Genomic DNA, 144,179 nt, shown 5'->3' on the forward strand with positions numbered 1-144,179 from the left:
AATGAAGTGGAAATGAAATGTAAAAGTGCAACTTTTTTAATTAGTTGGCAGACATACACATTATATTGATTAGAGATAAAGACCTTTAAAGCTCTCTTTGCACATTTACTGTAAATGACATGTTTCTGCTGTACATTAATATATTGCCCGGTTGTTTCAGCCCATGTTTGGGTTAAATAAAGACATTTTCCATGTTAATTAATTATTTTCTCTTCATATTTTTTTGTACTTTTTAGAGTGTAATAGAAATGTGAAAGTTTATGTCTGGTCTAGGTTTGAAATGGAGAAAATGTTTCTCTGTCATAAGATAGCTTTAGGTTGCCCTCTTGTGAAGGTTACTTGGCCTTTCAGCTCATGTGATTGACATGGGTTCATTTTATATTGCTTTCTAATGCCGTTGTGCTGTGTGAGGGTTGCAGGGCTTTGATATAAAGAAACTGTTGACAGCCTGCAAGACAGGAGAGTTACGGAGAAATCAGGGTATCTGTCACTAGAAGTGTATGCGATTCTGATGCATACAATTGTATTGTATTCTACATGATGTACATAAAGAAGTATATGAAGTAGATAAACAAACATGAACATGTGAACATGCATTTTTAAAAAGGGCACACTACTGGTATACTGCCTGCTTAAAATTCCTCATAATTCTTCCCCACCACTCAAATAATATACAATATTGTTGCTTTTGAAGTATCTGTAAATGTTAAAAGCCTCATAGACGTTTGACTCTCATGCTTCAGGATTTTACGCCTTACATTAAAACTGTCAGTGGTAACGTTTTAAGAGTCTTGAAGTGATCCGATTGGTTAGATCTGGATGTGAGCTTTCTGACATCTCAGCTACTGTAAATGATGCTTTAACAGTGAATTATTAATGGATGTCTTGTGTCACAAATAGCTATGCTTGTGCATGCATACAAATACTGTAAATAAAAAAAATGCTATTTTCTACCCAAAACCCAGTATACAAAAATGTTTATATTTGACACAACATTAGGTTAAAACAATCCAGCATAGGTTAAATTAAAAACCTATGTGTTCTTTTTTTTCTTTAATATCAGGGGAGAGGATTTCAAACATGTCCTGGAAATATTTTATATAAAAAATAATAATAAATAATAGTAAACTGTGTACCAAAATGTGTCCATGTCCCGATTCTTTGTTTAGCCAATCAAAACACTTTAAATGGGACATATTATAAAAATCTGACTTTTTCCATGTTTAAGTGCTATAACTGGGTCCCCAGTGCTTCTATCAACCAAGAAAATAAAAAAACAAGCCAGTAACTTAGTTTTGGTAAACCATTCTCTGCAAGCATTCTCACGGAGTTGCGTGTAAATCGCACAAAGAGTGAAAATAGTTCAATACATACGACAAATTCCAATTTGCCGTGAATATGATACACCAATCTTTCCCATTCGCTTAAACGGCGCATCTTTTTATTTATTGTTTTCTCAATTTTTATTCTATTTTTTACCATTGTCGCTTGGGTTAAGGGTTAGAACAACTTTTTGTTACATAGAAATGACATCCTAACCTAAACCCCAATTCTAACCCCAACTCCAAGCGACAATGGCTTAAAAACATGGAGAAACCTGTATATTAAATAACCTTCTTAAGCAAATCTCAAATATATCCCTAAACCCAAGCGAAAATGGTTTAAAAAAAAAACAGAAAAAATTGAGAAACCAGTAAAAAAAAAAAAAAAAAAGATGTGCCGTTTAAGTGAATGGGGAGGACTGGTGTATCAAATGCACGCCAAATTGAAACTTGGCATATGTATTGCATGATTTTCACACTTGGTGCTATTTATACGCATCTACATGAGACTGGGTAGGAAAAATAGATCATTGAAATTTGGCTCCCCTTGTGATGTCAGAAGGGGATCTTATTATAATATTACCGCCCCTTAATCTCTTCTATTCAACCACGGCACTGCCACTTAGTGTAGAGATCAGCTCATTTGCATTTTTAAGGACACACCCAAAAACGGTGCATTTTTGCTCACACCTATAGAGTGGCAATTTTAACATGCTATAATAAATTATCTGTGGGGTATTTTGAGCTAAAACTTCACACATGTACTCTGGGGACACCAAAGATTTATGACAACTTAAAAAATGCTTGTGAAATTTCCCCTTTAAGGTCCCCCTTTTTTACTTATTATTCATATTGTGCATTTTCAGCAGCCCATACATGTGTCAGTGAAAAGACCCTTTGTGAGTGAGCTCAAAGTACAATAGACCTTTGCCTAGAACAGCCCGGAGCCTCGACATTACGGCAGATTTCAGGAAATATATTTTCTTGCGATTTTCATCCAAATCTTGTCAGACTCCCTGCTAGCTTCTGCTCGAGAAAAACCTCATGTTTACAGATTGTCTGAAGCAGGAGGTTGTACTCCCTTGGGTAAAGTATGCATACTGCGTCACGTCTGTCCTAGCCCACCGTGTGTTCCAGTACCCTACTTCAAGGACATAGCTCCATCAACCCTTGTTCACAGAGACACAAACACAACACATTAGCATAATTGGGCATGAAAATTGCAACTCTGAATGCCTGCATCGCCTTCCTTCTCTGTAAGACGGTGAGGAATGGTCATGTGATGTGATCCAACTGTAACCTAGAGTAAAGGACTCTTGAGAAGAGGGTATAGAATAAAATCTCCCACTAGATGTGAAAAACAGTTCATAAGCAGTAGTGTGTATCTGTGTCTTACTTTGTCATTGTGTCTGTGGGACAGATTTTGGATGTGTTATATGTGGCGAAAACTTGTAAGCAGTGGGGAATCTGCAGTCCCAGCAGGGAGCTGTTGAACTGAACAAATAGTGTTATGACTGAAATGTGATGTGTCCTCGCTTCTGTGGTCACTTACACTTTCTCGAGACAGGCTGTATGAAGGGGATAATAATGGAAAATAATGACTTTACCATTAATCACAAGTGTTTATCAAAAAGACTTGGTATTTTACATTTGATTACATTTGATTAGGTTAGGCTAGTTTATTTTTTTTATTATTTTTACGTTTGGTGGTGCAGCCAATAAAAATTGGGCTGGGCAAGTAAACCAGGCCAGCAGAAACCTTTCCACTGAGCCCTGTCCCACGAAGATTTAATATTAGAGTTCTGGGTAATCCACACATGGCAATTTACTAAAAAAAAAAAATAAATACAGATTTAAAGTGCTACCATTGGGGCCCATTTTCATGATCTTACCCAACGTTGGGTAAAATCAGGAGAGCCGGGTTCTGATGTCGGTCCTACGTTGGATTCTAACGTCGATCTGATGTTGGGTTTTTACGTCATCTCGAAGTTGGGTTCTGACCCAACCCAAACATCCAACGTCGGACCGAAATCAGAACCCGGCTTTCCTGATTTTGCCAAGCAGTTGATGTCCTCAGGGCAACGTCGATCCGATGTTGGGTTTTGACGTCACCTCGAAGTTGGGTTCTGACGTCAGCCCTACACTGGGTTTGAGGTCAAACTGGCGTTCTGGCGTCATCCGACGTAGGGTTTTCAGGGTTCGTTCTGACGTCAAAACCCAACGTCGGATTGATATCAAAATGAAATGAATGCCCATTGTCGGCCTGATGTCAAACCCAACATCAGTCTGACATCACAACCCAATGGCAGGATGATGTCAAAACCCAACTACCTACTTTTGACATCAACCCGACATTGGGTTCAGATGTTAATCCAACTTTGGGCCAACGTTGGGTTTTGATGTCAGTCTGACGTGGGTGGACAATTATAAAATCTGGTTGCAGCACTCACCCAAGCTGAATTTTGACAGATTTTTTTTCTCTCAAATCTTAATGTTTATGGTGCATCACACACTACAAGATTAAGATTATTTTGCTAGAGGGAGCGCTTTATGTTACCTCACAGAAAAGCAGATTTAAACAAATGGAAATTGTTCATTTATTATTTTTAATAATGTATTGTCGCAGCTTCTATACTCAGACGATTTATACTCAGCTCTTGTTTTTGAGGAAATGTTTTGGGATGCGTTTGTTATTTGTGGACAGTACTGTTTCTACCTCACACATTACATGATAATCTGAGCTGAACATTGTAATCAGTCAGGGTCCTGGACCTGATTTTCTCTCAGATACTCAATTCAAGGTCAATTGAATTTTGAAAGTGTGCTCTGGCATTGATCACATGTTAGAGAGGGGGTTTGAGTTTAGACAGTATTGAATTCGCATTTGTCTAATGTTGAATGAACGATGCCAATGTACTTTTCTGTTCTGATAATGCATCCAGTAACCTAACCGACAGCCACACACAGCCTAGTAGAGTCTATACTACATTAAATCCTAATTACAAACTTTTTAGGGTCTGAGGTTTGTGTGGTTGAAAGTGATCTGTGAATTTTCTCAGTCCATTTCATTTGCCAATATCTAATTAAGCTTGATGTAATTGCAGTATAAGGTAGGACACCGTTTAGAGAGGAATTGGATTGCCATTTCTTTTTACTGCAGCACAGGAACATTGCACACACTATTACTCATGTAGTACTTTTACAAGACACCAACATCAGTTAACATTACTGTGGGATAGAGAATAGAACAAGTGGGATTTAGAATAGGAGATCTTATGACTACAATACCTTTATTACCTAAAATTTAATTTTTGTTTCTTTGCGTCACATCTCTATTCATTGTATACAGTAATTCTGTAGAATTTGTACACTTTCCTTAATGGAGCCTTAATAGAATGTTTCTGTACCCTTTAAAACAAATACATTGTACATCCCAATTCATAAATAGCTTTAAAAGAGGCTCCTCAATAAATGAATGTAAATCTGTTGGTGCTATGAGAGAAATATTTCTATAGTCCTATGAAAACTCCATTAGTTTAACATAGAGTATAAATTCAGTATTCCAGGCAGCTCGGAAACAGCTGTACACGACAGGTTTATACACCATGTGAATGTCAGCAGGCGCTAAATGTACTTTTCCAAATACACTCAGCGCTATAAAGGCAATGTAATATCTCTCTCAAGAGTGCTATTGCTGGCTATTTTACACTTCCATTTGAAGTGTTGCTATAAAATCATTGATGCTACAATCTAAATACAACGTTGTCCGACTTGCTGTGAATTTACAGCATAAAAACCACAGCAAGTCGGACAATGTTGTCAGATGGGTGTTCAGCAATTAGAAAATGTTAAAGGTACATTCCACTTTTGTTTTGATAATATGCTCATTTTCCAGCTCCCTTAGAGTTAAACATTTGATTCTTACCATTTTGGAATCTATTCAAGCTGATCTCCGGGTCTGGCGCTAGCACTTTTAGCATAGCTTCGCACAATCCATTGAATCTGATTAGACCAGTAGCATTGCGCTAAAATATTAAGTAACCAAGGGGACTATTTTTGGGCAGTGTGTAATATCACTACGCCTGCTCCAGCCATGTTACATCAGCAAAGTCACTAATTATTACGCCAGTTTAAGAGTATAGTTCTGCCTAGAAAATCGCAACTTTTAATTCTCTGTCAGTCCTAGTACACGATGTAACTACAGATTTAAATAGGAAAAATATTGAAACTCTTTGGTTATTTTTTAGCACAATGCTAATGGTCTACTCAGATTCAATAGATTGTGCTAAGCTATGCTAAAAGTGCTGGCGCCAGACCCGGAGATCAGCTGAATGGATTCCAAAACGGTAAAAATCTAATGTCTAACTCTAGCAGGGACGGATTATGGCGATGATGTGCCCTGGGCACGATGTCTCAAAGGCCCCCTTTACCATTTTTTTGGGCAACAGCGTTGCACCTGTAAGCACAGGGCTCAAGTTTTGGTTCGCCTCTGCCTGTATGCCCCATCTTACAGGATTAAAGAGCACCTATTATGGGATACACATTTTTAAACATCCTTTTGTGTGTAAGTGTGTATTAGTACATGCTAACGATACAGAAAAAGTACATACCTCAAAGAAAACGATGACGCGAGTTATCGTCTCTAACGTTCGAGGACTACAAAAAACACTCGGATTGTAGGCAACAGTTTACTTCCTGGGATTAGTGACGTAGATAAGACCAACATTATCATAGTTCAGCCCTCTCTGCTTTGCTTGGGTACGCCCTCAAAGACGAGGGTGGGGAGCGCCGAGTCAGAAGAGAGCTAAAATGGCGGAGGTTGTGAGTCCCTGCTTTGACTCTGTTTGCAAACTCTTGTTTCATCGTTTAAGTGATTAAATCTCTCGAGTAGACGCGGTCTCTTTAGATGCGAGGGCAAAATAGCACTTTATGGACTTCCACAGAGGACATCATGTTTAATACGGTTCCGGAAAAATCCAGTCAGAAGTTGTTCACGGAGTTTTCACAATAGCTGCTTCTCATGAACCGAAGCTGGATTTGCGCGACGTCTCCTCCTGAAAGTTGGATTACTGTGCACTTCTGGATCACAGGCTGGAAGTATTCATGTTTATTATTTGCCTTTTACTGTACATTACGTAACCGGGAACCGGAGATTAACATAATGTGCGTGTAGAGCTAAGCTTGCAAGCTGTGTTGTAATACTGTATTTCATAAACAACGTACCATATTTACACACATGTATGTTGAATTATGCAGACTATCGTTTTTTTTATCGATGTTGGTTTAGACATGTTTACAAACTTGCTAAGTTGCTAAGCTAAATACAAATACCAGCTAAACTGTTACCGGTAAAATTTGTTCTCATGATCAAACTAGGGTTGCCACCCTTGTCTGATAAAAAAACCGGGACATATCGATGACCCGACCAATTGGTTTGCTCACTAGCCCCCTAACCCCCCCCTCCATAGCATAATATTTCTATAGCAATGCAATTATTGGCAACACTTTACAATTCTTATTTGTTAACATTAGTCAGTGCCGGTCTTTCCTATACGCAAAGTACGCAATTTGCATAGGGCCCCGCACCACTAGAGGGCCCCCTTGATCTCAGAATTATTTAAAAGCATTATATCAAAGAAAAATTATTATTATGTTTAATGAAAACAAGACGCTATAATTTAAATAATTTGCAAACTTCCGAATTTTTGCGGGTTTTTAAAAATACTTAATGATTTCTTAAATCACTGATATGTACTCGGACAACATGCAGGCAGTTTCTCAATCCGAAGGCTGCAGCCTTCAGAGGTCACATTTGTAGGCTGCATATGCGTCATAAAAACGTATTTTAGAATATTAACAATTATAATGTTGACTATTATTCTTAGTTAATGGTTAATTGTTATATTATGCTTATGACTTGCAAATGAAATGCTTATTTAACTTAAATAAATCAGGCTTGATGACGTATGCAGCGCGCATATGCGACATGATCCGGAGGTTGCAGCCTTCAAATTTAGAAACGGCCGCGTGCATGACGCAGAAGAGTGATTTGGTAACGATGCGCATATTATATGCCCACCATTGATTTAAAACAAAGACAAAGCTATCCGTCTGGAGCAGAATAAAGGGAAAAAAACGTGAAGCAAGGGAACAAGATAAAGGATTTGCGCGAGCAGATTAAGTCAATGTAAAGACACGCGTCCTAGCATGGGGCGATTCAAATGACGCGAATTGGGTGACGCAATTGCCGCGAAAACACGCGCTTTTTCCTTTGAACTTCAAGAACGCGCTCTCGTGCAGGATAATTTGACGAGAGAGAGAGAGAGAGAGAGAGAGAGAGAGAGAGAGAGAGAGAGGGAGAGAGAGGTAAGAATGGTGCCCACTTCGAGAAAACTTAATAGAAGACTTGAAATTTGTAAAGGATTAAAGTATATGTCACTCGTTTAATTACAGTATGTTAACTGGATAACACTGGATATAACTCATTGTATAGATAATAAAATAATGTATTTTGATTACACAAATCAAACCTAACTATATGATTGTAGCTGCTGACCAGCATAGGGAATCTCTATGGCTAATTTCTAAGACATGTTGCTGATACAGTACTGTGTGTTGTACCTTATCTTGTTAATTGAGTCTTTTTGGGCATCTTATGCCTAGAATTATTCAAGGAGATTGATTCTTTTAACTTCCTTTAAAGTTTGATCAGTTGTGCATAATGACATGTGCAACAAATGGATATAGGGTGTCAAACTCATAGATTTGCAATATTTAAAATCAGACACTATTTTTAAAATATTTGGAGTCAACCTCTGTGACAGCTTTAAAGGGACACTTCACCCATTTGCATTAAGCTTTGTATAGTTAGAACTCCAGTCATGTTTTTGAATAGTCATGCATCATTTCATCAGTTGCCGCTGAGACAGGAGAAATACAGATTTCAGTGTTGCACATCCTTCTTTCAATGATGTAAAAATCATCATTTTGCATCATTGAAAGAAGGAAGTGCAATGTCTTTGTTGAGGGAATGAGACTACAAACACCCCTTTTCTCTGTAAAATAGGCACCAAATTCTAAATGTATGTTACATTTCGACTACAAATATAACACTTTCAATAAAGATTAATGTTTCTACGGGTGAAATGCTCTTTTAAAGCTGAAACTTATCAAATCCTATCAGAGGTCCAGAATGTCATTGAAACACACCAGTGGCTTTGCTGTCATCAGTATTAAACATGTTACCCCTCGAAGTACCCCTCCCCACAGAGCCCCCCCCCCCCCCACATAACAAATCCCAATTTAACCCCTGTGTATTAACAGTATGTATTTATATGTAATTTAATTTGATTCATTACATTCATTTAGATCAGGTTAATTTTTTAGTGCTTCTCACAACACATTTTAAATCAAAACAACTTATCAGCAAATACATGTTTCATGTTATAATCAGCAAGTTTATCAGTCAGGGTTTCAAAGTAATGTGCATATGGGAATATTATACAGCTATAAGATAATACACTATGTGGTTAGTTAACAACTAACTAACAGCAACATTGACTGGGTTTTACCCAGATAGCACAGGTACGTCTGTGAGATGTCTGGTAAAGATCTGGAGATCTGGAATACATCTGGTGTGTAAAAACATCTTATAAAGGAAAAGAGCTGCTTTACATACATTCTAAATCAAAAACGTCTTGCAGACATCTTCAATATGTCTATATGACATCTTTTAGGAGACGTCTCACAGACGTATTGCAGATGAGAAAACAATTTAAATAAGACATCTTGCAGATGTAAACGCAGACATCAAATAGACGTCTCCGAGATGTATGTGTGCTATGCTATAAGGGTCTGAATGCACTGACAGAGGGCCCCTCACAAAGCTTTGCTTAGGGCCCCCCAGCATCTAGGACCGGCACTGACATTAGTTAATGTATTAACTAACATGAACTAACCATAAGCAGTATGTGTTACTGTATTTGTTCATCTTTGTTAACATTACTTAACAAAATTACAGCTATTCATGGTTTATTCATGTTAATTCACAGTGCATTAACTATGTTAACAAGATTTAAATAATGTATTATTAACATTAACAAAGATTTAAAAAATAGCTTTATGAGTGCAGTTCATTATTAGTTCATGTTAACTAATGTAGTAAACTAATGTTAACTAATGAACCTTATTGTAAAGTGTTACCCAATTATTTGTTAATTATATTAAAATATGTAAATCACTTTTACAATTTATATAAGCTCCTTATACTATTAATGTAAACTGTTTTATTTATATTCCATTTAAACAGGTCTAAATAGCAACTAGCGGCCTGAAATATTAAATTAAACTTGTTGAACTCACCTCTCAACATGTATTTTACAATCATTTTAACCCCCCTGGGCAATGCTGAAGTGACTGTTATTGTTATTACTTTAAACTCTTTTAAGACAGGGGTACACTTTCGTGTAGTCTGGCGTAAAATGTGTCTTATATTTTCACTTTTGGGGCACTGACGGCGCTCCTGTTTCTAGATAATTCAGTTCGGGAGAAGAGATAAAAGCCCGCCCACGCTGACAATTGATTGGTTGATTTACCGAAACAGGCCAATCAGGATGCTCTCTGTCTTACATGCGCTTATTGAGGCACACACATACACAGACGCAAGGTCTCCGTCTCTGCCGTGCGCGCGCTAAATAATATATTCACATAGCTTTCGAAAACCTGGACATTCAGTGTCCCGGGAGAGTTGATAATTTTCCCGGGACAGGTTAGTAAAAAGAAGGACAGGTGGCAACCCTAGTCGTTCACCACAGGCATTTAGGGGTTGGAAACACCAAAACTTTTAAACGCGGCTGAAAATGCCTTGAGGACGCCGAATGCCAGCTGTTTTTCAGCCGAGCGCTTTGGTAGCTGTGATACTTCAGCTGTAAGCCGGTTGGTTGCTGTGGTAATGTCCTGCCCCTCCTCCACTGTAATTGGACGGCCGTGTGAGAACTGACATTGACGAGCGGAGATTTCACTCAAAGTTGAACCCGCTAGCTGCTTGCTTATTTGAAAAACGCAGAGTTTCCATTGGAATCAATTGAAAACATGCGCCGGCCGCGGGCGTAAAAGCTTTGTGTGTCCAGCCCCTAAAGACAGTGAATTTATACGTCCTGACACATTTTGCTTCTTAGTTCGTTTTTTACTCTTGCCATTAGAGAAAATGAACGTTCTCCTTCACAGTTGCTGACTGGCAGGGTGAGGAAAAGCTGTCCTTTTGTGCTTTCTTATCACTGATCCACTTGGTTGTGGTTTTAAACTCATTTTTGTTTTGGTTTTTACCATCTTCTAAGCGTGACTTTTATATGACGCAATGCTTTTCACTCGCCTCTAGATGTCTCTATCAACAGCGCAGCAATATAGATTAAAATTATTTATTTGATTTATTTACTAGTTAATACTTTGCAACTGCAAAAAAACCTACATTATTCTTCAATATTTAACACAATTTTACTGAACATAAAATTAAAATTAAAATTAAAATATTTATTTGAAAATAGTAAATTTGACAGGGCCCCCTGCTGGCCCAGTGCCCTGGGCAAGTGCCCAGTAGGCCCGTGCGTTAATCCATGCCTGAACTCTAGGGGAGCTAGAAAATGAGCATATTTTCAAAAAAAGTGGAATGTCCCTTTAAGCAGTATGAGTCACACTGTGTCACTGCTTTCTGTATTTCAAGTCAATTGCATTAGTTAGGAAAATCTGTAACATGTTTTTCCAGTGCAAGTTAATGTGCATAACAATTGATTTTAATCAATCATGAAAGCTTTATGCTGTTTATATAAACAAGACTTACAATATTGTATATCCTAAATATCTCCTAATTTAAAATGAATAAACATAAAAATCTTGGATCAAAAACACATCATTGCCAGTTACTAATGAGGCCAATTTTGTATATAAATGATTGTATTGCAAACAGTTTGAGTCTGAACAGATGAGTAAAGGTAGACTGCAATAAAGCAAAATGGTTTCTAAAACTAGAAAAGAAAACACTTAAATTTACGTGGCAGAAGCGTGATTTTGCAGATTTGAAATATATGAAATCTAAAAGCATCTCTATGACAGTAAACAGAAGGGATATACAGGCTCATTAGAATTGCGTACAGCATGTTATTGCAAAAAATTTCCTCAAACAAGCATTCAGCAATCATTTCCTCCTCAAATCACATTTGCCACGACTTCCTGACAATATTCTTTTATTATTCATTTATTCTGTTTGTTTGAGCAGCATGGCTGTTTACTGCCTTTGTGTGCTGAAAAGATAAATGACCATCAAAGGCATCCATAAATGGCAACAGAATACCAGAGACAAAACAATAATGTGACATTTCAATATAAAACAGGAGTCACTATGGTTCTTTATTTTGAATTTTAAACAGGTGGTGTTTGTTGTTTGCAGAGTCAGAGGCACTTTTACACTTATACATTAATGCATGCATGTGTGTCATGTTTTGAATTGTCTTGATATACCGTGTATGACATTTGTGTCATTTTAAATTCATTTTCTATTAGCATTTTTCTTTGAACATAAAAAGACTTGTTGAGTCTTATTGCATTTTCAGCTTGTGATGAGCTCTTCATCATTCCATCAAAAAATCCTTTATTTCATTAATAAACAATACAATTTTTATAGTACATCTGCAGCAACGATAACATTAAACTGATTCGGTAAACAGTCAGACCCTTACCATAATATAGTGATAATGATATATTCAGTACACATGCAGAGGAGACAGAAAAACACAGCCGGATGGTGCAATGCAATTAGCATACTGCTGCATCCACCACCAATGAGCAGTACATAACCTCATTACTGTCTGTAGACCACATGATCTGTTTCACTGAAGGCTGAATTCATTACATCTAATTAACCTGCCTGGCATACAAGAAAAGTTCACTATGAAGACACAAAGAATGTTCAATATGAATTTAAATGAATATCAGCCTTTGAAAATATTATATTGCATCCAAGAGTGGGAATTGATATTGACAGGCAAGAAATACTCATCCTTTCCCGTTCAGCGACCAAGTTAGAAGGAAGAACCAAGGGAGCAAAATAATTAAACATGCTGGTTCCTAGACAGATGCTGATTATCCCGTAACACCATTATACGGGATTAATCAGAGGTAAATCATATTTCCAATGACTGGCTTTGAAGAGGCTTGCTTGGGAATAGATATTGGCATTTCTGTTTAACCCAGGGGTCAAACTTTTTTCATATACAGACTGCAAGTGTATTAAAAAGAGCCTTGATTGGATTCTGCTGGCCAATTACTCCCCACGTCATTATCATTATATCAGCCTCTTCTGCACTCAAGTCCCTTCTATTAGTATAAATTAAGCTTTTATATGAACTGTCAAAGCACCGTATCTTAACCAAACAACTTCACAAAATGTGTTTTATTGAAAGCAAATTGGAGCATGTTTTAATTTGGTGTGTCTGTTTTTATTCAAGACAGTCTGAGAAAGCTGCATCAAGTGGTGTGCAAAAACATCCATGACTTTATTAAAGTTACATACTATAGGTGATTCCAGATCATTATTGAGGATTTATTTAAATCTGGTTTCAACACAATATGCTTATACGTTTTATGTTTTAACTGCAATTAATTAGTTACATAAAAAAACCTGAAATTCCTCTGTAAACCACCAAGGGGTTGACGAGTCACAGTTTGGGAAACCCTGGTCTAGTGCCGTAAAAACACATTCCTTTACAATTGAACATTTTTCTCTTTTCATTTACATCCAGTGTTGGGGGTAACGCATTAAAAGTAAAGTGCATTATGTAATAACATTACCTTTCTGAAGTATAAAGTAAAGTAACGCATTACTTTATAAATGTATACAAATATATTTGTAACGCAATTAGTTACTTTTTGGGGGAGTAACTTAATATTGTTATGCATTACTTTTAAAAGTAACTTTGCCCAACACTGTTTACATCTATGCATTTAGGAGATGATTTTATCCAAAACACCTTACATTCAAGCTTTTCATTTCATTTATGAGTATGTGTGTTGCCTGTCGGCGCCAATAGCCCTGTGGTCAGTGAGCCGACATAGGCACCTTTGTCGATCCTACACCCAACACTTTACGCTATTCTGTTCAAATAAAGTCAAAAAAGCACCTACAAAATTATTTAAAAATAAATATGAATAAGTATCCCATGTCTGGGATGGAACCTATGACCTTCCGTTGCTAATGCATTGCTCTACAAGATGAGCTACAGGAACACTGTTATCATCAAATTTCATATTGTGTGGAATTAAAAAACATAATTAAAAGTGTTGTAATAATAGAGAGTGGCAGTAATGTACGGCCCCCATCGCGTTGTATTAACCTATTCCTCTCAACACAGAGTCATTGTGTCACCTCAATTTAACTGACTATCCGCAGCTAAATGACCAGTGTCATATTGACCAAGTCTCCCTGCAAAAGAATTGGACCAATCCATAATGCCCAAGACTGAAGGAATTAAAGTCACTCAACCTTGAATAATGAAAATGCATGTCCTGATAACAGGTATTTATACAGAATGTAATTACTACAGAACATGAAAATTGAGTCAAACAATCCAATCCTGGACTACAGTGAGAGGCTATGTTGATAAATTTAATAGTGGGGTGCACCATGTAAGAGGAAATGTGCCATATGTTTTTCAAGGCCATTATTTTCTAGGTACAAATTCATACAAAATGATTACATCAAACCGCTGTAATACACCAAATCTGACACCTTGTTTACATTCCCACCTTGTTTTCAATATATCACGTAAAGAATGTTTCAAGATTGCGAATTCATCTCAAACTCTGTTGCAGACGTTCTTATCCTTAGATGCGAGAAAAAGTAAGATCAATCCTCATACTCTTGGGCATATACATATATATGTGTCATACATAATTCAAGCTCTCATGAACTGCATCAAAAGCTGCTCTTTCTCATAGGAACTGACAGGGCATGAAGGAAGACGATTGAAACTACTTGAGCTCTTATTGCCGGGTTCTTCTCACATGCACTATGCATTTTACTGTCCAGGACAAGAGCTATGAGACAAGTGCCGCTACGGACGTGACATCTGCTTTAAAGCCACATGCTCGAACAACAAACCTTCATAACAAAAATCTGAATTAAGCATGCTAGAATGTATTTTGTATCATATGATGTTTCTAAAAACAAAGTATTTACATTCACTTAATTCATGTTTCTTTACACAGTAATATCCAACAGATTATACTCTGTTAAAGTTATTCAGACTCTAGCACTCACATAGTATAATAACTGTAAATTTGTGTAAGTGGATCAATTAATAGATGAATTGGTTGAATGAATAACTGCGTGATTCTTTTATTGCAATAGTAGTGAATTGATGTAACCATGGTGACAGTAATGAAAGTCACAAGTTTACCGTCACTAGTTTCATTTCTTATTAAGCTAGTCTAATCCAGACATGATTTTACCTCTCTGTTTCCTAAATAACCAACATCAGGTATATACTTTATTAATAACTAAGTTTCCTTTGGATGGGTAAGTGACAATAAAACATTATCCTCTGAACAGCTAGTCAGCTGCACACCATCTTCTTTGGAGCAGACCTGATAAATGACATGAATTACCAATTCAGTTTAGTTATAGGATGTGTTGTTTATAATGCAATCATTTCACAATGAATGGTCAAAAAAACGGTCACTGGGGCACTACACCTTAAAAAAGTACAACTTTGCAACCAAATTGTTTATTTGTACCTCAGAGGTCCATATTGGAGTGCATATAAGTACCTCAAAGATACATATTGACCCAAATGTATACATATCTCTACCTAAATGGTAAGACCTTTTTAAAAGGTACTGCCTAGTGACAGCTTGGCAACATTTTTTGACCATTTTATCTGATTGTGAACATAATCATAATTAGCCTTTCTAAAATAAAAATAAAGGAATAGTTCACCCAAATTATGAACATAATTTACTCACCTTTATGACTCCAGTGGGACTGCAACAGTCACACAAAACAAGCTGTTGGGGAATGAAGATGTCATGACAATGTGATGTCACATTGATTACACCCGACCCATTACTGCTCACAGCAGGCCCGGGGTGGGTAATCGGGAGAACCGGGAGAATTCCCGGTGGGCCGCTTCACTTTTGGGCCGGTCGAGTTTTTTTTTTTTTTACATTTGTCACGTTAGTGAGTCTGTCTTCTCTTAAATGACACTTCACACGTTTCGCATTGACACTGCAGCGCGCAGCCTCTGCATGGGTTGTACCATGTGAGGGAGTTTTCCCCTCCCCTCCCATAGAGTTGGTTCGGTCCATAGCGCGTCCAAGAAAACTTTTCTCCGGTAGGCTGGGCCGGCCCTACCGTAACAATACGCGTCTGAGAGGAGGAGGGCTTAAAAAACAGGTTGAAGGAAAAAATCCATTGGAGGAGGATGCTGCCAAATGTGCCAAACTTACAGATTTATTTTCAAGAGGACAAACAAAAGTGACAACAACAGGTATAACTTAAAGAGAAAAAGCCTAATAATGATTAGTATTAGCAACATAATTATTCGGCTAATACCGTTGTCAAACTATTTACAAGCCAAATTTTTTTTGTTAAAATATTACCCTTTTGTGTATACATGGCAATTCATAGACTTTGCAAATATTATGCAAGCAGCTTCTGAGCAGTCCCCCTGCTGAAAATGAGGAGGCAATGAATAAACAATATGAATTAAAGTTATTTAACCCTCAGGTTGTGTTCCGAACCCTATAACACCTTTTGTGTTCCCAGTCAAAAATGACCAGCCTAAAAAAGCTTATAAATCACTTGTTATGCTATTTAACCAATATTGTATTCAATATTTTTGTCAAATTGTTTTCTTTTTTAATTAGGACTTTTATATTTCTATTTGCATTAATCATCGGCCTCATAGCATTAGCAATGCTAATAATTTATCAACCTTTCCTTGTGGAATACACTCTAAAAAGGGCTGGGTTATTTATATATTTTATATATTGGACAGAACACGCTGCTGGGTTAAAATTGACCCAGTGCTGGGTTGTTTTAACCCACCTGTTGGGTTATTATAATCCATGGTTGCATAACAACAACCCAACATTGGGTTATTTTTAACCCAGCATGTGTTCTGTCCAATATTTACCCATTATGGGTAAAAAGTAACCCAGCCCTTTTTAGAGTGTAGAGGAATATTTTTGTTAACTTCTTATCTTAACTGAAATATTATTTAACTTTTACCTTATTTGTTGAACCATGATATTAATAAAAACTATAGTAAGAGCTGAACTGTTGCTTTATTTGTCCAATTTGAAAAAAGTGCTAATTTGGAATAACACTATGGAAAAAATGGGCCGGTCTTGGGCCTGAAACTCCCGGGCTGAAAAGTTGCCCCACTCCGGCCCTGGCTCACAGACTCCACTTTATGAGCGCATGGTTCAACCTTCATCCAGAGACAAATGTTTTGATGTAGTCCCAAGCACATGTGTAAGCTTTCTTTGCATTTAAAGAGACAAGCACAAAAACAGCGCATTTTTCATTGGAGCCACAAATGGCCATGTTTAACATTGTAAATGAAAGATCTGTGGTGTATTTTGAGCTGAAACTTAACACATTCTGGGGATACCAGAGACTATTTTTATATTGCTGAAAACATCTACGTTAGCGGCCCTTTAACAACCATATTTTGTATCCATGAAGGCAAATGCTCTTTTAACCAGCTTGTTGCTGTTTCGTGAAGTTTTCCCCCTTTGCTCTTCAAACAGTTTGTTCATGCTACAGTTGGACAGCACATGCATGACTCGCTAAAGCTGTCCTGGCAATTGACAGGCCTGCCCTGTGTGAGAACATGCTGTCTGAGAGATGTGGAGAGCAGCCAGGATTGATCCGAACTCAATGCAGTAGCTGAATCTTACAGGGATAGTGCGTATCGAAACTCTCCTCTTTTTTTTCATTGGCTTCATTCACCCTCACAGTGGATAATTGAGGTGCAGGGGAATGGAGACAGGGGGAATCTATTTCAGCTCAACATCAGGATGCTTGGATGGGTAACCGTGTCTTGAATGCAAAAGCCTCAGTGCAATGTAGTGCGTAATGGTTCTTTTATCTTCTCAGTCACACCGCCTGGACCATCATCTGAAGCAAAACAGAGAACTGTGCTGAGGCAGGGCTCAAATTTTACTTTTTGCTACACCTGCAAGAAGCCATGAAAATGTTTTGGAGTTGTTTGCATTATTTTTATTATACCAAATATTGCATTATTTTTAAAACTACTGACCAAATGGCAATTGACCCATTTTGCAGAATAACCCAACTTTTATGCTTGATGAGTGTTAATTTTGGACTCCAAGCCGGTGTCACACGGTAAAACTACATATATGCAAATCTTTATGTAAAGTACATCAGTAATATGTCCATAACAATTTTGTCTTTGTTGTTGTCAAGATGCTTGAAATCACTAAATGAAGATTAAAATATATGCTTTAAAAGCAGGATTTCAAGAAGATTGGTAACAGAACTGTTGTAAAGTTTCCTAAGTCTAATTGTTTGGCAATGTCAGTTATTACATTTTGATCTTTTTTTGCAAGATACACCTAGTGCGGCATTTACTGTGGATAATAATGACTTAAGAAGAGTCACCAAATCAATACAGTATCGAGACAGCCCAAGCGTGAAGGGGACACAGCACACACAACCCACAGTTGATTCTTAAAGCTGTCATCTCTGGGCATCAGAGATGTATAGTAACGAAGTAGAACTACTTCACTACTGTACTTAAGTACTAAAAGACAGTATCTGTACTCTACTTAATATTATTTTTTTCTCCTACTTCCACTTTTACTTCAGTACATTTTTTCTTTGAGTTTAATACTTTTACTCCAATACATTTTTTATGTGCTGCATACACTGTAAAAAAAATCCGTAGAAATTGCAGCTGGGTTGCCGGTAATTTACCGTAGATTTAAATTTATGTTATTTACTGGCAAAATTTTGTTCAAAGTTGAATGAACATTTAACATTTACAAGTCTTTGTCTTTACAGAGTAAAACTAAAAAAACATCATCAAGCAAAACGTTCTGGGAAATAAAATCTGAAGCAAAAAACAGAAAAAGGTTGATGATGATTTCTGGTTCCCAGAATGCTTTGCATGAGACTGTTATTGTATAGTTTTATTCTGTAAAGATAAAGACTTGTTAATATTTAAAATTAATTTAACTTTGAACAAACTCTTGCCAGTAAATAACATAAATTGAAATCTACGGTAAATTACCGGCAACCCAGCTGCAATAACATTGTAATTTCTACGGATTTTTTTTACAGTGTAGTTACTCGTTACTCTCAAATGTTACGAATCATGGTCACATGGTGGTCTGAACCAATTGGAGATAGTGAAGTGCGACCCCTCCCTCCCTCTCACTCACAAATATGAGCCGGGGTTGTGGACAAATGTGAAGCGAAGAGAGAACCAAAGTGCGCGAAAAAAGACAGAGAGAGAGAGAATGCGCAAGAAAGGGCGAGTGTGCGCGAAAGAAGGAAACCTAAATTCAATGAAACACCTTGTACCTTTACCTATTACCATTTTATCGACTAATATTTCATTAATTCTGAATTCTCTATCGCCATATCAGTTAAATTAATCTGAATTATCTGAACATTCATGTCCTTGTACTCCTGCTACAGCCAAAGGAATTGTAAGTGTCCTTTAGCTTAAACATTTGAAATAATATAAACAATATCATATTCAAACTTTTGACTGTTTTCTTTAATAACTACATTACACAATACTTGTACTTTTACTTTCAGTACTTGAGTAGTATATTTTAAAATAAACTACTTGCAATACTTAAGTACAAAGCATGTTTAATACTTTAGTACTTCCACTTAAGTGCTGTGCTTAAAGAGCACTTCAACTTCTACTCAAGTCACTTTTTTGATAGAGCACTTGTACTTTTACTCAAGTCTGGGTCGCTAGTACTTTATACATCTCTGTTGGGCATACCTACACATGCCTCCTGACCCTTCAACAGTACAGTTTGCAATGAAAAAATCTTCATGTGATTCAGAACAGCAAGTCTTTATTGATTTACCCACTGTACCTGAGGCCAAGACTGCTGTCAATTCAGTAATTTCCCAGATATTACAGTTGATGTGACTGTTTTATTAAAGATTGTTGATGATACAGGATCTCACCTACGAGCTGTGAGCTGTCCGGTGATTTTGTTATTGCAATGATACCTAACATGGGTGGCAGTCTCATCTGTATTTTTTTGTATAATTTTTCAAAAGTTGTCTAAAACGCACGGTCTAAACGGGTGTGTCCGATTCCACTTTTTGGAAAAATGGTTTATGCACCGAGCGCATGGCCTAAATGGGTTACTCATATTCTCATAATGAGTAATGGGTGTGTTTTGGGCATTAGGTGCAATAAACCAATAAGAGTCTCTGCTCTTAACCCCTTTAAAAGCCAGTTGCGCCTGTCGCCAAGCCTAATCCCCATTCAGAAAGCGGAATTTGTGAACTGAAAAACTAAGCGGAGGAAGAAGACCACCAGTTTAAGAATAATGTAAAAAAAAATTGTTTACATTTTTACTGAAATTTTTATTTTTTGGGATAAAATTTTTTAAAAGACATTTTCTTTCAGTCATAGAAGTACAAATAGCAGGCTTTTAATTGCTGTAAATGTATTGATATCCTACATAATCACTGTAATCACTTAAAATTATTTGCAAATATGCAAGAAAAGGTTTGTACTCTAAAAATACATTATTTTTAACAAACAAGAGATAAAGAATTTACAAACCTGTGAAAAGCCGTTTCAGCACTCGGACAGCGCCATTGGTTTTTAAAAAAGCATTACTTAAAAATGTTTCTCATCTCACCATATCCACAGGTACAAAGTCATCACATACAATAAATCCGTGGGGTAGCATTAAAAAAAAAGATGCATTTGTTTAAAGCAAAGTATTTATTTACTTACCAGGCTACAGGTGAAGCTGCTCTTTATGCCTTCTAACGTCTCGTAATCGATCCTCATTTATGTCCAAGAGACCCAATAATAATCTTTTACAATTTAATCCTTTAATAATCTTTCATATTTAAAAGCGTTTTTGTGCTGCTGCACATCCATGTATGTGATAAGCAAACCCGCATTGTCGTCCCGTTTATAGGCGCATATTACTAACGCGCTCACTAAATAACAAAAACAATATTGCGCCACTGACTTTAGACCAGGTTTTTGTTGGTCAATGGCGTAGTCTATTTTAGTTGCCTCAAATAGCAATGTGCCAACAATGCGCCTGAACACACCTCATTTTCAGACCAGAACGCCCATGGCTCAAATGCAGTTGCTATTTAAACAACATTGCGCTAAACGTGAAAACGATAATTGCGCCGGGATTTTAAGATGTTTGACTGATTTTACTGAACAGATTTTACAAATGTCTTCTAATGCATTAGATAACAAATGGATCTAATATTTCTGTTCAACATTCATGTTGAATGCAATGCATTAATTACATTGAGTCTGCATACTTGTATTAAACTAGAAGCCATTTTTTCTGTGCATGAGCGAGAGACAGAGAATGTCAATGATGCACTTCAATTAGTAATAGAGGTCATGTTGTTGCCACGAAGGCCAGCAACAGAAAAAGCACTGTGAAGGAAAATGCACGTGGCATTAGCACTCTTTACATTGGTCTCAAATGATTTCCTATCACATGGTTTAGCCCCTATTTCCATACAACATTTTTTCAAGGACTTTACCTCAAAACAAAGCCCTCTGTTAACAGCAGGAACTTCTCCACAAACCTCCTGCCAAAACAAGACTTTGGAAACAACTTCTTCTTAAAAGCATAAAAGCCTGTGATGCTCTATATACTTCACTATGGTGGAAGATCCTGCAGGCTCTTGAGTTCCATGGGTCTATTTGATGTTTAAAACAGAAGCCCATCTATACAATCGACTCCTGTTCATATTAAACTGTATAACTGCTGTATATTTCTCTTATGATCAGAATCTTTATGTTAAATGTACACTCATATAATCTACTCATTAGAAAAACAATTTTTGTAAAAATTACAATAGTTTCGACAAATGGTGCACTGATGCATCAAATTGGTGGCCTTACTGAATTACATTTAAAAGACAAGTTCGTTATTTTAGACTTAAAGCCCTGTTTTCAGATTGTTTATGGTGAAATAGAATGGTTTTGACTGAAATTTCGACATTTGCGGGTGCCCTGAGAATTTTCGCGTGATTGTGTTTCATCTCACACCTCTACAATGGGTTTAATGGTGCACTGGAACAATCCTTCCTAAAATGCATTAAACTTTCGTTTACAAAAACGTGAAACTCACCGAGTGGTAAGGGGTGTTCACTGGTATGCTCACACAAAAATCGCTCCAAAAGACGCATTCCAACAGGTTTTATCGTAGTTTTTACCAGCTCCATGGTCGAATGCCGACCATGTACGACCAAGCACTTTAGTTGCAATGATACTTCTGTTTTGTTCAATAGTCGTTGTACGATGCAATGTGGTATTTGTTCTGCCCCTCCTCCACTGTGATTGGACGACTGTGTTAAAAGTGACAGTAATAAGCTCAGTGTTTCACCCAAAGCGTTCTTAGGGGTTGTGCACACCAAAGCTTTTAAACGTGGCTGAAAACACCCGGGGACACCGACTGCCAGTATTTGTCACAGGAGTGACGATCTTTTAGGCGGAACCAAAAATTGGGAAGTTTTGGTTCCGCCCGGATGTTTCCGCCCGGACCGGTAAGAGCAAACACCGGACATCCGGTGGCGTCGCGAATGCTGTAATCAGCCAAACTACACACAGCTGGGAACTATTAAGAGGAGCGCCGGGCGATTGGAGGAGAACAACACCCAGGGGAGTATTTAAGGACAAGTTAAATCATAGTCTTGGCTGATGTTATCCACTGATGTGTTGGTGTGTATTGTAGTGCTGAGTTGAGCTCGCCTAATACGCTATATTCGGATCGCTGTATTGCTCTCTCTCTCCATGTGTGGATCATAGATCGATGGAAATGAGGACATCGAAGACCTTATAGGTGAAGTACTAGACGGACACTGACATTGGTTGAGAGAAACGGAAGGAGAGGAAAACTTACCGCTGTGAGTATATATCCGTGGGAAAAGTGGTGTTTGTGACTGGAAAGCGCCCTGTCTAGATACCTGAGTTACTATTGGCATGAAGACAACCAAGGACGAAGAAAGACAGAGATCGTGAGTAACCAAATCCCTTGAAGTGAGTGTTTATATATATTGGATTGATACATTGTTTGAGTGCTCTTAAGAGAGATCGAGTGGCCCTACCCCTGTACCAGCGTGGTGGGTGAGCCGAAGGTTTCCGTGGGAAAGTAGCTACAGCAACGATAGCAAACAAACGCTAGGCCATCTACCATCTCCCTATTCTCGCCCAGAGCGACGTGGAAGAAGACGGGTGCCTATTGTTGTGCACTGAGCGTGGTGGGGTGAGTCTTTGGAAATTTTCACTTGAAGTGGTGCTGTGTAATGCCGTGTATTGCAGTGTGAGTGCTGTGTCCTGTTTGACGTAATCCCGTTTCCAGTCACTCGTCCCGGGACGGTGAAGAGGAAAGAACGGCGCTAGGAAAAACCTGTACAATATTGCTGTAGTGTGCTTTCAGTTCCACAGAATTACAGAGTGGCGGCGAAGAACTGTGCGAGTAGCAGTGTGTGTGAGTACTGCACCTATTATTGTTACCTTACTTGTGTTCTTTCATCATCACAGAGTAGAGGCAGGAGAGATCCGCTGGCCCGAGGTCTCAACGAAAGGGCGCCCCGGTCCAGTTTTCGATTGACCAACGGGTCTCGAGGAACAGGCAATGTTCGACCCTGTGTGTCGACGTGGTTTTCTCGCCCCTCTGTTCATCAACGAGTTCGCCGAGAGGGTCTTGGCCCCCGGCGTCCCATTACAAACCATTGCTAAATCGCCGCATTGCAGAAACTAGCCAGCGTAAGCTCGCGACCCTGTAAGCCTCTATGTAACTTGTTATGTCTGCTGATTGACAGGAAAGCGAGTGAGTCGTGAGAGCTGTGGAGAGAAAGGGAGCCAACGTGAACACTGAGATACTGAACTGTGGAGAGAAAGAGAGCCATACCTACCTAGAAGCTGTAATCAGCGCAGAGGTGAGCAAACGTCTTGAGAACGATTTACTGTGTCCCTGTATCCCAGCAGCCGTCTGTGGAGAGAAAGAGAGCCAACGTGAACACTGAGATATCGAGCTGTGGAGAGAGCCATACCTACCTAGAAGCTGTAATCAGCGCAGAGGTGAGCGAACGTCTTGAGAACGATTCACTGTGTCCCTGTATCCCAGCAGTCGTCTGTGGAGAGAAAGAGAGCCAACGTGAACACTGAGATATCGAGCTGTGGAGAGAGCCATACCTACCTAGAAGCTGTAATCAGCGCAGAGGTGAGCGAACGTCTTGAGAACGATCCACTGTGTCCCTGTATCCCAGCAGCCGTCTGTGGAGAGAAAGAGAGCCAATGTGAACACTGAGATATTGAGCTGTGGAGAGAGTCATACCTACCTAGAAGCTGTAATCAGCGCAGAGGTGAGCGAACGTCTTGAGAACGATTTACTGTGTCCCTGTATCCCAGCAGCCGTCTGTGGAGAGAAAGAGAGCCAACGTGAACACTGAGATATCGAGCTGTGGAGAGAGCCATGCCTACCTAGAAGCTGTAATCAGCGCAGAGGTGAGCGAACGTCTTGAGAACGATTCACTGTGTCCCTGTATCCCAGCAGTCGTCTGTGGAGAGAAAGAGAGCCAACGTGAACACTGAGATATCGAGCTGTGGAGAGAGCCATACCTACCTAGAAGCTGTAACCAGCGCAGAGGTGAGCGAACGTCTTGAGAACGATTCACTGTGTCCCTGTATCCCAGCAGCCGTCTGTGGAGAGAAAGAGAGCCAACGTGAGCACCGAGATATTGAACTGTGGAGAGAGCCATACCCATCTAGAAGCTGTAACCAGCGCAGAGGCGAGCGAACGTCGTGAAGTCGACTCACTGTGTCCTCGTGTCCTAGTTGGAACCTGAGAAGAGAGAGAGAATAAGGAAGGCGAGTGAGTCAACGAGCAAGGAGCTGTGTGAGATAGGCGGTGAACCGCCTCGAGCTAGCTACAGGTACACTGATAAGAAAGAGTCTATACCAACACTGATCTTGATCTATTCTGCCTCCAGGAAGGAAGAGGAGTGCGCCACGGGCAGAGGGAACCAGAGGCGGGAGCCCGTTCCCCGACGCAACCCCCACCCCCTGTCACTCGCTTGCTCGTGGCCCCCTGGAGGGCAGAGCCGGACATTAGTTTTTAATTCCCCTTTCCCCAAATTTCCAGTACCTTTTAAATATTTAAATAAATAAAGAATATTTTTTTATACTTACCTGTTCCTCGTTGTTGTTTGGTCATTGGGTTGGTTTTGGGGACCTCCTCGAGGTGGAAGTTTAGAAGGGGCGTGGTTTATACCACTAGTAGCCAGCCCCTGGCTTGTGACATATTCTTCAGCTGAGTGCTTTGGTTGCTGTGATCCTTCTACTTTGTTTATCAGTCATTGTACGATGCACCGGTTAGTTGTTGTGATACTGTATTTGTCCCGCCCCTTCTCCACTGTGATTGGACGGCCGTTTGAGAACTGACATTGACGAACTGAGCTTTTCACCCAAAGGTGAATATTTTTTCAAATCTTTGCACTGAGCGCAGACAAACCGCTGAGTGTTGGCTTTCAGCGCAGAAAAAAACGCAAGCTGATGGGTTTTTTGAAAAACGCTGGGCTTCCATTGGAAACAACTGAAAACATATGCTGGCCGCCGGCGTAAAAGCTTTGGTGTACACGGCCCCTTAAAGCTCAGTGCTGAGTGTGGAAAAAACGCAGTGCAGAGCAGCCAAAAACCATCAGCTGCTGGCGTTTTTAACAGAACGGCACTTGGAAACTAAAGATGCTGCGATATTAGTGAACATTTTTCCACCGATACCAATTTTTGGACTGATATCTGCTGCTGATACCGATGCTGAAAGCTTGATGGTTATATTAACTTGCATTACCTAAATTCTTAAGATTTAATTTTCTGAAAGTTATTTATTCATTATAATGAATATTGAACATTAAACTGGTGATACATTTTATGTGTGATCCTGGGATCAAACCCACGACCTTTATATTGGTAAGCGCAATTGGTAATTCTACAAGCGCTGTAAAAAAATGAGTTGACTTTACTTAAAAAATTGAAGAAACCTATTGCGTTAAAAAATATGTTTTGTTATTGTTAAATATAGGATACAGGGCTCGAAGTTGTGACTGTATATGCGACCGAAATTTAGCGACCTTAAAATATATTTGGAACATTTTTGCGACTGCCTATTTTGTTGTGGTGTGAGTGACTTGATTTAGAATGTGTATGCTGTTTGCTGTTCCAGGTTCAGTGTTCTCTCCAACATTACATAACCAATCAAATTTCACCATTAAGTTCTTGCGTTTAATGAAGAGCGCAGATTGGCTAATATGGATGTCAATCATTCCTTGTTGCCGTGCTACATTGGTACGTAAAGCGCGAAAATGTGAAAAGACGAAGTGCAAGCATTATGAGAATGAGCCGACTACAGCCAATGTTACTACTGTATTTTTCATAACGACGGTCCGGATTTAAATGCAACTTCACCACCGGAAAATAAGGCTTAACGTTAAACCTTTCGGAGAGAGAGTGGCTTAAAGATTACGAGTGGCTCCGCTATGAAAATGACTCGATGTTACTGTGTTTACTGTAAATCCTGTGAATCGGAGGTTGCAGGTAAAACGGCGTTGGTGGTGGAATCCACACATTTTAAGCGCGAGACCTTGCTTAAACATGGCGAAAGTGCCAAAAACACAAGAAGTGTCGTGACAAATGTGTTCATTGTTGATGTAGACACCGACCTGTCTATCAAATAGTGTTTGATGATGTATGTGCGCATCCTGCTTGAGTGACATCCGACAAACATCCTTGTATTCCATGTTGAGGTGGAACACGACAATGCTAATGGTATGTTTTTAAAAACATTGCCTATTTAGTAGTAATAGCATTCTGGTAATGCAGTAATTAATACCAATATACATTAGCCTTCTATATTAGGGTCACTTTTATAATGTCACAATTAATCAGTGTTTTACGTGTTTGCTAGATTTTCTATTGTAATCATATTTATGTTACCTGTAATTCAGTGATTCTTGGGAATTTGGATAACACAGGTTTACATTTTGAAAAAGAAGTTAGCTAAATTACAAAATCTGAAGGTATATCATTATAGACCAAGGTCTTGGCTGTTCAGCAATTTACTGGTGCAACCTTCCCTGTTTGTATTTTTTTCATAAAATAGGCGTTTTTCCAGTTATTACTCATACATTTACTTTAAGCCTAAATAGAAAAAAGTAATGTTTTTTTATTTAATAAACATATTTTTGTATTAATAGAGACTATTAATTTAATAACTCAACAGCACTGAAGATACATATTGTAAGCGTATTCATGTAAAACAAATAAAACTCCATCTGACGGTGGTGACACTAATCTGACGGTGGTGACAGTGGCCTCATTATTCCAAAATGTATACCACTCAAGTCAATGGCTTCTTGCTTAAACTTTATGTAAATATTTGGTCCAAAAAATAACAATCCTGAGCACTGTAATGAACAAATATCAAATCATAACTTCCTAAAATACATAAAACCTGACAGAAAAGACAGAAAACCTGACGGTGGTGACATCTGACGGTAGTGACAAAAACCTAATATAGATAAAAAAATAGATGAGTTGTTCACATTAGCCATCTTGTTTCCCCTCTGTTGCTAGCTACTTCAGACCTCTTCTTAAAAATTATAAATTTATTTCATTATCTAATCTAATATTTTTTTACAAAGATGACGGTGTTGACATGTTATGGTTGTCACAGTAGCAGTGTCCAAAAATATGAAGAAGTTTAAGAGAAAATAGCAAACATATAGGAGCTTGAGTGATCTTGAAGCTGAGCTGAAGGTTTGAAAATGGGGTCCTCAGGAATGCAGTTGACCCTGTAGTTGTCTGATTTTATTGCTTTTATAAATATCTAACGGTGGTGACGAATATGTGGGACACATTTTGAGCAATCACAAAATAATAGTAAATATTGTTCAAAACTCACTGTTTGTAGTTCTTAATACATATTACAATGTACTCTTTCATGTGGTAAATATATTATTCCATTCAATTATTACTTTTGGCTTTTTTAATCAAGTTGAAATGATTATCTCTTAACCGAGGACAGCTGATTTTGTAGGCAATGGGCCAGCATATAATCATTAAATTAATAAAAACTAAAAATAAACCTATAAAAGAACCTTACATATGTGCAAAGGACCCCCTGATTATAACATTGATTCTTTTTCTTCATGAAAATGTTATTAATTTCCAACAAAATTAGCACTTTTCTTAGTGGGACTTGAAGTTTCAAGAATCAGTGAATTGTTAAATTATTATTGCTGCTATATTATTTAAACAGCATTTGGGTATTATTTTAGGAATCTATGCAGCAAAGAAAGACCAAATTTCAAATCCTTGCCATAGGATGTGTAAAGCCCAGTTGTGGTGTTTAATTTTTAATAAAATAAATCTATTAACTTGTACATTGTAGTTGTGGCGCTTCATAATTTTTGGATGAGTGCGCCTAAATTTTTGCTAGTGCTCCTAACTCTTTAAAGTAACTCTTTACTCTTAACTCCTTACTCTTTAAAGTAACTTTGAAATTAAACTGAACATAAATAATGTCTATGTGAAGTAGCATTTTTTTTTTTAAATCAGTAGTTGTTAGTTAACTTTGTGTGGAGTGGATGGTATAAAAAGGACAGAAAGCAGAGGTAAGACGAGGAGAAAACAAAATTAGCATTAATGAGATGAGAAAGACAGGAATTCAGCATTCGTATTTGACCTTGTTTTCTCAGACACATCCTTCCACCTCTAAGGATCCCAGGAGCCATTTGAAGGATTTTCTCCCTCTGTCTGTCCAAGCATGTTTATTTCCTCGGGACCCCAGTGGGCTTCAACGTGAGAGGAGCTTTTTCCATTCCAATACGAAAGACATTATCATGGTAAATGGACTGGAACATGAAATGGCTCAATGTGGGAATGTCTACTGATTTAAAACTGCAAACTCAAAAGCCTACCCCCATTTCACCAAGAAAGGATAAAGAAAATCAATGCAAGCACACATGTATTATTTAGTACTTGGCTCTCATGTAAAGAAGAGACTTTTTAGTGTGACTCCATGGTTTTCAATTTTAAAACCAAACCAAAAAGCTTGTGATTTAATCAAAGATAATAATTCAAATTAGCATTTTACTTTTTAATAAATCAATCTATAAAACCAATTATAGGAGAACTTTTATAAAAAAAAAAAAATTCGTATAAAATAAAAACCCACACACACCATCTAATTGATATCACACATTACAACTAACAAAACGAAGGCAATCAGCGGACCTTCACTTAGGTAAAGAGAATTTAATTGACTGCAAGCTCATTTTAATCCAAATCAAATAATAATTATAACCAAGTTAAATTACACCAATATGCACCCAATCACACAGAAAGGAGTAATAAACAGACCATGCTGCTTCACAACCACAACAAGTTGCATTATTGTGTTACAAAGATTTTCTTCCCAACCGTTTTAATTAAACTGCTACTGGTGCTGTGTGCAATGCTTATCCGAGTGCTGTGTTGTGATTTACACGCACACCTGACACATTAACGACACAGGCTGACCTGAACGACATCCATATCAATAAAAAGAGCTGTGAAGAGCGGTGAGAAGGAGAGTTATATCTCCATTGTTTGCCATGGAAATGGCACAAATACAGCATTCAAAAGGCCTCCAAAGTACACAAAAAGGTCAAGGATCAGCTGGCAAGGGAATTGGATGTAGATTAGCAAAACTGACAGGAGATAAGAGAATAAGTGGTCTCAGGCTGGGGCTGTCAGTGGACTATACAGTGGTTTATTATGCATGTGTCTCTTTTCAGTGCATGTGCATTATGTCTTGTTAAGCTTCTGCACTTTGCGGATGTGTTTTTCTGAGAAATTGCTGGTTCCGAGTTTTTCTAAATTAGAGGAAGAACTTTAATTATCTTACAACATTGGCGGATTGCTTACTTGATCTTTGTATTTGCAGTGCATAATGGGAAACGCAAGCTCTCAATGCAACGTGCAGACAGATTTGCCTCCTTCATATCTTATTAGACCCGAATGAACTGAAGCAGATGACCGCTAATTGACGCAAACTGTTTCTCTGGAAATGGTCAGACGATAAAGTTCAATTAAGATGGAGTGAATCTGTGTAAACATTCAGTTTGAGGACGGCAGAGCAAAATAGATCGCTCCAGGCTGTCTTCTGAGCACAGGCTAATTTGCTCTCAAATGAGTCAATAAACTTCTTTTCATCTGAGCTGGCAAGCCACATAACTGATATAAAATGAAAGAAAACGTGGGCTGAAAATGTCTAGATAAAAAGCATAATCAGGCATTATTTATATCCTGCTTTGTCTGTGCAATATTGTTTTATAACAAGATGCTTCAAATCTGACAGTTTTTGTCTTAGCCTAACCAATTTTACTCACCATAATATAGCTGACAGTCAAAAATGACTTCTTGTACTGTATGAACAAAAAGGGAATACATCCAAAGTACACTCCATCTATTTTTTTTTTTAATAATTCACACTGTTTTAGCAAGCTAGATAAGGTCGTTGTGCTGGCAAACAGAGAGAGCCACAGCAACGGTTGCCATGCATATGATGGGCACATGTTGCCTCTGATGGGATTAATGCAGCAGGCGTGACAGGCGGCATGTTGGCTCTTCAAACAAGGAGCAATTAACCCTGTTATTTTTCACCTTTACGCTTCACCATGCCAGTAAAAGAAAGATATCTCATTCTGTCACCAGCATGTGCCAATCACAGCGTAGTCTCTGCTGCATTCACCAACGCGTACATAGAGTTTGGACTGTCAATCCAGGAAATGAGTCTTGTTTAGCGATTGACTTTCCATTGCCTGCTTTACCGGTTCAGCTCCCCAATTTAAGAAGTCACGCAAACTCCATCATTATATGTTTATGGTTGAGAGCAAACATTCTTATAGAGCAAAAGATTAAAACATGTATCTTCTTCATGATCAGTACATTTATTGTAAGATTACTCTGAATAATATAAGCACCATTAACATAATAAAAAACCAAGGTTAATAGAGAAATAGAGGTTATGTGTTTCTATACATTAGCTAACGGAGCTTTTTTCTATGTATCGTGTTCATGGCACACGCTGTATATTCTTAAAGTTCACTTTAAATCTGTGAGGTGCTTGAAATACATTTTTTCAGTATCCAATGCATAATACCAATTACTGTATTACACATATACGGTCCACACACTACATTTCCTCTCTATGCAATAAAATGAATAGCGCTGTAGTCTGCAGAAAAGATTTTTTACAGGATTGTTCATGCATTTCAAAGCATTTTTCACATTTAAAGTCGTTTTCAGTGTAAATGGGAGGATGAAATTGAACTCCTCCTCCATTCTGACAATTTTGGTTGCACATATTCACAGGATGAGAGAGAACTCAATCACATTCACAGCCTGAGGGTTGGACTGTCTCCTTTTGAACCTGCCTTCCCCCATCCATACATATTATGAATGAACAGACGGCATACACTAGAGAGAAAGAAAGGGAGGGAGATGCAAAAAATATATCTTTTCTGTTGTAGACTCTTACAAGAAACCTATTAAATAAAGGATGACCAGATGATGAAGAGTGTCCATCATGTAAATTGGAATTATTATTTTATTTTCGTCTATATTCCTGATGCATGTTTTATTAGGCTTGATATTCGGCATGGCCACTCAACAGTACATCATGACATGTTTTAAGGTAGACTGATTAAAAAGCTTCTTCCTTTTGATGAGACCATCTGTTAAGCAGAGAGTAAGAAAGATAAGAGAGAGAGAGAGAGCAGGTGGAACAGAATCTCTCATAAACTTTATCCTGTTATCCTTCAAATCTCAAAGGCCTCTTCTGCGCAACTGATGCTATTCCCTACTCACGATACCCAAGAGCCTAAATGATTCACTAATCCTGAAATACCACTCATTTCTAGACCTGCAATCCTAACAAGCATGAATTTTGGGTGATTATATTCTCAAATTTGTTTAGGCTCAAACCTCTTGTGGAAGATTATCTCTGTACCAGCCCTCCTGAGTACAGTAACAACTCCACATAAACAATTACTTTAAAGGCTGGGTGCATGATTTTTGAAAAACACTTTGGAAATGGAGTCGGGCCGAGTACCAGAACACACTTGTAGCTAATCAGCAGTGCGGGGCGTGTCTACTAACCAACATTGTTGCCTGGGTGCATATGTGTGGGGCGGGTCTATCAAAAGAAAATCCAGATTCTATTGGGGTAGGGGGGTTTTGTTTAGGTGATTTCAAATATAAACATTGGCTTTCAGAGATCATGCACCAGGCCTTTAACCCTTAAACAGGCAATATGTACCACGGGATACGCTCTCTTCAGTGTCTGGTTTGGGGCATAAATAAGATTTTTCAATCAAATCCTTATATCACTTATCAAACCTTGGTCTGTCTTGAATATGTGGGTAACATTATTTGCTTTAAGTTGTTTTTTTTATCGATTGGTCAGCCTGACCTTAATCCAACATGGCCACCCGTTTTGCAGGACAGACAGATTTTGTGGTAAGTAAATGAATATTAATCTTACTTTTCTTCTTTAAAAAATATTAATACTGCTAATATTAATTATGAACATTTTCTTAAGGTGCTAAAGAAGAAAATTTGGTTATATGTTGTTTATATTGTTATTTAGCACATTTTGAAATATACGTATCACCTGAGACACATTGCCTGATTAGGGTATAAAAAAGGGATTAACCACAATATTGCCAATCTTTGTATTTTGAGTTGAAAAATGTAATAAATGATCAAATTTGTGCATCTTAGCATTTTAACTGGATATTTTCTTTCGCGGCTTCACAACAGCTAATTTTATGGTATAATGAATGATAGGGAATATGAGTTATAGAGCTGATACCAATGAATTCTTCAGATTTTGAGAAAAGTGATAAAGATTAATTTTTTTGTGACAGTGCAGTGGTGTATTAGAACCAAGAAATTTAGGTAATTTTACTCATGCCAGGCATGCATTCCTCTAAATTGCAGCCAATAAGAGGCCTCTGCATGAAACACATATAGACATATACAGTTTACATTTAGGGGTAGTTCAGGTAGTATGCAAAATTAATGAATTGTTAAATAATTTACCAAACTATTATTATCTAAAAAATATATCTTTTTTGCAGGTGGAGCAGAAAAAACAACAACGAAGCCAATGAAGACATTCAAAACTGCTCATTCTTAGTTAGGCCTACTTGCATTTAGTTGGGTTATTGCATTGTTACTAGTAAACCTGTTTAAACTGGATGAATAAATATGTATGGCATGTTTTACAGCAAGAGAGGAAGTCAGAATCACATAATTTTTGCTGCAAATAAAAAATAAATTTTGATGACTTAATCCTTTTTTTTATACCTATTAATAGGGCAATGTATCCTGGGAGATACAACTCATAAAATCCTGAATATATCAAATATTTAAAAAATTCCAACGAATATCTTTTACATAAGTCCAGATGATACAAAAAATGTCATGAAATGATTTTTTGCTCATCGTTTTCCACTTTTGACTGTTTAAGGGTTAATGTCATTACACTTTGCATACACTGTCAAAAAATTAATGTTTAAAAAATGGTCCCTAGCTGTCAGTGCCAAAAAATTGTACCTAAAGAGTTCATATTAGTACCTTAGCGGTGTTTATTAGTACCAAAAAGTTTGTTTTAGTACCTCAAAGGTATACCAAATGCATACATATCTGTACCTAAATGGTTTATTTTAGGACCTTTTTTAAGGGTACTGCCCCAGTGACAGCTTTGGACCAATTTTCTGACAGTGTACCTACTGTAAATGATCAGACAGAAGTGTGATCCATAAGTTCTTCTTATGTCAATGCTTTGATAAGTTTGTCTATTTCACTGTCCTTTTTGAAAATCATGATTACAATGAGTAATTTGGTATAGACCAAATAAATACAACTTCCACTATGAATTATATGGAAACATTATTTTTATTCATAAACTCATGTTAATGCAAACTGAAGAGTCTGTACATGTTTGTTTAAAAAAGGAATAAAAAACTGTACAATACAAAGCTAAAACACTAAGAATATTGTAAAAGTTTAAAATGCTTGGCAAATCTGTTAAATGCAAATTATTAGTAAAAATCACAGGAGATATAAAATAAAGTGAAAATTAAATAAATACAGAACAAATAAAAATCTCATGCAGTAAAAGAAAAGTGCCTGAGACAATTTTTTTTAAGTAAAGCAATCAATTACAAGGAGGTTCTCATTTTGTTTCTTTGTTTCTTTTCGAGAAATGTCACACTTTTCAATAACATGACAAAATCATCAAACAACAAAATCTCTGGACAATGTATCAGAAGGTTCTGTGTTGTTAACAGGTGATAGCCAAATATCTCAACATTTGTGAAGTTCAATGAAGGCAAACTCTTTTTAAGTACAGGCAGATATTGTGGATTTATGCAGCTAAACGCTGGATGTTTCATTTGGATAGAAACACACACACACAGAAACTCACTGGTACAAACACAATTTAGTTAAATGTCCGGAGAAGTGTTTAAAGATCGAATTTATGGTCTGCAACCAGCTGCACCAAACAACCAAAAAAGCAAGAGCCAGGAACGACTGTAACTAAACAAGATGGATAACAGTGTAACAGCAAATCGTCCAGGGACAAGCATAGTTTAAAAGGAGAGATGGACATGTGAGCATGATGCTGAACAAACATTGCATTTTCAACAAGAACTTTTCTTGCAGTGGTTATTTGGAGATTATAAAAGGCAATAGTCTGACAAATCGAGTAGTAGTCTGATTTCTTAACATTTTTGTGTTTGATACTTAAAACTATATTTTACACACTTTTAGCTCATATAAATACACTATACACTGCATTACAATGCAAAATACTTTGTTTCTCAAAAGAAAAAACACGAAAAAAATGATAACAGAGTTTATTTGGGAAAAGTTGGTATGAATACTAGCACCAAACAAAGATACTTCTTGGGATTTATCGGTTAAGGCACTTCCTATTAAAGTTGATAATCTCAATATACTGTTTTCTCTTACTTATCTGTGAGTTTCTAACCTGGCTGACCATTTCCATACCTTTATTTGTTGTATTTATCAAAACAAGCCAGTCTCAATGTCACACAATATACACTACAGTATATAGACAAACATATTGGGACGCCCCTTCTAATAAAGATGTTTGGGGTGGCACAGCGGGCACCCCAAACAGAGCACTGTTGTCTTACAACAAGAAGGTCCCCGGTTCAAGCCTTGGCTGGGTCATGAAGTCTTTCTGTGTGGAGTTTACATGTTCTCCTTGTGTCAGCATGGATTTACTTTGGGTACTACAGAATGTGCTTTTCTTTCACAGTCCAAAAACTATATACATGTTGATTTATACACACACTGAGGGATGGACAATTTCAAACCTGTTTATTAGAAGTGGGCATCCTAAAACTTTTGTCCATATATTGCATGTTCTTGCCATGAAAAAACATATCAAACATCTGTTTTCCATACAGGCTTGTACAACAACTAGCTTGTTATCCCCTCCTGTCATCATAAACCACACCTTGTTTTGTCTTTGTTCTCTCTCAGACCTCCATCTCCTGTTGCGTGCTCGGTCCTGGGATCGTGGGCACTGCAATGTCGAAGCAGGTCTCCATCATCACGCGAGACTTGCATAGGTTGACACAATACTCCAGCTCTCCTGTGGCCTGAGCCAGAGCCTCAAGGTAGTCCTGCGATTCCTGGTCCAGATCTGGGTCCACGTCAACTATTAAAAATAAATGTATGTTTTGGTATATACGTGTACACAATATGTGACCCTGCCTGTGAAAACCAGGCTAAAGTCTTGTATTTTGAGATTAGAGGTGTCAAAGTTTGATTTCTGCTATTCATTTCTCAATGATTTCAATCTTTGACATGGTCAGTAAATATTAAAGATATCAAGTAGGGTTGTGCCGATATCGCCGATAGTCAGACATATGGTCGATAGCGGGCCTTCGTGACAATAGTTGGCATGTATTCTTCAGGCACTTGAACTTGTAATGCACGCATCTTGAACTGTTGCTCGCACCTAAACGTTAAATACTCTTGCACTAGAGAGGTTGTTACTGTACGTTCACACTGCCGCTGGCAAGAGCGTCAAAAAATGCTTTGGCTGCCCTGCCAACAATGCTACAGAAAAAATGTAGTGGACGCCCTGACGCGCAAATGCATTCCCTGGACTTCTCTCAAGCGGAGGTTTCCGCCTTCCGAATGGTTGCCGCTGAACCGCGTCATAGCTCATTATCATAAAGTTGAGCTGATTTCAACTCTCCTTGATGCTCAAACCATCCATGACGAGTCTCACCAAGGCTCGCTGCCGGCCCTCATTGTAAATGAATGACTTCCGGCCACTTTGACGCTCTAGCTGGTAACAGTGTAAACACACAGTTAGGCACGCAGGGTTTCAAAACCATGAGTTAGTTGTTCCCGCTCCCTGGCACAAACAAATTTTAGGAGCGCATTGGAATCAATGACGTGCTTTTTTTGTCCAGCAATCCCGTGGCAGTTCATAAATTAGTAAGAAATGAACAAATAAATAGAGTAAACTATTGCCCAGCACCCCTGATACTATTGTGAATCGGCGATCTCACAGGCTGACGATAGGACGATCTCACTATGGAGCATATAGCACAACTATAATATCAAGATTATATTTACATAATGTACCATGATTTTATGTAGAAAACAATAAAAAGAAATCTTAGCTGGGTTTTCACAGGCAAGGTCATATATTATTTGCCAATTGGGTCATGAGATACATGAGTATAAGTACACTGTAGATGCATTTCCTAACATGTAGTATCTTAATATCCTTGGCAATTGTCTTATTTTTAACTGCAAAACAGGACAAATACAAATAAACACTTAAAATGAAGCCACATTATTCTACTAAACAATAATAAAGTGACTTGGAGCGTTATGCCAAAGGCCTCCTGATGTTGAACCCTCACATCTAGATTGATAGGCGAGCAATTGTTATCATTTATCATGTAGCACGTAGGTGATGAAAGAAAGCTTTACAAATACCATGTTCACTTTACAAGGCTCTGAAGAGGGGTCTGCTTTATAAGGCATGACAGGCCCAATCATCGCTTTACCCTAGACAGCAGTCACAGATGAATGGTAAACATCTCCTGGCCAGTGGGCAGGTAGTTATTACAAAGAGAAAAATAATACCGTATCGATTCAAGATCACAGACACTTCTTAGACACGCATACAAACACAGACTCACACAGAGTCAGACTCTTCTTCTATGTACCTTCTAATATGCCCACATTTCTTTCCAGCATAGAGTTTAGAAAAGCAATTTTATCAAAGCAGCGACCGCTACTTTTCAATCTCCATTTCAAAAAATAAAACATGCAGTTGCAGGTCCAAATGAGCTTTGTTGCCTGAGCAAAGTTTACAATATTTTTATTGTTTACTTTATTAAGCATGATATACTTTATCTATTTGTCTGATTTTGAGGGTCTTTGAATTAAGAAAATTCAGACAAAAAATGCTAAATCACCTGCTGAATAGTGTGCCGTGAAGTCACTTAAAGTCATTGTTAACCCAAAGGTTAAGCATTGTAAAGCCAATGTCCTCAGTTCTGCCTCTTAGTGCAGCTTAAAGGTCTCGAAGAAGGCAACGGAGGCTTAGCTGACATCACTTGAATGGTAAAAGAGGATTACAACTTCAAACAAACCCGACAAATCTTTCACAGTTTAGGTTTACAGTATGAAATATATTCTGTAAAGCCAAAGTCATCTATTATTATAATGCGCTGTTTAGACTTTCTCTTCTCAAGAGTTGCTCAAAGTAGGCAATTTTTCGTCTGTACGTGTTTCCATTACCTCAGCATTACAATGGCACAAAGTTCAAACGCTTCAATTAAAGTCGTAAATCGAGCCATTAGTTTATATTACCGGGAAGCCTACGCTGTGCAAGACGTATGGTAAAAATGATCGCTCCTGTCCTTGATGCATGGTAAAGCATCACATTACAATGCCATATGAAATGCCACTAGCTAAAAGTATTTGAAATGTGTACTATAAACACTGCATTCCTCTTTAAGTTTATAAAACTAGTTAAGCACAGTACTGTATACATACAAAAAATAAATAAATATATACTGGATTATATTGTATTGTAAACACAGCACTTTATATACACCTGATTGTCTTGTTATTAGATAATAATGCACTTACAGTCTCCCACCCACTTGCTGGGGTCCAACATCAGATTGGTCTTTGCATTCTCCAGCTCCCTTTTCAGCTTTTCGTGCTTGGCCCGTAAATCCTTGATCTGCTGCTGTCTCTTCTCCAGCATTCTAAGGCGGGCATTGAAGTACTGCAAACCCTGCAAATGTAGGGCAGAAGCACAGTGATGAGTGAGGTGAACCCAGACCTGTACCGGTTACCTGTTAAACTCCATGTGGCCATTGTCAGTGGCAGGTGGACTAATTGATTCAAGGATTTAAGTTTGGTCGGATTAATTAATTGAGGTTCAATTTTGGCCTCTTCCTAGATGCATGTTTGCTCAGGTGATTAAAACGAGAGATCAAGTTCAGGATACTGAAAGCTTGAATTACAGGATTATCTTACCCTATCATGTGTGAGATTCAGATAAAATCAATGTTAATATGTTTTAATCCACTTCCATCACACACTCTTAACTTTTATCCAACCACCACACATCTGAAAGTTGAGAAGTACTAAACAGTCAACACTATCTCATGGCAATTCATACGTATTTTATGTATTAATTCGTACGACCACATTCTTTTGGGGTTAGGGGTGGGGTTTTGTTATTGGTTTTATGATTATCATACATTTTTGCATGATTAATTTCCTAGGAAACTCATAAAATATGTACAGATTCTTGTGGGATCAAGCTGAAACAGATCAGGTCTTAACAACAGGGATTCATGGATAGTAAGGAAGTAAGTTTTTTCCAGTAGTATTTTTGTCTTGTTTTCAGTAGAAATATCTAAAACTTCTATAATTAAGATGCTTTTTTGATGAGCAAAATGACCTTAGAAAATAAGTCTAGTTTATAGACAAAAAACAATATACAATTTAAGTACATTTAAACTTAAAACACTCAAAAATATCTGCCAATGGGATGAATAAAAATCTAAAAATAAGTTTTCTTTTTTTCTTAAACACTTTATTAAGGCAAAATTTGCTCACCCCATTGGCAGCTAATTTTGCTTGTTTTAAGCACAAATTCACTTAAATTGTATATTTTTGGTCTAAAACCTAGAATTATTTTCTTGGGTCATTTTGCTCATCAAAAAAATCTTCTTGATTTAAGAATTTTTTGATATTTCTACTAAAAACAAGACAAAAATACAAAGTAAGAAAGTCATTTTTGCAGCGTATGTACTTGCTACACTGCAAAAAATTATTTTCAAGAAAAAAAAATCTTAGTATTTTTGTCTTGTTTTCAGTAAAAATATATAAAAATTCTTAAAGTAAGATGCTATTTCTTGATGAGCAAAATGACCCAAGGAAATAAGTCTAATTTTTAGACCAAAAATATCAAATTTAAGTAATTTTGTGCATAAAACAAACAAAAAAATCTGCCCACTGTGTAAGCAATTTTTCTTGAATTTAGTGTTTAAGAAAAAATTTCAAGATTTTTCGCTTGCCCCACTGGCCAATTTTTTTATTAATTATGCACAAAATCACTTAAATATTATATTTTTGGTCTAAAAACTAGACTTATTTTCTTGAGTCGTTTTGCTCATCAAGAAAAAGCACCTTAATTTAAGAATTTTTAGATATTTTTACTGAAAACAAGACAAAAATACTAAGAATTGTATTTCTTAAAAATCATTTTTTGCAGTGTACTGACAAAACAATTACACATTTTATCTATGGATTGGCAACAATCAAACAAAAATGTATTATTAAATATTTATTTTTTTCTTTTGAACCATGCCCGCTTCTATGGCTATATTTATGGTGAGTGTCCGTATTTAATACATTCAAACGTATCATACACCATATATATATAGCACCAAAAGTGGTTCTTTGCTCGTAATCATAGAAGAACCATTTTTAGTGCCATATAGCACCGGTGAAGCACCAGTGAAGCACCTGTATAGAACCATATAGTGCTATGTAGAACCATATATGTGGTGCTATATGGCCCCTATTTGGTTCTACACAGGTGCTTCACTGGTGCTTCAACGGTGCTATATGGCACTAAAAACGGTTCTTCTATGATTACGAGCAAAGAACCACTTTTGGTGCTATATAGCACCGTTTGTTTTTAGAGTGTAAGCCATTCTTGCAATTTCAACAGAACCTGTATGCTAGCCAGCTACACGATGATGCGTTGGTGAAAAATTTGCAACAACAATACCCAATGCAACACAGAAAAGCAAATGTTTACATTTGCAAGGCAGATAAACACATATACATGATTAATGAACGTACAATGTAGTAACATTGCAGCAATGTCCCTATAGCACAAGTAACTGTTCTGTCAACAGGCCTAAAACTCTTGCAATGGCCCCGGGGCTATCAACCATTCTTAATGTCAAGCGGTGCAGATAATAAAAACGTATTCAAGCTGTTGTTACAGTACTCCCTCAGCAAATAGGAAATGATTCCACAATGAACAGTATATACATAAACATTCCATAGCAGTTATACAATCACCACCCATACAGTATGTACAGTATGTATACAGATTCACATAAAACAATAGAGTGAACAGCCTAATACTTCATGAACAAACTGCCAGACACAAATACTCAAATGGAGATTATTTTTCCGTAATTGAAAATAAATCAGGGCACCATTCGACTGGGTTAATGTCTTTCCCACACAATTGACTGTGTGATCAGGGTTGGAAACTCACAGGGAAGCAGTTAATGATCCATAGACGCACTGTGTGGAAAAGGCCATAAAGACTGATCAGGCGGGACCCAGATTGTGAAGCCACACCACATTCATCATGGGCTCCTCTGACCCCTTCCCGCTGCTCTCTCTCTCTCTCTTCTCCAATAATCTTTTTTCACTTCTCACTGTCCTATATCGCCAGTCATCCTTAACTAAAGCTATCAGTCCAATCCAAAGTCAATTAGTCAACTTAAGTAATTGTCCTAGAGATAAGCTTTAGTCCTGACAATTACACACCACAGGATGTCAGAGAAATTATGCTTTATCATTTTAGTCTAATTTTCTTTGCCTTTTTACTCTAGCATGTTGATGATACACGTGTAGGGTCATATGAAATTATATGGAGAGGCAGGGCAAGGTAAGGTAAGGTAAGGTAGAGTAGGGTAAAGTAGGGTAGGGTAGGGTAGGGTAGGGTAGGGCAAGTAAGGTAAGGTAAGGTAAGGTAGGGTAGGGTAGGGTATGGCAGGGCAGGCAAAGGCAGGGGAAGGTAAGGTAAGGTAAGGTAAGGTAAGGTAAGGTAAGACAGGGCAAGGCAAGGCAAGGTAGGGTAGGGTAGGGTAGGGTAGGGTAGGGCAGGGTATGGTATGGCAGGGCAGGCAAAGGCAGGGGAAGGTAAGATAAGGTAAGGTAGGATAGGAAAGGTAGAAGGAAAGGATTGGATAGGGTATGGTAGGGTAGGGTAGGGTAAGGTAAGGTAAAGAAAGTTTCTACACATTCCACATACACATATAGAAAATAAAGAAATAGTAAAAACAACAATAATAATAATAAAAAAATAAAAAATATATATTTCAAAATAAACAACAGAGGAGTAAATTCAGACTTCGGCATACAAAAAAAATCTCCAGTAATCTTACTTATCTACTCTTCAGTTTCAAAAGAGACATCAACAATATCTCAAACTATGCTTAGATTCGCAAAGATACCAAAGCCAGAAAATAAAAAATACTAAGACATCAGTGAACTCTAACATCCCAGAAGTTAACACATAATTGAAATAACTGAGATCTCTATTAAATCTCCTGAGCATAAAAAATGCAACCTCTTCACCAATAAAATTTTCATGTGGGCTTACACATATACCATAATAAGAATTGATTTATAAAGAATAAATATAAATTAGATGAATGTGTAATGCCTTTATTTCATCTACTAGCCTCAAGTCATGCTTTTAATAATTTTATTATCGACTGCCACTGCACTGCCTGACACATAAACGACCCGAACACATTCTGTTATTTACCTATTGTCATTTTCTAGACCTTCCATATATACTGGAGCATCAAACCAGAATGAGCCATATTTCAGCAGAAATGACAAGACAGCAGAATAACACACAATTTATGTAGCATACACATAGCTATTTGCAAAGTTGCATAGTGACCAAAACCCACATGCAAAGCTTTCTATGACAATCATCTTACCTCTGCTATTCCTTCTTTGCCTCTCTGTAGTCGCTCCACATCATCAATCTCATACACTTTAATCTCAAAGGGCTCCTTCATGGTACCCCCGAGTGGTGGTAGATCCACCCACTGGCCTGCTGCACCAACTTTCCTGCCCAGGGAAGAGGTGTCGGGCAGGGGAGCAGGAATCAGCCGGCGTCGCTGCAGGCCTGGAGGGGTCACACATGGCAATGCTCTTCATGTGGGCCGAAGACGAACAGCAGAGTTTGTTGGCATGCTTTTAAATATGTATGAGGCCTGACAGTGGTTACAGCATTTACAGTGATTTCTGGGAAGCTGCAGCTCAGGCACAGGGTGATTACATATGCATTAGGAGCAAGACAGAATTATTTGTGCCAGCACTAAACATACTTAATTACCTGGGGTGTATAAATCTGAACAGACTAAACAACTACTCTGGCAAGAGGGTATATATATTATTGTATATTGCTTTGTTTTCAGATTTAAAAGAAACATTAAACACTAAGCAGTGAAAAACTCTAAACGTTAAGAAAACACTAAGCAACAACTATGGTCTTCGGAATTAAATAGCTAGATAATGACCTGCAATGTACTATAAATCATCTACATGAAGGAATTTAAACTGATATAAGTAAATATTTTTTTCATTATAACATTCTTATTAATTAAGTAGATGGTGTTATTGCAAGAACACAGCAATCACATTACTCCTGAAATCTATGAGAGGAATATTCTCTTGAAATGGTCATCAGTGAATGAATAATGCACTGAGTGGCTTCACAGCAAAACCTACCATTGGCTCTCTTTTTTGGAGATTTTGAGGCCTTTGTTCGGCTGGACGTGGAAACTCCACTCTCACTCATGGAGTCATGGGCAGATGATGCACTACCTGTAGTTTCACTGTCCCTGATCATGCTTTCATAGCCACTGCTACCTCCACTGTGATAGAAAAGTGCAGTGCGCCCCATGGCTGGGGGCAGTTCACCACTTAGTACACTGCTGTTGTCACTACCATGACCACTACTGTAGCGTTGAGGGCGCCGAGGGGCAGTGATCTTGCTGTATGGAGAGGGCAGAGGAGCAGTTGGTGGTGTCTCACTGGAGGTTGATCTGGTATCACTGTTGCCATCTGCTGGATCAGAGCCTCTAAGATGTTTCTTGGAGCTTCCCACAGCTAATTCACTGACCCGACTGTTGGCTGCACGAACTGCTTGCTTTGTGCCCATAATAGTTCCCCTCCCTGGTTTACCATTGGAGCCTGTGACTGAGCGAGTTGTGGGCTTTCCGGTTGGAGGTAGATTGGTGTTCCGTGTTGCTGAGGCAGCAAGAAACTTAGCTGAGGAGCTAAGAGACTTTGAAGCACTGCTTGACAATGTTCTTCCCTTGTTGCCATTCCCAATAATGGCCTTGGGAGTTATACTGGCTTTTATCTGTCCAAGCTTAGAAATTCCACTGGTAGATGGAGGGGAAGTGAAAGTAGGTGTAGATATGGAAGTTGCAGGTTTTGGCACTATTTTACCAGATCTGCCAGTGCTGCTGATACTGACATTGCTGTTCTCCCTCGAGGTTCCTGGTCTTGAACCCATTGAGATTAAACTCTCACACCTTTCAAGGGACATGAGACTACCAAAATGCCTTCCATTGTCTCCTTTACCAGTGTGTGATCTGAGACTAGAAGCTGACGTCAGGCTTGATGATTTAAAGCTGAAGGATTCCACCCTAGCTTGAAGATTAAAGTCCTCCTCAGACACTGATACTTTAGAAGAAGAGGATCTTGTTCCATCGTTACCCACAGATTTTAAGGCACTAGGAGACAACAAAATTCGTGTCCTCTGGTCCAGACTAGACTTTCGAACAGGTGGAGCAGGGGGTGACATGCTTCCAGACCTAGGGAGCATACTACTCTTTTGTCCATTAACTCTCTTTCCTAGTGATGAGAATTTCAGGCTGCTACTTGTTTGTGAGGCATCATTGCCCCATTTCATCTCAGGGGAGCTTTGGGGTACTGAGACCATGCCAAGAGTGGTGGCTCCTCGTTTGAGCTGAGGCATCTTGCTCAGATCCCCTTTCCTAACACTGGATTTTTCACAACCATCTACAATCCTTTGAGATGTGGATGACACAGGAATTTTGGGAGGACGAGGTATACTGCTGCTATTCCCACTTGCCTTTCTGGATGGAATTCCACTCATGCCATTTCTGGGTGGTTTGCTGGCAGAGGTAAACTCAGCATTTCTGGCTGAGTGTAACCCACCACTGGTGTGATGGCCCCGCTGTTCATCTATTCTACTCTCTTGGCGTTGGAGCTCATGGCCATAACTACTGCTAGAGGGTGACATTTGTGTGTTCTTTCTGGGGAGTGTAGAGTGCGAAGTGATGGGTCTATTATATCTCATTGACTTTGTACCACTCAGGGATGCTTTGGTACTGTCATGAGTTAGTGGGCACTTGGACGATTTGTCAGAATCATAGTCTAGTTCTGAAAAACAAATTCCACTGTCACCTAATGAACTATTTGTTCTTTGTTGGGTGTAAGATGCACCATGTAAACTACCAGGTAAATCAAACATGGAGCTGCTTTCTTGTCCCCTGCGCAAACCTTTTGATGAGACATTTTTTTCCGAAATCGTCTGAACTCTGCTTGGTGCACCAATATTTGTCTTGCAAGACCAGGAGCTGATTGAAGACTGTGTAGTGGTGTGTCCAGCTGTAAGTTTTTCTTGTGACTTTGAAGCAGCAGCTTGGTTAAGATGGGAACTGCTCATCTGAGATGTATAGGCATCAAACTCATCATTGATGCTGCTGATAATGCTAACAGGCCGTGAGCCAGAAGCCAGAGCCTGCAAAGAACAGTCACTGTTAAAGCTAATGATACTAGAAGGTCGCCCATTGTCTGGAACCAAACTCACAGGCAGCTCTTCAACCACAGTAAACACCAGCTCATCTTCTCCATTAAGCTCCACAGGCTGCTGAAGTGTGATTGTAGTTCTTAAAACATCCCTATCATAGCACCTGTTCCTCAAAGCAGAGCGTAGATGGCTCACCTCCATAGGACTTCTACTAGAGTGATGGGCTTTGTCAAGAATTTGGGAGCCACTTTGTTCTCCTTGTCTTAGGGCTTGTTGGCTCATACCCACTGGGGGTGTGCGTGTGGCTAAGACAGACTCTGTATTTGACCTTGAGATGTTCTGCATGGAGGAAGTGGCATTGGATTTTTGTAAAGGCTCTTTGCTGAGGTGAACCTTTTCTCTTACAACAGGCTCAGAATCTTGCCTTAAAGTCTTGTTGCCATCAGATGTCACAGGTTGTAGGTGTCCGGGCTTTTGAATAGAAGACATGGCTGTTCTGGTGGATACAGATGTCCCGTCTGACACATTGTCTATTCCACTTTTAGAGGCTATTTGTTGGCCTTTTCCCTCACTGGTGGAAACATATGAGCTCTCACTGCCATCAATACAATCAAGCCGTTCTTGTAACTCTGCAAAGGTGTTGCATTTGAGATGGTCCCCATCAGACTTGGGTCCCTCTTTAACACGCTTCTTGTTCAGAGAGGGAATGATAGGAACAAATGCTGGGGGGCCTTCATTGTCGCTGAGTTCACGATCAGAAATATGTGCCCCACCAGGCCCCACATAGATTACTGTATCACACGAGTGCTCACTGCTGGAGGAGTAATCAGGGTCACTGGACAACATCGCAGGGTGATCCGGGTCAAGAGCCACAGTCCGAGGGTGGAATGGTCTTCGTCTGATGCGTTCTTCTTCACAGGAGCTCTCCCCTCCGGAGGAGCTTGATGCATACTGCATAAAATAACATACCACACTGATATCAATATACCTTTGCGACGTTTAGCTGTCTAAAATCAATTCTGAGATGCATCCCCTCATTACAAACTGCATGTCAATATCAACAAAGGTTAAAAGTGCACAGCAAAGGGGAGACTCAAAATAGTTGTCAATACAATTCACTGGCTTATAAGTTATGCATGCTAAGGATTTTCCCTGATCTATAAAACTAATGTATTTTGTAAAATTGGTTTAATTATGGTTTAAATTGCCTCAGTAATGGGGGAAGTGTCATATGGTTCTCCTCTGAAGCAAATGCATTGATAAAACACACACAGGTCATTGAGAAATTTTGCATTTGCATTTGTTTCTCTGACAAATAATTACACGTTAATGGCTATGATCAAAAAAATAAGTTATTTAGAAATGTCATTTCAAAAAAGTTGAACAAGTAAATCTTAAAATAGTTTAAAGAAGTATGAAATTGCGCTCTATCTATGTGGAAAAAATGATGACAGCTTCCTCGTTCACTGGAAAAGTCATATCTACTGTAGCTTCTGTAATAAGTGCAGTACTCTCAAACAAAGCAAACACAGTCATTTTACAATATGTACGATCAACGTATAGTATCAGTTTAAATGGTACCTTAGATTTTTTCTTCCTCATGCGATGAATTCGGGAGGCAAGCTGCACAGTGGTGAGAGATTCAGCATAATTGGCTGGCGAGTCAGAGATGTGGGCGATCATGGTGGTTCTGCAGTTGATGTTGCCCAGCGATTCCATCAGTAGCATGGTAAGCTTGCTGTCTCTGAATTATACATCAAAAAATCCTCTCGTTAGCCAGAAAGGAAGCACGTTTTGGCTCTTTCCATCTAAGAACATTGAGAGGTTGCCTTTAAACCTGAATCATACTTGAGAAAAAGATAACCAAAGGAAATTGGCTCTCCTGACTACAAGAAACCTTTCCTTTGGATGCTTATTTTCAAATGACCTGATTTGGAATACTTATAGGTGGTGGAAAGCACATTATTATATGTAAAAAGTTCCCCTTTGCTGTTTTTATTTGACTAATTAGCAATGAGTCTTTCTAAATTTGCAATACAATATATACCACCTCACCAGCAAAGCTGGATTTATTGATCTAATGGGGGTGAGAACAAAATATTTGCACATGCAAATCAGGAAGTTACTTACTTAACATCAAGGGGCGGTTTCCCAAATAGGGCTTAAGTCTAGTCCAAGACTAAAATGTTTGTTTGAGTGGTCACTAACATATCTTAAAATATATCAGTGCCCTTATTTTGACTTAAAATGCACACCAGTAATAACTAAAATGTCCCAATATAAGGCCTAGTCCTGGCTTAATCTAAAACCTCTCTGGGAAACTGCCCCCAAAAGACATACCTGTATGGCACATGCTTGGCTCCATTGGCTAATGCCAGGATGACATTTCCGAGTGCACTCAATGACAGACATTGGCCTCTCCCTCCATCTCGTGACTGACTCGGGTCAGACTCACAACTACCCAAGTCCAAGAGGTGCAGGCGACTTCGACCCCCAGACACTACAGAGAAAGTTAAGCAGAACGTTAAAACAGAACTTGACTTCTATTCAATACAAACAATATAAATCTGCATGAATAAATAAAAATGCATAAAAACAAAAAGGCATTGTCTATGTCTTTATAAATATTGTGTTATGTGTAATTTTTTACAAGCAAGTTTTTCTCAAAGCTTCAGCTTATACTCTAAACACACTGATGCATCACGCAAACAAAAATGTTAATGCTTCATTAATAAAATATTTAAATAAAGTGCAAAGATGTCAATTGTACAAAGTTGGATGTCATCTACAATAAATTTATACCAACAGCCAAATCTGAATTTAAATGTACTTCATAGAAGCATTACTGCAATACATTGAAAAAATGCGCGCAGCACTTCAGGCTTGTATTTTTTGTTATTTCATGCCTATGTAACTTTTTCATGTCACAAAAACACTGTGTTGTAGGTGACCTTATTATGGCGCTTTTCCATTGCATAGTACCCCACGGTTTGGTTTGGTTCAGGTCCGGTCAGCTCACCTAACTTTGGCTTGGTTAGCTTTTTCATCGAGTTTAGTACCACTTCAGAGTGAGAGGAATTGTAGGCGTGTCGTTATATTTGTGCTGCCTTCTGCTGTGACATCATACAAGTGAGATGTCGTTGTACATTCCCGTACATTTATTCATTTCTCAGTCCGCCACAAAATTTAAATTGACAACCACAAATAGCTGTTGCGTCAGTCGACGCGCTCCGCTGAGCCTCATTTAAGTTGCGTTATAGCATAATTGCAGATGTGCGTATTGCGAATGTGGTGCCACAAACTGCAAGTCTGGAAAAAATGGTATGGTGTTCCTGATTCTCAACCTGTGGATGTTTTTCATCGCTAAAAGGGAGTTTGGGAACTTATAGCAGAGCACAGATGACAACATGTTTGTTCAAGACAGCACAAGCTAGCACTAAGGTAATGCTAATCTTTTACATTATAGCGATGACGCTGGTAGTAACAATTCTCTCAGACCAATCAGTGATCTACAGTGTTTTCTCGTCACGTTTTGGTATTAGCTCGGGTCGCTTGGAACCCTGACCGAGGTGGTACTAAAAAAGTATCGATACTACGTACTGCACCCAGTGGAAAAGCCCCCAAACGTGAGCTGACTCAAACCGTGGGGTACTATGCAATGGAAAAGCGCCATTAGACAGCAGTTGGGATCAGCAGCTCTGGTAGGTGATTCAATATTCTTGGTTCTCCATCAGACAGCAAGCAATAATAGAAGGTACAGCTAGTTAGACAGTCCCATGTAGGTAACAACACCATATTTCATTACAAGCTAGATATGGACATGGACGCTTATATTAACCCCACATCAGCAACATTTGGAAAGCCACTGCTTGCGACAGTACTACTCTGTGAAGTGAAAATGCAAACGAGGTTCTCATTACATGCTGGGCTCAATTCTGCAGAGAAGACTACAGCCTCATTACATATTAAAATCTATTCTGCCTGATACCAATGGCCAGAACCCAGCCTGCAGGAACAAGAGTGCAATACTAATGATCTTGCTAACGTTGACATGCTGACTTGACAGGATAGCAACGCCCAGTAATGAAAATGTGTTAACCCTTCTTGTTAGTGAATAGCTGTTATCAGCAGGACTACACAGAGTTATCTGACACACCAAGTGAATATCGAGAGCATGATAATGGAAAAGCCAGGTACTGGGCAACATCTCTAATAGGCTTTTATAAACCTAATGATGCAACAAATGTTGCTGAAATATATTCTTGGATAGTGATAACGTGGACACAACTTTATTTGTTTGGTGGAGGTATATTGCTCCTGGAGTGAAAGGATAATAAAGCCTGAATATGTTTTTCATTATTTACTGACCTCAATGTCACATCAAACATGTGTTTTTTTTTCAGTTTATTTTTTTTACATGTTAGCTAACGTAGTACACTAATGTTAATTGTAAATGTAGGTTTAAATATATATTCAAATTTTTTACACACACATATATAAATAAAAAACTCAAGTACTCATACTTCCTGTTTTGCTGCTTTTCTCCAAGCGGCACTGAGAAATGTGCAGGGTGAAGAGCATGTGGGAATTGCGACGGTCCTCTTCCCTACAGTCAGATTTGTTTGTGCTGCGTGCTGCCAGAGCTGTGTCCAGTAGAAACGCTGCTCTTTCTGCAGAGTATGCCCGCAATTCACTCTGGTTTTGCAGCTGTAAGAGTGTATTAAAAATAAAGAGAGAGACATTTAGATTATTGGACTGAAAGCAAGTAGGACTAAGCCATCAAATAAATAAAGATTTCATTAAAGGCTCTCTAAGCGAATATGTTCGACATCACTTGTTGTTGATATTTGAACTGTTTTCAAACAAACGGAGCGTAGCTAACTCCTCCCCCTCCCCCCCCCCCCCTTCCGTGCTTTCGTGAACGCGACCAACCCCCACCCCCAAATCCTTCTTGCCGTTTATTGGCTGTAAAACTTTGTTTTGTTTCGTGGTGCAGGTTTGGCCACTGTTTGTAGAGTTTGTAGAGCCTGGGCTGTCTACAGAGATCGCATTTTTTTACAGTTTGATCAGCGGTCAGGTAGCAAGCAGATAGTGAGGAGATGTTTGCTGTATGTAACAAAAAATGTTTTATGGTCTAAAACGCGTGAATTCGCTTAGGGAACCTTTAATATGCAGAAGTCAAGAAAAGACATACTATAACACCATATTATGTACAATGGGGTTCAAATGTCTGGTCGTTTGAGGTTTCTATTTTACATTCGCCTATAGAATATTATTAACAATTTGAGTGAAAAACTGCAATTAAACATGACATATTTCTGAGTATTTTGGGAATGCATGTCCCTCTTTTGCTGTAAAGACGACATGTACTTGAACAATTTGTATAAAACATGACCCATGGTATTCCAGCATAATCTGTTCCAAAGAAGCAAAAACATTTGACCTTTCATACTTTCGGTATCATACTTTCCTATCAGGTAGAAAGAAAGTTATATTTCTGATTTATTATAATGTATGTATGTATGCATGTATGTATGTATGTATGTATGTATGTAGGAAAAATGATAATCCTCTATTTTGATTTTTGTTTATATTCAGTTCAGTGATGGTTTTTGAATGCCACTCTATATGTACTAAAACATAAGCCAACAGTTTGAGATCTTTCGTACCTGAGATCCACAGACTGGGTCCTCTCGCAGGGAAACTCCTGCACCCTCGCTGTCCTGGGACGTCCCTGCGGAGAAGTCAGCCAACAGGTCCCTTAACACCTCCTCCCTGCCACAGATTTCCACAGCAGACACTCGGACCGAGAATCGCGTACCGGCCTTCTCTTTCCTTTCTTCAATGAGCTTGAAGAGCCAAGAGATGGCACACGGGGCCACGCCCAAGCTCTGTGTAGAACTGTCTTTGCCAATCATGGTAAAGGTTTTCCCTGTAAGGTAAAGAATGACTATTATGAGAATAACTATTAATAAAGACAGTAATTGGCACTTACCCTAAGGTGTTAATGTTTTAGAAATTTTTGGAAAAAAAAATGGTATTTTAGTCAGGGGGACATCATCACCCCTGAATACTCCCCCTCTCGCTAAAACTTCAGTCAATATTACTGCGCCCAAGGTCGAAGTGCTGCACACTAAGTGCTCTTCAGCCATACAATATAGTTCTCACTTTTATCCGCTTAAAATCGCCACGTTTTATTTTGTGCCACCATACTTACTCGTGTAACTACTCATGTAACAGTCTTTAAATAGGGAAAACATGGAAGTGTTCGGTGGCTTCTAAATTCATTCCTGTTTGGATCCTAAGGAATAAATGGGGCTAGGCTAAATGCTAGCACATTCACAACGTGCTGTACAAAGATTAAGTGCACGCATTGAAAAAAGATAGATATGTATACATTTTTCTAAGTTGAGGTAAGAACATAGTAAACTATTGAAAATAAAACGGTGGTGTTTTCCTTTAAAAAACTGAACTGTGTAGTGCTTTATCATTACATATTCTTATATACTCTAGGCCTGTTCGCAACAAGGATAATAACTGTAACTACAAAGTAAATCATTATAAATATAAATGAATAGCAGCGTCCACATCACTATAACACTAAATATAAAGAGGAGCAATACCCTTCACTGTAAAAAATACTGGTTACCTTAATTTTTTAAGTATTATCAACTTGGATTTAACAGCCATTTAACTTGTATCTTGACTAGTGAGGAGTTGTGTTACAAATAAAGTAAAAATTTATTTCAGCACTATTTTATAAGTAACAGCCACTCCTCGCTAGTCAAGATAAAAAAGTAAGTAGAGATAAATAAAAAATAATAATTGTGTTGTCACTTTCCATGCACTTTTTCCAGCTGATGAATAACACAACTTTGACAGCCAATCAAAATCCATTTAAAGGTTATCATTCACTGGTGTTGATGTTAATATAATTAGTACTACAATAATCTTTAGTTATTGTTCATGGTGTGAACGGGCCTTAAAAGGCGTAATTAAATAAGTAAGTGGCATTTGTCAACACAGGACGCTTTATAAAAATCACTTTCGTTAACTGATTATCTGATTTTAATGCTATTAGAGTATGCCTGTAATAACATTTGCGTTAATAATAGCACTATGAATGTAAACAGCCCCTGAGGTAATAAAATTATCCCACAAGGACATTAGTCACAAGAGAATATGCCATGCTAAGCAGAGAAAATGAGCAGCCAAGCTAACTATGGGGGATTGAAACAGCACGGTGGGAGGCAGACAGACTCTCACAGTGAGAGGCTGAATAACATGAGGGGATGAGATGAGGGGAGAGAGAAACTGAGCGCTTTTCAAACATGAAGTGTAAAACGAGGGCACTTTGTGTTCAGCAAATCGCGCTGCTGCTCAGACCCATATGCCCTGTCTGCGTTTCTCCTGCATGAGTCCTAGTTAGGAGCCAAAACATTAGTGCAGTCTGCATCACTTTCCTTTTGAATTATGTGAAAAATTGTGTCTATTTCACACTGGATCTGAACATCAACATGAAGAATTGCGAATAGGAAAAGGTTTTAATTTGAAAAGATAATCATTCACTGTATTACTAGACTGAGGAATAAAGATGTTTACAAACCCAGGTTGGCTTGACCGAAACAGAAGATGCAGCCATCTGCGCCATTGACCACAGACTGGATAACCTCTGCTACTGTCCCCGAGCACACCTCTGCCTGAGGAAAGAGACTGACATTAAGCAAACAAACCAAACTTATATGAAAATTCCTGCTTCGCATACAAGCAAACAGTATTAATTTATATACATTTCCAATAACTAAATAAATAACAATTATGACACTGATTTTGTTTACTTGTTTCTATAAGAGGTCAGATTTGTTAATAAGGTGGTCTGTTTTTTTAAATCTGAATGTTACATATTTTCATATTAAGTTAAATTTCATACTATCCCTGAGCGATATACAATACAGTAAAGACTCACAGATAAAGATTTCAAAACCTGGAATTATGCGAACGTGTGAATTTGGCAGTTTGAGGATAGTTTTGACAGTGTTGTTAAAACTTAACCATGACGTGCGCTTGCTCAAAGCCTGTTTCTTTGCGGGATAGTCATTGATCATCAGATCTGATGTTTCTGGGACAGGAAACCCAAAGTCTCCCAAGCTCCCAAAGAGTTCACGAGCAAGCGCAGAAAAAAAATCTCTTATCTTTCCCGCTGAGATTTCTTTAGGCGCAGAGGATAAACTCGACTCACCAACCCAAACCTTTTATCTCCCTCGCACACCACGTGTAACTGTATAAACTTCTTACAAACTTCTTTGATCTCAGAAAGGATGTCCTGCCTGTTTGACATCAGTTGTATGCAGATTTGTGCAATCAGAGATAAAGACAGGAAATGGGAGCATATATCTGGTACAAAATTATGTATATGTCATTTAGGGACAGTTTTCAAGACAGGGTTTAGATAAATCCAAGACTAGGCCTTAGAACAAGTAATTTTTACAAACAAACCTTACAAAAAAACAATACTGGTACTGTATGCACCTTGAGACAAAACATTGGCGATAATATATGTTGAGACATGTCAGTGCAGGGTATTTTTAAATTAAGGTGGCTCAAACATGCATTTCAATCTGGGACTAGGGTAAGACCGGTCCTAACTATCACAAATCCATAAATGTTTAAGTAACAACACACTGACTGTACCTGTGAAGCATCTTGGGCAAAAACAGCATCAAAGCTAAACATCTTTGGTGCACTGGCAGCAGCAGAGCGAGTGCTAGCGGGGGGTTCACAGAAGGTCAGCTGCTTCTTATGGGCATCTACCTTCAGAAAGGACATGGATTCGGAGGTGTCTCGGGATCCTTTGGCAGGACATATCCGCACCATTACTTTAACCTGCAAAAAAATTTATTCATTAGGCTCATTGGCAGAATAGATTAAGTCCTAAACATATGGTTTTAAATGCACATACAACCTACCAATCCTCACATTCACTAAGTTTAATAAATTGCCAAGGATTATACTGGCAACACTTTGAAAGTATGCATATGAATACAATATGTATGCTGTGCTGGCCAAACCTCTTTTGTTCCCACACAGGGAACATCCTGCTAGTAAAACATGTCTCAGTGGCTGGGTTCCCCAAACAGATTTATCATGTTCAGGGACTGATTTAATCTTCTTTGTGTCATGAGAAAAAGCATTTGGACATGGATAAACATTCACAAGTGTGTCTTTCTGAAAGATCAGTTATACATTAAGTCCTGACCTTTCATATACATTCATAGCTAGACTTAGATGAGGAAACATTGACTGCAATTTTGTATGCACCTGTCCACTTGCACTCCACTCCTGATCACATATGACATCAAAACAATCAAAATAAAGGCTTATTTACTGTACATCCATCACACTGCAATAGTCAAAATCTTATAGCACTGTGGTAAGGTAAACTGGCACTGGCTAAAACTGCTGGCCATGTCAAACGGCTGGCTCTTGGTGATAGCATTATTTTGGCACAGCTGTGTTAATTTTTATAGTAGTCGGTGCTTTCGGTTAAGCCATCTTTTCAATTAAAGCACTGTCAAATCACATTTAAGGCAGCCACATTTTTAATGGCCATTAGTCCTGTGTGTCTGATATCTCATTTGTCTCCTACAATAGCTACCAAGGAACACATGTAGATTTTACACTCTATTCCAGATGGGAGCGTTACAGGAACAAGCATGAAACTTTATTTCTTATTTAAGCTCATAAAGACTACAGGAGACTACAGACTCATCTCGCATGACTGAGGCAGAGCAGTTCATTATTACTCTTTCTCAATAGGGCAGTAATGTACTCCAACTGCCTGTGTTTAACGCCTTGTTTTATAGCCCAGCCACTAGGGACACTTTGATAGTAGACATCAACAAACGGCCCCTGATGTTTACAGTCCTCCAATGAGATAAAGAATTCAATTGGCGGCAATAACGATCAGACTTACTAAGTATGTATGTTAATATAGCGGGGCACATGTATTTTTATTTTTTGGTATGTAAAAATGCTACCTATTTTTCGAAGCTTTTGATAACTTACTTTATTTACTTGCCATTTTCCCATCATTTATATTTGTTTGGATGGTTAATAACACATTTTTCTATGGTGTGACATACTGAGAACACATTTAATATCTGGTTTACAAGGAATTTTAGGTAAACATCTGAGACAAGGTTGGAACCTACATGAAACAAAAGTAAGGACTCAATTAAATCTCTTGAGCCATCAAAGAACCTCATCAATGAAGCACATTTCTTCCCTCCTTAAATGCAGTAAATGGGAGCATTCATATCCACCTCTTTCACAAGTACCTTAAAAACAGCAGGTAACACACTTCGACACAGTGAGACTCATTAGCAATGGCTTCCTTTTCTGTCTCTTTCTTGATAAAACTCATTAAAAACCTGCAGCTGCCTACCTTTGGCGTGACTTTAGGAAACTTTTAATGTCTATTGTGCACATTTTCCGGTGCTGTGTTGGTACAAGTGTAATGTATCAACACAATTAGGTGCACAATTAAGGGAAGGAAAATGCTTTATTTATATAGCCCTTCATCTGAAATGGTCATTATGATGCAATGAACGGACGTCTGCTCAGATGTTGGAAACCCCCTGAGCTCTTTTGAGGAGTAAAGCTGTGGTATTAAAGGTACGTAAAGATAATTCCTAAAGGTACAGGATATAATTCTTCCAATGTTTCAATTTCATCCAAAAACATTAAAAAACAATTCTCTGTTTGCTTGAGGACTCAACCACCCAAAAGAACAATGGCAAGATGCCAATGCAAGCCAATGCCAAGCATTTGGGTTTGGACTCCAACCAATGGGTCAATGGACAGATGGGGCAATGTTTGAGGAAACCTGTTTAAAAACATTTAATTTAACATTTAAAGGCGGGATGCGTGATTTTTGAAAAACACTTTGGAAAAGGGAGTCGGACCGACTACCTAAACACACTTTTAGTCAAACAGCAGTAAGGTGGGTCTCTACTAACCGACATTGTACGTTGTGTATGTGTGGGACGGGTCTATCAAAAGAAGGTTCAGATTCTATTGGGGTAGGGACGTGTTTGTTTATGTTATTCAAATGTCAAAATTGGCTATCTGAGGTCATGCCTTTAAAGGCATTTTGTTTTGTAAGTCCACCTGGTAACACCAGAGGCACAGAGATTAAACAATTCAGCTTTAAGTTAGTATTGGGCATAGTTGTTACATATTTCAACAGTCAAAGTCTTGAAATTTAGGCGTTAATGTAAAAACGTTCCTGTAACTGACTAATAAAATGAAGAGATTAAAGATGTTTTCATTAAAGTAACAATAAACTGCAAATGGCAAAAGCAGCTTTCACAATTTGTGCTAAATGCTCAAACATTTAAAGTTATTTAAAAAAAAAAAAAATTGTCTCGTTAAATGCAATCTGTTTTAGACACACCAGATGTTGAAACTGAACAATAATCTTAAATATAGTATTTTATAAAAATGGTTTCATATTCATATAGCAATTTATAAACAGATTGTTCAACCGTTTAAAAAAAAATTAAATATACATGACTTATCACATAGCTTAGTAAGATTTCATATGCAGTAAAGTTTAAATAAATTTTGAGTGTCCCAAGAAACCCGACTTCACTCACAATTTAAATCTTGATAACTACCTAAATATGTACTTTATAATGATTAAATAAATAATTAAACAGTATTAGTGAAATAAAGTAAAACAAGTATTCAAGTATGAAAATAACACTCAAGTATAGTAATGAAGTACAATTACTCAACTAGTTAATGCCCCTGGAGACGGATGATCTCACTGTCTTTAATGAGTGAATCATTTTCCTGCAGACATGACACCATAAGAGACCTGCAGTGTTTGAGTCATCATAAGATTAATAATTATTAATTTATTTAATTATTTACCCAGAATCAAACACCAAAATCTAAAAATTTCTCCTACAGAGATGTTTCCCTGACCAGACGCTAATGAGTGAAATCTCTTTGAGTTTATTTAGAGAGCATCACCTGTGCTGGTGGAGGGTCACACTTGGGTCAGACAGATCTTCAATGGCTTTCTGACCTCCAGTGGGTCTTATGGAAAGGAATGAGCCTGTTACCCAAAATAGAGGTGCTGAGATGCTAATGATATTCTAGTGATTCCCATGAGAGACTATATATATGGAACTCCTTGTCACTGTATCTCCACTATCTGTATACTGTTAATGCCTCTTCATCTATGCCTCAGATAAGATTGTGAAAAGCCATGACCTTATCTCATTATGTTTAGCCAGTTTGGAGGCAGATACTATTCAAACAAAGCCACTTATAGCACACTATCAGTAAGAAAAGTCCCACTGGAACAACCTGGGATTAAGTACATGGTTACAACGGTCCTTTAGCCCACAAAGATCCCAGTAATTTTCCAGTCTCTGTGTTATTTGAGAGAAAATACACATATTATTTTGTGTATACACAGACTGAATGGTAAAAATAGAGATTGAACTGATAAAGATGCTACTATATAACTATTTGGGCTAAATTCAATCAACTTTAGTTTATAATCATTTACCATTTATCATCTTCACCAAACTTTACTAAACTCTGTGTGCTACACAGACCGTTTAGAATCACTTATTTTAAAATAAATGACATTATGTCTATAAATTATCATTTTAAATATTTAAATAATTAATAATTTCTCAATTCGTAAGCAACAGAAAGTCTTAATCTGATATACTGAAAAACTTATTCAAACCAAACTTATGCTCATAAACTCTTATATTAAAGTTATCCAGACAAAACTAGAAAACTTTGTAGAGCATGACTGCTATCTATTTCACTCCCCACGCCGAACTGCCTTGTCAAGTCATTGCACTACCGTAAAAAACTGATGCCCCTCAGCAAATCCACACACAGACCGTCCAGTACAAATAAATAGCTGTATTCTAGGAGAGAAATATGCCTTTCATCAAAGTGTCCCCTGATGTCATGTCCTGACCCCTTTGTTTTCATACATTGCTTTTCCCACTCCCACAACCTGCCAGTCACTCAGAAAGAGGAATGCTGTCTGGCATTCCGAAGAAGCTTCTTGGAATACCAGCAGCCTGGGAATCAAGACAACTGGGCCAACCCATGCTATCACACACTGTCTGCTTTGACGGTAACTTGAGAACTAGCCAAATCGATAAACCTACGGCATTCCTATGTAGAGGGTAGCCAAAGGTTTTTATATGATGTCATTTAATTTATACACAAAAATTTTATCTCTTCAATTCATTTTGTACAGTATGCTGTCATAATAAGATGACTTTATGATATCTCTATTCAGTTTTCAAACAAATCCCTGAAAATAACCATTTCTAAGAGTTTAAGATGGACTGTTTCTCATCTCTGGAGGTTATTTTCTTACGTGAATAAGATATCTAATCTGATAACCTATGGAGTGATTGCGTGTTGAGTTTATCTGTTTTATAACCAATAGTTGACAGGAAAAGTGTTTGAGGTAACCTGTTTTGCAGTTAGGTGGGGTGATGCTATGCTTATAATTTGTATACAGTATATACAGAGTTACTTTTAATAATTTAGGGCAGGTACTAAACAACGGTAATCAACAGACAGGTAAGAGAGTCAATTGGATACCAGTTTTCCCTCTATGTCTGTTTATGACATTATGAGTTGATATATGCCTAAAAAATTGCTTTAGTAGAGAAACTTTACCTTTCCCATTCCGGGGCTGTCTTTGACCTTTGACCCCGCCCTAAGGAGACATGGGGGTACAGGTGGGGGTGAGAGCTGTAGGGCAGCACTGAAGCCATCAGTGTAAAAGAATGGCTCTTCTGGATCAGGTGGTGATGGGGGCAGAGGTTGAGGCTTTTTCCGTTTGGAGAGGTTCAGCTTTTGGGCAGCCCTGCAAGTGAGCAGCAAACAAAATGGTGAGGCAGGTCATGGTATCACTACTGGGAAGTTATTCTTTAACGTTATTCCACATTACCATGAATTGGGATTAAAACGGTTTCAGCAGGTTGATGTTTTTTCTGCTGGTTAGAGATGAAAGTATTTTGTTCATTATTTGTTGGTATTTGGGTTGTAAATAATTAGGAAGTTTTTGAATTAATTTTAAATGCCCATTGGGATGGTTTTGTTACACGGATCTGGCAACACTGCTTAAAACAAAACATCTCTAAAATAGTCTTTGCTGCTCAAAAAAAAAAAAAAAAAAAAAAAACTAAGAAGATGATAGCCCTGTAGTTCACATCTGTCCTCTTCATCGGTGAGTGACCAAATCAACACCCAGCACGCATTCAGTCTTTCTTCTTTTCAAATTTAACTGAGACTTAGCCAGTCATTACTGAGTATCTATTATTCAATGTACTGTAGTGTAATACACACTATAGGAATACAGCTATAAAAAGACACTGTACCTATTAAAAAGACAGGAAAAAGTTATTTCAACTTAGAAATCTGACAAACACTACATAGGTTGACACTGCTGTGGGTAAATGAATGTGATCCAGAAATAATATAAGATTCAGAAAAAGCATAAAAGATCAAATATGGTACTAGTTTTTTACAAAAGAATTTAATCTGAAAGTGCTTGAGATCTATACTTGCACCTACAGAACACACATATACCCATAAATTACTGTAGGTACTCAGACCCACCCAGGCCCCATCCAACAAAGCATTAGTGTCTGACTTAACTGATGCTCACGCCTAAATGGGAGCAGATAAATACCTCCAGGTTTCAATTATTCCAACAAAACCCACTTGAAATTATTTTAAATGAATTATTCAACAATAAGTGTGAGATGTTCTGGAGTGCACATACACATTTGACCATGGGTGCAGCCAGGTCAATGAGTTTGTGATGCAGATTATTTGTTAAAATAAAGTGTTTCCAGTTCACATTTTATGCCCTATGTAAACATGAGGGTGAAGGGTTTGTATAGAGAAAAGCTTGAGCTCATTAAATGTCTCACTCTTCCTCACATCTTTTCACTCTCTTCCTCACCCCATCCTTCTCTGAGTTCAACTCCTTCAGTCTCTTCAGGGATGAAGAATCACACAGAACCCTGTGTAATTACAGTCTCTATAAAGGACACAAGGGGAGACCCCCACTGGAAATCTGTGCTCTGCATTAAATGGTGTGAGTGGATGTGTGTGCAAACAGACATGTACAGACTACAAAGCAAATGAACCCTGAATATCATCACTATCATCATGTGAATATTTAAATGGGGAAATAGCACTATTAAAGCAAGCCTTCTTTTATTCTCGCTGCCTTCAAAAATTAATTTTTCATCAAAGGCATAAACAAGGTCCAAAATTAAGTTACTGCTTCACCAGCCAAATGATGTGTTAATTTAGAATATCTAATAGATGGAAATATTTCTTAAAGCTGCGTGTGTAACTGGTCCTACTTAAACCTGCCCAGAGCCGGATTTGAACCACAACCTGTCTGGCATGGGAGTCTGGCACGCTAACAAGGAGGCAAAAGGCCAATGCCTATTGCCCAGTTGCATGAAAATCCTTAAGTAAGGGTTTCCCTGAGGGAGAAAAAATCTCCTGCATGTATAAAACCTCAAAATAATTAAAACTTAAAGCATTTTGGATTGACTGACGATCAAACAGATATTCTCCTAATAAATTGCTCATCACTTTTCTCTAAGGGATTATTTCAATCGTTAGAAATGCACGTTGGTACTTCCTTTTCTTAAATAACCATAAAATCAGACATTGTACGTTACGCGTCGGATTTCATTTATACTTTTGCGTCGTCGTCCACAATGATGTGTAAACACATATGCAGACCGCTGGTAGGCAGTATCCACGCATGTTACCACAGTAGCAGTTTGACTGTCAATGAAGAAGCAGCTTGGCAAGTTTACCCACAAACGAAGAAGAAACAGCAGCTTGTTGTGTTTTGAAATGACCAGCAGTGATGGAAGTAAATAAACAGCAACTAATGTTGCAGTTTGAGTTAAATCACCCCTTAACTTGGTCCATCTTTCTTCTCACGCAAACGGAAATACCTATGTCGCAGTTTTTTTAACTGACGGGAGGGATTCTAGTTGACCAATAACATCTCTTGCGGTCCGTGTAATACTGACGCGCTGTTAAAGCGTAACTAAACCCCTGGTCAGAGCCTGACTCCACCCACTGGCAATTTTTGAAAAATGCAAGAAAAGTGGGCAGATCCCAAGGAGATAGAGGGGACACACTAAGTGTGTGGTGAGATCGTAACAAGGGCATGGTGAGCTTGAATCTGCTTACGTCTCGAGTCATTTTTTGGACCCACCATCCGATAGGAAAATTCAACTGCAGTAGCCACCGCTCAACCTGCAGAGGGCAGCACGCAGGCGTTTTTACACCATATCTTGTAGTATTGAAACACTTTACATCCAAATGTCAAAAAACGTACTAAAATAAATGAACAGCACTAATAAAGCCCCATTCTTACAGATCACTAACTAAAAAAAGTTGGTTTAGGGTTTAGTTACACTTAAAAAATTTGCTGAGGTGCACGTAAGGCTACACAGAGGCTACGGATAAACTAGCGTAGACCTTATCCACAATTTTAAATTGGACTTTAAAGCCAAATTATGGTCTATTTTTAGGTATACACTTGGGTCCACGTACAATGCGCAGAACGCATTTTTTATCATCAGAAGAATACACATGTACTGTACACACACCACCGGATTTTTGAAACCCTGCATAGATTGTATGTGTAGGTCACGCATGCGCATAGCAATGCGTGGACACGCCCACTAGCAACTGGGCGTAGCTGGACACGCCCACTAGCAACAGCAGAGTGGGCGTGTCCAGCTACAACGACAAAGTTGAGAAAAGTTCAACTCTATGCAAATGTTGAGCGACTTTCGGTAGCGACTACCAATGGGGGTAAAACTATAACATTAAAAGACAGGGGGCCAAACACAGTGGCAGTGTGCATGTTGCTTCACAGTATTTCATGGGGTAATTAAATGCATGCAAGTCAAATGTGTGTTAACAAGAAAACTTTCAGGCATCAAACTGTAGATGAGCTTCATCAAAAGACAGATGTTTTTAAGGCTTCGTTTTTTTTCACATTATCATGCTTAAAATTCAACTGCAATTTGCATGAGTGTCACGTTATCATACTTAAAATTGAACTATGTGATTTGAGTTCTTTATGAAGTTACTAGCTATCTGGCAAGTAACATAACATTTTATTTACCCCCCAAAGCCAATTTATGCTTAGATTTTGCCCACACTGCATTGATTCTATGATAGGTAGATAAAGAGATAGACAGACAGATAGACAGACGTTTCGAGTTATTGATATTTTCTATCCTCTGTCCCTCACCCATACCTGTGGACATCATTATATTCAAAGCAAAACTGGGTCCTGTTTAATATTTAATACTACTTCAAATATTATTTTGAATATATATTAGCATTGGCATTTAAAAAGAAATTGCCCCTCGCAGGTATAGTGAAATCTTTACACATACAATTACACACAAGCACACAGCATAAAGACATAGAGGAGACCCACACCCACACATAGGGCAGTGAGCTGCATTCAATACGTCTGGCAGCCCTACACATGCTTTACAAGCTTTTTATAATACACAACACAGCCACACACACAAAAGATTGAGATATCAGCTGGGGTGCGACTGGAGGTGGGTGACCACACTGGGTGAAAAGCAGCATGGTAGAGTGAGCTCTGACACGCAAGGCTGGGCTTTACCCAAAAGCACCCACCTGTTAAATCTCCCTTGCTGCAGAGAGCAGAACTCCCTCTGGATTTGATATCGTGGAAAAGATGTTACTTAGCTTTACTGCAGGTGAGGCTTTGGGCTTGTGCATAACAGATGGTAATGCATTTAAGGGCAAACCTGAGGCACTGGTGGTCACTGTGGTCTCTAAAGCACTTCATGATGTTCAGTGAATTGTTTAACGATACAGCAACACATCAACAAAAAGCAAACTGCTTGGAAAAACAAAAACGTGTAGGTAGAGGTAAAACCATATACTTACAGTTCTCTCCAGTCCATTATCTCAGTTCAGAGGTCACACCAATATAGGGGTGAGAAAAGCAGATTTTTAACCCATTCATTCCAAATCCCGGTAACGGTACTCTGCGGCTTCCAGCACGTGTGAGAGCGAGGCGGGGCTGGTGTGGAGGGTGGGAATGGGTGGGAAGCAGAGGGCTAAAGGTGTCTTTTGGAGGCTGGGATGATGTGATTCCCGTCACTGTCATCAGGGGTCCATTCATGCAAATTCCAAGCGGAAGTGGAAACAGGTGCAAGGATATTAAAGGTAGGTGGATGAGAAGCAGGTGTCAGAAGCACTCGTCACATCCCCGAAAAGTTTTCTGCTGTGCGTCTGTGTGCGCAGCTCTCCCGCACCAAAACATTTTCTGCTCCGTTAGCTTTCCCCAGAGTCACCTGAAAAGAAGTTGCCCTGCAGTTTAAAATTCCCGGAAATCACCTGTCGGACTCTCGAACGACTTCAAACGGACCGCTCTCCTCCGATCAACTTTTGATCCATCTTTCCACTTCTCTTTCAAGACATCGCACACTTCACCTCTGCATTGAGGATGGGCGGGGGCACATCTTTCCTATCCGCTGCTCCGCTTTCCCTCTGTTCTTCGTATTCCACTCTGCCACTAGCAGAGGGCTGTCAGATCTCCCAATGAAGGCTGTGGAAAAAGCAAATCCCTTGGGAGGAGGAAAAAGAGTCAATTCCTGTTTCTGCTGTTGCTGGGAAACCCTGGCAGAAGTCCAACGGTCCCCTCTCTATCCTCAGCCACGTCTCTCTCTCTCAATCTGGTGAGTCGCTCTCACCTTCTCTCTCTCGCTCTGATGCACTCACTCTCTCTCTCTCTCTCTCTCTCTCTCTCTTCAGCCCGGCCCCTTTGCATACTCCTCCCAGACACTGTGTCAGTACACAGCTGCTGTGCAAAGTGCCACTGATAGGCAGCGTGCTCCACACGCTCGCCTGTGCGCGCACACACACACACACCCTGTGTTTCAATCACACCAACACACTTCACTGACGTGCAAAGCATGCACTTTCACACACTGAAATCACATGGCATTAATACTTCATGAGTGCATTGAAGCCCACTTTTTCATTCTGCCGGACTTCAAAGAGACTAAGTAAGTGTGTGTGTGTGTGTGTGTGTGTGTGTGTGTGTGTGTGCGTGTGTGCGTGCGTGCGTGTGTGTGTGTGTGCGTGTCACGAAACAAGGAAACACAGTCTTATGCTTATAACTACTGCCTTCCTGCCTGTCTGTTTACATATACGTTCGATTTATTTCTGTATCATTAGCAAACAACAATAAACGACCAAACCGTTAAGATGAACTTACAGATAACACGGGACATTGTAAGAATAGACTGACAAATTAACGAGGATGGGGGCGTGTGATTAGCAGAATACAAATAAGGGCCCTTTAGATGGATGGAGGGATTATTACAGAGGGATGGATGGCAGCACTGATGGATAAATCAATAGACGGAGATAAAACAAACAAAGCTTGCATGTGAGCTGAAGGAACAGGTGAGGTGCAAGATGTTAATGAGGACATTAGCCCTCGAGCAAAGCTGCAGACCTCCATTGCTTCCACTAATAGGCAACAATGCAGTTAACTATTAACCATTTAGATTTAGCTTCTTGTTGTTTAAGCAAAGTGGTCATTTAAATGTACTTTTTATGTGTGTGCAAAATATTTTAATTCGTATGAATTTGTACGATCTTGTTTGTACATTTTATCCAATAACTTCATCCCAGTGACATTGGGTTAAGGGGTGGGGGTTTATAATAGCTTTACTCTAATATTCAGACATTTTTACATTGTATAAATTCAGTTACAAATTCCTGTGAGATCAAGCTGGTGTGTGTGTTTTGGAGGATAAATTGGTATAAGAGATTAAATGAAAGAAGAAAGATGTTCTGTTGTTGCAGAAAGTATGACATATAGCTTTGCGGTACCGTTGGCTGACTCAGTCCGATAAGCTTTGTCCAATACTAAGCACATGCTCTGAATCACCATTCTCTTAGAAATACGAAATGCAGTCATTGGTCAAGCTGACAGTGCAATAAGGTTAAATAGCTCTGTGAACTTACAGATGGATGAGAGTCTGTTTTAGTTTCTCTTCAAACTTCAAAAAAACATATTCCAAATTTCTAAGAGATTTTGAAGTGCTATGAAAAAGCTTTAATTTCCTATCTATAAGTGAAGCAACAAAGGTGGTTTGAACAAAAGGTTGCCCACAGGAGTTATGTCAATGCATGTCAGATACTAAGAGTCATCCTTCCATCCCTATAGTCATTAGCAGGGACAGCCTTTAGGTTACTGAAAAACAATTTGTCACCAGCCTCTATAATCACCAAGCATCTTTTGACTTGGAGCCTATTATATTTGCTGTATTCTCCTTATTCTCCTATTTCTTTGGATCTGTCAACCATCAGGAAAATGGCTAATCCATAGACGTAGATGAACTACCTATTCTGTCCATCTGACCAATGGAAAATAAGTGATGAGAGATCTGTACATGTACTAAGCAGAAATGAAAAACATTGTTCTCGCTTTGACTTAAAGGGGACATTTCACAAGTCTTTTTTAAGATGTCAAATTAATCTTTGGAGTCCCTAGAGTACATATGTGAAGTTCTAATTCAAAATATCCCACATATAATTTATTATAGCATGTAAAAATACCCACTTTGTATGTGTGAGCAAAAAAATGTGCTGTTTTGGGTGTGTCCTTTAACAACTTAAGTGATGTGGTTGAATAGAGCAGATTAAGGGGCGGTGTTATTATAATAAGATCCCCTTCTGACATCACAAGGTGCTTATGGAGAATGGTTTATTAAATCTAAGTTACTAGTACATTTTCTTGGTTGATAGATGCACTGGAGACCCAATTAAAACACTTAAACATGGAAAAGTCAGATTTTCATGATATGTCCCCTTTAAGTCCGAAGTATGGTAGGCGTAAAGTGTGCGTGATGCAATTTTTGTCATCAGAAGAGTGCGTGCGTACTGTATGCAACCCACTGGATTTTTACACATACAGTAGGTCACGCATGCACGTACAGGAGAATGTAGTATGTATCCCAGTGGATGCGTTGCATTTTGTCGCAATGCGCATGCGATGAAAGTCTGTCTACACATGTGTATGAGTCAATGCTGTGCGTTCGACTGTGCATGTACGTTCACATACACGTAAAAAAACATACTATATTATGGGCTGTAAACAATGTTGACTCTCTAGATCCTTAAACAGGAATATAATACATTTTTAAAATAAATGACATGCTCAACATACTGTACTGTATGTAGTGTATGTCCAACGTTGGCCTAGTTTGAGAGTATTCTTTGAATTCTGCAATTTGCATGACCCATATAAACCATTTTACTGGAAGTTCTGGACAAGACAAATGAAAGGATAAAGCTACTTTAAAACAGCCCAGTCTAGCAAACTGTGCTTCTAGTTATAATATATTTCGAATTCGAAGTACTGTATATACAGGATAACAAAATCCTGCACTGAAGCCTATAGATAGAGACAAGTGACAGCCTGTTGTCAGGATTAGAATGTATCATAAAGGCATATAGCTGTGAAAAATAAAAGGAGGTCTGCAAAATGAAACATAAGAAAACAATTAAAATGCAATCCATTGTTGTTTTATACAGTACATAACCACATAACCCCCATACGTAACAATAAATAAGTGCACAAGGATGTTTTAGAGGCAGTTCTAGATTTGAAAAGGAGAGTCCAAGATTTGTACCACAGACTGTGTGAGTTACATCTTGAGGATGATCATGAAAAACAGCATTATAAATTGGTTTGCATCCCAAAAAATGACGCAATTCACTCATGCATAATCCCCCTTTGTCTTTATGTCTTGCAGTAAACAAATGCACACTATGTTGCTGATATTTTTTATTCAAAATAAAGCATTCCCTCAGATAATTGGTACCGTGCATCGTTCTGTATTCCCTCAGCAGCAACGAGACTGAACACGGCTAATCCGTTATGCCGTTTCTTTCCTTTCGATTTCAGTGAACCTACTGTATTCGAGTAGAGCTTTTAAATTATGAAAACACAGTCTTTCTTCACAGCCACAGCTTGCAGGATCTCTTTTATTTGAACCATATCTGTCAGTTAGAAACAGCATGAAGCCACTGATTCATACATGAGACTCTATTGAGAGGTTACAATGCCTATGGCTAGAAAAAGATCTGCTTAAAGGCCACTGGGCCTCAATAATTGCTGCGAAATCTAAATGGAGCACCTAAACCACTATGAAATCACTCAACATCTTCCAGTGCTTTCTGACACCTGCATGACCTGCTGGGCGGCCATGTTCTCCCTCGCTCAGCTCTTTGTCCAAATATTGTATGGCAGGTGCTTTGAGCTCCTGTCATTATTGACTTCTGTTTTGTACGTTATGTGTTGGGGCCCTGCCCAGAGGGACCCGAGGGCCTTTGTCGTGTAGTGCCAGGGGGCCATTATTACGAATGCTCTCTGAACAGCATGCTAGCATGTTTGAGTTTGTTAGCAACTAGCGTGCACTTGTTCTGATTCAGTCTGGCAGAATCTGTCTGATTCTGCTGCTGGTGGAGGGCGACAATGAAAAGCTAGGCTGATTCCAATCAAACATTTACATTCAATATCGCTGCCAACAACAGGTTGAGCGGAAACCGTTAAGACTCAGCTGCTTCAAGGACAAAGCAGCTCTACTGATCGAACCCTGTATCTTCCCCGTTTCCCCTTCATAAAACATACAGGAGAAAGGGGGCCTAGACAGTGGGATAGATCCACAACCCCCCTTCATTTTCAAAGGAACACTGGCCAACTGGAAAACATCAAATAATTTCCTGCTTGGAGACTCAATGATGGGCTCTGTCAATATCTGCCTGCTATTGTTTTAACTGCCTACTGTACCTGGTTTTATTCCCCCTCATCTCTAAAATGGTGGTTGGGGGTTAAAATGAAAAGCAGGTAATCTCTAGTTATCCTATTGGATTAATTTATAATGACCCAGGGTGTGAAATGAGAAAGGCAGGGGACACCTCAAAGGCAAGACAAGAGGGCATGAACGGAGAGGGAGCAGAGAAAAAAAGTAACCAAGGGATAGAGAAAGATAGTAAATAAAATTTTAAAAAAGTGAATAAATTAAAAAGGAAAGTTATTTTATACAGAGCTCAAACCGGTTAGGTTAATTTGAACAACCAGGGTGGCTCACAGAAAATTTGTTAGTTAAGGTGTAGGGTTGGGCCAGTGGGCGGGGCAGAGGGCGTGGCAATCAAAGGGGCGGGGGGTATGCGTCATGATGAAAATTAAAATATTTTTATTAAAAACACTCAAATAAAAATTAATTTTGAAGAAACTATGAAAGAAAATGAACACATACTAGATTATTAATGAATTAAATGTTTTTAACAGATACCTCTAATGGGAATAGCTGTGTGATGAAGTGAAACTAAGGGTTAATAAACACAAACTAAAGCAGATGTTGTAGAATGTCTGGTGAACAATGATAGATGGCGCAAAAATGGTAAAAACTGATTATTTCCCACTATTAATTACATTATCTTAAAGGAGTGTAACTACTGTAGCATGTAAATAATGCACAGAAATAAAGTGAGCAAGAGCTCTCAACAATTATATCTAATCAACAGGCACGTGAAACCTAGCTAGCAGGTTGCTCAAACAACAAAATCACCAGCTAACTTACTTTAAATTTGCAAGAACTATAGACGAATAACAGGCTTAAATAACCCCAAAACATAAGTCCACTTACAGTTCTCACGGACACGCGTTTTATCAACTGGCTCTCCTCCAGACATGACGGAGCACGTCTTTATCTCATTTTGGCCGTGTGGCGTGCGTGCACGCTCGCTGTGTGAAGCGCGTATGCGCTATTCTCCGAGATGCACTTGACGGCCACTTGTGCAGCAAAATGATTTTTTTTTTTTGGACGACCTAGTTAAGGCGGTAGGGTTTCCAAGCTTAGGCGGGCCGCCTGAACTGAAATGTGCTGCAGGAAACCCTGACAACATATTATGTTACAGTGCTGAGCATCAGACTAAACAAACATACTGCAGTAGTATATTGTATATTTAAGTAAAAAATGTGGGTACTTTTTTAACCTAATTAAACATTCAACTTAATTTCCATTATACAAGAATTTGTCCATTAAATAACTGACATTTATACTTAAAGGCGCAAAAGAGGATGTTTTCTGCCGACTGAGAATCCAAAGACCGTTACTGACTTTTTTAAATAAGCGCATGCGTAAGAACAGCGTCCCTCCTTCACAGCTCATTTCTAGGGAACGCCTTCCAAAACTTGTGCACGAATATTTGAACACGAGTGTTTGTTTAACACCGGCATATGCTGTGTCGCGTGACTCGCATCAGTGGATTCATTATGTGAAATGATATGATAATAAACACATAAGACGTAAAGTTAGATCATTCGACGCTACTCCCATTTCAACTAGCATGTAGCAGACTGGTCACTGCCTTACAACTACAGTACAAGAACAACGTCGATATACCTAAATAACAGTACAACAATAATTATTCCACAAATAAAGAATAATCACTGTTACCTGTCGAGAAGAATTTTTGCGAACTGCGCGTCTGTCTTAACACCTCTTCATTGCTCTCCAGTGTTGAAATGTTTCTCCAATAACGACTCTGTTTACATTACGTTCTTCTGACAATTTTCTCCTATTCCCAGCAGCTTAAAAAGTCTTTCTTTTACGTCCTCCTTCGGGTTTCTTTTCTTCCGTGGTGCAAATTCGAGGAGGAAAGCAGAAGCGACAATGAAAACAAACCGAAACTAAAGACGGAGTTCATGCGTTATGCGCATGCGTCACTCGTGTAAAGTTACTGGAGCGTGCACGTCTCTCACAAGGAACGTAATGGCAGTGATTGACAAGCCAGAGGGCCAATCGCTCATGCGATGATTACGTCAACAAATGGCTGATGTTTTTAAGGCCCTACCTTATGCACAGATGACAAATATTAAATGTATTACTTAGTGTTGGGCGATATGCCCCATTTTGAGATCGTCCTATCGTCAGCCTGTGAGATCGGCGATACACGATAGTATCGGGGGGCGGGGCAGTAGTTTACTCATTTATTTATTTGTTCATTTATGACAAGACTTGATTGGTGGAAAAAAGATCAAGAGCAACACCGTCATGAATGCATCTTTCTTAAAACTAATGGCATTAATCTGAGCGCGTCATTAAAGCCAGACGCTCTTTGCGTGCCAGAGAGCGAGAACAGGACACGGTTTTAACCCTCTGTGCGCTAACAACCTCTCTAGTGCAAGGAAATGTCAGAGATAGGGCTGCTCAATTATGGGAAAAATCATAATCCTGATTTTTTTTAACACGATTATTTAATGACTGTAAAAACATGCACCTGCGCAGACACACGCAGCGCACATAAAAATTATTAAATGCATTTGTTTAGTGCTGTTGCAGAAGGTTACACGTGTCAAGCAGTGGTGCTCTCAGAGGTGCCTTTTTAAACACACTGGTCCAGCGGAACACGATCATATTTTAAACACGAGGGATGTATTGCTAAAACTCCTTGAAAAGCATATCATAAACAGGATTACTATCGGACTTCAAGTTCAGACAGGCGCCAATATGCAGCAGGTTATATTTTAAACAAAAGGAATAGTTTGCCTCAGCTCTCATGAAACGCATTAAACCGCACAAATACATAAGGATTACTACTTTAGTTTATGTTTAGACTTCGGACAGATGCGAGAGCACGTGCATGTGAGACAGAGGGAAGCGTAGCTGCTCATCCACGCGCTGGATTTAGGTGCTAGAACGAGTCCGAGATGCGCTCATTAAGTCCATCTGCGTGCAAGAAGGAACTCTCTCTCTACAAGCTCTTAGCGTAAAGTGAAGCACAAACCCTCATGCAAAACTATGATGATGATAATAATAACAACCATTTGCCAACTATCGTCATGACTATCGCCATGAAAGCCTGCCATTGGCGATATGTCAGACGATCGTCGATACACTATACTATCGTCTATCGGCACAACACTAGTATTACTTTCAGTGCACCTTATAAATAAAAATCTTTTATCATTTAGTAAAGACAGTTTCAAGTAATATTGCAAAAATGTATTAAACAAACATCCTCTTTTCCACCTTTAAAATCGCCTATTGATTGCCTACAGTAATTTTCCCTGTGGTGACGTATATTCAAGTGAAACAAATAAAGCAGAGAATAAAGAAATAAAGCAGGGCTGGATTTGAATTTGTCCATTGAGATCTGACTGGATTGTTTAAAGTTGGGTCGTGTTGCTAATTGCTAATCTCATCGATCTTTTCCTGGACCCCGCCCACCTGCCATACCATATGACCGGAAGTAAAGAGAGATCGTTGCGAGGAGGGGAGGAGATTTGCGTTTTTGATGAAAGATTATGAGGGTACATGAATTTAAAAAAATAATAATGAAGCGCACAGATAAAAAAACACAATATTACAAAACAAATAACAGTTTTTAATTTTATTTTCATGGCGACTTTGATAAATGTAATCTTGAGAACACAGAAAATACATCAGACAATTCAACGTTAAATGGCAAGTTTATCAAATGTGTCACATAAGAATGAGAATCTGAGGCACAGATTGTGTGCATTGGGGAAGGAGATGGTGACAGTCCTGAAAGCTCATAAACAGGTGTGGTGCTAAATTTTGATGAAAAGACTGGACATTTGGTCAGACTGCTGAACAGTGGCAACACATACTTAAACATGAAGTTACAGCTTGAATGGTGGAAATTTAGAGATGCATAATGGATATTATTCCTCGATTTTGGTCAATGAACAAAAAATGTTTCAAAGAATCTTCACACAGATTTCTTCCATGCAATGCTCACATCGACTGTCAGCTGTCAGGCTCTACTAAAGATAAACAACGCTACTTAATATAATATTAATAATATTTACTGAAAATCATCTTCTAGGGTAGACCAGATATTGGGTCTGGAGATTATCAGTAAAAATTATGACTTAAATTATGAATACATTTCTTGATTATCTTGGTGTCTAGAGCATTTGCTATGTACTGTAATGTATGTAATATGGACTTCTTACATTTTATGTCACTATAAAATATGTTGTAAGGGATCTATACAGTATAAAGACAAAAAAAAATAACAGCATGCAAATTACAAATTATATAAGATTTAATTCATTATAACAAAATTAAGTTCTAGATGACCTGTTCATTTAAGGTGTGACTTCATCAGTGTTAAAAAATATATTCAAATACTTTTCCATGTATCTCTCACACTAGATTTTTGTTGTTGCAACTATTGACTGTCACTTTTCCATACAGTCACAGGCAGCCCTTCTCTGCACACACTGAAGTTTAATTACTGTACCCCTCATAATTACTTCTTACTGTACAGTACCTGTTAATACAAAGAAATACACACAGACACATCTGTGTTTGTGTGGCCCTGACAGTCAGTCTTGCGACACAAAGCACCTGAGAATATTCTCTCTACCTAGTAAATAGCATTTTAAACAGACTTGTACTGCAAGAGAGCAAAGGCTGAGAGAGGAGTGAGACGGCGAGACAGAACAAGGTTGAAGAAACAAGATTGTTGAGAAGTGACTGCAGAGAGAAGAGACAGAATCAGAAACCAAAATAGAGTGATAAAAAACAGGGACAAAATAATCAGAGTGTTTTCTCATCAAACCCTTAAAACTTTTCAGTCTTTCTCTCTGAAAACAATCTGGGTGGCAAGCTAAAAAATTTGGCCCAGATTACTCAACAGTCGGTGTTGATGTACAAAGTGAGCTAGACTGAAGACATAGCTCTAAAACAGACAACAACAAAGCAACCTGAGGAATGCCACTTGCCGTGCAAACTGACGGGTAGAAAAATATGTCTTTATTAGAAATATGACGGTAACGGAAAATATGAGAAACTGTAAGAGCTTTAAACTCAAAGTGTACAAGATTCAAGTCTAGATTTAATTCTAAGAAGAAACTGCATAATACATAAAGATCCAGACAGTCTCTTACAGTGAGCAGATAAGATGAAATGCAGATTCTCTGTAGCAGTAGATTCTCAGCTGATGAGTTGTGACCCAAAAATGGGTCCTTGGTGTGTTAGGATTGGGGTCACAGACAACGGGCAACTAAACAATGCTAAATGTGCATAATCAGGAAATTAATAATAATAACACACAGGTAGGATGTAGAAAAAACATCATATGCCTTTTGATTTTGATTGTAAATGTGTAAATAATATTTTGGACAAATGTATCTGTCACTCATCAAAGTCATTTGACAGATGCTATCTAAATAAGGTTATAAACTGAAAAAAAAAACATACAAATTTTAAGTTAACTGTCGATGCAGTTTATGAAATTACAGTCTGTGTAACACAATTATAAATACTTGTTCTGAATTTGTCACACCACAAAAAAGTGTTGTTAACCACCTAGCCAAAAAAAAAAAAAGGAAAGTAAATAAAAAGTTATCAAAATCTGGGGAGGAATTTCTGCTCTCAAGGCGTGTCTGCTGAAACCATGCCTATTTTGGGGGAAATCTGTCACCTCTCTGTCAAAACTTCACTAACTTGGAAATGAGTGAACGAACCGCAGATGCTATCGTACCCTTCTTATTATAGACGGTTTCATCGGACGCATGTGCGGAGACACGGTTATGCATCTGGTCGGAACTTTACTTCTTTAAATGGTCTTTCTTGTTAGTCTTTTCTTGTTTCATTCTAGTTGCTAAACTGAACTTTTCAACAAATACCTCGACGAAAATAACAAATGTTTTGGTTTCCTAGGTAATCCACGAGTTGTTTATTTTGCTTGTTATATAAATAAACTACTTTAAGAACTTTGTTGTTATTTATTCTTAGCGGAGTTTACCGTAAGTTACGTGTGTTTAATGAAAGCCGGTTGTTTATGTTGTTACTGCTGAAACCGTCTGTTCATGAAAATCAGCTGTAGTCACTTACACCTCAAACTTGTCTTCCGCCATTTTGAGTACCTGAAGTGGTCGCATAGAACTAGCGCAATTTTTACAACACTAAGAAGGCTCGACACAACATGATACTCTACTCGAAGTATCACCTATGTCTCTACACATGAACTCGAGCATTGAGAACATTGTTTGTGTACACAGAGTTTACTAAAAAGAAGGTTTTGAACAACTGACTTTGGTTGTTTTGTTGTCCGCTCACCGCCATCTTGCCAGTCAAGATGTATTGATCTCCGAATGCGACTTAAGGAGAGAGAAGCGTAAAGATGGATAGCTCCTAAAGCATATTTCCATATAAATGCACGGATAATTTGTTGTTTTGTTGCAAGTGAAAAACAATATTGACCTTCTAGTTAAAAATGAGCCTCATATGAGATTCATTCATTTGCACTCGGAAATTGATTCTTCATGTCTGACAAATATGGCGAGCGGACACCATAACAGCCAAAGTCAGTTGTTCAAAAACTTTCTTTTTTATAAACTCTGTGTACACAAACATAGTTGTCAATGCTCGCGTTCATGTGTAGAGATCCAGGTGATACTTCAAGCAAAGTTTCATGTTGTGTCGCGCCTTCTTAGTGTTATAAAAATAGTGGTAGTTCGGTAGCAGCGGACAACGGCTGGAAGAACGCATCAGGGATCGAGTAGGCATCACACCCTAACCAAGATATATTTTTTAAAGTAGCGTTCCTTTTCATGACAGTCAAGGTGCGAAATGTTGTCTTTCGTATCTATTTTTCTGTATCCGTAAGAATCAGTAAAAGAAAAGAAATCCCTAAATCGTAGCAAGCTAGCCAATGCTTGTCAGTAGCCTACTGTTACTCGGTAAGGACCTCACGATGGTGGCAGGCAACTGGAATGACGTAAAAGGTCACTGATATTCATCAATAGTGGTAACGAGAACTTGTACATATTTTACGAGAAGGCTAATTTCTATGAATTTATACAAAGTTAATGGTGCAAAAACCTTACGATTATCATAAAAAAACAATAACGAATACCCCACAAATAATCACATGGTCACAGGGGTCAAGGCGATTTGTACAAAAATGGACGAATATGGTCATAGGAGTTAAAACGAAATTAGCCAGCTCATAAAATACGTACGAATTGCAATAAGATAGCGTTGGCCATGCTTGGTGGCTCCAGTGCATCATCAAGCCATGATTTCAGGCCTGTCCAAAAAATATTGAACCCCGGAATGGTTTAACTCCACAATTCTGTACTACATAGTTCACAGCCTTTTCAACGTGTTTCAGCAATACATTTATATTGTTTAAAAACAATTGTCTGAATTGACTTTCCACAGATTTTAATAAACAACTGATTTAAAGAACATTCTGGTCTACTTTGTACCACATACAATTTAAGTCAGGCATTGGGTAACCACTTCATGTCTATTAAAAATCAGAATGCTTCAGAAAAACTAGTTAAGTTCACTGTGATGACAACAGGTGTCTGTGTGCTGGCTCATAATGAAGACACATCACACAACTGAAATGCAATATAAAGGCCACTGTGATGATGCATTGTGTGTTCATGGTAATAATTTAACCCATTTTTATTTCCCATATTGTTTACAGTGCTCTCAAAATCATACCTATTTGGTGTATGTAACACAATAAGAATCCTTTGAAATGGAAAGTGGTTGCCACTGTTTGTATTTTCAATGTCAGTTAAACATAATGTGAAGTGCTAAACAAAACAGAGAGAAGCGAGTGTGAAGGCCAGTCATAAATAATGTCAGTTCACACAACAAAAACCTTACATTTACATTACTGTGTTGCAGTCAACCTTGTTGCATTGTAAATGTGAACAAAAGCTTCAACCTGCTGTCAGTTAGAATTTCCAATTTAAGCTTTTTGCTTCTAGGAAGTTTTGCAGGGTTGTAACTTTCCTTTACTAACAATAAACAGTTTAAAGTGCATATACTGTCACACGCAGAGAAAGAGAGGCTACTGTTGAACATAAAAGCATTTAATGGAATGTGTTAAAAGCAATAGTGCATCAGTTGGATGTCGCTTTCCAAACCTTTGTGCAACCTGCATGGAATACGAGCAATTTCATTCGTCCGAAACAGGTGCCTGCTTTGCCGGTCCCAGTTGATTATGCATTTTAGCGCGGCACTATGAGGACAATAATACGGCACATGACTCCAGTAGATAACACACACTCAGAATGTCGATGAAAGCCCATTGAAAAATCACCGAGAGCCTCTCAGCCACAGAACAACATCAAAGCCAGGGTGAGACGGTCCCTACTACAGGCATAAGAACCCTCTCTGCTTTCATCTGTAAATCTTTAAAGACGAGATTACAGCTGGCCTTCAGTCGTAAAAACCCACTTGCTCTCTGTACTTGCTTTCTGCACACCTTTGCAGATTTCTGCATTGTGCCAAGCCAACAGCCTACTTGATGTGAAGTATATCAAGCACAATACAAGTCACAAGTATATATATATAGCATGTATATGTGTCACATATTACTGATCTACTATCCGAAAGGTCACAGGGCTGTGGAAGATAACTGTAAATATCCTTCATCACATCTATGATTTAGAATAGACAGTAAAGCTGAGTGCTCATCTAATGTGTTTCTACCATAAAATAAAAAACAACCGTATACCTGATACGTCCAAAGAGAAACTGTGCCTGACACTGTGTGTTTGTATCTGTGAGCATTTGTGTGTGTGTGTGTGTGTGTGTGTGTGTGTGTGTGTGTGTGTGTGTGTGTGTGTGGTTGTATGTGATCTTCCACTCCCTCTGGCTTGTTTACCAAACTGACACTTTCTAACAGATAAGAGGAAAGGGATCTGTCAAAACAGCCATTCTTGCTTGAAACATTGATCTGTCATCCAGGAAGATCACTGGGGTTAAAGGTCATTGAAGCTGCAGCATGCTACTTGAGTGGACTCTGCAAATAAAGTTTTTCATTGCACTGAGAGGAACACAAAGTCTAAGACATTCCCAAAGAATTACACCAATCAGTTTTACTTATTTATAAGCAATCTGCAATCCTTAATTGTTGCCTCTCTATCGCCATCTCTGTTTAAAACATAAAAATGCAGGTTCCACTTTTTGGAAAATATGATCATTTTCCAGCTCCTCTAGAGTTAAACATTAGATTTTTAAAATTTTTGAATCCATTCAGCTGATCTCTGGGTCTGGCGGTAGCACTTTTAGCATAGCTTAGCATAATCCATTGAATCTGATTAGACCATTAGCATCGCGCTCATAGCTTAGCATAATCCATTTAATCTGATTAGACCATTAGCATCGCGCTCAAAAATAACCAAAGAGTTTCCTATTTTTCCTATTAAAAACTTGACCCTTCTGTAGTTACATTGTGTATTTAGAAAACCAACAGAAAATTAAAAGTTGTTAAAAATAAAAAATTCTGGTTTAAAAATCAAGGACTTTTGCTATCGTACCCTGGCTATGATATTACCAACCCGTTCTCACCAAGATGCGTACAAATGACACGCAGTGTGATTATCGTGCAATAGATACGCCAAATTCCGATTTTGCGTACGCCAGTCCTTCCCATTCACTTATATGGCGAATCGTTTCGTGACGTTTTATTTATTGTTTTCTCATTTGTTTTCTGTTTTTTAAACCATTTTCGCTTGGGTTTAGGGTTAGATTTCACATTTGTTTAAGCAGGTTATTTAATATACAGGTTTCTCTAAGTTTTTATCTATATTTAAGCCATGGTTGCTTGGAGTTGGGGTTAGAGTTGGGGTTTGGGTTAGGATGTCATTTTTATATAGCAAAAAGTTGTTCTAACCCTAAACCCAAGCGAAAATGGTAAAAAAACAGAAACAAATGAGAAAACAATAAATAAAATGTCACGAAACGATTCGCCATATAAGTGAATGGGAAGGACTGGCGTATCATATGCACGCAAAATCGGAATTTGGCGTATCTATTGCACGATAATCACACTGCGTGTCATTTGTACGCTTTTTGGTGAGAATGGGTTCGATATTACGCAGTGCCTGAAAGTAGTCCCCTTGGTAACTTAAATAGCAGGGGACTATTTTTGGGCACTGAGTAATATCATTGCGCCTCCTGAAGCCATGGTACGGCAGCTAAGTCCTTGATTATAACGCCGGAACGAGCCCTAGAAAATCACAACTTTTAATTTTCCATTGGTCTTAGTACACGAACTACAGAAGAGTCAAGTTTAAAATAGGAAAAATATCGAAACTCTCCGGTTATTTTTTAGCGCGATGCTAATGGTCTAATCAGATTCAATGGATTATGCTAAGCTATGCTAAAAGTGGTAGCGTCAGACCTGGAGATCAGCTGGATGGATTCCAAAACAGTAAAAATCAAATGTTTAACTCTATGGGAGCTAGAAAATGAGCATATTTAAAAAAAGTGGAGTGTCCCTTTGACACTCATTTTGTCCCAAAAATGAAACCTCTGCCATCATTTACTCACGCTAAAGTTGTTCAAGACCTGTACATTTTTTGCTGAACACAAAGGAAAATATTTTGAGCATATTTGTAACCAAACAGTTTAAGCACCCTTGACTTTCATTGTGATTTTTTTCTACTATGGAAGTCAGTGGGGCTCCTGCTTATGAAATATGAAATTTATAAAAACTTAAACTACTGTATGCAAATGTTTTATTTGGGGAAACAACTGAGACTAAATTATATACCATGGTTTACCTTCCATGTTTTTATTTTCTGTATAATTATTATTTCTGCCTCTTTTTCTTTCACAACTGTGCAACCATGGCAACTTGTTTCTGAAGGATCTGTGTATGTGTTTACCAGGTGGCTGTCAAGGCCAGAGAGGATAAACACTTTGCCCGGCATCTGAGCTCATCTGACTCTTATAATTGAAAGGAGTTTGGAAACATTTTGTGATGAATATGCATATGTTGCCAAAGGCAGTCTAAGCAATATTCAAATTGTCTTTTATTCAGTCATTGCTCATTTAAATAATGGCACATGCTTATGTTTTGAGGATCTTTGAATGAGTGAATGTACAGTGATTAAAAAAAAATCTTTTCACCCTGGCCCCACCATATTTATCAACCACAGTGTGTGCTGGGCATCAAAAAGACAAATGCAGACAACGCAACCTAATGTGCATACTAATTTACTACATCCAAGTGAACTCAAATGGAAAAGGATTAGTGATAATACTTAATGATGCGCTGAAAAGCACAGTTCATGCGGAGACCGGTGTCTAAAATCAATTGCATGACTGACCCACTGCCTTCATTACTTCTTTTCTGGAGAACGTAATGGCCAAGGAAAATACCCCCGGGGTGATGTCTGTCAATCATTTACAGAGGGTGGTACAGAAGCAGGGGAGCTACAGACATGAGAAGCAATCTTGTCAATAGGCTAATTGTATGCAATGTCACACAGCAATTAGTGTCTCGCACCTCTAAGCATCTCTTTCTATTCTCAGACATGCGGTCATGCACACAAATTCCTGCCTGTGTTTATTATGTGATCGGCTGTCACTTGTTTTTTGTCTTTTTATGGTAACCCAAATAATGATACAAAATAAAGAGATAAAATTCAGTCCTTTTTTCTATAATGCTTTGGCTTTTATGTTGCCGGTGCAGAGGACTGCTGACTGCTGATACTTTTAAAAAAGACTTTTGTGTTTCTTATTTTGTGCTGAATAAAGTAACCATAAATTCTTGTAAAAACATTGAACATCAGAGGAATTATGAGAGAATTATGAAACAAAACTAAATAAACTGGCCTTTGCTGACACCCATTTTTCCTCGAAAACTAACAGCGTGTCATTGTAATCTAAATGTTACACTAAATCATCACTTCTCAGGAACAATTTTCATAAACAATTTGTCTGGTACATTAAGATTAACCATTATCCCTCGGGACACAAGCTCAGTTCAGCTGAGCACAGACCTATGCCATTTGGATTTTGCACTCTCTCAGACTGCTAAGCCCAAGCATTGATCGATGACATTTCAACACATTAGGCTGAACTGCCTTCAACATCGCTGCAGTCTCTACGGGCACTGAGAAAGCACTGTGGCGATTGCCAGAGGCAACTGAGGATTTAGGTTCTGGAGCTAAGCAGGAGCTAGAGAAATACAGTATTGGAGCAGGAGTCGCAAAGCACGATCGAATGGATTGATGGCTGTGCGTCGTCCTGGGCATGCCCCCAATAAAGATTAAAGGGATAGTTCACCCAAAAATGAAAATTCTTTTATCATTTACTCACTCTTATGTTGTTACAAACCCGCATAAATTTCTTTGTTCTGATGAACACAAAGGAAGATATTTTGAGAAATGTTTGAACTGAACCATTCGTGGACCCCATTCACTTCCATAGTAGGAAAAAATAATACTATGGAAGTGAATGGGGTCCACAAACGGTTTGGTTACAAACATTTCTCAAAATATCTTCCTTTGTGTTTACCAGAACAAAGAAATTTATGCGGTATTGTAACAACATGAGTGTGAGTAAATGATGACAGAATTTTCATTTTTGGGTGAACTATCCCTTTAAGGCTTACCTGAGAAGGAATGAGGCTGCTGAGCTGGTTTGGGGTGCAACAGGGATCGCTGGTTTGTCGTGGTGGGGAGGTTTACGTCCAGATGAAGAAACTGTGGATAGGGCACTGGCCGGACTGGGCCTGGAGGAGTCAGCTCCCAAACTGTCCTTTTCTACAGAATGACCCTGTTTGGAAATAAAAGACTATTAAAACAACTGAAAGATTAGAATGGAAATTGATCGCTTGATCTAAGGAGATTTCTGGGAAAGGGAATGAGGTGTTTGGGATACATGAGCAGTGATAGGGCCCTATTTTAATGATCTAAGCGCATTGTCTTAAGCGCAAAGCGCAACGTCTAAATGGGCGTGTCCGAATCCACTTTTGCTAATTTAACGACGGAAAAAATGGTTTTTGCGCCGAGCGCATGGTCGAAAAGGGTAGGTCCTATTGTAATGGGAGTATTTTGGGCGTAACGTGCAGTAAACCAATGAGAGTCACAGCTCTCATCCCCTTTAAAAGCCAGTTGCTCTGGCGCTATGTCTAATCCCTATTTAGATGACGGACTTTGTAAACTGAAAAACTAAGCGGAGGAAGAAGATCCCCAGTTTAAGATTAATGTTAAATAATTATGTTGTTTTTCCACTTGTATTGAAATTGTTATTTTTTTATTAAAACCTTTAAAACCAGTTTTCTTTTAGTCATGGAAGTAAAACAGCAGGCTTTTAATTGCTTTAAATGTATGGCTATCCAATATCACCAAAAAATAATTTACAAGTATGTAAGATAAGGTTTGTACTCTAAAAATACTTTATTTGTAACAAACAGGAGATAAAGAATTTACAAACGGCTCTCCTCACGTTTCAGCACTTTGGACAGCAGGTTTTTTAGCAAAGAGTTTTTTTAAGCATTACTTAAAAATGATTCTCATCGCAGCATATCCACAGGTACAGAGTAATCATATACAATAAATCCGTGAGGTATAGCATAAAAAAAACCATTTAAAAACATACGCATTTGTTCAAAGCAAAGCATTTATTTACTTACCAGGCTGCAGGTGAAGCAGCTCTTTTTGTCTTCTAACGTCTCATAATTAGTCCTCATTTATGTCCAAGAGACTCAATAATAATCTTTTACATTCAATCCTTTAATCTTTCATATTTAAAAGCATTTTTGTGCTGCTGCGCATTCATGTACCTTGTGATAAGCAAACCCGCGTTGTCCTCCCGTGTATAGGCGCATTTTACTAATGCGCTCTTTAAATAACATAAAACACATTGCGCCTTTAGTTGCCTCAAAATAGCAACGCGCCAACAATGTGCCTGAACACACCTCGTTTTCAGACCAGAACGCCCATGGGCGCAAAAGGGGGCGCAAATGCATTTGCTATTTAAACAACGCGGCGCTAAACGTGAAAATGAGGGTGGAAACTAGCGAAAGACACTTGCGTCACGCATTGCGCTGCATTGCGCCGGGTGTAAGATAGAGCCCTTAATGTGTTTCCTACTGAAACTGAATGGTAGGGTGGGAAATATAAAAGGGCCTGTATATATTTGCAAACAGTTCTTTGTTGCATTCTAGGAAGCACTTGATTTGACTTTTCAACCGTGTTTCCGCAGATTTTCAACCATCTCTCCAAGTAACCTAAGGACTGTAGATCGAATCACATCCAAAGATTTTTTGAGATGTTTTATGTCCATCTCAATTTAGTTGTTAATAAAATTATTTGGTTTTTATAGGCAGGGTCACATACGAGAACCAACAAACTGATTTTTTAATGATACTCCAAAAATAAATAAATAAGTTACACAATTACTGTAGTTGTCTGGGTGATTTCTGCCACAACGTTTAGGAATTCACAAGTCTAAATTAGGCCACTCTAATTAAGCCGCACCTTTCACAGATAATTTGCATTTAAGTGAAAATTTTGTCATCTTCAGCCCACTTTCATGTCACTCGAAACTCTTATGACTTGAAACACAGTTATTATCAAAATGTCAAAGTTGCTTTCTTCCATACAATGTAAATACATAGTGATCACTGCCTGTCGAGGTCTTGTGCAACTTAGTTTTTTTTTTAAATTAAATACATAGTAGGTCAGGTTTCAGCCTCCAAGCTTCAAGAACTGTAAAAATATCTTACACACAAGATGGATTTTGTTTTTCCTTCTTTTTCTCTATGTCTCATCTTACAATACATTTAGGGCCCCAAAGAGCCAGGAAAGCCACTGCCCCTTCCAACAAAATGACTTCATAAACTTTGCATCCTCAGTTTGTATATGAAGAACTCGGATGCCGAACCCTCTAAGAGCGCACACACACTATCGAAACCAAATATGTTTTCTTGTATATAAGAATTTTTATCACGCTCTTATGTTTAAGTTCAGTAATTTCATTTAAATGGCAATGAAAAGGTTATTAGTCAATATGCCCGAAAATAGTCCCCTGCTATTGAAAGTAACCAAAGGGACTATTTTCGGTCAGTGCGTAATATCACTACGCCTGCTGCAGCCCTGTTACATCAGCAAAGTCACTGACTATTACACCAGAATGAGAGTATAGTTCCTAGCCATATCTGCATAGAAAATCACAACTTTTAATTTTCCGTTGGTCTTAGTACACAATGTAACTACAGAAGAGTCCAGTTTTAAATAGGAAAAATATCGAAATTCTTGGGTTATTTTTAAGCGGGATGTTAATGGTCTAAACAGATTCAATGGATTTTGCTAAGCTATGCTAAAAGTGCTAGCACCAGACCTGGAGATCAGCTGAATGGATTCAAAAAAGGTAAGAAACAAATGTTTAACTCTAGGGGAGCTGGAAAATGAGTCTTCACTGTCCTTTCTGAATAAAGTTAAAAAGCTCAAAGATATAAATATATATATCCTCCTTTAAGCTTGACGTACGCATGCTGTCAGTCATCAAATTTTTCTTCTGTGCACTTAGAGGACTTTGCTGAAAAACGTGTGCCGTTTAACGGATTATGCCAACAAACCTGCATTTCTGAATGGCCTGAGGCCAGAATTAGGCGGATTTGAACATATACTACGTGCCAAGAGCATTCGTTCAATATCATTATCTCATTTTAGACGGAGGTGGCTTTAAGCACCTTTTTTGCATCTGACAATCAAATGGATTCTACCTTGATATACGTTTCTATTATATTACAATTTTATAGCCAAAATATATAAGAAACATGAGGCAGAACACACACATAGACACATGGACTCATGCTCATATACAGTACAGATATACTTAGGCACACATGGACAGAAGCAAAAACAGAGGAAATGGAAAGACATGAGTAGCTAAAACCAATTCTGTAGCTGTGATCTCCTGACAGTCTGATGTAGAAATAATGAGCAAAGAAGAATCTCACTCACACGTGAGCTGGGTCTTCTGCTCCACAGAGAACACCCACCATGGCTATGTGTGCTAATCTACTTCCTGTTTCACTCCAGTGGAAATTACACCCTTATGCCAGCGTCCACAATTAGAGCCAAGAATAAAGAGGAAAGATGGACATTTTGAGTTCAGAATGAACAGGCTTCACTATTAAAAGCACTGCTAGTCTGGACAAAGGATGTGTAACTAGAAAAGTTGCTAAGAGACTGATTTTTAAAGCTCGGGAGATGGGTATCTCAGATGTTTCTTATTAGAGAAATGTAATTAATCATAAATTTATCAAATATTTTGATGACACACAGGAAAAGTATAGAGATATAAAACCGATTTGAATAGCATAGCTCGATTTAATATTGAATTCTCTCTATGTACACACTGGGAAGAAGATTTCTCTCAGGATAAAAGAACTACAAATTATTTTTTCTTTCAATCTAATCTCATTGCTGTTTAGGATAAACAATAGAGGTACCAAACAGATTACTATTTTACTAATAAAACAGTGTGAATGCTGGAAAGTGTTCATCCATCAAACAAATTGCTGATTGCTGTACAACGGCCATGAAAATCCATTTCAATCTGTCAAATTAAGGTAAATTGAATAACGACCTTCAACATTACAATCCAGAGCTTTTGATTTTATCAGAGTATACGTGCACCAATGCTCCCTGTCTCCCACATGCACAAACAACGCCACAAACTCACAGGAGTGTGTTAGATGGGCACAGCTGTGTTCCAATAAAACCCAGCAGCAGATGGAGCTCACTGACAGCTAAGAGGTCACATTGGACTTTAACTTTGACATTTATAGAGCATTCACAAGCACAAGTGGTGACAGCAGAGATCGGCCCCTTTAAAACCCTATTAATTATCAGGATACATTAAATGTTTTCAGACGACAGCAATCTGCTGGCATCTCCAAAAGAATTAATAAACACTCTCCCAAGTCGTATATTACCATATTGTATTTGTTGTTGCATGAAATTAACATTTGTAAGTTTTTATAATTGTTTAGATTTACATTTATTTAATATGTTTACATTTAGTTTACATAAAAACATTGTTTTTGATGTCAATCTTTGACATGACCTTACTCAGTCAATATTAAAGATATCAAAGTTATGTTTTATACAATCTAAAAAATGCTGGGTGGTTTTCATTGAATCAAAAGAGGATGAGCCTAGCTGTTGGGTTATATTAACCCAGAAAATGTTTATATTTGACCCAACAATGTTAAAACAACTCAGCATTTTGTGTTGCAACAACCTAAAGGGTTAAATTACAACACTCGTCCATTTTTGTCCCAACGCTGGACTAAAATAACCCAGCATTTTTTAGAGTGAAAACATTAACTCTTTCCCCGCCATTGACAAGTATATAGTCGAGAAAACACTTGCATAAAAAATAACCCAATTTATGAAAAAACTGAAGCCAAAACGTTATTTACTAATTTTAAACTCTGTGTATGTTTTGATAATCATTCTGAATCTGATCTCTAACAAAATTCCTTCACAAAAATGCAATTGTTTCAGCTTTTTGCTAAAACATTTGTATTTTTAAAGAAAAACGCCCATATTTAAGAGTTTATAAGCGGAGAACAAAAAAATAGATAGGATGAAACTTTTTTCCCCCCGTTTTGTTTTTTGTTTGAAAGCAGAGGGTCTGTTTTTTATTTGATATATTTGTATGTTTATATAATTTTTCCTGGAAGGCATTTTGTTAAACTTTTGTGAAAATTACAAAAAATGCTGGCGGGCAACTTTTCAAAAAATGACTGGCGAGGAATGAGTTAAAACACAAAAAAATTACTTCAGGTGGGTTTTCATAGACTGGATCATAAATTTGTTTATGCACTTTTCATAACTTAACAAAATAAAAAAAATCACAGCCTTTTGAAAAGGACTGATCCAATTTTATAAAGTAAAAAAACATCTGCCTGGTAAAAGTGATAAGGATTGTGGGAGTCAGTAGGACAGGACTGTAAAGTAAATGGTTAAATTCATACTACTGTTTCTGTGCGGCTGTGTTCGAAAGCATCTGAGGAGACCCGTTAATGTCCTTCACAGGACCCAACCACTGCCAAGTAAAAGCGAGGCCAGCATGTGCTGCCTGTGTGTGCGCAGTCTAGCAGACAGCGATCCCAGATGGACGTCAGGTGCCATTTTTCTCCCCAGGTAAGAGTGTGGTCCCATCTGTTGACAATTTGCACTTTTGGCTCTCTCCACACATTCAAATAAAGCTCGTACTGGGCTTTTAAAGAGCCAGGCTGCCAGAGGAGGCCCATTAGTGGCCTGCGGGTGGCACTTAGGCCGGGGACAATCTGACCAGGCCTGTCCTTCACTACAGAAACACAAGGTCTGGATGCCTCCGGCTACCTCCAAGCTGATATTAAGTAGGATGATATGAATGAAAGATATAACTTTAAATGCAATACCTGCTTCCTGGCACAGCTTCGCTATGACTGCATCACAGTGGCTGAATTTGATGGCTTTGTTTTGTGAATTATCTGACAAATTCGCTGTATTCAACATACAAGACAAAACGTGCAAACACATATCCACAACAATAAATGAGAACAAAACACATTGCCAAAGATGGCTCCATTAAAATTCACAGCGCAACGCCTTTGTCTTCCAGGGTGGAAATGATCTCCAGGGTACCAACAGCCTTGTGTTTCCGTATAGTTTGGATGTGCTGTGACTTTCAAGGTCTATTTCCTTTTCATACCCTGTGAGATGAGCGGGAGTTGATACCTCCAACACATACAAACAGTTCTTTCAACAAACATAATGGCAGGAAGACTGCATGTAAAGCCCAGAGTATAGTTTGTTTTTACGTGTACGCAAAAGTACCTGAACGGTCCAACACACAGCCTTGCAAAGTAGTTTTTTTTTCGTGTACACAGACGAATAAACTACAGACAAAATGCAATGCATCTTCTGGGAGACATACACGTGCATGCATGACCTACACGTATTGTACAAAGTATGCATGCTAACAAAAATCAGGCGGTGGACATACTGTGCGCGTATACTATTCTGATGACGAAATTTGGATCATGCTCACTGTACGTGGACCCTTGGGTATGTGTAAAAACAGAACTATACTTCTAACTTAATCATGGGTTCACACCAGACGCGGTAGAGGCGGCAAAAATGCGCTATTCGCACGTAGTTGGCACTTTAACATTTTGAGTTTACTCGCTTCATGAAAGCCGCACGTGAAATTCTAGTCATTCGAGACATTCACGTGGAAAATCGCTATATGTAGTATGTAGGCTATAATGTACATCTGTCTAAATATTACCATATGATCACAGTTATCAAACATATTTCCTTGCTTAACTAGTCATAACTAATTAAACATTTTGTAATGAACTGGTCCAACTCTGTGCCTCCAGACAAGGTCACGGTCATCTCTAGGTCCAAATAAAGCATTTCCATGGAAACACCCATGCATCCTTTTCAAAATAACGCTCGGACGATTCTCCGTCCTTCACAAAGTGTACTAAACAAGCAGTGTGTATGCAAGTCACCCCTTGAGTTTCTTAATCTTAATCATCTCTGCAAGCATCGTCCGTGACAAATGGCTCATCTGTGACAATGAGGTCACAGCGAGCCATCCAAATGCCCATCAAATTGAATTCCATATCAAGATGACTTAATGCTCAATCTCCTGCGTGGAAGGTCAAGCAGACACAAGAAGGCAAATACGAGACATGCAGCATCTAATCTACCTGATAATGATGTCTGGCTAATGTTCAAGTCACTCAAAAATACCAACCGTGTTTGTATTCATTAGAATAATGCTAAAGACGGTTGTATTGGTGATGTGTGTTCCCTCGAATTTTATGCATTTATTAAAATTTTTAACAAGTTATAGAAGTAAGCATGCAAGTTAATGTAACAACCCACATATAAACAGTATGAAAAATGTTGCACTTGAGGTTTTAACACCAAACAAAATCAATTAAGATGTCCAACAGTCCAACTTGCACAAAGTCAGAGACACATCTTTGAAATATTACTGACTTAAAATGAAACTTTTCTGTCACATTACACTAGAACACTAACATCTGACTGGCGTCTTTCTCATCTGGAGTCAGAGTCACGTCTTGACAAGCACTTAATTTTTGATCCCCAGCCCTGAACTGGTCCATGATGGTATAAATATAGGCACATAAACCCTGTGATGAGGGACGTCTTTATGAATGAGGAATGACAAGGAAATTACATAAGGACAAAGTTAACCAGGACCAGCAGAGAAAACTTTCAGAAAAAGTTTTACTTTTTTTGCTAGTTGTTACTGTTGGCATTACTCATTTAACACTGGTGATTTTGCTGTGCAGATGAAATCATTTTATTTCTAACTAATTCTTATGGACACCAATAAAGTCAAATTAGAAGGAAATGGAGACAATGTTTAGCATTTTCTCCAATTTTTCTGATCTAATTATCTCATATGCATAATACATAGACTTTTAAATATATCTCTCAGACCAAGTTATCAATGCACACGTATCATATGCAATTACAATAAATTATTTTAAAGTGATCTGAGAACTGCTACTGTATAAACATTTACACAGCTCGTTGGAATGCTTGATTCTGATTGGCCAGTCGCGACATTTGCAGCCGTTGTCATAGCAAAATAAGCTTATTTCTTTCCAACAGAAATAATAACTGGCTGCCTATACATTATCCCTTCCTTATTGTCAGAATCCTGCCGGATCCTGTTGGTATTTTAGTCTAGTTTAGCATGGCAGGGTTCTGACAGTACATATGTTCTATGTGGGAAGTGTGTGGTTGTAGTATTGGTTTATTTCGACCACGCATTTCCCGGGTCTCGTCACTTTTTCCCCGATCCCTTACTCGTGATTATTTTCCAGGTGTATGTAATTTACTTTCTCCCTATTTAAGAGTCCTTGTGTTTGTTGTCCGGTGCACGTTCGTCTTGTTTCATGCCTTGTCCCATGCTTGTTTCTTGCCCTGTCGGTTCCAGTAAGTTTTGTATTTATTTAAGTATTGATCTGTTTAATGTGTTGAAAGTCATTGTTAGTTTTTGTTAAGTTTAGTGTTAGTTTAGTGTTAGTTTAGTGTTGTCTTCCCTTGTCTTGTTTTGCCCCCTCGTGGGTTTTTTTTCCTGGTTTTTCCCCTGTTTTATAATAAATTCCCTTTTTGTTACGTCCGCATCTGGGTTCGTGTTTTGTGTTCCCCGATTCCTGACAGAACGAACGTGCCAGAAAAGAACCCAGCGGACATGTACACCGGTACTCGCCTGGCGAGACGGGGAAAGGGTTGCCGCCCCGCATACGAGTCGGGTTACGAGTCTTATGACCCGCTCGTATGCGGACCCGTAGCCAACGTCAGGTGGAACCCGACCCGAACCGCCGAACCCCATCGACTCCCGCCCATCCGGGAGGGAAGGACCGTCGGGATGTGGGGGTTCGGCGACCCTGAACTCTCTCCTCGGGCTCCAGAGAGCCGCTCCCCGCCTCCGTCCCTTCGAGGGAAGCGTGAGAGGAGGATCTCCTGGGAGTCTTCGTCTGGGGGGTCCTCCTCCGACTTAAGAGCATCACCACATCCTCTATCTGCTCCGCGACCTCGAAGGAAGAACAGGAGGAAGGGGGATCTTACCCAGCCACCAGAGCGTCTAGAGCGCCCAGAGCCGTCGACGCAGCCGCCAGAGCGTGCAGAGCGCCCAGAGCCGTCGACGCAGCCGCCAGAGCGTCCAGAGAGCCCAGAGCCGTCGACGCAGCCGCCAGAGCGTCCAGAGCGCCCAGAGCCGTCGACGCAGCCGCCAGAGCGTCCAGAGCGTCCAGAGCCGTCGACGCAGCCGCCAGAGCGTCCAGAGCGTCCAGAGCCGTCGAAGCAGCCGCCAGAGCGTCCAGAGCGCCCAGAGCCGTCGACGCAGCCGCCTGAGCGTCCAGAGCGCCCAGAGCCGTCGACGCAGCCGCCAGAGCGTCCAGAGCGCCCAGAGCCGTCGACGCAGCCGCCTGAGCGTCCAGAGCGCCCAGAGCCGTCGACGCAACAGCCAGAGCGCCCAGAGCCGTCGACGCAGCCGCTAGAGCGTCCAGAACGCCCAGAGGCTTCGACGCAGACGCCAGCGCAACCCCAGCCTTGTGCGCAGCCAGCGCAACCCCAGCCTTGTGCGCAGCCAACGCAACCCCAGCCGTGTGCGCCGCCCGCGCAACCCCAGCCGTGTGCGCAGCCAGCGCAACCCCAGCCGTGGGCGCAGCCAGCGCAACCCCAGCCGTGGGCGCAGCCAGCGCAACCCCAGCCGTGGGCGCAGCCAGCGCAACCCCAGCCGTGGGCGCAGCCAGCGCAACCCCAGCCGTGGGCGCAGCCAGCGCAACCCCAGCCGTGGGCGCAGCCAGCGCAACCCCAGCCGTGGGCGCAGCCAGCGCAACCCCAGCCGTGGGCGCAGCCAGCGCAACCCCAGCCGTGGGCGCAGTCAGCGCCACCCCAGCCAGACTTTGCCACTTTTGGCCATGGTCATCCCTGGACTCTCCCGAAGTCCACCCAGACTCTTTCCCCACCCTCCCACCCTGGACCACCCCCTATGAACTTTTGTGTTCCCCCACCCCCCCCTCCCTTGTTTATTATTTTTATTGTCCCATCCCAATCCAGTCATTGTTATGTCTTGTTTGCCCCTAATGTTATTTGTTATGTTTTCATGGTTCATGTCATGTATGCAGTCCGTCTTGTCCCGTGTTTAGTGTTCCCCCTTCGAAGGCGTCTAGTAGCCGCCTTTTGGAGGGGGGCGTACTGTCAGAATCCTGCCGGATCCTGTTGGTATTTTAGTCTAGTTTAGCATGGCAGGGTTCTGACAGTACATATGTTCTATGTGGGAAGTGTGTGGTTGTAGTATTGGTTTATTTCGACCACGCATTTCCCGGGTCTCGTCACTTTTTCCCCGATCCCTTACTCGTGATTATTTTCCAGGTGTATGTAATTTACTTTCTCCCTATTTAAGAGTCCTTGTGTTTGTTGTCCGGTGCACGTTCGTCTTGTTTCATGCCTTGTCCCATGCTTGTTTCTTGCCCTGTCGGTTCCAGTAAGTTTTGTATTTATTTAAGTATTGATCTGTTTAATGTGTTGAAAGTCATTGTTAGTTTTTGTTAAGTTTAGTGTTAGTTTAGTGTTGTCTTCCCTTGTCTTGTTTTGCCCCCTCGTGGGTTTTGTTTTCCTGGTTTTTCCCCTGTTTTATAATAAATTCCCTTTTTGTTACGTCCGCATCTGGGTTCGTGTTTTGTGTTCCCCGATTCCTGACACTTATACTGTATATGCCAACAACAAAACATTTGACCCTGTACGGGAAATCCAGGTTAAGGTCTCGATCTAATTCTGAGATTAGGAGAATTGGAGTTATATTTCAATAATTGATTTCACATAATTTAAATCTTTGTCATGGCCTTACTCAGTCAATATTAGAGCTATCAAAGTTATATTTTCAAAGAATGCTCTTTACATTTTATATAGAAAACAGTAAATCAGAAATAAATCGTCCTCATAGATATTTAATGAATACTCTTACCAATGAGCGAATATGGTCTGAAGCTCTTGTCACACGCCATACTCCCTCCAGATAATGTTGTGGATGGACCGGAAGTGGAGTGACAGTGGCCAAGCAGGTGCGTTTGCCACCTACTCGAGATGCTCCATCTTGGTTCCAGCCTGTTTTCTGTTGCTTCTCCGTATTTAGCGGACATAAGTGCTCAGTGAGGGGTTGACTGCTTGCAGTTAGAGAACCCTGTGTGGGCCAGTCCCAGGAAGCATGGGATGAAATGGCACTGTGAGATGCCACACGTGGTGGCAGTAGGCCAGACAGTGGACCGGGCTGCAGGTCAGGCATGTCGTTCAATGCCAGTCCTAGGGCTGAGTGGAGTGCCAGGCGTCTGAGGTGGTGAAGAGACGTTCCGCACACTTCACAGATGATCTGGGCACCAAATCCTCTGAGAGGCCATTCTAGAGTCTGGAGCTTGTCGTGGATGAAGGCCGCAAAGCTTGGGTCCTAAAAGAAAGGTTTGTGATATGTTAATGACAAGGTATTACAAAACAGACAATTAAAGTGATAAAAACTTGCTGCGGTTTAATCTGATTTAAACCTCATTACTTAAATATCATCTAATAAAATAGCAAAATCAGGACTTTTTAGATCAGTCATATAAAGCAGTCACAACGTGAGTCATATGAAGCAGTATGATGGCAGTGAATCATTTTAAATGTGTCAATCGTTACTCAAACATGCTCATAGCAATTGTGATGATCTTAGGTTTACTCTGTGTAAGAGAAACTGACTTCATACATTTACACTGTAATAAAATGGTCGGAATAAGATCCCCAGCTGTCACTGGGGTTGTACCCTTTCAACAAGTACACTTTTGCACCTAAAGAGTTCATATTAGTACCTCAGTGGTAAATACCTTTTTATGAGGATACTGATACTGACCTAAGACCAGTTGGCTGTAAGCAGGGCTGCATAATGATTAATCGCAACTAATCGTTTGCAAAATAAACGTTTTTGTTTACCTCATATACTGTATGTGTGAGTACTGTGTATAATAATTATGTACAGTATATATAAATACACACACATACATACATGTATGATTTTAAGAAAAAAAGGATCTATATTTATACTGTATATAATATAAATTATAAATAAATATAAAAAATGCATATACACTGCAAAAAATATTTTCAAGAAAAAATCTTAGTATTTTTGTCTTGTTTTTAGTAAAAATATCTAACAATTCTTAAATTAAGATGATTTTTCTAAATGAGCAAAATAACCCTAGAAAATAAGTCTTGTTTTTAGGCCAAAAATATCAAATGTAAGTGATTTTGCGTTTTTGTGATTTTTCTTGAATTTAGTCTTTAAGAAAAATGTTTAAGATTTTTTTTGCTTATCAAAATCACTTAAATTTGATATTCTTGGTCTAAAAACTAGACTTGTTTTCTTGGGTCGTTTTGCTCATCAAGAAAAATAATCTTGGTTTCAGAATATTTAGATATTTTTATGGAAAACAAGACAAAAATACTAAGAATTTAATTGAAAAACATTTTTTGCATTGTACACATGTTAATATTTCTTAAGTATATACACATGCAGATGTGTGTACTGTATATTCTGCAAATGTGTGTGTGTTATTCTGCCTACGATTAGTTGCGATTAATCGTTATGCAGCCCTAGCTGTAAGTAATTGCGCTGATTTCCTACCAATAGAGTCATTTGTTTCCTCAGGTCAATATATAAATGAAAATATATTAAAATTGAAAGTCTATAAATTCCTTTGTAGCAAACTTCTGGTGAACTTGGGTCATTCCTACCAACTGCTCTTTTTAAAAACGATAAAATCAATGCATTCCCCCTTCATGCATTGTAAGACGGTGCATAGCTTGATTTAAGGATTGTAATAAACTTCACTTTCCCTGCTTTCTCAGCCATACCATGCTGTGTTTTTCATATTGCCATTGCCAGCACCAGTGCATGTTAGCAGGAGTGAAATGGAGGTCAAGGGACAAAAGTCCTGACCTCAGCACAACTCTAAACCATGATTGAGTGCTTTTGTCTGGGGCGAAGGACTACTATGAGGGTCTGCTCACTGTGGGGGAATCTGTACAACACAGGCATGCCAGATGCCTGCAATCTGCCCTAGTCCACATGCATGTGTCCCCCTCAACCTGTTAGAGCTGCCTGTGGGCATATAGCATATAAGAAAATTACCCAAGTGATGCTAGGTGTAAAATTTTTGAATTACAAGTACTGTATGACTGAGAGTTTGGACAATGATTCTTACAAATCTTACTCTGCAAATTTGTTAAAAAAGTGAATAATTGAACAATTGCAGGATGTTTGAAATTCTAGAGGAATCTTAATAAAGGTCAAGATTTAAAAGAAGGGTTCTTTTAACCCATGGTTGGATAAAATATAGACAAACCTAACCGTTGAGTTAAATTAACCTAGAAAATGTCTATATTTCACCCAGCCTTTTGAATGAAAACAACCCAGGTGAATTTAAACCCAACACTTGGGTTTGTCCATATTTCATACATGGGCTGAAACAACTGAAACGAAAATGAGTTTCAAACCAAAATTTTAAATATTAGGGAATGCCAGCCTCCATCACAAATTTACTTTCACCGCATCACTCGTTTTTGTTTGAAAACAAGAGAGTGAGTTCAAAATACTGAATTTTCATTTGGGCGGCTTTAAAGAAGCTCTGTCAGCATGTGTCTTTACAATCCGTTACGCGTGTACGTTCAAGCACTTTGACTCGTAAAAATGCAAAATGACAGCTGGAGAATACAAAATGACCAGACGTCCAGAATGCGAGCACAAACACAGAGCGTGTTAGCCCATCCACCCACACAACAGACACAAGCGCTACTTGTTAAGTGCTCGCTGCTGGGGAAAGCCTTTACTTGTATAGAGATTTAAAGCCAGGCTGTTGTCTGCATCCTTTATTGTGTCTGTTGGATTCGGGTGCCCTCCTAGACAAACATGTAAAGGTTAGAAGTGTTTTATTCACGAGTCAATGCCTTTCTATGAGCCGGTGCCCTCTGAGCCCCGCCCCACATGTGCTCAGATGGGCCACGGCATTCTTATGGACAAGACAAAGGGGCGAGAGTGACCAGGCACACTTTAGGATATTCTTTAGGACAGAATGGTAGCATTTCAAAGCTATAACCTCCCGACAGACTTGTACCCATCAACCACCTGTGACTTTCTTTTGATCTCCAATATGGCACAATGGGGAGATGTATGAATGAACATATTGATATACTATGCACCTGCAATAGATAGAAGTGATGGAGGAACTTTGATATTGGTGATCTGAAACACAAAATGATGACCACATAACGCAAAAAGGACCACAGAATAAAATGGATAGTAGCTGACAACAAAAATACGTGTGACTGCGCCAAATACAAGATGGGACTACAGAGACTCTGCTGGTCACGATGTAATGGAAGATATGAAGAGAAAACCTTGGCGTTCCTTCGGAGGTCCATGCTCCACAGAGGGGAAAATTACTGGTGAATTGCAATTTTCTGTTCTGTTAGATAACAGACATACGATGGAGGAAAGAGAGGACAGAAGGAGCTCAGGAGCAGGAAATGTGAGGAAGACAGACAAGGAATAAGTAGGAACTGTCATGAAGATTGGGCGAAATGGTGTTGAGGAAAAAACAGAGAGACAGAGATCAGGACCTACTGTAATGATACAAAAGCAGTGCACAGAAACCTAATGAAGTTTCATCGTTTTAAAGTTCAGAACGCTGACACAAAAAGATAAACACATATCTTCTATAACCTGCACATCCTGTAGTACACAACCCTTATGAAAGTTAACCATGGTTACATTCGTAACACAATTGTTATGCATTTGAACATTGCAATATACAGTACGTTTAGGGCACCTGTCAACATTTACATTCAACCTGCCAAATGTAAACAATAATTACATTTAAGATAATAAGATGTGAAAATGATTTGATTTATATCACACTTTCACAATGTTTGGTGAAGAACATGTTTAAACATCTAAATTGTCTTGTTAAACTTAAACTGACAACATTTTATGGATTTGCGTATATTAAAAAATAAACAACATCTATGGATGCATATGAATGTTATAACATTATAAATGATAAAAAATCATATTACCTCCAATATCTTTAGTAGTCCATTTCAGTGAAGGTAAAACCGGTTGATAAAACTTAACTAGTCACTAGTTCAACTTATCATCATCCGTCTAGTCACAGCTTCTGGTCTGGAGTCAAAGCACAACTGACTGATCTTGGAGAAAAGTTTCTACTTACTGGCAAACCAGTGCTGTAAATCACTTCACACTAACAATTGAGATTTATCCGCATAAGAGCAGCAACAGACGGAGCGCTTTTTATGTTGGGAGGTCAGTGGGTAGTCCGTATGCTCTGCTATTAGAAACAGGTTGAATTTTGCCTTAATTGTAAATATTACATTTAGCCTTGATGTTAAACAACACATTTTCAATATACTACATGCACAAAAATAAAAGGGTGAGGGCATAAATAAAATGTGATGCAAAATATTATTCAATTTCTAAACAAACCAATACACAATGAGGTATAACATTACATTACATTACATTACATTACAAAAAAGATAAATATTACCAAATATAAATCTTATATTTTCATTCCCACAAACCACTGGACTCAATAATAATATGAAGTTATAATGCAATTCTACTTATTTACGTCGGAAACACAGAATGTAGCCACATAAACTAGAAAACCAATCAGTTGTGTTGAGTTTTAAAGTGAATCTGCCTAATTTACTTTCTGCATGTCAAACTGCCTCCTGTCGTCTCTACCTCAGATTCAACTGAATTTACTCTTTGCTCATTCAGCAGTCTTCTCATCTATACACACTTCACTGCAAATGTGCTATATACATTCTGTAACTCCTGTAACTGTAATTATACGCTGGACACTTTGACACGTACATAGGTCTCAAAAAAACGTATGTAAGCTTGTGTATGTCTGAATAACTTTGATCACATGGAAACATGTACTGCAATATAGTTCTCTGCACTAGTACATTTCCTTTATTCAGACATCTACGGTACAGTACTAGATATATTTTATATATGCAATACACAATGTATAGAATTTCCGCAATTTCGTTTTTTCGTGATCGTATCATGAATTTCTGTTTATGAGTCATTGTCACGTATTACTCAACTGTTTTGTACTATTTCTTGTCGCTTCGGTTAAGGGTTAGATTTGCATAAAATCCCAACTCTAACCCTAATGCCAGGCAACAAAGGTTTAAAAATCAGAAAATATAAAAAAATAAATCAGAAAAAAAATAGTATAAACCAATACTTAAAGTGACATCCTAACGCAAACACCAAATCTAACCCTATACCAAAGCGACAATGGTTTGAAAATAGGAAAAAGCAGTTGAGTAACCAATACATGTATGTGACAATGACACATAACAGAAATTCATGATATGATCATAAAAAACGCGGGAATTCATGACAGTATCACGAAAAATAATAAATAAATTGTGCTATATGGCACTTAAAATGGTTATGATTAGGAGCCAGTGAACCACTTTTAGTGCTATTTAGCACCGTTTGTTTTTAGAGTGTATATAAATTATAAGTATGTCATAGACTTAAAACCACTGTTTTTAAACTGTTCTATATTGTTGATCTTTCTTTAAATCACTTTTAATTCATTTTTAAAGTTGCAGAAGTCCTCCTAGATATCAAATGCTGATTTCCATTAATGTCACTTTATTCATGTCTTTAGAGTACCATCTCTTTGTCTTTTAAAAAATGCCTTTTTCCCTGTCAGTCATCAGTCTCTGATTGGTCCTGTGGCACCAATGATTCCAAGGATAATGGCGTTAACGGCACATCCATAATCGACTATGAGATGCACAGAGGACTTGCGATGATGGCACTTAATAGAGCAATTATGCTCCATTATGATAACATCTCACCCAATAAGCTCCCATTATCATGCGTAAGCGCAGAGATGATGACAACATTTGATTACATGCGAGTGGGTCTATATTACACATTCAAGTGACCGTATAGAAACATTCTCTTTTATGATTTGTGAAGTGACTCCCAAAACAATTTTAACATCCACGTTTGTGTAATTCACACGAAGAACACTCTTTTTTATAGAGTTTCATAAACAAACAGGTTATGACTCACAGAAGACTACTTGGGCAACTTGGATGTATTTATAGTCTCCCTGGTGGGTAGATTTTATGTCAAAAAATATTGTAATATTGTTACAAACGTTTTCCGGAAAATATTAGAAAAGCTTTTCAAACATACTTCAGTGTTGAAAACAGAGTATGCTTATGTATAAAGCTTCATAGGAAAAAAATCAAAGCACATTTGTATTGGACAAAATTATATTAACAGTTATCGTACATCCCCCAGATATTTTCTACAGTATGTGCTGGTATGCAACATTTAGACTGAATACCAAAAGAGTAATTTAGCTCCGCAAAGGTAATATGGGGAAAAAACAGTTACTGTCCCAACACTGTGACTTATAAGGCTTGTTTATCCCTGCGTTCTCTTGCATTTCAAGTCATCCATACCAAAGCTGAGTTCCTGTCAATGTAATAAAACAGTTATGTAACCAAGAAGATGACATACACATACATCACTGATGCTTTCAGAGTAATGTGTTGCTGCTTGTGTATGTTTTTGCATAATACACTTCTTTCAAAGTCCCATGTAGACCTGCGTTTGTGTCTACAACAAAAATAAGAGCCATTTCTACATCTTTGTGCCATCTTTGTTTTCTTTAATAGACAAAAAACAGGATACACAGAACCAGTGTACATGAATGTTATTTCCTCATTGGTCGCATGAAAAGATTTAGAAGGTTTAAGTAACAATACACGGTGTGTATCAGTAATGATTATAGTGCAATAATATCATTTCATATTGAAAAATGTAGCACTCTCATAAGAATCATTAGTGTCCCATTGATGCATATCAGCCAAGCCAATTAGCCAGATGATTAATACAATAATTCAGCCGAATGAGTCATGGTAAATAAATTCAATGAATGAATTTTTCACATGGTGCTTAAATATTTTTACAATATGAACATCAATATTATTTTATTCCTATGGCTGTTTCTTACATAAAAATATTATAATAATACGCAAGCAGAAGCAGTTTAACCAGCAAATAACTGTACATGTTGAGACAATAAAAATATGGGTAAACTATCAACTGTATCAGTAATCTAAGTGCACTTTTGCTAAAAAAAAAAAATGCATATTTTTAAGATGGGGTGCACGATTTTTGAGAAACACTTTGGAAAAGGGAGTTGGATCGAATAGCAAAACACACTTGTAACCAATCAGCAGTAAGGGGCGTGTCTACTTACCGACATCGTTGCCTGGGTTGCATATATTTTTCGGTCTATAAGCCGCGTTTTTTTTCATATCTTGGCTGGTGCTGCGTCTTATAGTCAGGTGCGCCTTGTAAATCAGTATGAATTAATTTTGACATATATGAGGCAAGAGACAACATTACGGTCTACAGTCGCGAGAGTCCGCCATATGCTGCTTCTGTATTTATGTAATTCAATGGATTCAGTAATGTGGAATGACGAGTATGCGAACTTCACGCTAGTTGGCTTGTTCGGTAAATTTATCCTATTCAACCTTCCAGGTAAGTTTTGTATGCTATGGTTTATCGGGTCTTAACAAGCAAAACGATTGTCATTTTTGATAATAAAAAAAAATATGCACTTTTAAACCACAACTTGTCGTCTATCTCCGGTCCTGTGACGCGCTGGTGCGACCTCACGTAATTGCTTAGTGACATAGAAAGGTCACGTGTTGCATACAACCCCAAATCAGAAAAAGTTGGGACACTGTAGAAATTGTGAGTAAAAAAGGAATGGAATAATTTACAAATCTCATAAACTTATATTTTATTCACAGTAGAATATTAATAACATATCAAATGTTGAAAGTAAGAAATTTTGAAATGTCATGCCAAATATTGACTAATTTTGGATTTCATGAGAGCTACACATTCCAAAAAAAGTTGGGACAGGTAGCAATAAGAGGCCAGAAAATTTAAATGTACATATAAGAAACAGTTGAAGGACCAATTTGCAACTTATTAGGTCAATTGGCAACACGATTGGGTATAAAAAAGCATGTAAGAGTGGCAGTGTCTGTCAGAAGTCAAGATGGGCAGAGAATCACCAAATTCCCCAATGCTGCGGCGAAAAATAGTTTTCTGAGTTTCTCAGAGAAAAATTGCAAAAAGTTTGAAATTATCATCATCTACAGTGCAAAATATCATAAGAGCATCTGGAACAATCTCTGTGCGTAAGGGTCAAGGCTGGAAAACCATACTTGATGCCCGTGATCTTCGGGCTCTTAGACGGCACTGCATCACATACAGGAATGCTACTGTAATGGAAATCACAACATGGGCTCAGGAATACTTCCAGGAAACATTGTCGGTGAACACAATCCACCGTGTCATTCCCTGTTGCCAGCTAAAACTCTATAGGTCAAACAAGAAGCCATCTATACATGATCCAGAAGCGCAGGCGTTTTCCCTGGGCAAGGCTCATTTAAAATAGACTGTGGCAAAGTGAAAAACTGTTCTGTGGTCAGACGAAGTTCTTTTTGGAAAACTGGTACGCCATTTCATCCGGACTAAAGAGGACAATGACAACCCAAGTTGTTATTAGTGCTCAGTCTAGAAGCCTGCATCTCTGATGGTTTGGGGTTGCATGAGTGCGTGTGGCATGGGCAGCTTACACATCTGGAAAGGCACCATCAATGCTGAAAGGTTTATCCAAGTTTTAGAGCAACATATGCTCCCATTCAGACGTCGTCTCTTTTAGGGAAGACCTTGCATTTTCCAACATGATAAAGCCAGACCACATACTGCATAAATTACATCATCATGGCTGCGTAGAAGAAGGATCTGAGCACTGAAATGGCCAGCCTGCAGTCCAGATCTTTCACCCATTGAAAACATTTAGTGCATCATAAAGAGGAAGATGCGACAAAGAAGACCTAAGACAGTTGAGCAACTAGAAGTCTGTATTAGACAAGAATAGGACAACATTCATATTCCTAAACATTGGTCCTCCTCCAGCTGTTCCTTATATGAACATTTAACTTTTCTGGCCTCGTATTGCTACCTGTCCCAACTTTTTTTGGAACGTGTAGCTCTCATAAAATCCAAAATAAGCCAATATTTGGCATGACATTTCAAAATTTCTCACTTTCTACATTTGATATGTTATCTATATTCTATTGTGAATAAAATATAAGTTTATGAGATTTGTAAATTATTCCATTCCTTTTTTAATCACAATTTCAACAGTGTCCCAACTTTTTCTGATTTGGGGTTGTATATGAAACGCACATTTGCAGACCATTTTAAACAATAAACGGTCCTCTTTCTCCACACTTGTAAACACTGGGGCGTAGTTTCGCATTCGTCATCCGTGACCTCTTGACGTGATGATGTATTGGGTGAGGTCGCACTGGCGCATCCCAGGACCGGAGATAGACGAGAAGTTGTGGTTTAAAAGTGCATATATTTATTTTTCTTGTCAAAAATGACAAATGACAAAAATGTTTCGCTAAATAAGACCCTTATGCCTCGTTTGGGATCATTTAGAGTCCTTTGAAAAACTGTTAAGTGTTGAGTTAAGTGTTAAGTGTTGGGGTCCATTAAAGTCCATTAAAATGAGAAAAATCCTGGAATGTTTTCCTCAAAAAACATAATTTCTTCACGACTGAACAAAGAAAGACATCAACATTTTGGAAGACATGGCGGTGAAAATGGACTAATCCTTTAATTTTTCCTACTTTAAGAGTCAATTGTGCTTCTTATCGATTTAGTTACAAACATTCCTCAAAATATCTTTTTGTAACAACATGAGAGGATTTTACATTTTCATTCTAGCCCAGCGTACTCTCAGAATTTACACCTGCCCTTTCATTTGTCACATGCTGTAGAATGATATTATGTATGTAGCCACAAAGATAGTGAAATGCTTTTCAATTAGTATACTGTCAGTCAGTTTATTGTAACTCATTCTTCTTTGATGAATACTTTTCCAAGGTCATCGCAAGGCTATGGTCGAAGCACTTCTGTCACTGAGTGCACCTACTGTACTTGCATTTTCTGTTTTCAGTTTTCAACACGGTCTTGCCCTGAATTTAAATAACTATTTTCTAAAGACACAAGCTACTTCGTAAAAATCTAAATCTAGCTTCATCAGAATTTTATCACAACAGACACTATATAGGTCTGCCACACAGGGACCATCAGGTTGCTCCCAAAATCCATATCTGCTTTGCGTCATGCCAAAAACAAGATGGGAAACCTGAGAGTATCCCAAAGCAGTAGGGGATATGATTCCATGTCAACCAGGCAGTCAAAAGTTGCTATTTTAGGTACCACACCGCAGGTTTTCGGCTTTTATGAACTTGTTTTTGAGCCACAAAGGTCAAAGCTGAACATGCCAGACCTCCAGTCAACAGAGATCAAATGCACTGTTCCACTCCTCCCTGTGTCCGTCTGTAATTTCCTGTTTTGACAGGGCACGAACAGTGATGGCACCTCCTTTAAAACAAAACATCAATGGATAAAGACTATTTTTCCTTTTATGAATCTCTGCTTTCCTCTCAGTCATTGTTTGTGTTTTTCAACAGGTTTCCAGCTGAGTTTCCACCTTACGGCTCTCACATAACCTGGTTTTCGCAATTTGTAATTTTGATGTTTTAGAAACTAACTCATGCATACCTCTGCTACATAACCAGTAGGCAATAGACTCGATAACCTTTATCATTAAACACTGCAGTTTTAAAACAAAGACTTTAAAGTCTGTTTATGCAACACAAAAATAAAATACACGAAGTAAGAAACTGCAAAGAGCATTTAGAGTACCATTTAAAAATGTCAATAAGATAAAAAACTTAAAGTTGTCCATTATTTCATTTAATGAATGTAAATGTCAGTCTAAGCCTAGATAAAAATGATCAATTATGTCTAATGTTAACTGATGTTCATACAAGTGGTAAGGACAAAACCAGCAGCAAAAATTTTTAACACTGGAAGTGGCATTGACCTTTACATGCCCCAGTTTAAGAATGACCAGTTCACCTTCTCACAGGACGTCCTGAGACTCAACATTAAAAGAGCAACAGTTGGGGGGAGCCCTTTGTTATTAACACCAGGTACCCAAGTTATGGTGTACACAGGGTCACATCCAATAATACACCCAAAATGTTGTTTTATGAGCTTATTAACTTAGGTGTCATTGTGAAACCTTGAGGAATGTATCTACAATGTATGACAGCTACACCCACATTCTATTATTCTACTCTTGTATTTTATATTTTATTTTATTTGCAATATTAACAATATGTTTTTGAGAGCCACTAACTTTGAAGTTAAAATTAAAGTTTAGGTCAAATATAGCTGCGGTCTGTTCTGCTTAAATTTAAAGGTACTGTAATTGTGTAAGTCTGACACCCATTTCTAGTGCAGTTACCTAAATCTTAAAAAAACTAGCATCAGACTTGGATAAAAAAACTAGATGATCAAAAAAGTGTTAAGGGGCCATTTACACGTTAACGTTTTCAGCCGAAAACAGTAACGTTTTACTAATGGTTACTGATTTCTTCATAGTTGTTACTAGGACAACCAGAATTATATGCCTCCTAACGACCTTATTGAAAGAAACTAACGACACACATCGAAAAAAAAAAATCGCTGGCAGTGTGCATGCACAGTAAGCAATATACTATTTTTGGTTACACTATAAATGTTATTATTATCTGTATTATTATAACGGTTGTCACATGGTTTGATATTTTGTACTAATGCAGTGACGTTTATACTTTTGGGAGCCAGTGTACAATAACATGATTTTGGAGACTGGTAGTGATTTCAGAAAAAATATAATAATATTTGATGTAAGCAAACATATTCTAAGATATAAACACTTTTTCACTAATGCATTGCAAACATACTATAAAATGTCGGCAACACTTTACTTAAAAGCACCCCAGCCGCTCCCATAACGCGCATCACGCGCTGTGCGTAGGGCACCACGTGCTGAGGGGGCACCAAAAATAATATCCTAATGAAAAAAATATATAATGCTGAAATTATTTCATTAGCCTATAGAAATATTATTAGGCACTTTTTATCCATGTATATGTTACAAAAAAAGGGGGAACGAGATCATTTAATTGCTCTAGTCTAGAAAGTATGCCCCCCAGCCTTTGATGGTCCGTGCCGGTTGATCGCGCGGGCGCCTGACGAAGTTTGACAGAGGCCGTTTCTCAATCCGAAGGCTGCAGCTTCTAGAGGTCGCATTTATAGTCTGCATACAAGACTTTCTTATTTCGTAATATTAACAATTATAAAGTTAACTATTATTCTTAGTTAATCGTAAATTGTTGTAATATGCTTATGACTTGCTAATGTAATGTTCAGTTCACTGAAATAAACCAGGCTTGATGACGTATGCAGCCTGCATATGCGACCTCGCGCAGCCTGCAGCCTTCGGATTGAGAAACGGCCAGTCAGTAGGCAACTTTTGGATGCGAAACGTCCCCGATAAGACAGCAGGAGTCAGGATCGAAAAAAAAAAAAGAAGAAACTGCGGGATGATTCCCGTGCATCACTTGCAGGTAAGTCCATTATGTTTAATCATTCCTAAATAAGGGAAATTTGCATGGGCTGCAGCTGCTGCTAATCGTAATGCGCCTCGAACTTGCTGTGCTGAAATTAATGTTTAGCAAACTAACGTTATGTTGTTATAATTTATTACTTCAGTGCAAGCTAAATTGAGATTTTATATGCATATGCATTTTACAAATAACTGACGGCAGCTGTTACTTTCTTTATATTGAGCAGTAGTTTATTTTGTGGTTTATTTTGACGTGGCGGTGGTTAATACTTTCTCATTAAAAGTAAACGTTAGCAGTCAGTGCACATGGTAGGCTTACAATTCCTGACTGTTAAATATATATAAATATAAAAAATATATGATATGAAGCAAACAATACTGTGACACTTAGTTCTCTGAATCTTTTTTTTTTTTAAGAATATTGAGCATTCTTGTTTACTTATTGATGTTTATTTAATGTAATTTATAAAGTGACATTGTACTTGGGAAAAACATGTCTGGATTATTTTGATAATTTAAGTTTGGTAATTTTTTTCTATTTTGCTATTCTATAAAAGTTTGCACTTTCAAATGTGTAGTGTGTGATGGCTAAAGCTGTGAAGATTTTACTTTCTGCTATTAGGTTATATATTTGGTAATAAAATATTAAACTGGCAAAACAAACGTTTTTTTTTTCTCAGGGTGGGGGCATTATAAAGGAATTATGCTTAGGGCACCAAAATGGCTAGCAGCGGCACTGCTTAAAAGGGTGTTCATAAGACTGACATGACACCTTTATAATCATGACATGACGTGCCATGAGCATGAATGAGATTTTATGCACGTTTTTGACAACTGTCATTAAGTGTCGTTTATTCAATTATGTCATTTTTAATTCAAAAGTTGACATTGTTTGACATTAACCAATATATCATAACTTGTCATGACAACTTGACATTACCAAGAAAACATAACTGACCACTTTTTACCAGTGATACAAACTGAATTTGTCATTAAAATGTCATTAAGTGTTAATATTCTGTCGTATAATTTATAAGAGCATCAGGAATATTTTTCTTGACCTCAACTACAGTGGTACAAATATAATTTGTCATTTAAATGTCATTAAGTGTTAATACTCTGTCAAATAGTTTTATAACAACATCATGAATACTTTTCAGTTCATAATGTTTTTTTTAACAAATAAAATCAATTATTCAATATTAATAAAAATGAAAATTTAAAAAAAATTGCATTTGGAGATCGATTCACCTAAAATTAAATGAAAACGTTACAATAATGGGTTAAGCCATGCAGTATTGGGTCCATATCACCACAAAAAACAGTCAATTACAATGAATTAATTTATATAGTTAATTTAATGTTTTGATCGTTTTGATAGTATGTCAGATAATTTTACAACCCTATGTGTGTCAGTTTTTTATGTATTGTAAAGTTAAGTATAATCTTTTGAAATTAAGTATTTAAAATTATTTGACATAGTATTAACACTTAAATAACAGTTTAATTTAATCTTAACCCATACAGCTAGTTTCTTAAGTGTGATAATTTTTCTGCTATGTCATGTTTATGACATATTTATGACAGGGTATGTTGTATTGGTTTATGTATTTCAAACAATGTCATCTTTTGGTTTAAAATGACATAATCGAACAAATGACACTTAATGACAGTTGTCATAAATGTGTATAAAATCTTCTTAATGTTCATGACACGCGTCGTGTCACGATTACGAAGGTGTCATGTCAGTCTTATGAACCCCCTTCAAGTAAACCACTACCAAAATGTCTTAAAGTTTTTAATTAAGTCAGTTTCCTTGACTTTACAGTACTCTGAACTTAAACTAAGTCTAGGTGTAAGAAACATGCTATCTCCAGAACGCACCTGCCCTGCAATTCGCTCTTCAAAACATCAGCATCTCACATTCCAATCTTAAGCCATCACTTAATGACAACTAATCTGACAGTGTGACCGCCAGGCAGGCTGTGCCTGAAAGAAGATAAGAGGGTTGAAAGTAAGACGTAGGCCTACTCGCATTAAGTGTGAGCAAGGACAAATGATAGAAGTGACTAAATCAAAAGGAATTCATCAAACTTGTACTGTATAGAGTAAAAAAAATCTTGCATAGCATGGTTTCTGTACTCACTGTATCCTTTATTTGCTAAAGAAGTGGCAGACAAAGCCACCAACTTTACTGCCCCTGCGACAACTGAAAGTGAGTGTGGTGAGGGTTGTAAAGCCGGTGTGATCTTAAATATTCCTGCTTAATAAGTCATGTGGGGCCTTTTTGGAGAAACTGTGGTGCATAGTTATGGTTCACCCAGATGTGATAAACTGTGAAACAATTTAAGGTGTCTAAGCCACTGCCTGCTTTGTGCTAGTATGTTGCATTATTTGTCAATGGAGAGAAGCCCAATACAGTTATTTTTGTGACTTGTGGGCTTCCAATGATGCACTTATCTCAGTGCCAGGCTCTGGAGGTTGATTGAGGTGCAAGCTAAGGGACGGAAGTGAATTACAGCTGCCAAACCACTGCATTGATCTGTTTCACAGCTCACTTAACCTGTTATTCAATCTATTCCAGTGAGGTTCTATCAGCTTATCTGTCCCATATAGTCTAGCTGATCCACCCTGCTGCTAAGTCAAACCTCTATTGCCTCAGGATATTGACAGCTTTGAGGGATGCAATGACAAACCCTAATATCTCTTCCCTCGACTTTCCTTCTTTTGTTGTTTTGCTCCAGTTTTCTCTAGCAGTAATTATTTTGAGTTTGTTCTGACCATTGGACCTTCTCTTCTTCAGACTCTTTTGTTATATTTTGTGTCTCTGTCATGATTACTCACATCCAGTGTAGTCTTCACAGACATGTCATCCTATCTCTTCATGACTAGCGTGCTGGGCAGTTGATGTTTGAAATGAGAACTGAGGAAAAGCTATGAATCTTTAAAGGGATAGGTCCATAGCTCCATTCCCTATATTTATTCTTATTGCATCTGAATATCATGTAGACTATTCAAAATGTCCTCTGTTGGGTAAAACGGAGACAAGAAAGTCACAGAAAAACCAGAGGGGGAGTAGATAGTGACAGAATTTTTGGCTAAACCAATCCTTTAATATAAAAACCCTCTAATTTGGTGTGTCTCTCACCCAGTTGGTGATTTGTAGGGTCTCAGAGCATGGTGCAATACTCTGATTAGCTACTGGCACTGTTCCACAGTCAGGGCACTTTATAACACACTCTTCACACGTGTTCCCACTCAAACATTCATCAGTTATCATGCATTAGCTGTGAATGAGCTCTCTGGATGATTAATGCAAATTTTGCATCGATCTCAGCCCTGAGCTCAGCTGTAGAAGTCTCCCTGGTTTTCACCTGCAGAACTGCTCATCCAGCCTCTGTGACTCCATTGCGAAGCAAAGGTCACTCTCATTAATTTGGGCACACTAGAGAGAAAACTCTACATTGGCCAGATAAGCATACAGAAACTGCATGATGGCCAGGTAAAGCTTACACAGCAATGGGCAAAAGTGATGTCTTTGGCCTTTAGTTAAATAAAGATGCATAACAACATTTTGTATGTGTGTACTTTGAGTATAAACTGAAGCTCGGCTTGGCAAAAACACATGTACAAATTCTATAAAGACATAGCCCAGGACAATACTAGAAAATATATCCACAAATAAGGATCATCATATATTAATTACAGATAAAGATTGCAGTACCCTTTATTACCTGTAGGTGTTGTATTTCAGTTTTTGTATTTGGTCCGATTCACAATTTTACATTTCCTTTGGTGTGTAAGTGTGTATTAGTACCTGTTAACGATATGCGAAAGGTACAAACCCCAAGGTAAACAATGATGTTAGTTGTCATCTCCAACATAAATCTCTTTTCTTGGACTACAACAAACACACAGATTGTAGGCAACAGTTTACTTCCTCGAATTGGTGATGTAGAAAAGACCGACATTATCATAATTCCTCCCGCTTCGGATTCAGCCTGTAAGTTATCTCCAGTTAGCATTGCATTGTGACGGAACCTTTTAAACATGGTAGGGAGCGCCACGTTTCCTGCTGATGTCAGAGGTATTCAGGCCAATCAAAACGTACAAATTAGCTGGGCAATCAGGCACACAGCGCTTTTTAAATTGATGAGAGTGAAATCTGGAGCTACAAAAATGTACGGTATGTGGAAAATAATGTGTTTTTTAAACCATAAACCAAGCTAAAACATTGTATTATACCAAATACACAAATAACTGTTGTTTTTAGCAATGAAATAGGTGCTCTTTAAAAGTAAATTTAACATTTTGTCCATTTTGTACCATACAACTTTATTCATGGTTTAATTTAACCTGTAATTAAAGCGAATATTGTTCAATTCCCCCAGGACTTTTGACCGCGAGTGTATATTGGGATTATTGTCCATTTGATATAATGGTGAAATAATTGAAATGTAGTGGAAATTTTTCTTAGATGGATTACCTCGCATAAGGAAAATATGCTAATACTATTCAAGTATGTGATTCTTATTCCATCCTTCAAACAGGTTGCCATGACAACCACATCCCATCATAGTGATGGATTGATCTGTGATGGACAGGTTGTGACCCCTCAGGGCATGACATAATCAGCTCAAGATGGAGACTTGGAATAGAGCATGTTGAAGGAGGAGATGAAGGAGAAGAGCGTGTTGATAACATGTCATCTGGTCCAAACTGAAGTCCAACTATTCACAAGAGTGAATCAGAACCTTTTCATGTTTAAATTTGCAGCAAATGGGAAAAAGAAAATAACACTACTTCAGTGATAAATAACTGAATAAATGGGATGATAAAGCCATCACTCTTTTGTTTTAGATAGTAAGCCAGAACATTCTTAACAGCCAGCATCCATCAATGAGGTCAGTCTTAGCCTTTTGCCCTTCATACCGTTTCTCAACTGAAAAACTAAAAAGAGAGAAACGTTCACATGCAGGGCCAAAAGATCATCTGCTACCAAGCCAAGGACAAAGTGATTGGAAGAATAATCTCACCAAGGGAATAAAAGGGTCCTTGGTAAAAGTACGGGCCTGTAAAGAAAAAAGAACCCATAATCCCCTTGGGAAAATACCCCACTTGCTTCACCTATAAACTACGGTCATGCCTGGCAGGCTGGCTGCTGAGGCAGCAGGGATACGAACAGGTTTAAATTCTCATCATCACATGGACCAGCACATCATTCCATCCCAGTTTATTTCTTTGAGATTGCTTCACCTCCTCCAGTGAGACCAGTGTGCGGTCTTTATTGAGATAGACTTGCCCAGTGAATTTATGGTGAGGTGATTTTCAGTGTAAGGTCTTGGGTGATTGTAGTAATCATCACTTTTACCTAGAATGCACTGGGTGGTCAGTAGCCTTTTCAATGCCTTCAGTATATACCGTCATAGATCTATTCACACATACTGGTGCTGAACACAGGGGGGCAGTCGGACATTTACTATGTGCTCTAAGCTCACAGTTAGGAAAATGTTTAGGGTGTTTTTTCTCAGTATAGCTGTAAAAACTGAAATAGGTTGAAGGCATGCATCCCTAGAGTTCTCTGTTCTGGCATTTTAGAGGACACGAGAAAGGACACCATCATGTATGTCTTTTAATTCTTCAGCTTTCTGGGTGTATACAAATAACTGAACTCCTGCGATGTGCAACTGAAATCGCTTATGTTTTGGACGTTATGATTGGCCCAACCTGTCACGTTCTGACGTAATCCTTTATAAATGCCGGTAATCCTTATTATCTGTTCACACGTAGAGCTTACCAGTAAATTACTAGTAATCTTACCTCTCTTAATGGTAAATTGGCAGCACTGATTTACCTGAAAGGATCTGTTCACACATGAGCTGTTAACTGCAATTTACCAGTAATTTTACAGAAAAGCCTATAAGCCCTATTTTAATGATCTAAGCACATGGTTATAGGAAGAAGACCACCAGTTTAAGATTGATTTAAAAAAAATCACGTTTTTATTTGTATTTATTTGTATTTTTTTTAACAAGCCAAAAAAATAATAATACATTTTTATAAGCTGTCGACCACCAAAAACAAGCGTTTAAGGACACAAAGTGTATACAGGGAACTTTTCTTAGTACTACTATTATTAGAACTATGCCCACTGGAGGGAAACGTAGCCGGCGATCCACTTTTGTGTCTTTAAATGCTCGTTTTTTGGGGTCGACAGCTTATAAAAATATATTTCTGTTTTTTTAGCTTGTTAGCTGTACATCTTGTCACACAGCAGCTTTTAGGCATTATTCTGTTTTTGTTATAAGGCAGAAATGATAATACAAAGTGAATGGAGACGCTTGGATTGTTTTCCCCCCGGTGGGCGTGGTTTTCAAATTAGCATAACTGCACTTTGTCTCTATAGACCCCCTCCCCCATTATAAAATGCCCAATTTTACAGAAGAATTAAATGTGTTTACAGCCTGGTACAAAAAGTGTTTTGGGACTATAGAGCTAATTTTCCTCTTCATGGCAATGTGAAGAGGGTGAATTTTTTGTTACTCATCCGTTTAAATTATGTTAAGCCTTAAAGTTCTGCATAATTCACTTGAGTGACAGATGAACTGCTGATGCTGTCACTACAGTCCAACTAGGTGGGCGTGGTCTCATCAACCAGGTACCTTAGCTCCACCCATGTTACGCCTCTTTGCCCATTTTCGGTTATCTGCAAGTGACGTGTGCTGAGCGAGGGGCAACCTTCCGATCTCTCTGATAAAGCCAATATGGAAGTGACTTAAAGGTAGGATATCACATTTTGAAAAATGCTAACGGTAGCCGACTAGCAATGAAATCACGATCCCACCCTCCATTCAAATCGCCATCCAAAGTCACGCCTCTTTCAAAACACATGAACACGCACAGATCAGATGTCTCATTCACCAGTGAGAAAACTTTGCAGTACAAAGAGAATAACATTACCAAAATAACCAACATAAACAACTGGTTTACATCAGAATTAGTTAAAGCACACTTTCGGTTTTGTAGACATAGTAACTAACTATATCAATACGCTAATCCGTAAACTAACACAAATTTCTTAAGTAACACAATGTTTCATCAAAGTAGAATATCTGAATCCATCTAAATACAAACATATCGCGTACCTATCTTACCAAAATAAACAGTGCAACGACTCTTTCAGACCCTTTGCCTCCTGCAGCTGTTTGCATCTAGTGGTAAAGCAGCAAAGTTACCGATGTTAATTTGGGTTTTTGCTATTTACTGATCCAGGCAGTTTTTGCTGTAATTGTTATAAAAGATGTCTTTTGTTTTGTGGCTCCTGTGCAGGTTGTCAATTCAACAGAAAAGTTTGCCATTCTCTCTCTTGTTTAGACAGGAGGTGACCGCACGTGAACGCACCGATGACGTATGGTGTCAGCGTGGACAAGCTGCGTGATGGCATTCAAATTACGCTTACGGATAAGGGACAAAAAAGGCAAAGTCTGTTCGGTCGTTCCGTTCCCATGTCCCGCCTCTTTACCCATTTTTGGTTATCTGCGAATGATCCGCTGTGACGCGTGGCCAAGATGGTGAAGGCAGACAACCGCCTACTTTAAGCTTCATAAAAGCTCTTCACAAACCTATGGGTGACGTCACAGACACTACGTCCATATTTTTTACAGTCTTTGGTGGTGTCGTTCTGCCAAGATGGCTTCGTCAGGCTCCGCCAACTTTGGTTTTAAAAATACTCTACAAAACCTACAGGGGACGTCACAGACCCTTCGTTCATATTTTATACAGTCTATAGATGGAATTCAATCATGTGACGGCGAGCGGAAGCCAAATCAACCAAAGTCAGTTGTTCAAAACCTTCTTTTAAGTAAACTATGTGTTCACAAACAATGTTCTCAATGCTCGAGTTTGCGTGTAAAGACACAGGTGATATTTCGAGCAAAGTATCATGTTGTGTCCAGCCTTCTTAGTGTTGTAAAAATAGCGATTTTGATGCTCACAACATATTAGGGTTGTGACAATTAATCGGGCAAATGCGCGTTTTCTCAATGAATGAATTTGAATGAATTACGGTGAAATGGCGCCATATTCAAAAGCCAGAGGGCCCTTTTCGTGCAGAAACTCCATTTGTGCCACAGAAGAAGTATCATTACAAACACTATTCCAGGAAATAATCTAGAGGCATATTTATATCGCTGTTCTTCAGATTGTTTCAGGTATTTTCATGATAATAGAGAATATTTTGAATGATTCTATTTGCTTTTTTAAATGCACGTTATAAACGAGTCAAACTCGTAGTGATTTTAGATTGATAAGGACTTCCTACTGATCACGGAGCCGTAGAACATGCACAAGCTGTGCATGAAACACTGAATCGGAGCCTTACGATTCAGAATCAATTTAAGACAGGTCTATTTAATGGGAACGTGATGCATCAATGCACATCCCTAGAACTTATTGAAGGCATAGCCTCTAGTTCTTTTGCGACCACTTCAGGTACTCAAAATGGCGGAAGACAAGTGAGTGACGTCAGCTGAAACGCGTCTATGGTCTGAACATGTAATATATGCATACTTATGATGTCATCCTTTTCATAAATTTGTGTTTTTGTAGTATACATGAAGATGTTACAAAAATGCGCACTTTCAAAACATGGTTGATGTACAAATGAATGGCTAAAACATATAAAAAGTTTATTTTGTGTTTTTAGTTGAAAATGTTGTTGTGTAAACAGCCTTTAAAAATCATGTCTATCTTAGCTTAAACTGCCAAAACAGAATTCTTAAAATAGTTTATCTTCATTTTCCAGATCTGATATATCTGAATTTGAGATAGATGTATCCATGATGCAGTCCAATTCTTTTAAATAAAATAGTTAAACCACCACAACACGTTTTAATATAAACCCTCTCTGAGGGATACGACTCACAAATCTATGGGGTCTAGTATTGAAAGCACGAATCATTGTGGTAAGAGTGCCCTGAGATTCTTTCATCTTGCTTTTGTCAACACTCTGTCATTACAGGATATCTTACAGCTTAATCTGGATGTCTGGACCAACAACTGATAGTCTGAGCTGACAAGCAATTTAATTCGGTCTATAATAGCAAATAAGAAATTGCTTTTCTCTTGCACCAAATTTCATCTTATCTTCAGACTTGTAATTGGAGTCTACGAAAACAACAATTTATCCCCTCTGTGCTTTGGGAAACCATTCTGTGTGATCTACCAATCCTGCATTTGATGAAAAAAGAGAAATTGGATAAAGTTAGTCATGGTCTGATTTTTTGATATAAAGACATCATACCACTTTTTTAGGGATCTGAATGCAATTTATCTAATTAATATGGCCATATTTCTCATCTAGGCCTGCATTTACCAAAATGAACAACATGCTTTACAAATGCCATAGAAGAAAATTTTTGTCTAAATGGTTCAATAAATATCTTTATTTTTCAAAAATGGTCCTTTGTGGCGAAAAAAGGTTCTTCATATTATACAAAGTATGAAAGAAATTGTACTTCTATGGCATCACTGTGACGAACCTTTTAAGTATCTTTATTTTTAAGATTATATCATGTGCAGTATTGAGATGGGACTGTTATGTTTTGAAGCCGTGGGTGTGGGAAGGACTGAAAACCCAAATGTTGTGAGCAAGACACAAAGAGCAGGAGTTTCCCAAAACAAGTCAGTGAAATCTGTGACTTTCTTTAAAACAAACCTTGAATATCCTTGCCCATCAGTTGTTATACACTGCTGCATTAATGTCCCTGGCCTATTGTTAACAAAAGCAAACACTGTCTGACTAAGCTTATCCCACCATAAAAAGCAGCACATAAATTAACCAGTTCAGCACAAAGTAATCAACAAGTGTGAATTAAAGTAAAATGCACACTGCATTTAAAGAACAAAATACTGTACACATCCTTTTGGCTATACAGTAGGTCACTTTAGGTCAATACTTAAAAACAGGACACCATAGACAGGTGCTCCTTAATAAACTGTACTCACTCAACGTGAGGGAATGCACCACATCTGGCTATTTGAGGAAATACATTATGAAGCCAACAGGTTCACACTTTCATTGAGCAGTGAAAGTAAGGTAGCTTTGACTTCCTATTAAGATGTTATCATCTCTATACATCCCCGTGCACACATTGTTCTTTAAAACAATAGCCCCAAGTCGTAGTGTATATTAGCACAGCCAGACAAACATGGAAACAAGTTTATATTCACACTTTCAAACTATGACGTCAATGCATATAAATAGGAGCAACAACAGAGGAAACAGGTGGGTCAAAACTGAAATTAGGTCAGAGAATGATTAATCTCTTGATACCGTTAATCAGTCTAAGGCTAAACTGCCTTTAAAATGTTTTCTTTGTCTGTTTACCAGACACTAAGGAAAAGATCAGTGTTACTGAACATAAATGTATGCATACAAATGCTGGGTTTTTGGATCAAAAAGGACAAGCCCAACCTGCTGGGTTGAAATGAACCTGTGCTGGGTTGTTTTAACCCATTGTTGGGTCAAGCATAAACATTTTCTCGGTTAATTTAACCCAACAGCTGGGCTCGTGCCTTTTTGAACCAACACTGGCTTGGAAATAACACTTTTGAATGTACATTTAAAATATAATCGTGGAGATGCTGACTTTGTGTTCTTGTAGCTCAACTGGTAGAGTTTTAGGTCAATGATGCCAATGTCATGACTTCAAATCACATGGTAAATGCATTGTGTAAAAGTTTTTACTAATTGTATTTTACTTCAGTGAAACAGAGGTGTGTGCCAACATTTACTTTATGTAGTAACAGAAAGGCTAATATCATCAGTATGCTCATCACCAATGACAGGCATGACTGCTTACTTTTATATCAGCATTTCTTTTTTGATATAGCACTCAAAGTCTACCATCAATCATGATTAATAGGACCCTAAAAATCCTGCTGAGTTGGACAGTTTCCTACTGTAGTTTTTTTTTATATGTGTGTTTTACCTGAGAGATGCTGTATTTTGAACCATCATATAAAGTCAAACAGTCATGCATGCTGCACACATCAACACAAGTGACATTTACAGTATCTGCAGATATTTACATGCATTGTGGGCTGAGGAGAGAGGGAAGCTGAACTACTCAGAAAAGAGTTTCTGCCATGCAGAATGAGGATGCCCGTAGGGCATTCAGCCTAATCTGTTGGTTATCTATTGTTGTAAATAACTTTTTAGCATGTCAGCACTATAAAAAAGATGCAATCTATTCTGTGACAATATATGCACATAAAAAAGGGGATAAGATTATTTTAGACCAGTGTTTTAAATCGGGAGAGCGGGACCCTCTAGGAGACCCCAACAAACTTTCAAGAGAACATTTCTTAATAATACAAAACAAGCAGTAAAATAGGCTAAATCTATGTTTCTTATGTTTAGTGTATACCAAATTTTAGTTATGCCAAGCTCTAATGTTATTGGGTGGAACCTGTGAGTGGGGTGGCCTTAAAATATTACTGTGGATATTTGGGGGCATTTAAGTTAATAATATAAGACTCTATTATGTTATAGACTTCTATTCTTTAGGTCTATCAAATTCTACTGTTACCACTTACAGTTTAGACCGCAAACAAAACAAAGACAACTTTTACACCACTGTCACTCTCTTTATGGTGTAACAGGCCCGGAGATGAATTGCTTTAATGGTTTCGTTGAATGCACAAACCTTTAGTGTTCCCGGCTCAGCCAGCTCCAGCGCCTGCCTGTTCAGATCGTTTGCGATGGTTTGACATCGCTGACACAGGTTTTCTCGCCCATGCTCGGACTGCCTTAACTCCGTTACAGACACAGAGCCACCGGCACCCTCCGGGTTTGGCCGGCTGCCGCATTGCACTTCCTCCGTCGAATGAAGCCTTTTCCTTGGATTAAATGCTTGACTGTGCACTGACTGAATGCTTGTTGATGTCTCAACCACCTAATGTGAGAAAAGAGCAAAATTATAAAAAATATTTAAATGAATAGATAAATGTCAAGATGATGGATATTTATGTAGACTTTTAACAACACTCAACTTTGATGATCCTAAGGGGGGCCACCAGTTTTATGACATTTTATAAAAAAACATACATTTATCTTGAATTCTGTATTATTAAACCATAGAAAAATAAGAAAATTAACCAACAGAATTGCACTGTATCATTTAAATGTTTTGTGTAATTCAATTCTAACTTGTATGTTTTATGTCATTCATTTTTTTTGGGGGGGGGGGGCGTGAAGGGATGCACCCTACACAAGAGAGGGTGCACTTCAAAAAAATTGGACAAACCAAGCCACTGAGTTTTTATTAATTTATGCTGAGTTGTTTCAACTCAAAATGCTGGGTTTTGACTGGATGATATATTGATCCTTTTTAGGTTAATGCAAATACATTTTGTCCATTATCCATAGAGTTAAAACAAAAGCAGCATTTAGAAAAGTAAATAGAAAAGTGATTTAAGTGAAGAAAGCAACATTATATATAATTACTCCTAATTTAATGATTACAATGAAATGAAATGAAATGAAATGTAAAAAATAAACAATACGTTAACAAAATTATAACATTGTTTAGATCTACGTTGTTTTTCTGTCTTGTCATGTTAAATCCAGTAACATCAGCATTCCATACGCATAAAAATGTATGTCAATGCACTGTACTACGTCACTGTGGATAAAAGCGCATGCCAAATACATAAAAGTGAATGTAAATCTCACCGTGAACCTCCTGAAATCTTGTCTGTGCGCTTCACCAGGTACCCAATAATTGGAGCGCATCTTTCTTTTAAATGTCGCCACGTGTTCGCACCACACAGAGTCTGATTTGGTCTAATTCACTTCCAGATTTTTTAATTATGCAAAATTTGTGGATTTCCATTACTCCATGTCACCTGCACAAGTTAGGTTTTCCCATCTTGTAAATATTTAGGCATGATAGAAAACCAGACAGGTATGAGAGAAAAGTCCTGCAAGTTTTCGCGTTTTCCAGTCCCACACTGGCACACATTTATTGAAGTTGGGTCTCAAAGTTACGGTATTCAGATTGAGTCACTAATGGGCGGAGCTAAATCGACGTTCACTCAACTCAACCTCGATTTTGATTCAGATGAACCCAGGTAACGCGCGTGTTCTCTTGTCCTCTTCAGCAGATGCTAGTTTTAAAAGGAATGTGAACTTGAAAATACGGTGACATATAGACCACGGACTTTATACTGTAGGCTACAAATCCTTTGTTATATGTAAGAATATCATTTTTTATTGCAGTGCATACCAATATTAGGCTATCCATATTTTGTATACATGTACAGTTTAAATTAGTCACGCACACAAACTTTGGACACATATCCGATGCGTATTAATTCATCCTTTGCGAGAAAAATCGCAAAACAAAGTCATATATCAACAAGCCATCGTGTACTGTAGCTAACTTGAGTAGGCAGCTTTCTCAGTTCCTCCCTGCTGAGGGATGATGCAGCTGTCCACTTCGCGTGTGTGCGCGCGCGTCCACTACACTGGAATGATGAGTTAAATGCAGAAGTATTGGCTACCATAACTGACAATCACGACACTTTCTATCTGTCTTTCTATTCCGTCTCTTTGTATTCCCCACTTTGTTTGTCATACTTTGTGCTGCGTGAGAGAGAGAGAGCAACTACTGCACATGATCCCGTCATGTGAAATCTCAATGCGGTAGACTCTAGTGTCACCATGCGGCCATAATCCGCTATTTTCTATATCAATGCAAATATTTTGAAGTTTATTAATGAATGAGTCGTGTAGCCAGGTGTTGCATTAAATTTTGCATATAAAAAAAGCATATTTAAATACATATATTACTATTTATTTTTCGACTACCCGTCAAGAAATTAAAGAAATTTATTTTATATTGTGAGTTAATGTGGTCAGCGTATATCACAGATTTTATACATGTCTATATGTGGTTAAATAGTTTTAAATGGACGTATAACATGACGCAAAACACTGATTTGGGTAATGTGGTTACAGTTTACGACTAGTCAGAAACATGTCAAGTACGTTTAAAGGAGCTGTTCTTGGTGCTGAAATGAATTGTTCTTTCTTTATTTAAGTAACCTTACATTTTAAACTTATATTTTCTATATTTTACAGTTTAAGGTTAACAAAACGACATTTCAAACTAAGGAGGTATTACCTTTTGTTTTCGCTTCAGATAATGACTTGACAATCCAAATACGACATCAGTGTCCAGAAGTAAAGTGTCAAGCTCCACAGGTGTCCTCCTTTGCTGTACATTTCCTGAGTCTTGAGGTGAATCATGTAAAGCCATGTGAAACCTTTTCTTTCTCGTGCCGTTCTTTCATTTGGGTGTTTAAATTATTGCCCAACAATGATGACTTGATAAAGCCATGTTGAATGAGTCAGAGTAAGAGCAAATAAAGTTGTTTAAGTAAAGATTCAACCATGTGTGCATTTAAAAATGACATTTGTCAGCAGCTTCAGTGTAGGATTACGTCAATCTACCTCCATCATGTTCACGTGCTCCTCAGCACAGATGCGCGAGCGTACCTGGTTGAACCGAAACCATGCGGATCAATTCAAAGGTTCTGCCTTTGTCTCCGCCTCTCTCTCTCTCTCTCTCTCTCTCTCTCTCTCTCTCTCTCTCTCTCTCTCTCTCTCTCTCTCTCTCTCTCTCTCTCTCTCTCTCTCTCTCTCTCTCTCTCTCTCTCTCTCTCTCTCTCTCTCTATCAAATTATTATAACAATTTACCGCCCATGTATCCTGAAAATGTCACACAGTCCTTACCTTATATGTTCTTGTTTAAAAAAAATTGTACAAAAATTAACAAAAATAATCAAAAAAGGCATTATTTTGTATTTGTAATTAATTATTACGTTTGCAAGGCCCCTAAATATAATTCATACAGAGAGATTTAGTAAACTTTAGCCTGCATAGAAAGCATGTTGCATTAGCTGCTGCCCTTACGATTCTGATGGAGAACATTTACATTACACAGAATTATTGTGGTCTGATCTTCACAGTCCATTTGAATTGATTTGTAATATGACCAGTGGTCCCTGGAGTCACACTAGGCCTGACTTGAATCCTAAAGACCGGGTCCTGGGGGAATTCCTCAGCTGTTTTCAACACCGGGTAATCTGGACAAATTCCCATTAATGTAATGATAAGTCTTAGAATTTTATTCACGAATTCCACTTTTTTTCACTGCTGATAGTATATCACCTTAAGACTCAAAGGCTTTGCTTAACATTGATTTTACAGATAAAAATATTCTATGTGGTCTTGTATAAAAGGTTATTTTTTATAATTTAAATGTATACTTTATATTCTGTTAAATATTTTTTTAAATTTTTAATACCCTGAGAACGTCTGAAATGCACTGGTATTCTATACATTATATACAGTTTAATGTTAAATAAATACATAAAATACATTAAAATAAATTCTTGTTAAGTCTTCCAAAAGGTTTTGTTACAAATAAATATCCAAAGTGAAAGAATAAAGCAATACATTGAATTATTTTACATATTTATTATTTTTGTACAAAATGCCTGAATACATTCAAATAACATCCAAGAAATACAAGAAATACAAATAAAAATAATGCATTTTTAAGAATTTCACTGGAGACAGAGAAAGAGAGAGACAAGCAAGAGACAGAAAGTATATACAAGCAATCTATAAGTAAGCAGTCATCATTCTGTGAATTCAACAAACCTGCCAAAGTACCAGACCTGTTGATATTGTCCTTAATCTGATCAAGTGGTCCTGAACATTTCACAATTTTGATAGGAACTGTTGAACTGTTGAGAACCACTCGACCAAAGAGGAAGCCACAGGTGACCGAAGAGAAGAACCCAAATGCAGAGTACATGCCATATATCCTTGACCATCTGCTCGAAAAAAAGCACACACTGCAAGCCCGGATCAATCGTGAGAGGTCTTTCTAGACACACCACCAACTGTGTGTACAGTACACTTCGTCTCCAACACTTATATAGAGAGAAAACGCACAGGGTCTCATACAGGTTGGTGTGGAATGATGATCGTGCCGGTTTGACCTGTCAGAGAGGTTCTTGCATGCGTGGGCACTTTAGATGAAGTTCATTCTCCCTAAACCTACTTGATAAACTGGTTATATGAAGATGAACACACCTTTTTCAGTAGAAACCCCTGTTTGGATTCACAGTGTTTCGTCTTTACTTAAATGATTGATCTAACCAATTTACTCATTTCAGTGTCACATAAATGTATTCATATTTAATTATGTTTAATTCACTTTTATATTACTCTGTCCGACAAAATGGTCACAAACGGTCCCTAGCTGTAACTGGGGCTCTTTAAAAAGGTCTTATATGTACCATTTAGGTACAGATATGTGTATATTTGATAGCAATATGCATCTTTGAGATACTAATATGCACTTTTTGGAATTAACATGTACCTCTATGGTACTAATATGAGCTCTAGGTGCAAATGGGAACCTTTTGAAGGGGTTTTGACAGGGAATGAATCAGATAAGCAGATAAGTTATGCAGAGAGAAGATTTTCAAATGAGTTTAGATATTTTAACTATATGCATAAACACACTTGATAATGTACAATATAACATTCTGGTTCTTTAAAGTTTTATAATAATGTAACGTCCATACAGCCACGCCGCCAGAGGGAGCCCTCGCCGGAGTACTGACGTGGCGCCGCTCTCTGCTTCTCTGACTATTTCCTGTTTGTCCCTATTTAGTTTCAAGCTAGCCTCAGGCTAGCGCGAAGTATTGCCAGTTTACCTGCGTACCGAGCGTTATTCTGATTGTGATTTCTGACTGCCTATTGTTGTGACCATTTGCCTGCTTATCTGTTTATCTGCCTTTTGGATCTGCCCTTTTGCTTAGTTTGCCTGGATTGGATTGTCTATCTGTGTTTTGATCTGCCTGCCTGTATACCTGACTACTCTTCTGCCTCACGTTCTGATTTGTTTGCTTGATTGGTTTGTTTTAAATAAACACCGCAAAATGGATCCCAGTATTCCTGAGCGTTCCTTACAGAATACTTAGCCTACCATCGATCCAGCGGAAGTAACCAATCTAATGGCTGCTTACAAACAACAAAGCACGCTTCTGCATGGCTACCAGGAACAGCTTACACGGCTTCAAGCCGTCAACGAACACCTCACAGGCTATATTCAAGCATTACCATCCACCTCTGTGAAACGAATGAGCGTTTCGGAACCCGATAAGTTTGATGGTACAGCGGAACACGTGAGAGGCTTCCTTCGTCAGCTGGATATTTATTTTCAAGATCATGTGAGTGATAAGTTATCTGATAATGCGATGTGTTCTAAAGTTTTCTCTTTGTTGACTGGCAAAGCGGTCGAGTGGGCCTCCGCTGTTTGGGACACCGATCCTCGTATCCGCACACCTTACTCCTATTTTGTACAGCAAATTAAAGAAGTGTTTGAATATCCAGCGGGGGGAAGAAGTGCTTCATCGCAGATCATTAATATGTCCCAGAACCATCGTCCTGTCGCAGAGTATGCCATTGAATTTCGCACGCTTGCAGCACAAAGCGGTTGGAATGATAAATCGCTAAAGGATATTTTTCAGAACAGTTTGGATGTTGATCTTCAAGCAGAACTGGCATGTAAAGGTGAGAACCTCTCATTCTCTGAATTTGTGACTTTGTCTGTACACATTGATAACCTGATGAGAAATGTGCCTGCTAGAACGAAACTGAAAACGTCCACTAGGCCTGTATATGCCACCAGTAAAGTGTTCCATACCGCTGTAAATAATGACGACATTGTAGAACCAATGCAGATGGGGTTCGCTCCTTTGACCATGGCAGAACGACAACGACGTCGTGAGCACAACTTATGTTTCTATTGTGGGAAACCTGGACATCGTATCGATAACTGCCCATCCAAGAAACCTCGCAACACCAACACGGTAAACCAATTCTTTAACCTCCCTTCTTGTTATGATATGTGTTCACAACCAGTAACAATCATCCACGATAATATAACCATGTCATTCACAGCATTAATTGACTCTGGCTCTGCACTAAACTTCATTAATGAAGATGTTGTCAATAAATTTCTCATTCCTGTCATCCCATGCCAACCTCCATTAAGCATTTCTGCCGTCAACAACGTACCCATCGGCAAAGGTATTACTCACCAGACTGTTCCCCTCACTCTTCAAGTTGGTCTACTTCATCTTGAAACTATTACCTTGTATGTGATCTCTTCACCTCGTTATGACATCATATTGGGACACCCCTGGCTAGTCGCACACGATCCTAAGATAAACTGGAGAACAGGAGAGATTCTACAATGGTCATCTCGTTGTATGAAAACCTGCATTAACCATATGAAGCACAAACCCTGTCTGTCTACCAATGTTGAAAGCCCTACTGGTAAGAATGTTATGATTCCTGATGTCTACTCTGAATATGCAGAAGTGTTTAGCAAAATCAAAGCAACCGAATTACCACCACATAGACCTTGGGATTGTGCTATTGAACTTCTACCTAATGCTATGCCTCCCAAATGTAAAGTTTATCCCCTGTCTCAACCTGAAACCCGAGCCATGGAGGATTACATCACTGAAGCACTACAAAACGGCTTTATTCGGATCTCCACATCCCCTGCTGCAGCTGGCTTCTTTTTCGTAGAGAAGAAGGATGGTGGCCTGAGACCTTGCATCGACTATAGAGGTTTGAACAATATCACTGTAAAATTTCCCTACCCTTTACCTCTTGTACCTTCTGCCCTAGAACAATTGAGGGAAGCAAAAATCTATACCAAACTGGACTTACGTAGTGCCTACAATCTGGTTCGTATCCGTGAAGGTGATGAATGGAAGACTGCATTCCACACCACTAGGGGGCACTATGAATACCTCGTGATGCCGTATGGTCTATCTAACTCTCCCGCCGTCTTCCAGTCATTCATCAATGAAGTGTTCCGGGACCTCCTGAACCAGTATGTTATTGCTTACATTGACGATATCTTAATTTATTCCAATAATATGGAAGACCATGTCTGCCATGTTAAAGAAGTCCTGTCTCGTCTCCTCCAGAACAAGTTATACGTCAAAGCAGAAAAATGTGAGTTTCATGTCATGAAAACTAACTTCCTGGGCTATAATATTAGTTCCCAGGGTGTTGAGATGGACACCACCAAAGTCAAGGCAGTCACCGAATGGCCTCCACCCCGCACTGTTAAGGATTTGCAGCGTTTCCTTGGATTTGCAAACTTCTACCGTCGATTCATCCGCAACTACAGTACTGTAGCAGCTCCCCTGACATCCCTACTGAAAGGTAAACCCAAAAAACTTCTGTGGAACTCACAAGCTGAGCAAGCCTTTCAGAAACTAAAAACCTGTTTCACCACCGCCCCGATCCTGAAACATCCTGACCCTGAAAAACAGTTCATCGTGGAGGTCGACGCGTCGGATACTGGAGTAGGAGCTGTTCTGTCACAACGTCACGGTCCAGAAAATAAGGTATACCCTTGTGCTTACTATTCCAGAAAACTCACCCAGGCAGAGAGAAACTACGATATAGGCAACAAGGAACTTCTTTCGATAAAGGCAGCCCTGGAGGAATGGAGGCATTGGCTTGAGGGTGCGAAGCATCATATTGTCATTCTGACGGATCATAAAAACCTCGAGTACGTGAAGGGAGCTCAGAGATTGAATGCACGCCAGGCAAGATGGTCACTTTTCTTCACCCGTTTCAATTTTTCAATCACCTACAGACCCGGACACAAGAATGGTAAAGCTGATGCTCTGTCCAGATACCATGAACCCACTCCTGTTGACCGTTCACCTGTCCCTATCATACCACCTTCTCTTATCATTGCTCCTATAGCGTGGGACATCATGCAAGAAATCACCCAAGAACACTTGAATGACCCTGTTCCGCCTGAATGCCCACCTGAAAGAACTTACGTTCCCCTAACACTACGGCCCCGAATTATGCAATGGGTACACACCTCACTCAGCTCAGGACACCCAGGTATTACCCGCACCACAGCTTTAGTCCAAACATCCTTCTGGTGGCCCACCCTGAATCATGATGTAGCCCAATTTGTGAAATCCTGTAGAGTGTGTGCTCAATCCAAAACTCCTAAAGATTTGCCCTCCGGTCTTCTTAAACCCTTACCCATACCTCAACGCCCCTGGTCCCATCTCAGCATTGACTTCATCACTGATCTGCCACGTTCTAATAATTATACAGCCATCCTAGTCATTATTGATAGATTTTCTAAATCCTGCCGCCTTGTACCCCTCAAAGGCTTGCCCACTGCCATGGAGACCGCCGAAGCTATGTTTCACCATGTGTTCAGGAACTATGGAATACCCGAAGACATCGTCTCTGACCGTGGGACCCAGTTCACCTCACAGGTTTGGAAAGCATTTTGTAATAATCTGGACATAAATGTAAGCTTAACATCTGGTTATCATCCCCAGTCTAATGGCCAAGTTGAAAGGTTAAATCAAGAGATTGGACGCTACCTGAGGTCCTATTGTACCCGAGAACAACACCGCTGGTCAGAATTCCTTCCCTGGGCCGAGTATGCACAGAACTCATTGAGACACTCCTCCACCAATCTCACCCCATTCCAGTGCGTACTCGGCTATCAACCCCCCATGTTCCCTTGGTCAGGAGAGCCTTCGGATGTTCCAGCCGTTGACGACTGGATGAGGAGGAGTGGAGAAGTTTGGGAAAGCGCTCATGTTAGACTCCAGAGGGCGATCCGCAACCAAGAATTCCATGCCAACCGTCACAGACGTCCTCATCCCCCGTACCAGCCTGGTCAGAGGGTCTGGCTCTCCACCCGGGATCTGAAACTCCAGCTCCCGTCTAAGAAACTAAGTCCGAGGTACGTAGGACCTTTCCGAATAATAAGACAAATCAATGATGTTACTTACCAGTTAGAGCTGCCTGTTAATTATCGTATTTCTCCCTCTTTTCATGTTTCCCTGCTAAAACCTTACCATGCTGAGTACGACCCCAACGCCGAGCCTCCTGAGCCACCTCCCCCTCTCGACGTTGCCGGGGAACCGGCATACGCCGTGAGGGAGTTGTTGGACTCGAGGCGGCGCGGGGGTCGTCTCCAGTATCTGGTCGATTGGGAGGGCTATGGCCCTGAGGAAAGGTCCTGGGTAGCCTCGGACGACATTCTGGATCCCAACCTCATCGAGGAGTTCCATCGAGCCAGACCTGACCGTCCTGCACCACGCCCTAGAGGAAGGCCCCGTAGAGCGCCAGGAGGCGCTCCTAGAGGGGGGGATTCTGTAACGTCCATACAGCCACGCCGCCAGAGGGAGCCCTCGCCGGAGTACTGACGTGGCGCCGCTCTCTGCTTCTCTGACTATTTCCTGTTTGTCCCTATTTAGTTTCAAGCTAGCCTCAGGCTAGCGCGAAGTATTGCCAGTTTACCTGCGTACCGAGCGTTATTCTGATTGTGATTTCTGACTGCCTATTGTTGTGACCATTTGCCTGCTTATCTGTTTATCTGCCTTTTGGATCTGCCCTTTTGCTTAGTTTGCCTGGATTGGATTGTCTATCTGTGTTTTGATCTGCCTGCCTGTATACCTGACTACTCTTCTGCCTCACGTTCTGATTTGTTTGCTTGATTGGTTTGTTTTAAATAAACACCGCAAAATGGATCCCAGTATTCCTGAGCGTTCCTTACAAATAATAACATCTTAAATAATATTTTGATTTCACTTAATAATAATGTAGTTTATATGGGTCTCAGATTGATAATAAGGTAGAGTACTATTATATAATTACAGTAAGATATAATGTGTTATACATGTCAAACTATTCTGTATTATTATCTTTAAGATTAATTAATTTTTTGTATGCAAATATTTATTAGACAGTTAATTATTGCAAACAAAAATTAATTAATCTTTGGTTCAGTGAACTTTCACAACTTATGAGAGGAGAATGTTAATATTTATCAGCTGACATATTATCAACAAATTATGAACAAAATATTGCCCGATCTATTAAATATAGCAATAAACCTTTTACCGAAGCACACAGTGATTCAACAAAACAGATGCATTACGTGTTACACTGCAGTACAAAAAATAAAAAAAATAATAATGAGAGCACATTTTTATCTAGACAATTTAACAGGCTAATAATAAAACATCAGAAGTTTAAGTCACCTCATCTAATCACACCCTGCTCAAATGGCATGTAAAGTTGATGTCACTGATCATTTTCAAGAAATGCATATTTTACTCCCCATTCAAAAAAGAGCATGAATGCCAATCTACAGGATTTACTTGTAAAGATGCCATCCTATGACTGGAAAAGTCCAACCGGAAGCTGTTGTACACGGCAGACCTGTTCTTTGAGGTCACAGTGAAACTATCCCAACTGCTAACATTCCTCCGCTTTTAAAGAAAAGTGATGGAGGATGATGCATAAAATGATCATATGTGTATAAGCACAAGATTATAAACTTGACAAATATCCTATAACTCTATGTAATAAGAGTGTATCATATGCATTAGATTTTTGTAAATTGTTATTTTAATATCGTAATATTTTAAATATTAGCATAAGAAAAGCCTTTGCAGGCCAGTCAGAATTTGTTTGCTACTTCAATTCCATATAAGGTCATAGTACAGTAAATACATTACACTGAATCAGCTGGCCTCTACCAACCCATCAATGGACTGCATGTAAGTTGACTCATGTTTATATTTGCATAATAAGTGGTTGATCAGATTGGTAAATAAAAATGGAAATAATTTCACACTTTACAATAAGGTTCATTAGTTAACTATATTAGTTAACATGAACTTATAATGAACTTCACCTATACAGCATTTATTAATTTCAACAATTACTAATACTTTATTAAATGCACTGTGAACTGAACCATTTCTATTATCTAACATTAACAAAGATTAATAATACTGTAACAAATGTATTGCTCATCGTTTGTTCATGTTATTTAATACATTAACTAATGTTAACTAATGAACCTTATCGTAAAGTGTTACCATAAATGTTTTGCCTAAAACAAGATTATATTACACAACATTACCAAGTTTTGAAACCGAACCATTTACAAACATAGCCGTTCATATGGTGAGACAGTTTTCAGCAGATCTTAGACCTCTTAAAGATAAATGCATACACTATTTATGTTAACCTGCCTTAAAACCTATGGTTTATGATAAGGGTTTCTGGATTTATTGTTGCCTGTAGGTTGAGGTTCCAAAGAAGGTTCTGCTGGTCTGGTAAGTGCGGAAATCTAAATGGTGTAATGAGGAACTTTTGAGGAATTTTTACAAAGTAGGCTATGTGGATTGTGAACACCGCAAAATATGAAATAAGTCAACATTTTTATAGCAAACTTAAGTTCTTTGTATATGGGGTGCTAAGCAATAACATACATAATACATTTATGCATTTGGTAGATGTTTTTATCCAGAGCTTCTTACAGTGCAATAAGAATATACATTTATTTTAGTATCTCTTTGTTAAACCCACAGCCTTTGCACTGCTAATGCAATGCTCTACCTGTTGAGCTACAGGAGCACAATAAAATAGCTGGAAATAGAATACTGTTTAAAACAGATCACAAATAACACATGCTATATCTATGAAGTCATCTGTAGGCCATTAGAGACATGGGAGGGAGAAAGATGGAATGCTGTTTGTACTGAACTAAACAATGGCTCCACCACATTCTTCTTCTGAGAGAGGCTCTGTGACATTTTTTTGCTTTTGTGACGGATCTGTAAGAAATCAGCTTTAAACTATTATTGTGTAAATGTTCTATGTCCAGTGTTTATTCCAAGAAATTCAATTCAATTTAATTTCTATAGCCCTTTGCACAATGTGCATACATTTTAACATAAGGCAGTATAGAGACAGGAAGAAAGATATACAACGTCATAAGAATGATATAATATCAGAAGATGTTCATTGTAAGTTTCTTTTAAACTGACAACCTCTTCGTGCAAACTGTTAGCATTGCATATACGTTGTAATATCTTCTTACTTTTTTTATAGTTTCAGTTCAGCATTCTTGTAACATACCAAAATATAGTAAATTGACTACACTGTCCGGAAAAAGGTACAAAAGCTGCATCCTTTTCTATCGCTTTTTGGGTACATTACTGTAAGTACAAAGGTACAACATTTCAATGTGTTGTATACCCATAATGGTACAAAATGAACATTTATGGGTTAGTTAAATTACATGTTTATTTAAATGACATTTTCTTTATTTATTTATAGATTTGTTTGTTCGTTTTATAAAGTGCAGTTTGTAATATTTTATTTAAAATAATACATTGTTTACATTTACATTAAACATTTAGCAGATGCTTTTATCCAAAGCAACTTACAAAGATTAGGAAACAATGAAGCAATTTGTCAAATGGGGGCAATAATACAATAAGTGCTTATACCAAGTTACCAGTTTGTACAAATTCCGAAACAATACCTGTTGAGAGATAGTTAGAGAGGTTATATTTTTTTACAGGTGTTATAAAAAGCTTTCATTGTGTTGCAATAGAAATGTTTTTTTTTTTTTTTGTCATAATTCATTGGACACTATCTGAACTTATGTAGCTGACTGTACTGTTCAACAGACTTTTGATCATGATGTCGTTCATGCTGGTCCTTGTTCCCTTCCCAGAAAAGAAACAACTCATTGTGACTAACAAGTGACTCTTGTAATAAGACAATCACAGATCATAACTCCATGTTAAAGACACTATTAACCCATAACACACAAACAATAGCTATGACATACTGTACAGTATGTATCCTGTTGTGGGTAAATACAATAGGTTTTAAAAAAAACACTGTTATTTTAGTCTTCATTTTATTTATATAATTCCAGTGAGTTAGTACAGATTAGCATAGTTTAAAGTATTAATGAATAAGGCTCTAAATATTTGTCATTGTCAAGATTATAAAGATTATGCTTGTCCGTTTTTGTAAAAAAATAAAAGCGAGACCTCAGGAATTCATAACATTGGTAATCATCTGCGGTATGTTTCTTGTCTAACCAGCTATCACTAATTAACAAAAGGAGACCAATAAACCAAATTCCCTTTAGTTGAATTTACAGCATGTAACAATTATATAACTCTTCCTTTCAGCCACTAGATGGTGACAGAGACAATGAAACGTCATCTCATTAGAGACGTGCTGTCCCTAAAAATAAAAACACCATTGGAACAAACGGCATAATGTGTGTTCTTTTTTATTTTACATTTTACAATCCTTTACTAGATGTATTTCAGAGTAACCATTTAGGTTAAGTATGATGGTAGACCAACATCCCCTAAGCCTATGAACAGAAACAGAGCAACAGTGCCACTTACCGACAGTCAGAGGAACTGCAGTTACAAAGTTGCGAAAAATGTGTTGTTGACAAAACTCTGTTATTAACTGTACACACGATGTAAAAGGGGAATTATTTGTTAAGTTTTAATAATAATGTAGAACCAAACATTTTGCCAGCATCACACAGTATAATGCGTATAGACTGGAAACACATTTATAATGAATATAAATTGTATGTTATATTTGCATTTATAATTAATAAACAAAATAAAAGCAGCATAAAAGAGCAACTGCGCATTTATACTGTAATAATTTTATTTCATTTCAATTTCTGTAAGAAGAAATACCTGATGATAACACATTTGCATAACTGTTAAAATAAGTATGATGTGATAACACCACTTACAACCCAGATACTTGATGTGGATTCAACCAGTATGATGTCTACTGAACATTACTGAAAATCCTTTACATGCCTCCATATGACATGTGCCATTATAATTCATTTAAACATGAAAAAAACAAGGCTCAGGTTAAAACTAATGTTTGGCATAAGTTTTTATAAAAAATACTTTTTTAATCCAGGCCTCAGAAACTAGTTGCAGCAGGAGTGGTACAGTGCATGCAGTCTAAAGGGATTATGTGAGAAATGTCTGTTTACATCATGGCATTCCTGTTATACACATAAGAATTCTGTAAAGGATGACCCAGCAGAAGCTCCTTCTCCTGAATTAGACTTTCCAGCAGCTCCTGTTGCTTGTGGATATGATAAACCTTCAAGAAGGCCAGCACTGTTAGACCCAGCCAGCATAACCAAGCTGACCACAAGCCAAACTGTCCAGAGGAGAAAGTGAGTGAGTTTTCTACATTAATATCACATATTATGGACATTTTGTGAATGAGTCTTTCTGAAAGTAAAAAGAAGCATTTGAGTCAAAGAATGAAACAAAAAAAAGGGTTCTTTAAGAACTTATACAGCCTGACAAACAAGTTGTAGGAACTTTAATTTTTAAGAATTTACTTCCTGGGTGTTTACCTGTGCAATGGCAAATTGGTCATAAAAGGATGAGTTGTCAACTCCAAGCTCTAAATTAGTGTCTTGCAGGTCCTCACAACTGGCAAAAAGAAATAAACAAATGTAAATAATTGAATTCATAGAATCAAATTTGAACAAAATGTAAAAACATCTTACCTGCTTGGCATTGCCCCATTTTCAGTGATAGCATCACACCAGGAATTGAAGCCAACACTGGAAATGGTGCCCGCCACAAACACCACAAAAACCACCAGCAGGGACAAGAGCAAATTTAAGAAGGCGTGGAAAGGAGAGCTATAAAGGGATACAAGAAAAGTTGCGGTTAGGAAAAAAGTGTATTATAGTTTGTTAATTAAAGCTTTGATTGTTAGATTGATAATCTAGAAAATATCTGTTCTCTCTCACGTCCCTAAAGTCATTCTAATGGATTTAAAAGTTATAATGGGAATTGTATTGGTTTTAATGGAAACCAATTAAAACCAATTGCTAATGTGTTTGCTTCTACTGGTGATGTTATTTAGCACAAGGAAACCAATTAAACACAATTAAACCCAACATGGAATAAGCATAAAACATAATACATAAAGGAATTTTGTAATGGTTTTAATATGCTTATGGTTTATGATTGTAATTGAAATGATGGTCTATTAGAAACTATTAGAATGTGTTTTTATCAGCAGGGTTTTTGGGATGTAAATGCATAAGAGGTCACCTACTCGTCATGCGCTTTACACATGAAGAAAAGCGTCCGCCAGGCCTGTACAGCAGAGAGGATGAGCGACGCGATGCCCACGAATGTGATAAAGCGACAGGATGACTCTGGTCCCCATTCCTCAACAATAAAGCGCTGTTTCCCCATCGTCATGTTCTCATTCTGCCACATTCCCTCCGTGAACAGCAGACATCTTCCCTGGAAATCATCCCCGTTTTCAGAGAGGGGCACAACGGCGATGAAACCGAAAATAAATGCTAAAAAATAAAGGATGCACTGGCCAAAGAGAAAATTATCGACGGCCATCCTCCCAGCGACTGCATTCCGCTACTGCGCATGCCCAGCTCTATGTTGAAGCGTATGTCTGCATTTTTTTGTGTGTGTAAAATCTTTAAAATATATTTTATTTTTTATTTATATAAATCTGTAATTCTATCTCTCAGATAAATAATAATATTAATAAAAAATCCAGATATTTGTTGCATAAAAGTTTATTACGTAATTTGTTCATTTCACTTTAGCCTCATAAAAAAACACAATATTCAATATAGTCAGCTGTAGTAAAATTCCTATTTTTTAACCTTACTATAGTAAATATTAAAGTATACCACAGTATTTACTACAGTTTATCAATTCTCTGTAGTAAAACTACAGAACACTGTAGTATACATTAACAAAGCGTGGTAGCAATAATGTACAACTAAAATTTGCTACAGTTTATAGAGAATACTACAGTAATTTTATGTGTTTATGTGTTTATGTTTATTTCATTGCTATTGCATCATATTTAAAGCTATGAATGTATCTCCTGTCTGTTCATGTTTGTACTTACATTTAATTATGCAAATTATAATAATAAAGATTAGGGGTCTAAAAATGCATAAAGATTTGTGTCATGTTCGGAGTAAAACAGTTCCCATTTTTACAGAACAACAACTTGTATGTATACTGTATGTATATTTTCCAGGACCCAAAGTGCAAGTGTTTTGGTTTGGGTTGAGATACCAAATGCACAATGGCTATAGCTGTTGGATTTGCAGATGGCTTGGAGGCGTTCCATTAAATCCAGAGGATAAATGGATTAGGCGGAGGTCAAAATGAGGCTGAAGGGAAGTCACATTAAACCTGCTTCTCCACTAATCACCGGTCTCTAACTTAAAACATGCACAAAAGAAACAATAAAGTACCTACAATCAAGATATATGGATTATACACCCATATCAGAATATATGGGAACTCAGCAGGTAGGTCATTTGCTTTAATTTTTTTTTTTTTTTTGACAAAACAACAGATAAATGATTAGAAACAGTGCTATTTTTACTTGAACACTTTCAAAGTGTGTATGTGGCGTAGACTTCATACTTAAATCAATACTTAAATACAAAATACATACTTTAATGTTTAAATTAAATGGCTAACTTATGTTGAATACGCACATAGCTGTTACCTATCATGTTGCATTATCATTTATATGTTGCATATAAACACTATGAGTTTTTATACAATGTAACATATCTGTGCCTTCTTTACTATCTTCCCTATCTTGATTTAACTCGTCTGTTTTGTTGTGCAGGCCATCATCCAGGAGTGTAAAAATACCCCATGTAAGCTGCTTATGAGTCCCTATTGTCTATCTCTTCCAATTCACTCCCTACTCACTGAGCAGCATTTTTACCATCCTCCCCATTTGCCAGCATGTTTTATCACTATGAAATTTACACCTGGATTTAAACATTTACTGCTTAGACAGTAAAAGTAACAGACTTTCCCATTTACGATGGCAGTCTTAAAAGTAACATTCACGAAGACGAATCGAGACAAATTGGCCCAGGTTTTATGGGTGCTGAACTGGGTGTCTGTGGTTACAGGGATAACACTATTCAGTCTGGGCCTGTTCCTAAAAGTGGAGATCGAGAAGCGCCGTGAGCTGATGTCAAAGGAGATCGACTCAGTGCCAAACATGCTCATCTCGGTTGGCTTGACTGCCTGTGCAATTAACTTTTTGGGGGGCACGATCTGTTACGACTGCGTGGACACCACCAAATTCCTGCGATGGAAGCTGCTGATGCTGCCTTACATCATATGCACATTCTTCTTTACCTTCTGTATCCTTGTGGGGGCCCTCATGTGTTATAGTATGCGCAACGACCTGGAAGAGTCACTTTTCCTGGGCTTGCGTGATGCCATGCGCTACTATAAAGACACTGACATGCCAGGCCGCTGTTACATTAAGCGCACAATGGACATGTTGCAGATGCAATTTCAATGCTGTGGCAATGGAGGGTATCGGGACTGGTTTCACATACAGTGGATCAGTAACCGCCATCTGGATATGACCAATAGTGAAGTGGTTGAGTAAGTCGATTTTTTAATACCCACAAAATGCACTTTCACAAGTGGTTGGATATTCATAAATTATTAATTTAAATTGAGTTGTATTAATGTAGCCTACAGTACATGATGTACATACAGTAATTCATCTCCATTCTCATATAAAAATATACTGTAGTATACTTTAGTAAAGGGAACAGAGAATGAAAAAACATTTTTACCTTGTCTTTGTTAAATAATGTCTACCCGCATTCACGAACATACAAAAAGTGCTAAACATGCTAAACATCTCCGTCTCATAGAAATTCCTCTTTTAAAAATGTCAGCCAGAAAACGGCCCAATCTGAAAATCTGATGCTCATGACATCACAGGCATCTCCCTGCCCCTCCACTTTAAAATAATTGGCTAAATTTTTTGAGTGGCAGCAAAGTCAGCCAATCAGTAATGAGATTGCAAGTTAAGCCAGTAGGGGGAGACAAATAGGTGCAAAACCACTTGTTTAAAATCCCCCACCCTAATAGAGCTATCTGAGAGAGGTTTTTAGGAAGCTTCTAAGGCATTACAGACCCAAACAAAAATTTTTTTTAACTACATGTCACATCACAGAACAAGGATAAATACCCCGTTCAATCTATGTCACCTTTAATGTTGTAAATTGTAGTATACTGTAGTATATACTATTACAGTTATTAGGCCTACTACACTTTGGTAATGAATATTGTAATGTAAACTGTAGCAAATACTTTATCTTTTATTTACTAAGGTTCAAAAACACGTAATATCTATAATATTACAGTTTACTGTGTAACAGTACATTTTAAAGTATACTACACTATTTATTTGTGTCAGACCTTTATGGTCACAAAATAAAAAATAAATACACTAAATGTATAGTATAAATGCAACAAATTGGTTTTTTCCCCCATTTTTAATGAGCTGAACTCAAAGATCTAAGACTTTTTCTATGTACACAAAAGGCATATTTCTCTTAAATATTGTTCACAAATCTGTCTAATCTGTCTATCGTCATGCTTATTCTGAAGTCTCGCGAGCTTTTGCGAGATTTCCTGTGTTCACAGTCAAGACTCTGTTTGTGTGTTGTGTGCTGTCTTTGACACATCATGGCACACCACACATTATAGGTGCCAAAAGGTTAAATCTAGGATTTTTTATCCTTATTTTTGTGGTCCATCACATTTTGAAAATCTTATAAGATGTAAAAAATCTTTTGGTGTGTAGTCTACCCAGCATTAGTGAGCATTTCTCCTTTGCAAAGATAATTCATCCACCTCACAGGTGTGGCATATCAAGATGCTATTAGACAGCATGATTATTGCACAGGTGTGCCTTAGGCTGGCCATAATAAAAGGCCACTCTAGAATGTACAGTTTTACTGCAGTGGGGGCGATACGAAAACCAGTCAGTATCTTCCCTGCTGAAAAAAACAGCATCAAACCAGCATGGACCAGCATGTGATACTGGTGCTAATGCTGGTTTGGTGCTGGTTTAGCTGGTGCTAATGCTGGTTTGGTGCTGGTTTAGCTGGTCAAACCAGCACTAGCAAACCAGCACCAAAACACAACATATGCTGGTCTTGCTGGTATGCTAGTTCAGCAGGGTTGTGTGACCACCATTTGCCTCACACAGTGCAACACTGATCAGGTTGTTGACGGTGGCCTGTTGAATGTCTACACAACACAAGTTGCTGGTTGCCAGTTATGTCTTAACTCCTTTTCTTCTTCCAGCATCTCTGATCGTGTAATACATCTTTCTTTTCTACTTCAGTCGACTACAGAGTAACGTAGAGGGGAAATATTTGATAGATGGGGTGCCCTTCAGCTGCTGTAATGTGCATTCCTCTCGACCCTGCATCCAGTATCAAATCACCAATATTTCAGCGCATTATAACTACGATTACCAGAAGGAAGAATTGAACCTGAACCAAAAGGGTTGCAGACAGGCTCTGCTAGATCACTACACAAACATAATGCAGTCCATTGGTTTGATTGTTCTCACCATTTGGCTCTTTGAGGTAACTATGATTGTTTAGTCACCAGATATTTTGCCATATTACAATGTATAACAGAAAATATGCTTGAATGAGGGACATCTTTATCATAAAGATCTGTCACGTTCTAGTCTTTCTTTTAAAACATTTGCTCAAAATATTGTTTACTTAAGTGGCAGTCACACCTCAACTGCCTCATCAGTTTTTCTTCCTCTTTCCTCCAGGTGTCTGTGTTGACCGGAGTACGTTATCTTCAGACGGCCATGGAAAATGTGCTGAGGTTAGGGGATCCCGACTCAGAGTCTGATGGCTGGATTCTGGAGAACAGCATAGCCGACACAGCCCGTTATAACTTTAATATCATCAAGAACTTGGGGAAGTGCTATCAGGTGGATGATGACCCCAACATTGATGTACCAAACACCAGTCAAAGACCACAAGAGAATGTGCCTGCCAGTCAAATACCTGTGGTCAGGTAGTGCATGAGACACTTTGGACATTGACTCTTTGGACACTGCCTTGGAGAGACAGATCAAGCTCAACAAATCTGACTCGTACTTAATAAACAGAGAAAGAAAACAGCGTAAACCGGACCAGAAACCTGTTATAAAAAAAGTAATATTACTGCACTGTAATTCCTGTGCCATACAAAAAGAAAAATGAAACAAACACTTCTCAGAAAGAGAAAAACATGTTTGGGGAGATGATTTGTATACATCCAGGATCAACATGATGGTAACAAGAATGAACAAAGATACAGTAATGGAATATATCCTTATCTGTGCCTCTACCCTGTAATGAAGATTATTTTGTGCATCCTAATAATTTAATGGCAAACATTTTGTGAGAAGGGTTTAAACAGGCATCGTCTCATTATTGGTATTTCAATACCTTTTGAGGTTCATCAAGGATCTTTTGGTATTTTACCTAAACACTCCCTTACTTTGTAACATTGTAGGTCTGTAGTTTTACCTCTAGTAAAGCATCTTGTATTGCTTTAGAGACTTTTTGGACAACAGGACAATGGGGTCTCCGGACCTCCAGGGGCCTTGAACTGAGAGGCTTGCATTTGCCTGATAGTAAGTAAAAAATAAAACATTGCAAGTGTAAAGCTGATAAATTTAAAAGTTGCAATTACAAGATGCCTCTCTTACAAAAACTCTCTGTGTGTGGCTCCATTAAAGGCTGGTAGCCCGAGGCCTTGTAGAACCATAATGCATCCTGCTTTACTGGTCTCAGTAAATACAAAGATAACATCTTACATGTAGCGTACAATTTTTTCCCCTACTTTGTTTACCAGCATTTGTCAAAAGCTTTGGTCATGAGCCTTTTAGATGTGTTTACATAAAAATGTGAGAATGCATGTGATAAAAATGATACATTTACACTAAATTGCCTTGGTGTCTACACTGCATAACTAGATTGTTCCTGTTATGTTTCTTGAGCCCTTCAAAGCGAGACAATGCATGCTCCACTTTCGTGCACAAACAGCACTTTAAACCAAATCCCATGACCTAAAGAGATGGCTTTAGGTCATGGGATCCATCATAACTGGACCAAGCATCCCACTGGTCTTTATTTTGGATTTAAAAGAACTGAACAGTCAATAAACAGGTTAATGTTTATATAGTCATGTTTCCAAATTATCAGAAAACCCTGCTACACTTTATTTTCTTCAACATTGCTGCAGCACCATTCTTTAACAGTCTATGTGTGTGATATTGCTGGTGACCACAATATAGTGCAGACTGCAGAAACATTAGTTCATTGACAAATGTATGATTCTTTCTGGTAATGTTTATTACCTATAACTTTAATACACATTCATTTATTACACATTCTATTGTAATATTGATAAAAAAAATAATAATGCATTTTATTTGGAGGCACCTTTCAAAACACTCAAGAAACTCCTTACAACTCAATAACAGACATTAGATACAAGAAAAATATTCTTGCAACATTACTAAAACAATACAATAATCCAATAATAAAGAAAAAGCTAATTTAAAAAGATGTGTTTTAAGATGTTTTTGTAAAACAAAACTCCCTTTAAACTACTAGGGTCTGTAAAACACTAGACTTCCCTTACCAGATGACCTTTGGAAAAACATACATTTATTTCAGATCCCTCAGATAAAAAATGTGACCTGCCTGTGTTGCATTGAAGTCAGTTTTCTCTAGCACCTTCGTATGTCACTGTTAAACCCATAGACATTATAATGTATATGGTTAAACCACCCATCTCCCGTTTGTAAACTAATTCTGCTTCTTGGTTTATTTGGAATTGATCAGTATTACTTTCATGCCGTATCGGTAATAACACGTTAAATATTTTACTTTACATTGTCAAACTTATTAAATATTGTAAAATTACACGCGCTGGTGACATCTTTGCTCGTTACCTCGTTAACAAGTTTTTAAAAAAATTGTTAATGATGTTGGGTTATTCATTTCGTACTGAATTGTAATTTATGTAACCACCATCACGAAAATTCTCCCTAACGTTACAGTAACCAGTTCAGTTCTTTGGTTCTATTCAGATATACGTAAATTGCGTAAGAATGTTCAAGAATGCGCAAGTGCGGATGTTGCGTAATCTTCGTGCGGATGGTTTGTTATTGATGGCGTCATGTGAACTGAGTTCTCCGTTATAATTATTATTCTGTTATATTGTAGTGGACGATTTAAAACAGATCTTTATCCATATATCAGAGAATCGGGGCTGTGACGTCGAAGCAGACATTTGTAAGTAGTCTGGCCTCCAGAATTTTCTGCTATTGTTCGCTTTAGGGAGAGTATTTAAGATACTAGATATTTACTAATATTTTATGCACGCAGTTGTTAATTTGACCACATTGACGAATTCATTTTTATTTCTATAATGTGTATTAACGCATGCTATGATGATGTTGTTAGCAGGCGCAGTCTATGTTTACATGCGCAGTCATCGCAGCGTTTAAATGTCTTCGGCATTGCAATCAATAAATTGTTACATCTTATAATCCTTGTAATATACGTGTTATAATACATTCTGTTGCTATTGTAGCTGGGTAAATAATGATTACTTAACCTATGCCCTTTCAGAAATTAACCAATGTTTTTTGTTGTTGTTGTTATAGCATGTGTTTTTTGTAGATTTATTAACATTAGCTTATGTCATAGTAAAAGACGTATGGTTATTGTACTGAGACCATAGTAAATGTATAGTAAACATAGCTAAACTATAGTTACTGTAGTAAACCCATGGTTAATTGTCTGGCTTATTTAACAGTAGAATTGATAAATAATTTATATCAGTTTATACAATTTAATGGCAAGGTCTTAGACATTAATTAAATATTCTGTGTTTTTCTATATTATATACTCATGATGTCTTTAAATATTTTTCTTGAATGCACAGAAGCACTATTGAGACTGTGAAGATGGGTTTCATCGAACTCCTGATCTGTGCACCCATCCTTGCTCTATGTGTTTTCGGCCAAACTGCAGACGTTGAAGAGCTTGCCAACAAGAATGCAGACTTTGCTACTCGGCTGTACAGCGCCATTTCCAGTGCAAGTGATGAAAATGTAGTGATTTCAACTTTAGGGGCTACTTTAGGTTTAGCAACATTAGCAGCAGGGGCTGGTGGGACCTCTCGCAGTGAGCTGCTTCAGGGCATAGGTGTGGCCTCAATGGAGAAAGATGGAGAGCCAGAAAGGATTCAAACCTTACTCCAGCATCTTAGAGAGACCACCTCTCAGATCCAGGCCACCGGCCTTTTCACTAGCCAGCAAGTTGAGGCAGATTCCAGCTTTACCAGCAAGGTTAAGCAGTTTTATAATGCAGATGTTCAAAAGGTGAATTATGCTGATGGGCAGATGGCAAAAGGAAGCATCAATGATTATGTAAGAGGCCGAACGGGGGCAAAGATCAGTGAGATGGTTAAGACAGTCGACCCCCAAACCATGGCCATGTTTGTAAGTGCTTCTTACTTCACAGGTGAGATACATTTGATATTTATATCAATGTTACTGCTATATTGGAAAATAATCCATTGAGATTTTAGACATGAGCTGATATATGCTTTGACCACAGTATGTGACCCTGTCTGTCTCATAATCTTTTTGTGAAGTAGGAGCATCAACATTTAATTTCAATCTTTGATATGACCTTACTCAGTCAATCTTAAAGATATTAAGGTTATACTTTCACAGAATGTCCTTTACATTATGTAGGATGATTTTATGTAGCAAGAAATTACTAAAAATGACTTCAGCTTTAAATGTCTTTTCTTGATCTTTAACAGGCCAGTGGCAGCAACCCTTCAACGTTAACAACACCCAAGAGGAGCGTTTCTATGTCAACAAGTATAACATTGTGCAAGTGCCCATGATGTTTCGCTCAGACAAATATTACCTGGCCTACGACCCCACACTTAAGGTTGGCATTCTGAGACTGCCTTGTGAAGAGGGTATCACCATGCTTGTCCTGCTTCCAGATGAAGATGTGGATTACACCCACATTGAAGAAGCCATATCTGGTCACGTATTTCGCGGATGGGTCACAAAGCTGAAAAAGACGTGAGTCGTGTAATCTGCCTTTTACCTTTTTTGGCATATTATTATTATTATTTATTTTTGAATAACAAAATATCTGCATCAAAGCAAAGTCAGATAGTTTACTTGACACAAATGCAGTATAGTTACATAGCCTGTTGAATCAAGTAATTTAAAGTCAATAGTTCACCCCAAAATTTTAATTCTGTTTTAGTGTCTATTTACTCACCCTCATGTTGTTACATATTGGTGTTTATTGTTGTTTTTAGTAAAAAAAAAAAAAAAACTTAAACCATTTGAGATCTTGGGAACAACCTGAATGTTGTATTTTTTCCTTAAAACACAATTTTTGTCTTTCTTTAGGAAATTGGAGGTTCAGCTGCCAAGATTTTCACTGAAGCAGTCTTCTTCACTAAAGATGAGTCTGTCTAGCTTGGGCATTAAAGAGATCTTTGAGGGCAGTGCAGATCTGTCTGGAATTAGCAGTACAGCAGGCCTAAAACTGTCAGAGGTATGAGACCTTTAACCCTGAGATGTTAATGACACCTAATGTACATGGTGTTGAATGAATATGCATGTGAATATTTCATTACATTTCATTCTTAATGTGTATTTCATGTCTATCTCTGAATTTACACAACTGAATTTCAACCATTGTTGTTGAGAGCATGGCCTGATGCCATTGGTGTTCGCTTATATATATATATATATATATATATATATATATATATATATATATATATATATATATATATATATATATAATATGCAGTACTGTGCAAAGTCTTAGGCCACCACCAGCAGACTTGTTGTTTTGGAAGTTTTAAGGTCCATCCATATTATTTTTACACAGGAAAATATTAATACAGGATATATTTATACAGGAAACATACAGGAAATATGTACAAATTTTTTTTAATTTTCAGGACTTAATGTTTTCTTCAGGCATCAGTATTAAGTGTGACCTCTCTTGGCATTTGCCTGCTCAAGTGGAAGGGGAGTTTACCCTAAATACTTGACACTTCAGCTTATACTTTTATACTGTTTTTAATACTACATAAACATTTCCTGTATTTTCTGGTTGTATTCTAATAAAGAGACTGAGAAATAATTATATACGATCACTATACAATTGCATGGTGTCCTAAGACTTTGGCACAGTACTGTACATATATCATGAGGTGAAATTTAAATATTATTACGAAATATATTATTCTGCATGATGAGCATATGTACAGTGTGTGGATATTAGCATACTTTGACCAATGCCGCATTGGTTTCAGGTAGTACAGAGTGTTGCATTTGAGGTGGATGAAACAGGAGGCTCAGTGAGTGATGCCTCCAGCAATCCCTTCATGGACCCTCTTCCTCCAAGGCTTACATTCAACCGACCATTCATTTTCGTTGTCTACCATGAGGCCACGAAATGCATTCTCTACATAGGACGTGTCGTCGACCCAACAAAGAACTAATGACGTGTATAGAAACCAATTGTGCATGTTTATTTATATCTATACAATTACTCATGTCAGTGGTTCCCAACTAGGAGAGCGATACTTGGAAAAAAATACTATAATTATAATTAAACTATAATTAATATTTAATTCATTAATAGATTTGCTGTTAGACTTTTCACGAGAAAGCTTCTCGTGATCCCAGAACCTGTTGAAACCCCAAATAGCAACAAGCTTACAGTATGTGTCTTATTACATAAAGAGTCTTTTCTCCAATAGTATTAAATGTTATTTATTAAAAAAAAAATGTAAGCATGCTCATTTTAATAAAATTAATGATAATGCTGAATGATTTCCAATATAATATGTAAAAAACACAAAATGAGTTACTTGGCAGAGTGTTACTTGTGTTAAGTGAGTCAGCCTCAATCATCATTCACTTTCTTTGTATAGAAAAACTGAAACTGTCAACATTACTAAAAAATGAACCCTTAGTGTTCCTTGAAAGAAAGTAATAGTGGTTTGAAATTACACAAGGGTAACTAACAGATTTTTTATTTTATGGTATGTTTTTAAGGAAAGCACATTTCTGGTTTGGTGTTGGATTGGTTGGGAACACTGATCTATGTCCATTCCTCACCATTTGCTTGGATAACCAGATTAAATTGAATGTAATGTTTATCTTCACAAACGGTGGACTTAATTTTAGAATATAATATAGTCACAACACAATATGTATTTGCAGAATTATTTTGTTTGCAATTGTCTACGAGGACAACAACTACATGTATGTTTACTGTTGATTTAAAGTTTATTAGTTGTGATTGAGAGTGTTACCTACACAGTATAATGTTACATGTCATCTTATTTTGTTTTGTGCTGCCTATAGAAATATGTCTTCTTGTACTGTAAGTATCACCACTTAAACATGGTGTTCAACTTAAATTCATTAAAAACATCATATTCAACATAACGTTTATTCATTGGGTACTAGGATGTTGGCGTTAATCAGTCAGGTGCTAGACAACACCAGGCACAATCTCATTGGTGGGATAGAATGGAGAGTTTCGAAACTCCTCAAGGAGTCGGGTCAATCATAAAAATACATAGTGCTTCTTTTTCTCTTAACCACTTCAAAAATATAAAACAGAGAATTTGCAAAGCATGCTATAATACAAGAAATAAAATAATGAGGCAGTAAATTAAATACATTCAATTACTCCTCAACTCTTTCGTAGTTTCATTTAATGACAAGTGATGTTAGTTTTTAGTTGAAATAAGGCAGAGATGGATCGATGCAGGCCATTTTTGATGTCCCAATACATCTTAAGCCGTTTCTGGTATAGAGGAGAGAGGAATGGACACATCGAAATGGCCGATACTGTTGCTGCAGAACGCTAAGTCTTTCAGAAAGAGGCTTCATAAGTCAGAAGGCAAAGTTTTTATCACTCTCTCCCAGATTGCATTCCAAAGGAATTTGACTTCCGTTGTCTGTCGGACAAAAAAACAGAAAGGTAGTTACGAACACTCTGACTGAAACTTACAGTTCACAAGTATTCATAAGTTTAATAAACAGTATAAAACTGGTAGGTTCCAGATGTAAAAACCTTTTTCATTTTCTCCATAAGTAATATATATATATATATATATAAATATATATATATATATATATTTATATATATATATATATATATATATATATATATATATATATATATATATATATATATAATTATTCAAATTCATTAAAGGTGCAATATGGGACTTTTAGAGGGATCTCTTCAGAGATCCTCTGTACTATACTATCAGTGGTGTATAAAGACCCTACACAATGAACTGTATTGTTTTTATTACCTTCGAATGAGCCGTATTAATATACACAAAAGTTTTTTTGTTTCTACAGACAAACCGTTCTATAGAGCGCATTTTGTCACTACGTTCTCTCAGACGATGAAGTTTTTGTCCTGTGGTGGCTACCGTAGCTTCTCTAGGTATTTCGAAAAAGAGGGGTTAGCTGTGGACTGAGCCATGGGGTTGCAATTCACAGTGTCACCACTAGATGCCGCTAAATGTCCCACATTGCACCTTAAGGGGCGGTTCACATTTCGTCTCTAAAACAGCGCTGAAAACGCGACTGTTGGTTGGTTCTTGTCACATGACCTGCGGTGTGCTTGCGGCATTCTGAAAAGTTGGAATGTTTTTAACTCGATGCGGACGCTTTTTTTAAGATATCAAATAAATCTTTGGTGTTCCCAGAGTATGTATGTGAAGTTTTAGCTCAAAATAGCATACAGATAATTTATTATAGCATGTTAAAATTGCCTCTTTGTAGGTGTAAGCAAAAATGTGATGGTTTTGGTGGTAAGTTGATCTATGCACTAACTGGCAGTGTCGTGGTTGGATGGTGCCGATTAGGGGTGGTATTATCCCTTTCTGACATCACAAGGGGAGCCAAATTTCAATGACTTCAATGAATTATATCACTTAAACAGGGAAAAGTCAGATTTTCATGATATGTCCCCTTTAAAGAAATAACTTTTCATTACATATAAAAAATAAATTTATATTTGACAACATCATTCGCAATACTTCGAGGGATGCAAGTAAAAGTATTCAGCTACATATCTGTCTTTCTCTCAAATATTCATATACTCATTCATGTTTTATAATGTTGGAAATGTTTGGTTAATGGCTTAGATATATAGAAATCCTTAT

At 38.2% G+C, this 144,179-nt stretch overlaps 5 protein-coding genes across 7 annotated transcripts in view; 2 read left to right on the plus strand and 3 right to left on the minus strand.

The window, feature by feature from the left end:
* Positions 1-33,639: 33,639 nt before the first annotated feature.
* kif26aa (kinesin family member 26Aa) lies at positions 33,640-118,575 on the minus strand. 3 transcript variants are annotated; one of them, XM_065256942.1, is made up of 15 exons: positions 118,217-118,575; positions 115,736-115,984; positions 91,337-91,813; positions 80,424-80,587; positions 58,566-58,755; positions 53,526-53,717; positions 52,441-52,534; positions 50,504-50,766; positions 49,358-49,541; positions 47,175-47,334; positions 46,416-46,578; positions 42,779-45,785; positions 41,983-42,173; positions 37,853-38,003; positions 33,640-35,387 (listed from the first exon to the last, which is right to left on the minus strand). In XM_065256942.1, the coding sequence occupies exons 1-15, from the start codon at positions 118,349-118,351 to the stop codon at positions 35,206-35,208; spliced, it is 5,802 nt and encodes a 1,933-aa protein (XP_065113014.1). In that variant the 5' UTR covers positions 118,352-118,575; the 3' UTR covers positions 33,640-35,205. The 3 variants fall into 3 exon arrangements, with proteins under 3 accessions (XP_065113014.1, XP_065113015.1, XP_065113016.1); XM_065256943.2 differs by lacking the exon at positions 118,217-118,575 and adding an exon at positions 116,764-117,017; XM_065256944.2 differs by lacking the exons at positions 80,424-80,587; positions 91,337-91,813; positions 115,736-115,984; positions 118,217-118,575 and adding an exon at positions 62,877-63,636.
* Positions 118,576-129,282: 10,707 nt separating this feature from the next.
* Positions 129,283-131,473, minus strand: tmem179aa (transmembrane protein 179a, genome duplicate A). Its single transcript, XM_065256710.2, has 4 exons — positions 131,134-131,473; positions 130,574-130,711; positions 130,418-130,496; positions 129,283-130,215 (listed from the first exon to the last, which is right to left on the minus strand). Exons 1-4 carry the CDS (start codon positions 131,433-131,435, stop codon positions 130,039-130,041), a joined length of 696 nt encoding a protein of 231 aa, XP_065112782.1. The 5' UTR covers positions 131,436-131,473; the 3' UTR covers positions 129,283-130,038.
* A 1,277-nt stretch (positions 131,474-132,750) lies between these two features.
* prph2lb (peripherin 2-like b) lies at positions 132,751-136,000 on the plus strand. Its single transcript, XM_065256711.2, has 3 exons — positions 132,751-133,484; positions 135,247-135,493; positions 135,694-136,000. Exons 1-3 carry the CDS (start codon positions 132,907-132,909, stop codon positions 135,946-135,948), a joined length of 1,080 nt encoding a protein of 359 aa, XP_065112783.1. The 5' UTR covers positions 132,751-132,906; the 3' UTR covers positions 135,949-136,000.
* A 2,042-nt stretch (positions 136,001-138,042) lies between these two features.
* serpina10a (serpin peptidase inhibitor, clade A (alpha-1 antiproteinase, antitrypsin), member 10a) lies at positions 138,043-142,308 on the plus strand. The gene is made up of 5 exons (XM_065256946.2): positions 138,043-138,217; positions 138,873-139,453; positions 139,761-140,034; positions 140,374-140,521; positions 141,294-142,308. Exons 2-5 carry the CDS (start codon positions 138,895-138,897, stop codon positions 141,480-141,482), a joined length of 1,170 nt encoding a protein of 389 aa, XP_065113018.1. The 5' UTR covers positions 138,043-138,217; positions 138,873-138,894; the 3' UTR covers positions 141,483-142,308.
* ppp4r4 (protein phosphatase 4, regulatory subunit 4) overlaps positions 141,763-144,179 on the minus strand; it is a 26,614-nt gene continuing 24,197 nt past the window's right edge. Inside the window, exon 25 of the mRNA XM_065256945.2 lies at positions 141,763-142,955. Coding sequence (XP_065113017.1) covers positions 142,910-142,955 — 46 coding nt within the window. The 3' untranslated portion in view covers positions 141,763-142,909. The remainder of the gene's footprint in view (positions 142,956-144,179) is intronic.

This window comes from Paramisgurnus dabryanus, chromosome 12 (genome assembly GCF_030506205.2).
Source record: "Paramisgurnus dabryanus chromosome 12, PD_genome_1.1, whole genome shotgun sequence".
NCBI lineage: Eukaryota > Metazoa > Chordata > Actinopteri > Cypriniformes > Cobitidae > Paramisgurnus > Paramisgurnus dabryanus.

Coding starts and splice junctions, on each gene's coding strand:
- prph2lb (XM_065256711.2), top strand. CDS start 132,907: ATGGCAGTCTTAAAAGTAACATTCACGAAGACGAATCGAGACAAATTG. Junction 133,485..135,246: donor ACCAATAGTGAAGTGGTTGA/GTAAGTCGATTT, acceptor TTTCTACTTCAG/TCGACTACAGAGTAACGTAG. Junction 135,494..135,693: donor TCACCATTTGGCTCTTTGAG/GTAACTATGATT, acceptor TCTTTCCTCCAG/GTGTCTGTGTTGACCGGAGT.
- tmem179aa (XM_065256710.2), bottom strand. CDS start 131,435: ATGGCCGTCGATAATTTTCTCTTTGGCCAGTGCATCCTTTATTTTTTA. Junction 130,497..130,573: donor AATGGGGCAATGCCAAGCAG/GTAAGATGTTTT, acceptor TCTTTTTGCCAG/TTGTGAGGACCTGCAAGACA. Junction 130,216..130,417: donor ACCAATTTGCCATTGCACAG/GTAAACACCCAG, acceptor TCCTCTGGACAG/TTTGGCTTGTGGTCAGCTTG.
- kif26aa (XM_065256942.1), bottom strand. CDS start 118,351: ATGGCTTTACATGATTCACCTCAAGACTCAGGAAATGTACAGCAAAGG. Junction 50,767..52,440: donor TTTCGGTCAAGCCAACCTGG/GTTTGTAAACAT, acceptor TTTACCTTACAG/GGAAAACCTTTACCATGATT. Junction 46,579..47,174: donor GCCAAGCATGTGCCATACAG/GTATGTCTTTTG, acceptor TGTATAATTCAG/AGACAGCAAGCTTACCATGC.
- serpina10a (XM_065256946.2), top strand. CDS start 138,895: ATGGGTTTCATCGAACTCCTGATCTGTGCACCCATCCTTGCTCTATGT. Junction 139,454..139,760: donor AAGTGCTTCTTACTTCACAG/GTGAGATACATT, acceptor GATCTTTAACAG/GCCAGTGGCAGCAACCCTTC. Junction 140,035..140,373: donor GTCACAAAGCTGAAAAAGAC/GTGAGTCGTGTA, acceptor GTCTTTCTTTAG/GAAATTGGAGGTTCAGCTGC.